Source organism: Cyprinus carpio, chromosome B6 (assembly GCF_018340385.1).
Source record: "Cyprinus carpio isolate SPL01 chromosome B6, ASM1834038v1, whole genome shotgun sequence".
In the NCBI taxonomy this organism is placed as follows: domain Eukaryota; kingdom Metazoa; phylum Chordata; class Actinopteri; order Cypriniformes; family Cyprinidae; genus Cyprinus; species Cyprinus carpio.
The window spans coordinates 3178709-3300604 of NC_056602.1; the positions used below are offsets into that span (position 1 = coordinate 3178709).

Here is a 121896-nt window from a genome sequence, read left to right on the forward strand (position 1 = left end):
CCCCTCCCATTAATGCAGGTCCCCTTCGAGAGAATTGGTATGGACCTCATCGGGCCATTAGAGCGATCAGCAAGGGGGCATCATTTTGCATTTGTCATAGTGGATTATGCAACACGATATCCTGAAGCAGTGGCTCTCCGCAACATCTCCGCTAAGAGTGTTGCTGATGCGGTGTTTCATTTAATCTCCAGAGTGGGGATTCCAAAGGAAATCCACACTGATCAGGGCACGGCGTTTATGTCACGTACTTTATGTGAACTTTACAAAGTATTGGGCATTAAATCGATTCGTACTAGCGTCTATCACCCACAGACCGACGGGCTGGTCGAACGTTTTAATCACACGCTTAAGTCAATGATTCGTAAATTCGTTCAGGAAGACGCCAAGAATTGGGATAAATGGTTAGAACCCCTGTTGTTCACTGTGCGAGAGGTCCCGCAAGCTTCCACAGGGTTTTCCCCCTTCAAACTTCTCTATGGACGTCAGCCCCGTGGGGTGTTGGAAGTCCTAAGAGAAGCTTGAGAGAACGGTCCATCTCAAAGTAAAAAGGAAATTCAGTATGTACTGGACTTGAGGACAAAACTCCACACTTTGGGGCAGCTATCGATGGATAATTTGTTATAAGCTCAGGACAGACAGAGCCGGCTGTATAACAGGGGGACTAATTTGCACAAATTTTCACCAGGAGAGAAAGTGCTTGTGTTACTCCCAACTTCAAGTTCTAAATTTCTTGCAAAATGGCAGGGACCGTTTGAGGTCACACGGCAAGTTGGGGAGCTCGATTATGAGGTAGTATGGTAGGATAGGAGCGGAGCACGTCAAATTTACCACCTCAATCTCCTGAAGAAATGGAGTGAGGCAGAATCAGTGATGCTGGCGATGGTAATTAGTGGAGAGGACGATCTTGGGCCAGAGGGGAATGTCAAAAACCAATCTCTCACTCTGGCCCCAGGTGGAGATCACCTCTCACCCTCTCAGCTCACTGATTTAGCTAAGTTGCAAGCCGAGTTTGCAGACGTGTTTTTGCCCCTACCTGGTCGTACTAACCTTATTCAGCATCATATCGAGACAGAGCCGGGCGTGGTGATTTGCAGCCGGCCGCATCGTTTGCCTGAACACAAGAAAAAAGTAGTTCAGGCAGAATTAGGCACGATGCTTGAAATGGGAGTGATAGAAGAATCCAACAGCAACTGGAGAAGCACGATAGTTTTAGTTCCGAAAACGGACGGCTCAGTTCGTTTCTGTGTGGATTATCGCAAGGTGAATGCTGTGTCAAAGTTTGACGCGTATCCAATGCTGCTGGTTTACGAACTGCTTGATCGGCTCGGTACGGCTCGTTTTTATTAGACATTGGACTTAACGAAGGGATATTGGCAGGTCCCCTTGTCTCCATTATTCAAAGAAAAGACAGCTTTCACAATGCCGTTTGGAATTACACCAATTTGTTACCCTTCCGTTCGGGCTGTTCGGGGCACCGGCCACTTTTCAGCGTCTCATGAATAAGGTGTTACGGCCCCATGCGGCATATGCGGCTACCTATTTAGATGATATCATTATATTTAGTAATGACTGGCAGCGGCATATGCAGCATCTTGAGATCGCTGAGGGGGGCCGGACTCATGGCCAACCTGAAGAAGTGTGCAATTGGGCGTGTGGAAGGAAGGTATCTAAGCTTCCACTTGGGGCATGGACAGGCGCGTCCCCAAATTGATGAGACAGCAGCAGTTGCGACCTGTCCGCGCCCCAAGACCAAAAAAAGGTGATACATTTCCTGGGGCTGGCGGGATATTACAAAAGGTTTGTACCTAATTATTTGGACCTCACCAGCCCCTTGACTGATCTTACTAAAAAGGAGGCGCCAGATATGGTCCAGTGGACGGAGCTGTGTCAGCAGGCTTTTACCCAGGTGAAGGCTGCTCTATGTGGCTCCCCGGCCTGAGTCAGGCGGTGGGGGTATGTGGCAAGGGGGGCGTGGTTCAGAGAAGTCTGCAGCGGGAGAGAGAGTCGGGAGACGAACAGTGAGTGAGTGGGTTGAACGAAATAACCAACACCTGTGGCTTGTTTCAGTAAATTGGCGTGGAAAGACTATATAATGCCAGGAGAAACAGGAGTGGGAGAGAGAGAGAAGGACTGCTGACTGGTGGAACCTGATGAGCTGGAATCTTTGCTGGAGAGAAAGTTGTTACACGGTTGTGTTTATACTTCTGTGCTGTCTGCACAACGATTTGTTTTATGAGTGAGTTTATGATAATAAAAAGCCTCCGTCAGCAGTCAAGCCGACCCCGTCCTCTTCCTTCCTCAAACAAGAACCTCGTTACACTGAGAACCTGAAATAATCTGCCAAATATATGTATATATATATATATATACATATATATTTATATATGTTAAAAACAAATAAGCAAACCAAGCCCAGATGAGGAAAAGTAATGTAACGTAGTGCATTACTTTCTATAAAAGTTAACGTAAGTAGTAACGTAACGTAATGCATTTATTTACTTTTCAAGGAGTACCGCAATATTGTAATGCATTACTTTTAAAAATAACTACATATGCATTCAGTAGGATTATGAAATACTGTATTTGACATATGACAATTACACTTATTAGGAAAAACATTAGTGGTATTAACAATATCATTATTGGTAAAAGGCGTTCACAAGTCATGAAGAAACAAAGACTGTGAGGAACTTGCAAAAAATGGTATTTGCAATTATAAACGTAATTATAAATAATTATAAACAGGCATTTAGAATTTCACAACAGTTTTGTAATTGTTACAGCAAAATCATTGCTTTTAATTGCTTTAGGATGAAATATGGCCCAAAAATGTTTTTTAGAGATTTGAAATCATGTTCTGTTTTTGCTCTAACATGATGGTTTAACAAAGTTGTCATGAAGAAGTGTAAGTACAACTGAGAGTAAATCTCATTTAAAGTGGAGCGAACATAGTTTGATACTGGACGATGAGGTCTTGCACATAGAAAGGAACTGGTTAACAGAGAATTGCTGCTTAGCGGTATTGTTGTTCTTCACCTCACTGACTTCTTCAACTGTATAGGAAAAGCAACACAGTCTAAATATTCTCTCAGAGTGAGGGTAGGACTGACTGGTGGTATCATTTGTGCTAGATGACGGTCTAATCCAATCCAAAACAAGTCCATGAGAGATTGGTTCACCCCAGGTTACTGCATGACAATACTGGACAAATTCCTCAACATTCCTATTTCCCTTTCCTTTACAATGAGGGTAGGATAATCAACGGCAGGTATATATATATTTTTAGATTTACAGTATGACAATAGTGAAATCATCTTGATGAAAAAATGAAAGTCTTCTAAATGGTTCTAAAAACATAACTTTTCTTTAAGCAAAAATAGTGTGACTAATGCAATGCAGTCTTTCTTTTCCAGGGTAAAATATGAGATGCTTTTAACAGGATTTAACAGGAGTGAATAAATAACCTGCATTAAATAAAGACTGAATAGTCTGGATTAACAAAGCATAACATTGTGATCCACAATCACGGAAACGGTTTGAGATCACACACCCTCACTCACACCAGTGAGAGTGAATATTAGATAAATCATGACAGATATAAGAGATATAAAACAGATATATAGGTATAAGGTGAACAGATAAGGATATAAGGTGCAGATATATCTGTGGTATACAGATATAAAGTGAGCTGCTGTCAGGACTGGTCTCAGTTTCATGTTGGGCGACACACAATCTTTTACTGTCCCTGTTTTCCTATATGACACACTCATTATGACATTTTCCTATTTAATACTGTAAAGTGCTTTGACACAATCTGTATTGTTAATAGCACTATATAATTAAAGGTGATTTGACTTGAAAGTGAAGTGAAAGTAAAGTGAAAGTGAAAGTGAAGTGACATACAGCCAAGTATGGTGACCCATACTCAGAATTCACGCTCGGCATTTAACCCATCCAAAGTGCACACACACAGCAGTGACCACACACACACCGTGAACACACACCCGGAGCAGTTAGCAGCCATTTATGCTGCGGCACCCAGGGAGCAGTTGGGGGTTCGGTGCCTTGCTCAAGAGCACCTCAGTCGTGGTATTGCCGGCCCGAGACTCTAACCCACAACCTTAGGGTTAGGAGTCAAACTCTCTAAACACTAGGCCACGACTTAATAACATTATTGTTTTTAGCATTACAACTTTTTCACTAGTTGGCGACTACTTTCTTGGTTTATGTAGTATCAGTGGTGATGAAGATGATTTCACAAGTCATAAACAAACAAAGACTTGCCTGTGAGAAACGTGAAAAAGTTAATGAATTTTATGATGTTGTATGTGCAGTAGATGTCTGCATGAATTAATTATAAACATGTATTTATAATTATAATGTGGTTTGTTTCAGAACTATGGACTTGTCTGTGTATGTATTTTTAAAGTCGCCAAACCAGTTCACAAACAGATACAAGTGTGGCTGGAAGGGTCGTCAGAGGTTTAAGTTTTGACAACACTGACTGGAATATGTTTAAGCAGGCTGCCACATACAATAACACCACAGACCTCCAAGAGTACTCAGAGACTGTCACTGCCTACATCACCAAGTGTATTGATGATGTAACAGTCACAAAGACCATCACTGTCCTGGTCAACCAGAAGCCGTGGATGACAGGGGAGGTCTACAGACTCCGGAAGACGCGGAACGCTGCCTTCAGAGCTGGAGATGAGGTGGGCCTGAGGACAGCCAGGGCCAACCTATCCCGTGGCATCAGAGAGGCTAAGAGGCAGTACTCCAGGAGGATAGCCCATCGATTCAGCAACAGTAGACACACTTGGAGGCTGTTGCAGGGGATACAGACCATTACGGACTATAAACCGCCACTGCGGACCTGTGACAGCACCATCTCCCTGCTGAATGAGCTGAACGCCTTCTTTGCTCGCTTTGAGGCACAAAACAGCACCACTGCACAGAAGACTCCACCTCCTCCTGGTGACCAAGAGATCCTTCAGCAAGATCAATGCACGCAAAGCTCCGGGTCCTGACAAAATCCCTGGGCGTGTATTGAGAGACCGTGCAGTGGAACTCACTGATGTCTTCACAGACATTTTCAACATCTCGCTTAGTCAGGCTGTTGTCCCCATATGCTTCAAAGCTACCACTATCATTCCAGTCCCGAAGCAGCCGTCTCCATCCTGCTTCTATGACTACTGTCCAGTTACACTTACCCCATTCTCATGAAGTTCACATCAAGTCTGTCCCCCCCCTCCTCCCTGGACCACCCTTCCAGTTTGCATATCGGTTCAACCGCTCAACCGATGACGCCATCACCACTGCCCTCCACTCAGCACTCACATATCTGGACAAAAAAGACTCGTACGTCAGAATGCTGTTCATAGACTTCAGTTCAGCGTTCAGCACAATCATCCCTCAACAGCTCATCCACAAACTGGTCCAGCTGGGGCTCAACACTTCAGACTGGAAGACCTCAGGCAGTACGGATCGGCAGCAGCATATCTAACACCATCACACTGAACACTGGGGCCGCCCAAGGATGTGTGCTGAACCCCCTCCTCTTCACTCTGCTGACCCACGACTGCATACCGTCACACAACTCCAACCTCTTTATTAAGTTTGCAGATGACACTACAGTGGTGGGTCTCATTAGCAACAAAGATGAGACAAACTACAGGAGTGAGGTGAGCCGCCTGGCCGGGTGGTTCAGTGACAACAGTCTTTCTCTGAATGTGGAGAAGATGAAGGAGATTGTTTTTGACTTCAGGAGAGTGCACACTCAGCATGCTCCTCTGACCATCAACAGTGCGACTGTGGAGAGAGTGAACAGCACAGAGTTCCTGGGTGTGCACATCACAGAGGACCTCTCCTGGACTGAAAACTCTGCAGCACTGGCCAAGAAAGCACAGCAGTTTCTCTACTTCCTCCGCAAACTAAGAAGAGCCAGAGCCCCGGCCCCCATCATGTGCACCTTCTATAGAGGGACCATCGAGAGCATTCTGACGAGCTGCATCACTGTGTGGTATGGCCCCTGCAATGCATCCTGTCGCAAGTCACTTCAACGCAAAGTGAGAGCAGCTGAGATGATAGTTGTTGCCTTCCTCCCCTCGCTTCCTGGACATTTATGGAACCCGTCTCACCCGTGAAGCCCTCTGCATTGCAGGTGATCCCACCCACCTTTCACACAGCTTCTTCAATCTGCTGCCATCAGGGAGGAGACTGCGGAGTCTCCAGGCCAGGACCAGGCTGCACTTTTGTTTTTAAGGAGTTGACTTGACGCTGTCAGTCTTTGGACTTCGTCCCTGTAGGCATTCTCATCATCCCCTGAGATAAGTCCAACCACGGTTGTGTTGTCCGCAAACCTAATGATGGTATTGGTGGGGTGAATGGGAGCACAGTCATGTGTGTAGAGGGTGTAGAGAAGGGGGCTCAGCACACAGCCCTGTGGGGCGCCAGTGCTGAGTGTGAGGGTGGAGGAGAGGTGAGGGCCTAGTCTAACTGTCTGGGGGCGGTTAGTAAGAAAGTCCTTGATCCAGTGACATATGGGTTGGGAAAGGCCTAAGTCAGCTAGTTTAGAGATCAGTCTGCCCGGGATGACAGTGTTAAAGGCAGAGCTGAAGTCTATGAAAAGTATCCTCACATAGCTCCCTTGGTGTTCAAGGTGGGTCAGAGCTGAGTGAAGAGTAGTGGCGATAGCATCTTCTGTAGACCTGTTTGCTCTGTAGGCAAACTGGTATGGATCAAAGGTGGGTGGAAGTCTAGCTTTGATATACTGTAGGACCAGCCTCTCAACGCACTTAGTGATGACCGGAGTGACTGCGACTGGACGGTAGTCGTTGAGGTAGTTTATGACAGTCTCTTTTGGCAGTGGGATGATTGTGGTAGACTTCAGGCAGGATGGGACGATGGTTTTGGACAGGATGAAGATCTTTGTAAACACCCCAGAGAGCTGGTCTGCACATACCTTCAACACCATTCCTGTAACACCATTAGGGCCGGCAGCTTTCCTTGGGTTTACTGCTCTGAACACATGCCTCACATCATGCTCCTGCAAAGTGAGGGTATGGCTGTTGGAGGCTGGTGGAAGTGTTTTGACCATCTCTGATGCTTCCACCTCATAGCAGGCAAAGAAACAGAGTTCCTCTGCCAAGGCAGCATCGCCATTGAAAGGCATGCGGTTGTTGGGTTTGTAACTGGTGATTTGCTGGATGCCCTGCCACACCAGCCGCGGGTTGTTGTTAGTGAAGTGGTCCTCAATTCTCATTTTGTATGCTGCTTTAGTCTCTCTGATGCCTCTCTTCAAGTTGGCTCTGGCAGTGCTGTATAGGGCTCTGTCAGCAGATCTGAAGGCACTTTTGCGGTCTTTGAGGAGAGTTTTGACCTCCTTCATCATCCAGGTCTTCTGGTTGTGGTACACCCTGATGTTTTTGTTAACTTTGACATTGACAACACAGTTCTGTATGTAGCAGAGTACAGCTGAGGTGTACTCTTCCAAGTCCTGAACCTCAAAATGTCCCAATTTGTCTTGTGCACTGAAAGCTCTCTCCTCCACATCATGAGTAGACACGGCCCTTACTGCTGATTGGCTACAAGTTTGCTTTGGTACTCGGCCCAAATCAGTTTTCTAAAGCGTTTTTGAAAAATTACATAGCCCACCTTTAATGTCCCTTTTTGGAGATTAGCGGGTTTTGGTACTGTTTATCTAATTTATGGAGGAAGTTTAATTTACTATTTTGTTGGTGCTATGCAATAAAATACAGCATATGCAGATACTTTAGTATGACATTAAAGAGCTGTCTATTATAAAGTGAAATATATCAGTGGTTCCCAACTGGAAGTGTGTTGTGCAAAAAGCATGAGAAAAAATGCAGCTATAACCATATAATCATGATTAGTTACACTCTAAAAAATGCTGGGTTAAAAACATCCCAACTTGGGTTATTTGGCAACCCAGCGCTGGGTAAATATTGGACAGAACGCATGCTGGGTTATTTTGAATGTTTTTATCAAACATGCAGGGTTGTTTTATTTAAGTCAACTATTGTTTAAAAATTATTAAATTGCTGGCTTATATTGGAATGGAAATTAAAAAAATAACACACAGAATTTCTAGAGGCAACAACAATAATCAAAAGATGAACATGTATTATTTAGCAAGAACACATGGACAAAATGTTACAGTACAGACCGGTCGGAGACGGGAGATCACAGGTAAGGTGGTTTACTGACACAGGTAGAGAGAATAGCGAACATAGGTGAGTCAAAATGAAGTGGCAATCATAAATGATAAGTGAAAGAATGATGATACTGTACTTTGTCATTTGGCAGAGTGAAGATCCAAGTGGTAGTGGAGAAGTTGAGATGTAGGAAGATGACGACACATACACACACACACACACACACACACACACACACACGAAGAACACAGGAGGTAACTTGGGATCGCTGGAGACAGGTAAGTATAGCACTGGTAGTCCTTGAAGCAAGCATGTAGGTAAGTCCTAGTTGCAAACGAGACCAGACAGTGGCTGTGTGTATGTGAGTGTCTTTTATGTGCCAGTTAATTAAGGTGCTGATGAGGTGCAGGTGTGTGTGCTCAGTATTCCTAAGTGAGGGAGTGTGCTGTGTTTAGATAGTGTTGGAGCCTGTCGTGTCTGTGACAGTACCCCCCCCCCCCCACAGTCTGCTCCTGAGGGCCGAGGACCCAGACGTCGTGGTGGACTTCCCCTTCCCCCAGGAGCAGGTCTGTTGGGATGAGCAGCGTGGAAGGTGTCAAGCAGGTTCGGGTCGAGTATGTCGTTGCGTGGAACCCATGAACGTTCCTCAGGGCCATAACCTTCCCAGTCCACAAGGTACTCGAGCTGCCCACCAAGGCGCCGGGAATCCAAAATTTAATGAACTTCGTAGGCAGCACCGTCATCCAGGATGAGTGGAAGGGGGTTTCGGCTGCGGCTACGCCAGGCTCTGTGGAGAGAGGAACAGAAGGATGGTGAGGTTTCAGGAGTGACACATGGAATGTAGGGTGAATGCGATACTCAGGAGGGAGTTGAAGCTTGTAAGTGACCGGGTTGATCTGCTCCATGATGGTGAATGGGCCAATGAACCTGGGACTCAGCTTACGGCATGGTGGATGCAGTTGGATGTCTCTGGTTGATAGCCAGACCTTCGGTCTTGGTTGATAGGCTGGAGCTTCGGAGCAGTGAAGGTCTGCTGTCATCCTGTGTCTACGTAGAGCACGTTGTAGTTGGTGGTGGGCTGAGTCCCAGACCCTCTCTCGGAACCAGTAGTCAACAGATGGTACGTCCGAGGGTTCTCCAGACCAAGGAAATAGTGGAGGTTGGTAACCTAGTATGCACTGGAATGGTGTGAGTCCAGAAGATGGTTGGCGCAGGGAGTTTTGTGAGTACTCTGCCCACCCCAGGTACTGGTTCCAAGAGACCTGGTGGCTGTGACAGAAGGTACAGAGGAAGTGAGCAATCTCTTGGATCTTCCTCTCTGTCTACCCGTTCGACTGCGGATGATATCCTGATGATAGGCTGACGGACACACCTAGGAGTGAGAGGAAGGCTCTCCAGACCCGAGAGATGAATTGAGGTCCTCTGTCTTATATGATGTCCTCGGGGATGCCAAAGTACCGGAATATGTGGTTGAACATGAGCTCCGCAGTCTCCATGGCAGTTGGCAGTCCCTTTAAAGGAATCAAACGACAGGATTTAGAAAATCTATCAACAACCACAAAGATACAGGTATAGTCTTTCGAAGCTGGTAGGTCCGTGATGAAATCCACCTCTAGGTGTGACCATGGTCGGTTGGGAACGGGCAGGGGAAGGAGTTTGCCAGATGGTAGATGACGTGGACTCTTCGAGATGCCACATTCATTACATCCTCGCATGTACCTCCTGACATCGGATGCTATGTTGGGCCACCAGAAGCTTTGCTTTAGCAATGAGAGGGTTTCATTGACCCCCGAGTGGTCAGTGCCTAGTGAGGTGTGAGCAGAGTGGATGAGTGGAGTGCGCCGTGTCCTGTTGATGTACTGCAAGCCTGGCGGGCAACCCGGCGGAGTATGGGCGGAGTTATTGGAGGAGGGTATGGTCTCCATTGACCATGTGATCGGGCTGACGATGAGTTCCTCTGCGAGTATGGCTTCAGGCTCTTCAGAGCTTTCCTCAGGTGTGTAACAATGTGATAACGCGTCTGCCTTGATGTTTTTGGATCCGTGTCGATAGGAAATCGTGAAATTAAAGCGGGTAAAGAATAAAGCCCAACGGGCTTGTCTGGGGTTAAGTCTCTTAGCCACTTGCAGATACTCCAGGTTCTTGTGGTCAGTGAGTACTAGAAACAGTTGTCTTGCTCCCTCCAGCCAATGCCTCCACTCTTCAAGTGCCAACTTCATGGCCCGAAGTTCTTGTTTGCCGATGTCATAATTCACCTCTGCTGGGTTGAACTCGCGGGAGAAGAAGGCACATGGATGGAGCCTGCTGGGATTCCCCTGCTGCTGTGAAAGTACCACTCCTACTCCTGTGGTGGAGGCATCGACCTCCACGACGAAAGGCTTGTCGGGGTTGGGATAGACCAGGTGAGGAACGGTAGTGAAGGCTTCCTTAAGAGTGTTGAAGGCTTCTGTGGCAGCTGGGGTCCAGGACAGAGACTTTGGCTTATGTCGGAGGAGGCTTGTAAGTGGGCTGGTAATGGAGCTGTAATCCTGGATGAAGCGGTGGTAGAAATTGGCAAAGCCAAGGAATCGTTGGAGTTCCTTTATGGTAGTGGGTGTTGGCCAGTTCCTGATGGCATCCACCTTCCCCTCGTCCATCCGGATGCCACTGCTGTCAATGTTATAACCAAGGAACTGCACTGAGGGCTGATGGAAGGAGCACTTTTCCGCTTTCAGGTAGAGTTGTGATTCCCTCAGGGGTTTCAGGACCTCCGCAACGTGGTGATGATGTTCGGCCATGCTCCGGGAGTAAATCAGGATGTCATCGATGTAGACCAAGACGAATTTGTGGAGAAACTCCCGGAGCACCTCATGGATGAAGTCCTGGAATACGGAGGGGGCGTTGACCAGGCCATACGGCATCACGAGGTACTCGTAGTGTCCAGTAGGTTTTATGAAGGCTTTCTTCCACTCGTCCTGCTCACGTATCCGGATGAGGTTATACGCGCTGCAGAGGTCCAACTTGGTGAAGACGGTGGCACCACGGAGGTGTTCTCGGGCCTCTGGGATGAGAGGAAGTGGATACCTGAACTTGACTGTGATGTTGTTGAGAGACCGGTAGTCTATACATGGCCGCAAGCCTCCGTCCTTTTTTTTTCCACGAAGAAGAAGCTAGAAGCAGCAGGGTAAGGTTGATGGATGGATGTAGCCTTGAGCCAGAGCCTCCTCTATGTATTCTTCCATGGGCTTCTCCTCAGGGATGAAAAGGTGATAGATCCTTCCCCTTTGCACTGACTCACCCGGAAGCAGATTGATCCCATGGCTGGTGTGGAGGCAGCTTGGAGGCTCTTTTAGGGCAGAAAACATCACTGAAGGGGGCGTAACACGATGGTATATACACTGAACGTTTTTCAATGGGACTCTCCATGGATGTTGCACAGACAGAGAGGTGTTCAGGACACGGAGAGGATGGAACAGGAAACCCAGAAAAACAGTCCATGAAACAAGTGCTGCCCCACTTCAGGATTTCGCCAGTTCTCCAGGAGATTGTGCTGCTCCAACCACGGGCACCCTAGGATCACGTCAGTGGTGGATTCCTCCAGAACCAGCAGATGGATCTTCTCCACGTGAAGTATACCAGTTTGCAGTTGACTTCTCTGAAGTGGTCGACAAAGCTGGAATACGACTGAATAACAAGATTATTCTGGGTCCAAATGGAATCGGCCCATTGAAGTACTTTACCTTGTAACTGTGAAATGATAAATGCTACCTTGGATTTTTCAGTGGGGTATAAGTGCGGTTGCATCTCCAGGACCAGCAAGCATTGCAGGAGAAATCCGCTGCATTCCTCCGCCGAACCAGAGAAGGGCACTGGTTTGGCCATGGGACTGGTGTGCACTGAAGGTGAAGAAGTGGTGGCGTTGTAACCGGAAGAGCTCGCTGGTTGTGAAGGTGGTGGATTGATGGTGAGTGTTCGACGCAAGGCGTCCACGAGGTCCTGAAATGGGTCTGGATGGCTCATACTTGTGTCTGGCGGTTTAGGTCCGGTCTTCTGTTACAGTACAGACAGGTCGGAGATGGGAGATCACAGGTAAGGTTGTTTATTGAAATAGCGAACATAGATGAGTCAAACTGAAGTGGTAATTGTGAATGATAAGTGAAAGAATGATGATACTGTCCTTTGTCTTTTGGCAGAGTGAAGATCCAAGTGGTAGTGGAGAAGTTGTGATGTAGGAGGATGACGACACATACACACACACAAAGAACACAGGAGGTCACTTGGGATCACTGGAGACAGGTAAGTATAGCACTGGTAGTCCTTGAAGTAAGCATGTAGGTAAGTCCTAGTTGCAAACGAGACCGGACAGTGGCTGTGTGTGTGTCAGTGTCTTTTATTTGCCAGTTAATTAAGGTGCTAATGAGGTGCAGGTGTGTGTGCTCAGTATTCTGGTAAGGGAGTGCGCTGTGATTGGATAGTGTTGGAGCAAGGCTTGTCTGTGACACAAAATACAAGACAAATTGAATTTATTTTAAGCAAGAAAATTGAATTTATTTGGGTGAATACAGTTTAAACTTGTTTAGCAAGCATTTTAGACATAAAAATGTAACATTTAAAAGTAGCATTTTAATTTAAGTGTATTCAACCATTCTCTGTAATCACTTTTTACCAAAATAGTGCTAATTCTGATGCCGGTGGGTTGCCAAAATATAAGCCGGTGAAGGGCTGCTGTTTACGGGGGAATCCCAAACTTCAGACCGCGGCCTTGCGTTTCACTCGTAGCTGAAAGATTGCATGACTGACTCCATAACCTGCCCATAAACAAACAGTACTGAGATTAGAGAACATATTTTAACATAAAATTAAATTAAGCTCAGTATTATAATGAATAAAATCCCTTTATGTTATGCAAGGCAGAAGGCATTCCAATCATGTGAAATGACTGCTGCTGACTGACATCTCGTCCTTATGTTGCATTACAGCACAGTAAAGACTTTAAAAATTAAATAAAATGTATACAAACTTTAATTTAGCTGAAGAAGTGCACCAAATCAGTGCTGAGTACCACTCTCCCCTGTAGAGGACTCAAAAAGCTTGCTCACTGACTGTTACTCAGCAGCTGGGTTGTTTCGTCAGAGACAGGCTCAACCCAGCAGTTGGGTAGAAAAAAAATAAAAATGACCCAGCAACTCAGTTACAGAAAAACTACCCAGAACCTTGGTAAAATATTAAAATATTTAAAAAAATAACACAATAAAATGACTTAACAAGCTGAACCCAAAATTTGGGTTAAAAAAAATCTCAGCAGCACCTGGGTAAAAATATTAAAAACAACCCAATGAAATGACCCAACAGGCTGTAACAAGCATTTATAACCTAGCATTCTTTAGAATGCAATGTTTGTGACCAGTTCTTGTTTACTGACTGGACTTGTTTCCATGTGCATTAGAATGAAGAATTTCTCTGTTTATATGGCTTCCTCTGGCAGTGTTTTCACATGCGGTCATTTATCTCCATTATTGCTGCCAAACACATGCTAATGAAGCTGGTTTGCTTAAAATGTCCTGGCAGAAAATTACTATTTGCTTTTGCTGCAGTGTATATATCATAATATAGTTATTTTGGCAAGTAAGAATGACATGAAATGCAAAATAAATAAATAAATAAATAAATAATATGTAACAAGATAGTAATAACTATTGTTTTTTTAATTGCATTGAAGTAAATACTTTACAAATTAAAGGAAATTTATGTGAGTACTGGACATCACGTCAGCTATAAAAATGGCTCAAAAACTCTGCACTAAAATATTACATTCTTTTACATTAATCCAAATATAAAAATTTGATAATATCATTTCAAAAGATGGTTAAAAATATGAAGAAAAAAAATGACATCCTTATGTAAGCTCAGTGTCATTATAATTTTTAATTATGTAAATATCGGGCCCCTGCAATTTTATAGGAAGAAGGGTAGCAGCAAAGGGGTGTTCTTCTTTATAAGCTGCTGAGAAGAGCAGCAAACCCCTTAATGCAGTACCTGAAAATTATTAAAGATGCAGAAACCCAATAGAATTTGGCAGCCTAGGTTGCCAGCTTGCAGCAAACACAGCGTACTGCAGACATGAAAGCAAGTAATTACTGGGTCAGAGATTGCAGATTCTACCTGACTCTGGCATCCCTATAAATGCTCTATAATCACAGCACATAATAACTCAATAAATCAACTCATAAGTTTGCAGGTTGTCACCTCCCACTGACATTTGACCTCGTTTTGTTACTTGTCCTCAATCTGGCAAGCCGCATGAGTGTTGACAAGTCTCTTACCGATACACTATAGCTTTAATCAACAAGCATGTTACTTGCTTAATCAGAGCATATGCAACAATCAGAGAAGCTTGAGAAACAGCATTTCCGATAACCAGAAGAGTCATAAGCTCATTTGGTTATTGGAAATATTCCGAGACATTGAGATGCCTTGAACAACAGCCTAAAATTGAGCATCTTGCTGTTGCAAGTTTAACAACCAATAGCCTCAAGTAGCGAGCACGCCTATCAAAACATGTTACTGAACAGTAGATAAGCCTTAAAGGGATAGTTCACACAAAAATGCAAATTTGATGTTTATCTGCTTATCCGCAGGGCATCCAAGATGTAGGTGACTTTGTTTCTTCAGTAGAACACAAACCATGATTTTTAGCTCTAACCATTGCAGTCTATCAGTCTTATAATGTAAGTGGATGGGAATCACGGCTAAAAATTATAATGTAAGTGGATGGGAATATTTTTTTATATTTATTTAACAAAACCAAATTAAACTCTGCGGCTCGTGACGATACATTCATGTGTAAAGACACAGAACGATCGGTCTGTACCTGCAAGACATTTGTTTTGACCATAATCCATGTGCCAGAGCTGAATGTGGATGGGGGCACTCTATGATTTGCACAACCCTTTGAAGGGAGAAGATACTTGTCGGCTTTGGTTAAAACTAAAAGCCTTAAACTTGAAGAAACCACCGAAGTTTCCATATGTTTGCTCTTTCCACTTCTTTGATGGCAGAAACATGGAAAATCATCCATTCCCTGAGAAACAATGCTCCAGTAAAGACTCTGAGGCGACATCGTGTTAAGATTTATCCACAAACAGGCATGTTACAGCTTCTTTTTAAGTTACGTGCTCTAACAAAAGACTATGTTTTTACTTTATATTTAAATATATTAGGTAGACAACCAAAATGGGTAATACCGCCACCGCAGGGCCGCGGCGCTACAGCTTCTTTTTAATCATTCACGAAACAAGCCAGATGGCGCAAAGAACGGATTGCAAACTGAATGTAATTGTAAAATTAAAACAACATTCATTATAGTAACATTATAACACCGCCAGGTATTTAGGCTACACTCTACTCGCAAAATTTAAAGAAAGACCTTTACACAAAATGCATGGATTGCAAACTGAATGTAATTGTATATAATATATATATAAGGATTAAAAGCTAAATGTTTTTCATTTCAGTTCATTCTTGGTTAAAAAAAAAATTAAAAATCTTCAGGTTCCACAGAGCAATGAGAACGGTCCCAACATTTATAGTTAAGGGAACTAACTGCTAACACTTTTGCAATATCCAAAAATTGTGAATTGCAAAATTGTGAATTGTGACTTTGATCGCGCTGGTGCCTTTCATTGAAAACATCAGTCTCCGTATACATTGGGAGAGGTGTTTTTTTTTAAGTCTATTTTGAATAATGTGTGAAATCCAAAGCCTATTTTACCTTTTGTCCCGAATGAGAGAGATAAGCCCAACCTTACCATTATTATTTTGTTTTGTTTATAAGCATTATATACTGCAATTATATTTATCCATTAGAATAATATATTTTATTTCTGAATTTGTAAATTTAAAAAGTGAAGGGCAACTAGCATTATTAGGCCTGCCGTTAATTTCTGAATGTAATAAAATGCAATCTCACAAATTCAAACTTAATAGCATGTTTAAAAAAAAAAAAAAAAAAAAAAAAAGCAGCAAATGAAAATAGGCGATTAATGGTTAAAATGTGGTAAGCCTATTGTGGGTTAACAAATTTACATTATATACTTAGGAACAGAGTATGGGCCTAATCTAGGCTATGTTATTAACTATTTACAATTTCGTGTATGTTTTTATCCAGCTTTATTTTTCCATTGCATCTGAAAATGACTTTGTGCATCACATTCACTTCGCTTTTATCCAGCGCCTCTCGCATTGCTCAGCTGGAATTGTTCATTTAAAAAAAAAAAAAAAATACCGTTTCAACTTATAAAACTCCTTAAGATTTTAAAGTCAGTTTAATAGTATTGAAATTCAAGTTGAATCTAGTATAAAAAAGGTTTTAATTGCTTAAATTATTTCTATGAATTAATAAGTTAGCATGACTTTTTCATCATAGCATTTTTTTACGAGCTGTATTAGTTTTCTGAAACCAAGCACCCACTTTTTTTCTTTTTTAAATCTATTAATTGCTCGCATATCTCCTACAAACTTTTTTTTTAAAGGAAGGTGCCGTCAGGGAGTCAAAAGATAATTACATCATCATTAGAGTTGCCAATTAACTTCAGAAATGGAAAACAACGGCTAATAGAGGTTCTTTCTTTTATAATTTTATAAAGTTTATTCTGGAAGAAAATAAGTATTTATTCTTTAATAAAATAAGGGACAGTATAAGGGACGATCCAAATATTTGTAATGTACAATAATAGGCCTATATCTGCCTGCAGTTAAAAAGTTATCATGTTTGTTTTGATTCACCCATTTATGTAGGCTACAATGATTCTAAAAATAAAAATAGACAATGTCATAAAAAATGCCATCGGCCTGAATAAATATTACCATTATATAATTGGGGTAATAATTTAGGAGGTGAAAATACTGTGAAATTACAAATGGCATGGGATTTTTAAGCATGACAACTGAAGGTCTATGAAACATTTCTATGATGCATTTTTTTAAACAATGGCACTTAAAGTTTTCAACTTAAATATTAATGAAATACGTCTTCCTTCAGGCAGACTGAATGTTTTCCTGCCTTGCTAAATGTTGGGCTCATGATCAGTATGTTGTATTCGTTCAAACTGATTTAGTAAAATCAAACATGGACGGTGAAGCTGGGTCAGTAGTTCTCGCTGTGAAGCTCGAGCAGCTGACGGAGGATTCCGCTTGGTCTTAAAGCCTGCCTCAAACGCCTACGTTCACAAATAACAATGATTTTCGCAAAAATAATGATTAATTATCAATTGATAATTTGTTATTATTTTGGTCTAGTGAAAATAATAATATGGGCTGCGAGAAAATAATGAATAAAAAGAGTAGGGCTGGTGTGAGTGCATGCATCTTTCAAACCAGTAACATGACAACACACCGCTCCTCACAGCCAAAAAACAGACCGATTTCAGTTCAGCTTGAGGGGGTTGGGTGTTTTGGGGTAGTTCTGTATAGCTTGTGGGGGTTGAGATAAAGGTGTGAGTTTCTTGCTCTTTCATATGGACAGTGTCTTATGAGGGTTTCAAACTTGCAGAACAGGTTTTTAGGACATATTGGTTTTAAAACAACTTTAAAGAAAGGTTTGATCCACTTCAAATGTTGACTACTGTATAGCGCAATAAGGTTTATTAGTTATTATAACTTAATTTCAGAGGAAGTTGCCATAACTGAAAAAAAAAAGATGCAATCTGTTGCATTAGGGCTCTGGCATTTTTTTCACAAAAAATCCGATTTACGATTTAAATTATTATTTTTTTTGCCTCCCTACTTAAAATCAATATTCAAATGACTATTTGAAAATTGTTCAAAAAAAGTTTTAATATAATTCTTTATCATTTACCAGTCAAATTTATAACTGAGACAAGATGATTAATAAAAAGCAGTAACGTTATTACCTTAATGCTGGAAAGACCTTTATTTTATTTATTTATTTTTTAATACTAGCCCATCATGCATCTAACCATCCACTCGGCGTTAAGAGCTGTTCAGATTAAAACTGGCAACACCACAGTGAGTCAGTGTCATGGACGTAGGACAGACCAAGTGTGAATCAATTCTCTAGTCTATATATATTGTCTACGCTGGACGGTCCTGTTCATTTCTTAGGGCGAAACATCTCTCTCACTCGGCAGCAGAGTATGTGAGAGTGGAGCAGCAACAATTTCCCCTCTGAGCTCAGAGCATTTAATAATCACTCTGCTCCGCGTTCATTGATACCAGAAACACCGCTCCTCCTTCACTCCATGGCTAAAGTTGAAATGTTATGTTCATAACGTAGCCTATAAAAATAAAATAAAAATAAATAAATAAATAAAATAATAGGAGAGTTTCAAAGGGATTAGACTATTGTGTGCAAACTTTTTTTCCTACCAAAAACGCCAAACTAATAACATGGTTGCCAGCATTAAAAGGTATAATTGCTGCTTTCTGCTGTGCAAATTTTGTTTGTGATGAAAATAACAGTACATTTTCATCAGTTATTTTATCTACAGATCGATGCATTTCTTACAGATTCAAAATCAGTTACAGATGAAGTAGCACTGTAAAATTACATTTGTTTGGACAGCGATTACGTGTGAATGTGCTGTATCTGTTTAAATCATGCTTTAACCCGAAAATAATCAGTAAAAGGAACAGAAAAACTCCTTGAGAACTAGCCTATAATGCTCGACTATTGCAGTCTTTATAATCTTCAGATCGGAGAGATTATGTGTATCAAGCTATAGCTAAATATGTTTATCATGTGAATTCTTGCTAAATATGCAGTTATATTATGTGCTGTTGGCATGAATTGTATCCGTGATGGAGTGGTGGTGGAGTGTCTTGGAGCGGGTGAAAACCACGACGCTCCGACTTTTAAAAAATCCGCTCCTTGCTCCAGTCAGAATCACTCCGCTCCACTCATACTCTGCTCGGCAGCATGTCTCAAACGTGCGGGGGAGGGTTGAGCCCAATCAGAACTATGAGCCCTGAGTGGAGCGTTGGCCGTTTTATTTTGTTGCGTCCATACAATATTTTTTAGAGTGTGAAATATAAATTTTCACAGAATGTAGCCTCTTCATAAACAATATATTGAACCATCTCTTTAAGTTTTTCTAAATCCCAAACAGAGTCCAGACATCCGTCTATGAACATGTTTTATAGGCTACTTTAGATTTGGGAATACACATGCATTATAGACGTGACAAAAAAACACCAGAGTTTTGGGAGACATTATATTTTGTAGACTTTATGTGATTCAAAATGCACAAACCAGAAGCACAATATCTGCAGAGAAGGGTTAGCCATTCTCAAAACATAAAATATTGATTTTATTTCAATTTTCGTTTTTGTGTTTCAGAGGAAAAATCAGTGTTAAGAATCTCTCCATTACAGACCGTTCTGATAGAAGAATTTATGCAAACGAGTATAAAATGCTTTAAAAACTTTAACAGAGATGTCTAGAGGGTATTTAATAGGTCTGCCTCCCACGTAAGATTTTTTCTAGTTACTAGTCGTTCATTTGTCATTATTCGTTGCATTATTCAACTAATCGCAGGTTTATATTAAATTTACATCTATAATCCATAATGAGCCTTAATATATTCTGCACTCAAGCACATGCATTAAGTTTGCCACAAAGCACAGGCAGAAGTAGCTTAATAATTGTGAAAAAGGAGAAATTTTAATTATTTATTAATAAATAAATGTTTTCTTGTCAGCTGCAAGATGAAATTCACACTGCTGACTCTCTCCACATGGACGCGCCTTTAGAGATAAATGCAACCTTCACAGATTACATAATGCTTTCGTTCTGAATTGATTTGTTTAAAATACATTTCAAGCATTCTGTAGATATATTTCTCATGTATGTGAGACACCCCAATTTTCAGTTATTTCATTATTAGGAAAAAAAAAATCACGTGATTGAGAGGGCGCCTCCCTGTCATGCATGCGCATTAATAATTTTCACACAGACACTTGAATATGAATAATTCACATTTTGCATATGCATTACAAAGTAAATAATTTTTTTTCATGCAATTATCCAAAATAAAACCAAACAAGATTTGTAATGAAGATAAAATATGTATATAAATAAGAATAAATGCTGCACGTGCACTCAGCATCATGCAGGCCAAGCAAATCTTGCACTGATATTTTACGGAATATTATACAAACCTGCATTTAAATGCAGCTGTAATTTATTTATTTATTTTTTTTTACATTTTTTCACTTTACTTAAATTATATGAAAGCAAGTAAAGAAGACTCCATTTAAAATCACTGAAGTTGTCAATTAATGAAGCTCTTTTTTACATCGTGTGCACTTTGTTGATTATAATTATAATAAACTTGAGTTTATACGTGAAGATGTTTTATTAATCAGTCCATTCTTTAGAGTTTCAATGATTTAGTAAAATCGTGCAGGTTTAATTTATTAGTTTCTTGTTTTAATTAGGCCTAAATAATGGGAGCGAAATTATACAGTGCCTCATGTTTTACTAAAATAAAGAAAATTATTTATAAAACACGCAACAATTGTTAAAAGACAGAAGGGGCAGACACACGGATAAAGGAGTGAGAGTTTTTTTTTGAACAACCAGATGAGTGATGGGCAGTGAAGGGTATGGTAAGTAGGTGAGTAGAGATCCAGGTAATGAAGACTTGAAAGACTCAGATCATCTTCTTGTAGATGGAGATCGGATGGAGACACACAGGACTGGAGAAGACTCAGGAGCACACACAGGAGATGAGGAACAACAAGGATGACTTGGAGAGAATACAAGAGAACAGGCAAACAGCAATGGAGTCCTAGAGGTAAGCACATCATTAGCGTCTTGGTGCAAATGATACCGGACAGTGACTGAGAGTGAGAGTGGTGCTTAAGTGCTGGATGTAATTGCTGGATAGATGACATGCAGGTGTGTGTGATCAATACTCAGGAGAGGGAGTGCTCTGTGATTGAGTTAGGGTGGAGTCTGGCGTGATTGTGACCACAATAGGCTACCACTTTTAATGCTCCGATGAAAAGTAAACCACAATTTCTTTTGAATAATATAACACATAATTCATTTTATATAAATAATACTGCACACTATTTAAATGTGTCAAATCTAAAATATGGTGTAGAGAAAATATAAGCACAGGCTCATAGGCTTGACATTTATCCTGCTTGAATTCGTTAAGATGGGGAAAGTTTAAGGACTAAATTTTCATTTGTGAATATTAAATATTTTAACTAGCCTACAGTGTTTTTCTTTCATTTTCCCCGACTGCAGTCAAATATAACACATCGGTGAGTCAAAGCTGACGTCTATTTGTGAAAATGTGCTTTGATGGGCTTGTTTGATAACTTGTGCCACTCAGCTGAACATAACAAAAGCTGCAAAACGCGCGGCGGTAGAACCACCGTTTTGGATGGCCACCTACTGTATTATGTTTTGTTCATAAACTCTCCTAATTTGAATACCTTTTTGTTTTAGACAACAAGACTTAAAGGGGTCATATGACGCTGCTAAAAATAACATTATTTTGTGTATTTGGTGTAATGAAATGTGTTTATGCGGTTTAAAGTTAAAAAACACATTATTTTCCACATAATGTACATTATTGTTTCTCCTCTATGCCACGCCTTCTGAAACGCGTCGATTTTCACAAAGCTCATCGCTCTGAAAAGCAAGGTATGCTGTGATTGGCCAGCTATCCATTGCATTGTGATTGGCCGAATGCCTCAAGCGTGTGATTGAAATGTTACGCCTCTTAACAAATTGTGATGCCGTCCGGCCGGAGCAATGAGACGTAAACATAAAACCCACTATAAACTTGATATAAACTTGATTTCTAGTCGTGTCTTCTGCGCAGGCAAAAACAAAGTAGTTTCGAACGAAACAGCATCACACACCGCGGCCTTGAGTGAGCGGAGGCCGGAGGCCTAGAGTGAGCCGCGGCCGGCTTGAGTGAGCCGAGGCGGGCGCCTTGAGGCAGATTATGAGAATACCTTGTGATTGCTTGTGATTGCATGTGACGAATGTGGGGTGGACTGGGCTTCGTCCACAGTGAAAGTCCATTCTGTGCAAAGTTGATGTATTTCCTCAGCGACCAGAATGGATCTGCCTCAGGCATGACGAAAAAAAAAAAAAAAAAAAAAAAAAAAAAAAAAAAAAAAAAAAAAAAAAAAAAAAAAAAAAAAAAAAAAAAAAAAAAAAAAAAAAAAAAAAAAAAAAAAAAAAAAAAAAAAAAAAAAAAAAAAAAAAAAAAAAAAAAAAAAAAAAAAAAAAAAAAAAAAAAAAAAAAAAAAAAGCAGATATCGTCTTCTTTTGGAAGGCCAAACAAAGTAGTTTCGCTTTCACAGTGAAACACACAGCGACATGGCGGTGGCGGCAACAACAATACTACAACGAGAATAAAAGGTACGCCTTCTTTTTTTGCATGAATATCTGGGCGGCGTTATGCAAATCTTCCCACATAGTGACATAGGGATGTGGGGGCATGTTAGAACGAGCCATTTCAGGAGGGCGTGGATGAATCTCAACTTTTATAAAGAATATCTCTTTAGATTTGGGACTTTAGTCTTTGCAACTTTACAGATCTTCTTTATGCACCAAGAGCTTGTAACACTCCAAAGAGAAAGGAAAATTTTAAATCACATCATATGACCCCTTTAATATAACAAGTAAGCAAATTAAATAAAATAGCAATGACTTCTTCAAATAAATTGTGTGATAATCTGAACAGATAATCTGGATTCAACTGTTCAGTGTGATAATCTGAACAGTTGAATCCTGTTCTTTTTGATTCAAGGTTGTTGTTTTATCTGACTATTAGCATGAGCAGCATCATGTGCCTGGACTTTTCCATTACCATTTAACTCAATCAATTATCCCATTCATCACAGATTCTACATGACCTAAAAGCTCTGGCATCCCTTTAAAGTCTCTATAACCACAGCATATAATAACTCAAATTAACTCATAAGTTTACAGGTTGTAGCCTCCCATTGACATTTGTGCTCATTGTGTTACTTGTCCTCAATCTGGCAACCCACATGAGTGTTTACAAGTTTCTTACCAATACACTATAGCTTTAAGCAACAAACATGTTACTTGCTTAATCACAGCATATGCAACAATCAGAGAAGCTTTGGAAACTTAAAACATGTTACTGAACATTAGATAAGCATTAACAAGCAAAAATCCCAATACCCTGTTAGCTTTAAAGCAATGACCTTCTGAAATAAGAGACTGGGGCAGCATGCCCTAAACAGAGAAGAGCAGCAGCGAAGGAGTGTTCTTCTTTAAAGAACAGACTTCATGCTATCAAAGTGGAACTAGGCACGGCTAGACAGACCTTCTTCTCAAACTTTATAAACAGTAACTTAAACACTCACACTCTTTTGCTACCATTGGGACAAACAACCCCCCCCCCAGCCCCCAAAGTCAGATTCTCAATGAAATCTCTGACAGCAAATGCAACGAGTTGCTTCCTTCTTTTCTGAGAAGATCAATAATTAGTGCATCCTCAGTTATGCAGAGGTCAGACAGATTGAACCACAATTTCAAAAGGAATTTTTAAAAGAAGAAATAGTACATCACCTTAAATAGTCAACCTGCTACCTTGACACACTTCTACAGCTTTTTTTCAAAAGTCTTTCTGGGACTTTTCAAACTCCCTGACAACTACTACTTAAATGCTAATGGATACCTGGACCCTATGTAAAGCACTGTATGAAATGTGCTATAAAAATAAACTTGCCATGCCTTCTTAATAAGCAGCTGAGAAGAACAGTATGCCCCTTTAATGCACTACAGCATATGGTCAATACCTGACATTTAGGCAACAAGCCTGTTGCCCTTATCCAGATAATTGTTGTTAGCATGTAGCAAAATTTACATACTGTGCATTAAGTATCAAGTATGCTACCGATATGCTAGATAGCTTTAAGCAAAAACATGTCGCTGACCTAAACATAGTGTATTGGATAAGTTAAAAGTAACAGTACTCCAATACTACAAACCCGATTCCAAAAAAGTTGGGACACTGTACAAATTGTGAGTAAAAAAGGAATTAATTAATTTATAAATCTCATAAACTTATATTTTATTCACAATAGAATATAGATAACATATCAAATGTTGAATGTGAGACATTTTGAAATGTCATGCCAAATATTGGCTCATTTTGGATTTCATGAGAGCTACACATTCCAAAAAAGTTGGGACAGGTAGCAATAAGAGGCCAGAAAAGTTAACTTACCTGTCCTGTCTGTCCGGTACGGCCTGTGTCATCCTGTCATGTCTGTCCGGTACAGCCTGCATCTAAGCGTCCTCTGAGCCCTGCCTCTGCAGCTTGAGTATTTCTGTGTCCCCTGGCCACGATAACCACGAAGCGGTCTCTTCCTCTCTGCATCAAGTCTGCATCAAGATAGTTGTTACTTTTTGTTTCTCTCCAGTCCTGTGTGCTTCAACGACAGACTGCCTGATTTTCCTTATTCATTAAAAAGATTGTTAAAGCCAGAGAACCTCTGCTTTTGGATTTTTTCCCTTAAAGACTGTGACAGAATAATCCGACCAATGGATCCAGCAGAGGACATGCCCGTCCGATCGGCTGTCGAGTTCCAGGGTGTGATGCTCGGCAGACACGAGGAGGAGCTGGCCGCCGCTCATCAAGCTGTTAGGAGCCTGGCTCACCAGGTTACGTATTTATCAGCTCATCTACTCCACCTTCACCAAGAACCATCCAGTTCTCTCACCCGACAGCCGCCTCCTGTCGGGTGCTGGTGAGCCTGCTGAGTGCAGTGTCTTTTCTCTCCAACCCTAGAAGTACGCGGAGGATCGGGCCCGCATTGCTTACGTATTGTCACTCCTCAAGGGACGTGCACGCGAGTGGGGAATTTCTGTTTGGGTGGCCCGTGCTGAATGCTGTCACTCTTTCGGGCTCTTTAAGGACAAGATGATAAAGGTCTTTGATAGATCTGTCTTCGGCTGTGAGGCTTCACGTCTCCTCGCTGTGCTACGTCAGGGCAGGAGATCTGTGGCCGATTTTCGCTATAGAGTTCCGGACACTGGCGACGTCAAGTGAGTGGAATGAGCCTGCACTTATCGCTCGCTTTCTGGAGGGGCTGAACTTAGACCTTAAGGAGCAGATTTACGCACGGGGGTCACCGACTCGAACTGGCCATCCGCTTGGATAAGTGTTTCGAGCAGAGGCGACGTGTTTGTACTTCCAACCCCAAGCTGTGCGAGGCCCTCTCATCCGCTGCATCTCCCATTTGCTACCAGCCTGATGCCGAGCCCATGCAGGTGGGAAGTGTGCACATCTCCTCAGAGGAACGACAACGCAGGATACTCAATCTCCTTTGTCTCTACTGTGGCACGGCTGGTCATTTTGTCTCTTCCTGCCCGCTAAAAGCCAGAGCTCGCCAGTAGATGGAGGAGTACTGGTGAGCGCGTCTGTCATTTCCTCATCAACCAGATCTCACACTTCGATCTCTGCTGTTCTCCGCTGGTGCGGGCTCCTCAGTTACCGGTCTGGCTCTCATTGACTCTGGTGCAGAGGACAACTTTATTGACGAGAGTTGGGCTCGTGAACATAGGATTCCCTTGGTCAACTTAACCAAGACTACCACCGTCTTTGCCCTGGATGGCAGAGAACTAGCTTCAGTTCATCGTGTCACCAGTCCGATGAGTCTCACTGTCTCCGGCAATCATCAAGAGACTATTTCCTTTTTATTTTCCAGTCCCCTGCTACACCCATTGTGTTAGGGCATCCCTGGCTCATTCAACATAATCCTCAGATTGACTGGGTCAAGGGGTCTATTCATACTTGGAACCTGTCTTGTCATGTTAATTGTCTGGTATCTGCTCTCCCTGCCGTGTCCTCTGTTTCTGTGTTTCAGGAGGAGCCTGTTGATTTGTCTGGAGTCCCGGAGGAGTACCATGATCTGCGAGCGGTTTTCAGCCATTCACAGGCTATTTCCTTACCGCCTCACCGGCCGTACGACTGTAGTATTGAACTTCGCCCTGACACTACCCCTCCTCGCGGTAGATTGTATTCCCTTTCGGAGCCCGAACGAGTGGCTCTGGAAAAGTATCTTACAGAATCACTCGACGCGGGAATTATTGTTCCATCCTCGTCTCCCGCCGGCGCAGGGTTTTTCTTTGTAAAGAAGAAGGATGGCTTGTTGTGTCCTTGTATTGACTATCGAGGGCTGAGCGACATAACAGTCAAGAACTGTTATCCCTTGCCTCTTATGTAGTCGGCTTTTGAGATTCTACAGGGCACCAAAATATTTACTAAGTTAGACTTGTGCAACGCCTACCATTTGGTGCGTATCCGGGAGGGGGACGAGTGGAAGACCGCGTTCAATACACCTGTTGGCCACTTTGAATACCGGGTTTTACCGTTCGGCCTAGTTAACGCCCCCGCTGTCTTTCAGGCCTTAGTTAATGACGTCTTGAGAGACATGCTTAACGTTTTTGTGTTTGTCTACTTGGATGACATATTGATTTTCTCACCATCCCTCCAGGTGCACATTTAACACGTTCGCTGCATCCTGCAGTGTTTACTAGAGAACCGTCTATTCGTTAAAGCTGAGAAGTGCGTCTTTCACGCTCAGTCGGTTATGTTTCTCGGTTCGGTAGTTTCTGCGAAGGGGATCAGCATGGACCCAGACAAGGTTCGAGCTGTTCTGGAATGGCCGATCCCAGATTCTCGAGTCGCTCTTCAACGATTTTTGGGGTTTGCAAATTTGCAGCCTGTACTGTATGCGCCCAGACCAAGTCTAGCAATAATCCCCCGGCAGGTCTTCTTAGACCTCTTCCTATTCCTTCACGCCCCTGGTCTCATATCACTTTGGATTTCGTGACTGGGTTACCTTCGTCATCTGGGAATACGGTAATTCTCACAGTCGTAGATCGTTTTTCTATTATACAGCGCATTTTATTCCTCTGCCTAAACTACCGTCGGCTCTGGAAACTGCCCAGATTATGGTTAACCACGTGTTCAAGATCCACGGTCTTCCTTCGGACCTCTCAGTGCTGGAGGGAATTCTGTCGACAGATAGGGGCATCCCCCAGTCTGTCGTCAGGATTCCATCCACAGACTAATGGGCAGGCCGAGAGAACCAACCAGATTCTTGGTCGCATGTTGCACAGTCTTTTTGCACAGAATCTCACGTCATGGTGCGAACAGCTCCCCTGGGCCGAATATGCCCATAATTATCTCCCATCGTCTGCTACTGGGTTATCTCCGTTATCTACTGGGTTATCAACCTCCTGTATTTTCCACACAGGAGTCACAGACCTCCTCAAAGCTTTCATTCAGAGGTGTAAGCGTACCTGAAAGAGAGTAAGATCTGCTTTATGTCAATCCAGAGCACACTCACGGCGAGCTGCCAATCGCCACCGACGTAGATCTCCCAGATATGTCTGTGGACAGAAGGTGTGGCTATCCACCCGCAATTTGCCTATTCAGGATATGTCACGCAAACTCATGCCTCGTTTTATAGGGCCTTTTCCCGTCGTAAAGGTTATCAGTCCAGCCGCCGTAAGACTTAAGCTGTCCCGACAGATGCGCCGTGTCCATCCGGTTTTTCATGTATCCTGTATTAAACCTGTTATTCGTGCGCCCACCCGCCCCTCCCTTCCTCCTCCTATTGACGAGGAGGCCTCTATTTACAGAGTCCGCAAGGTCCTCGACGTCCGCCCACGGGGGCATGGCCACCAGTTTTTGGTGGACTGGGAGGGTTATGGTCCTGAGGAGAGGGGGTGGATTCCAGCCCGGTACGTCCTGGATCGCTCGTTGATTGACGACTTCTACTGGTCTCGCCAGGCTCCTCCATCGGGGGCGCCTTTTGGCGCGTCTTAAGAGGAGGAGTACTGTCATGAGTCAGGTTCACTCTCTCTCTCCCTCTCTCCCTCTCTCTCTTTCTGTCTACCCGCACCTGTTTGTCATCGTAATCAGCGCTCCCACTGCTTTGCGATGACACCTGTTCCCACTTTCTCCTTGATGCTCACTCCTTTATCTAGTGTTGACTCAAGCAATCATTTGTCGGATTATTGCTCAATGTCATGCGTTACTGCTGTTGCTCTCTTGTCTACAAGATATTTGGAAAGAACTTCCCTGTGCTGTCTGTCCGGTACTCTGCAGCTTGAGTACTTCTGTGTCCCCTGGCCGTGATAACCACGAAGCAGTCTCTTCCTCTCTACAGGTGACCAGGTCTAAGTCTGCATCAAGATAGTTGTTACTTTTTGTTTCTCTCCAGTCCTGTGTGCTTCAATGACAGACTGCCTGATTTTCCTTATTCATTAAAAAGATTGTTAAAGCCAAAGAACCTCTGCTTTTGGATTTTTTCCCTTAACGACTGTGACAGGAGGACCAATTTGCAACATATTAGGTCAATTGGCAACATGACTGGGTATAAAAAGAGCCTCTCAGAGTGGCAGTGTCTCTCAGAAGTCAAGATGGGCAGAGGATCACCTATTCCCCCAATGCTGCGAAAAATAGTGGAGCAATATCAGAAAGGAGTTTCTCAGAGAAAAATTGCAAAGAGTTTGAAGTTATCATCATCTACAGTGCGTAATATCATCCAAAGATTCAGAGAATCTGGAACAATCTCTGAGCGTAAGGGTCAAGGCCGGAAAACCATACTGGATGCCCGTGATCTTTGGGCCCTTAGACAGCACTGCATCACATACAGGAATGCTACTGTAAAGGAAATCACAACATGGGCTCAGGAATACTTCCAGAAAACATTGTCGGTGAACACAATCCACCGTGCCATTCGCCGTTGCCGGCTAAAACTCTATAGGAAAAAAAGAAGCCATATCTAAACATGATCCAGAAACACAGGCATTTTCTCTGGGCCAAGGCTCATTTAAAATGGACTGTGGCAAAGTGGAAAACTGTTCTGTGGTCAGATGAATCAAAATTTGGAGTTCTTTTTGGAAAACTGGCACGCCATGTCATCCGGACTTAAGAGGACAAGGACAACCCAAGTTGTTATCAGTGCTCAGTTCAGAAGCCTGCATCTCTGATGGTATGGGTTGCATGAGTGCGTGTGGCATGTGCAGCTTACACATCTGGAAAGGCACCATCAATGCTGAAAGGTATATCCAAGTTCTAGAACAACATATGCTCCCATCCAGACGTCGTCTCTTTCAGGGAAGATATTGCATTTTCCAACATGACAATGCCAGACCACATACTGCATCAATTACAACATCATGGCTGTGTAGAAGAAGGATCTGGGTACTGAAATGGCCAGTCTGCAGTCCAGATCTTTCACACATAGAAAACATTTGGCACATCGTAAAGAGGAAGATGCGACCAAGAAGACCTAAGACAGTTGAGCAACTAGAAGCCTTTATTAGACAAAAATGGGACAACATTCCTATTCCTAAACTTGAGCAACTTGTCTCCTCAGTCCCCAGACGTTTGCAGAATATTATAAAAATAAGAGGGGATGCCACACAGTGGTAAACATAGCCTTGTCCCAACTTTTTTGAGATGTGTTGATGCCATGAAATTTAAAATCAACTTATTTTTCCCTTAAAATTATAAATTTTCTCAGTTTAAACATTTGATATGTAATCTATGTTGTATTCTGAATAAAATATTGAGATTTGAAACTTCCACATCATTGCATTCAGTTTTTTATTCACAATTTGTACAGTTTCCCAACTTTTTTGGAATCGGGTTTGTAGATGAGTCTTAAGCAGCAAGCCTGTTTCATACTGGAAAGCATTAAACAACAGCTTTAAAAACAAGCCTCAACTGTGGTAACTTTAACTGGGTACCAGAGTGTCAAGATACAACCAGTAAGCCTATAAATATAACCAATTAAAACAACAGCCTAGAAATTTATGAAATTTATTGGACACTAGCCTTAGACGTTTTTGACGGCTGTTAGTGATGTAACCCCCTACGGCCAAAGGCCTGAGCTGTGCACCAAAGAACTTACCTGCAAGGGCTGGCTTGAAAAAAACCTGAGCCCAGGACAAAGCTCAAGGCTTGGAATCATAAATAAAAAGGATTTCTTTAAGGGGATATGGCCGAGTACCAGGGCTGGCATAACCCATATCCTGGCTGTAACACAGGGACTACCTCCCGCTCTGAGATTCATAAGATACAAAGGGGGACCAGTAGCAACACCCTGTCTATAAAGTGTGTACCCGGAAAGTGGGTCCTAAGGTAAGAATCAGGGCCAGAGCCAACTCAGAGAAAGGGGACGTGGTCAGCATCACGCCACCCTTACCCAAAAGGGTTTTAAAAAAGGTGAATAAACGCTAGCATGCACACCTACCATGAATATGAACACATTCACGTAAATACACAGAATGTTACAATCAAAAGAACCAACACCTCAAACAATTACACAATCGTACATACGTGAGCACTGTGTTTCAGCAGGTGGATACAGAATGTGCAAGCTCAGACATCTGTCTCATCTATATATACCTACAATGCAGGATATTTTCCATGTCCTCATCATACTAACATAAACTGTTTATGCTATTTATTTATTTATCTCTGTATGTATATATGTATGTATGTATGTATGTATGTATGTTCGGTCAATCATTCAGCCAGTTATTCGATCATTCATTCTTACATTCAAGAGTTCTTTCTGGTTCTCAAATCTGATTGGATGAGCCGTTTCATCATTTGTATCATCTTTTCTTACAGAGAGTGTCATTGCAGATACCCAAACCCAATAATTTAATAAAGATTATAATAATAAAATAATATCTGATGTTATGCAACAGAATGTAGTTTTTAACAGTTTTTTAAGGTAAGTAAGTGGTTTAGACTTCAAAACAAAGTTTTTGGCTGAGGGGAAAAGTTTCATAAATTTATAATTTTATAAAACTTTAATGCTTAAGAACTTGGCGTTTGTACTCTTGACTGAATTGCTTAGCAACTAATGGCTATTTTGGTTTATGAGAGTACTCATTTAAATAATAAGTGTGTGTGTGTGTGTGTGTGTGTGTGTGTGTGTGTGTGTGTGTGTGTGTGTGTGTGTGTGTGTAAAAAGGCTTTTAATTAATGCTAATTTAATTCAAAACACAAAGATATCAATCGAATCTGTAAAGGGTCTAGTTTTACTTGTTTACACACATGATAACAACAAAACGTTTTGTTGTTATCATGTGTGTAAACAAGTAAAACTCTTTATTTAGAAATTCAACAAAGAGACATGAGAGAGATATCTATAGAAAGCTTGACATGTCTACTTTTAAACTAAGCAAGTGCTACCATAAACAAATATTCTGTGATAAACAAAGCAACGAGACTGTACTTCACGTTTTTTAAATGTTACTGTTCGCTTTGCGCTGAGAGGAATAAGACATAATTCACCTCAATAAGGAATAAGATTTGGATTACCTCAGAAAGAAGAACGAAGCGGCTTGACCCAGCAGAGATAAACATGAGTAAGTCTTTTTTATTATTAATCTACTTGTATTAGTTTTCATATAACTTGTACACATTTTACTAGTTAGACTTTTTCCAGACTATAATTCTTGACTAAATGTATAATCAGGTGAAACATTATGAAGTTTCATTTACATCATCTCAAATGTTTCACGATGCCAGGATGTTTTTTTTTTTTTTATGTTCTATAACATAGACAGCAATACGATATAAAAGTAATATGAGTTATAATATTGCTAGCTTAATGTAAGTAAGAATGATTAAACTGTGATAGGCTATTCTCTGTTCACGAATACAGCCAAATATGTTTATAACTATATATATTGTATAGGCCTTCATACAAAGCATGCTTGTGTTTTCAAGAATGTAACTAAGCTTCTGTTCATCAATATCTGCTCTTGTGTACATATTTTTAATGTGTTATACACCATCACTGGTGTTTGCAATCGTCTGAGGTAAAGAAAAAAAAAAGTGTATTAAGTAAGCTGTAAATATCACTGACAATAAATGTGCTATGTGGTAATTGTGTTATTTATTTCCTATAAATTACTAATAGTTTCAGTGACCATCACAATAATGTTAATAATGCAGTTTATTTGCGTAAACAGCATGCTTGATTTTTTATTTCAGATAAATAATAACCTGTTGCAAAGGTTATTATTTATATATACATACATACATATATATATATATATATTTAGCACACAAGTGATGATAAATACAATAATCATGTTAGAAACGATGCTGTTCTTTCAATTAATAAAAAAAAATTCAAAATTATTATTATTATTATTATTATTAATAATAATAATAATAAATGTTTTTTTTTTGAGTAGCAAATCAGAATATTAGAATGATTTCTGAAGGATCGTGTGACTGGAGTAATGATGCTAAAAAATCAGCTTTGAAAGTCAGCTTTGATTGTTCCTAATAAACTGTTTAACTGCACTCGCAAGTGAATCTCAAGTTATTTTGTGGGATAATTAAATATATTTTAAATAAACTACAAACATAAAAATACATACATTTATTTTGTCCTCAAATTCTTTCTTGTAACTCTTCCCTCTCGGTCACACACCTGCCTGAAAAGCTCATCATGCAGCTCATTATGTCTGTCTTTTTCTTCTCAGGTGTGAATCACACAAATATTCATGATATATTCATGATAGTTGACGCCTACTTGCATATGCCCTTTTGAAACAAAAAGTGTCTTAGAAAATTTTAATTAATCTATTGTTTTCTGTGAGTGAGTAAACAAGATGATTTTCACATCATTTTGAAGAAAAAATTCTAGGCTATAAGCTCCAGGTATGACAGTCTTGTGAACAAATGTTCTCTAGGTGTTTTATGACGTTATTTCAGTGACTTCAAAATTGTAGTTTTTTACTAACCATAAACGTTGTTTTTTCAAAAACACAATCATGTACATACATGCTATTTACATATCATTGTAGCCCAGTTTGTACTGATTACAGTGTTATTAGACTTTAGCCATGTATCTATTTAGAAGCAACTGAAAAAAGCACAAAAGTCAGGGGATGTCAAAACTTTTCCAGGCCCCCAAAACCCCCTAGACCTTAGAGGGTTAAAGCAGAATAAATAAAGGCAGAAAAACAGGTTACATTGATGTACAATTACGAATTACAGTATGAGAATAGAATGTATGAAATACATGTATATGACAAAAAACTGTGGTATTTACATTATCAGCACAGATATTATCAGCACAGTGTTTGTAAATGGTTTTCATGAGCATGTCTGTGTCAAATGCTGCAATTGAATCAAATGAGGCAATTGCTGTTAAAAGGATTAACCAATTTATTGAGACTGACACCAGAGGAAAGGGCTGTAAAAGCATTAAAGGTTTGAGTAGATGGACACACATCATTAAAATAATTAAATAATTTAGTAAAACATGGTGAATGATAGGATTTGGGCACAATTTGAGTACAAGATAGCAAAGAGTCAAAAACCACTGAACAATGACCAGAGATTGCAGTGTCCCAAATTCTGAGATTAGTCACAGAAAAAAACAAGTGAAAACACCAAATCCAAAGTGAGACCTTTCTGGTGTGTGGGTCCAGAAAGACCTTGTTTCAACAAAGACAAATCAAATACAATACAATCTCAGAAAACAAAAGATACAAAAGCTGTCACTGGGGCAGTACTCTTTCAAAAGGTACTTATATGCACACTAGAGGTATTAATAAATAAATTTAAGATTACAATATACACCTTTTAGAGGAAGTACATAGGTGCACTTTTTGATAAAGTGACAACTTCTGTAAAAAAAATAAAAATAATAATAATAAAATATATACACACACACACACACACTGTCATGACACTGGTCACACACACACACACATTCACTCACCACACACAGGTCACCCACACACACTGTCATGATCTGGGTCTATGAACTTCCACACTCACCACACAGAGGTGCACTTCCGCTCACTACATGGACTCTTGCACCATCATAACTGTTGCACTTCACCACGGACTACAGTTCCCATCATCCACTGCACTAATTACGAAGACACACATTCACTATATAACACTCATTTTGATCGCTTTCAAACGGCCGAATATTGCTCAGCACTTATCCCTCTCTAAGCAATAGCTGCAATTCAATGCCGTGCCTTGTTAGTGTTCATAGTCTTGTTTCAGTTTATTGTTTTCATAGTTTAGTCTTTTTCTTTTCTTGCCCTGTTACTTGTGTTTTGACCCTTTTGCTCTGGATACTGGGTTACCCCTCTTGCTTAGCCCTCTGGATATTGTTTGCTCATCGAAGACCCACGCTTGCCCTAGGATTATTCTTGTATCTTGCCCTCTATATACCTGTTTGCCAGTATCTGACCCATGCCTGTTAAGACCACGTCTCTGTACAATAAAAGCTTGCATATGGATCCGCACGTCTCATCGGCCCCCGCGTTACACACACACACACTCACACATACATACAGTACAGTGCCTTGCGAAAGTATTCATACCCCTTCTGGTAGTACCTAGGATAGCAAAGTCCGCTAAAACGAGGTAGAGCTTTTTCGCATTTGGCTCCCAAACTCTGGAAAAGCCTTCCTGATAATGTTCAGGGTTCAGACACACTTTCTCTGTTTAAATCTAGATTAAAAACACACCTCATTGGCCAAGCATTGACCAGAAAAACTTGAATTCAAAGGGAAAATAAATTATTTATCTTGCCTTGTTGTTGGTTGTTATTTTTTTGTTTTTTGTGAGAGTCTCTTTTTTTTGATATTTTTTCATAAAACAAGGCTTAATATCTCATGTCATTATGATTCTTAAGGAAGTGTATCTTGATTTAAGAATGTTTAAATATTTGTTTAGATATATCAGTTACCGATTCTCATAATGATTAATAATGTGAGAGAATTTAAGATTTTATGTTTGAAAACTAAAGCAGTGGGGTGGGGGAGAGGGTTTCCAGGACAGTTTTAATGTCACATGTCCTGTTCAGCCTGTCAGCATTTGAATATTTGCTCTCACTGAAGCTGATAGTCTTTGCTGTGAATGACTAAACTAGTCTGCCCTCTGCTGGAGAATGCATGTGAACAGATCGCAAACATGGATAATGCATGGATATGCTTTATTTTCAAGCTTGTGCCTAAATAATCTTAAAAACAAGTCAGTTATTCAAGCTAGATTTCACAGTGACATAAAAAAATGATTAGAAAGCAGTCAGTTCTAAATGTGTTTCAACCATTAGTGCAGCACTACATGAGGGGTCATAAATAATTATAAAGGTGTGTGACTCTAAGATGCTTGAACATTGATGGTCTTGAATCCGTGCATGATAGTGGGAGGATTCTCCAACACTAAATTAGCAGAAAGCATCCTGGCACCTGCCATCCTGGGAGTGAAATTGACGCGCTTCTTTATGGTTTCTCGGGGTTGGATCGTAAGCCTGAAATAAGACATGCAAACATCACTTTTACTGTTCCAAGTGTTTAAAGTGTATATCATGGTGCAGGTTTAACATACAAATGAACTCACATGAGTTTCTGTGATATGCCTATGATTACAGAAGTGCATCAGAAATGCTGACTAACAATTGTGTACTGACACTTCTAATAGACACTGTAGCAGTGAAACTGATGTCAAAGATAGTCATGTCAAAAATCTCAGAAACAACCCCTCCCACTGATTGAAAACTGTATGTACTCGACTGTTTGAGGCCCATCAGAATCACTCATCAGGCATGTGAACTAAAACGATCATGACATGCATAGTTTCTTTCATAATACCACTATTACGATTATAAAATCAAAATAGATAAAAATGGATCTATTTTAAACAGTGTAAGATTCTTCCCAGGTGAAAAAAGTTAACTTCCATAATATACTTAAAGTGCTCTATTTTCGTGCACTAATTTTGAAAATAAGGCATTTTAAATACATTACGGAAGTGTACTTTTTTAACCTGGGTTTCTGTTATTTTGTAATCACTTTTTAATGACAGTGATGTATGATAATGTGGCTTTATTGTAAAAAAAAAAAAACAACTGTATTCACTATAGCATGGATTAAACACCAGGGTACTGCGTCAAAATACTTTCTCTCATACTTTGCAAGCTAATGATGCGGATTCAAAGATTGATTTTTTTTCAGGAAGTTATAACAGTGTGACACTTTCTAAACATTATTCTGTTTATTTGAGCATTCCAATCAGCCAATCAGTGTGTGTTTGGGGGCGGGGCTATGTGTTTGCTGACCAATGGCAAACCAATGCTCGGGAAAATCTGTTTGAAAAGAGCCATTTGTGTGATTCATTTGTTAATGCTCAGGAAAGACTTTACACTTTACACACCTCATTTGAGCCTTCTCCTCTAAGAGCCCTGAACCAGATACGGTCAGTTCTCCGCTCACTGCAACATTAAACGGGTTTGTGAAGATCACCGTGGCCACTTGTGGTGTGTTAATGATGACCGAGACCTCATTTTGAATCTGGAAGTAAACACAAATTGCTTTTGTTATTTTTACTATATTATTTATATATTATTTATACCATATAATTTGTTATTTTTACTATATTATGTTATTTTTACTATATAACTATATTATTTACTTGTGAATTTAATTATGCAAGAATATAAACCTTTATGTATAATGTATTATAAAATGTTGTAATGCATTATATGTTTTCTTAAATAATCATAACCAAAATTAAAATGCATTATGATATTTGAAGATTCCTTCTTACATCTGAAATACGTTTTTGTTTTAATGCATTATATTTGCTGAAGGTGTAACAATGACTAAATAAGTATTATAATATTTTAAAACTGTGGTTGCAATTATTCATGAGATTATGCAATGCATTATAAGGTGCATTGCAAAGCATAATTAATGCATTAAAATACTTTTATAATGCATTATAGATAAAGGCTTCAAGTAAATTCTCCAACATAATATCTATGATCTTGGAGTGATGCATATATTTTTATATAATAAAAAAGAACATCTGAAAATGGTTTAAATTTGTCACAAAAAAATTATTGTTTCTTATATAAAGGGGGGTCAAGGATAGAGGAGTTCATGTTTCTTTTGAAGCTAGTATAAATGTCCATGTTGGGTCAGCATATACCTGTATATCGAGGGAAGGGCTGCGGATGATGAACTCTTCTGAAGCCAGCACTCTCTCCTGAGACTTCACGTCCTCAATAACCACAGCCAGGTTAACCAGAGAATCCTCCTCAGTCTCCTTCAACATGTAGTGCTTGAAGGAGATCTCATGTTTTATAGTCACAGCTGGTGGAGTACAGTAAACAGGATTCAGTCATGTGACCTCACAATTCCTAATCAATCATTTCGCCATGTTTTGTTGTATTCGAAAGCATGTGGTCCATATGGAGGTTTCTACAAGACCTGAGAGTAAAATAATTTTGTTTTGCATACTGGTTGTGTTCAATGTAATACTGTACTGCCTTATACTAAATAAACAGTATGCAGTATGCATTCCATGACAAACATTTCAGACAGAAGTATGCTACATTATGGTCACATGATGCAAGTGAGTGGCGTCCAGTCATGATCGTATTTATTTATTTTTTTCTGTAAATTTTTTTTTGGCAGTCTGATGAAATAATGAGTAAAATATTGTGATTAACTTGGATGCACTGCATTCCGGGGTTTCGGCCTGTTTTGCCAGAGGATAAGGCCTGTACATTTTAATCATGTATATCTACTGAAAGCAACATTTGTCAGCGTACAATAGTAAATACATGTTAGCATCATTTTAGATTTTATGGATTTAAATCCATTCATTTGAAACCAAAATCATCAGTCTGTCGCTTTTTTAAATTATGTTTTGTTACTTTATAAGGCTTTATTTTTTAAGTAGCCAAATTTGTTTGGTTGCACTGATTAAAAAATGTTTTCTTCCAAACCAACATTAGAGAATCATGACCAGATGTATTGTAATGCTGCCTGAAAAAGCAAATTGTAATATTTCTGCCACTTCATTTACCCCTTCAACAGAATAAATGTGTACAAAACTTACAGGTTGTGGTTTTATTTATATTTATTTTTTTATTTTTTTATTTTTATAAATACATTTTAAACTAATCTTAAGTTATTTTTTGCAGAACTCTTACTTTCTTTCGGGCCAATCTTTATGTCATCATGAGCCTCCCAGAAGGTTTCTGTGGGATTTCTGTTGTACTCCTTGTTCTGAGCGTTCACATGTTTTCTCAGCAGTTTTGGAGCAGCATCATTGTTAGTGATTATGATGTTGAAAGAAATGTTTTCTCCAACTACAGGGGCTTTCAGAAGCTGGAGAGAAACTTCAACACCCTTGGAAGCTACATGAAATGACATGGTAGATCATTGTGTTTAGTCATATTACTCAAACAAACAAAGAGCAGTGTTTATGAGGAAAGGAAAAATAAATGCTAGAACTTACCCATGATTCTATCACTTTGAGGTTCACAACTGAAAGTAATGCTTCTTCCAGTAACTTAGATGAATAACAAAAAAAATATTTAGAAGAAAATCATAATAAATATTTACATAAAAATATTCTCAAAATGGATTTAGGTGACACTGAGTTAATTTAACAGTTTGTCATGCATGTAATTTTTTGTTAAAAGTTTCCACAAAGTGTTCAAGAAACCTTCACTACAATTTCTTTTTCTTCTTCTTCCTCTTCTTCTTCTTCTTAGAAGATCAGAACAAAGACCACTGAAGTGTTTTAAAAGAAATTACTATTTTAATCTTACAACTTCTAAATTTCACATTTTAATTCAATGTGTTATTTGCCATTTCCTTGTAATTACTGTATGTGAGAAATTTACTGAAGGAAAACAGTGTCAATGTAATCCTACACAAAAATTGATGAAAACTTTTCATTGTCTTTAACAACAAACTATTCATTTTTTTTTTTTTTGATGATGCTGAAACTAGTCAAATGAATTACACAGTTTTCAGCTTTAAACATTAGAAAGCTAGATTAGAATGACTTACCACCAGCCAATGATCGACTACATGTGTTTCCAACTAAATGTGAAAGAATTAGATTTTTGTATGAAACATATTTTAACAGTAATAATAATAATAATAATAATAAGACTTTATTTATATAGCACCTTTCAAACATAAAATGTGACTCAAAGTGCTTTACATAATTAAGAATACACAGTTAAATAAGCAACATTACATCCAATAAAACAAATACATCAAGCATAAAGATAAAAAAACCTACAGTACATACAACCCATTCTATAAAAAACAAGCGTACATTTATAAAGTAAACTAACTGAATGCCAAGATAAATAAATAAATAAAATAAAATACTCCCTGTACTAGCTTCCCTAATATCTGATGGTAATTTATTCCATAATTTTGGAACATAATCTACGAAGAATGCATCACCAATTGACATTTTAGATTATTGTATTTAGTCATATTACTCAAACAAACGAAGAGCAGTGTTTATGAGGAAAGGAAAAATAAATGCTAGAACTTACCCATGATTCTATCACTTTGAGGTTCACATCTAAAAGTAGTGCTTCTTCCAGTAACTTAGATGAATAACAAAAAAATGTTTAGAGGAAAATCATAATAAATATTTACATAAAAATATTCTCAAAATGGATTTAGGTGACACTGAGTTAATTTAACAGTTTGTCATGCATGTCATTTTTTGTTAAATGTTTCCTCAAAGTGTTCAAGAAACCTGCCCTACAATTTCTTTTCTTTTTCTTTTTTTTTTTTTTTTTGAAGTTGCAAGCAAACAAAGACCACTGAAGTGTGTTTTACAAGAAAGTACTATTTTAATCTTACAACTTCTAAATTTCACATTGAATTCAATGTGTTAATTGCCATTTGTTTGTAATTATGTGAGAAATTTACTGAAGGAAAACAGTGTCAATGTAATCCTACACCAAAAACTGACTTTTCATTGAATTCTTTTTATTGTCTTTAACAACAACTATTCATTTTGTATTTATTTTTTTTCCGGTGATGCTGAAACTAGTCAAATGAATGACACAATTTTCAGCTTTTTAGATTGGTAGGTTAGAATGACTTACCACCCGCCATTGATCCACGATATGTGTTTTCATCTAAATGTGAAAGAATGAGATTTTTGTATGAAACATATTTTAACAGTAATAATAAAAATAATAAAACTTTATTTATATACCACCTTTCAAACATAAAATGTGACTCAAAGTGCTTTACATAATTAAAAATACACACTTAAATAAGCAACAATATTACATCCAATAGAACAAATACATCAAGCATAAAGATAAAAAAAGGCCTACAGTACATACAACCCATTCTATAAAAAACAAATGTACATTTACATACATCACAAAGCCGTAAAATTAATAAATAATTACTAACACACACACAGCACAAGAAAATAATATATAATATAATATATATATACATATATATATATATATATATATATATATATATATATATATATATATATATATTAACACTAAGAGTACTAGCTTCCCTAATATCTGATGGTAATTTATTCAATAATTTTGGAACATAATTTACAAATGATGCATCACCAATTTTCAATTGTGTCAAATGCTGCACTCAAATCTAAACGAACAAGAATTAAAACTTTATTTTTACTGGAATTAACTGTAAGCTCATTTGTTATTTTTATAAGAGCAGTTTCGGTACTGTGGTAATTCATATAGTCAGAAACTTTATGTTTTTTTCTTTTTTATCACTCTTTCTCTTACCCTCCTCAGTTTTGTATTCAGACGTGATGTCCTGCATACTCATGGATCCTGGACGTTTGGTGGAGATCAGGGCTCCAACTCTGCGTTTATCGACGCTGGTTGATAATACTCTCCCATTTCTGACGATCATTGTACGCACATCAGCATTCACTTCTGCGTAAACGAACGGCACATCGTATTGCGCATCCACCCTCCGCTCATAAATGGCTGTAACAGCAGCAGGACCACAGCGGAACATTCCTGTGACAGAATATTGATGTTTAAGCATCATTATCATCAAATCCCAGCTCAAAAAAATAGCATGCTTTGGAGGAACTGAATAGGATGCTATCTAGGCAGCTCACTAGTTTTTTATATATGTTAACCTCGTAAAAATCACTGTAATGACAGACCTGCGCTCATCTCTTGTGGCGTGGGGTCGAGAACCTGCCATCCGTCATAACCTCGACCCAGATCAGGCCTCTTCATCCAACTCTCCACCCACACATGGAAGTTCCTGAAAAAGACCAAACACTTTCAGCTCACATTTTGACAGATTAAAAATCATGAAACAATGAATTATTCCTTTCCATCGCAATCAATACCGTAGCCTAATGATGGTGCAGACACCTTTACTGAAGTATAAGGAAAAGCATTAAGGGACTATCAATTAAAAACAATTTTACAAGTTTTTATTTATTTATTTTATTGAGCAAGGATGTATTAAACCAATCAAAAGTGACAGTAAAAACATTTTGTAATGTTACTATATTTTTGTACTTCAAATAAATGCTTTTCTTTTGAATGTTCTGTTCATAAAAAATAAATAAATAAATAAATAAATAAAATATAATGTATGAGTTTCCACAAAAATATTTGGCAGCACAACTGTTTTCAACATTGATAATAATCAGAAATGTTTCCTGAGCAGAAACTCAAGGATCATGTGACACTGGAGTAATGATGATGAAAATTCAACATTCATCACATAAATAAATTACATTTTAAAATGTATTAAAATAAAATAGTTATCTTAATGGTACATAATGGAACAGTATTACAATTTTTACTGTATTTCTAAATGTTTCAGCCTTGATGAGGAGAAGAGACTAATTTCCAAAACCTTAAAACATATTACCAACCCCAAACTTTTAAAAGGTAGTGTACATAAGGTAATATTCTCAATAAATACAATTTGGATGTAATATATTTAAGTAATTACATTTACATTGACTCATTTAGCAGAAGCAATCGAAACCAACAAAAGAGCAATAATATGCAAGTGATACAACAAGTCTTGGTTAGCCTAACGCAGTACACATAGAAAGGGGATATATATATATATATATATATATATATATATATATATATATATATCTGTTTATATTCTGTTTCTGAAGCAGCTAATCAGCATATTAGAATGATTTCTGAAGAATCATGTGACGCTGAAAACTGGAGTTATAATAACTACACTTTTTAGACTTCTAGGCATTTTAACTCACCAGATGCTATCCCTGCTCATGGACAGTTTTTCCCCCTTCTCATTGTAATATTCCTCAATCGTCATATTTCCGTCTGTGTCGTGAGCAGAGTTGAAGTTGGTGACGACTCGAGTCGGAATGCCAAGGGCTCTCATTACTATTACACAAACAAACACTTTTGATATTAATCATTAGTAGTAGTTATTAAATTACCAATGGCCAATGAAATTAATACTTCAACTAAAAATGAAAACACACTCCCATGCTGTTTCAACCACATTATTTTCGTTCAACCCATGAAACACAAAAGGAAAACACACACATACACACACACACACACACACACACACACACACACACACACACACACACTACCATTTAAGAGTTTGGGGTCGAAAAAAAATACATATATGTTTTTGAAAGAAATCTCTTATGTTCACCCTTTATTTAATCAAAAATACAATACAAAACAATAAAATTGTGAGATATTATTACAATTTAAAATATATTTTCTATATAATGTATTGTAAAATTATAATGCATTGCTGTGATGCAAAGCTGCATTTTCAGCATCATTACTCCAGTCTTCCGTGTCAAATGATCTTTCAGCAATCGTTTTAATTTGCTGATTTGATGCTCAAGAAACATTTATGATTGCATAGAAACTTTGAACTTATAGAAAGTTCAAAAGAACACGATTTTTTTTGTGTATTATTATTTTTTTGTATTATTAGTGTTGTTTTTTCTTTTTTTGATCAGTTTTAATGTGTCTGAATAAAATAATTCATTTCTTTAAAAAAAAATTGCTCTGACCCCAAACTTTTGAATGTAATGACTTCTATTTGTCCCACCTGTACACATGACAGCAGCAAACACCCAGCACTGTCCGTATTTCACAGGGCTGAATTGTGTTTCTGACCACATCCTGAGAATATCTGCGCTGCCGGACCACTTTGAAGGGTTGACGCACACCCAGCCATCTAATCTGTCCTAACGTTGGAACACAACGGCAGACTAACACGGACCATCTCAGGGCGTCTAGTACAGAACACGTACAGGGTTTTTTTTTTTTTTTTTTTTTGCACTAGTGGTCTGCCCTGGAAGCGCAGGCGAAAAACTTTGTAGTCCCCTGACCAGTTTCCCATTAACACTCCTTTATCATCATTACAGTTCACCTGTTTAGAAAGACAGAGAGACTATATTAATACATGGAGAGAGAGAGAGAGCAGAGAGGAGAGAATGAGAGCAGATCCTCACCATCGCTGAGATCACGCGGCTGATGTAAACCGGATTGCTGCGGTTCAGTAGATCTTTACCCATATCCGCTTGATGTTGAGGACTCACCTGCAGCAATTTCATACAGATGTCCAATATCCCTTTTTCATACTGAAAACACATTTATGCATGACAGGAGTTAATATGAAGCCATTGTTCAGTGCTGAGCTGTCAGTCAATGGCCAAACATCTGACCTGATCAAATGACCAGGACTGGGGGACAATGTTCCCGGTGCTGCCTTTAAATAGCAGCCCGATATCACTCTTGACATATTCAGTCCTCAGATCCTCTGACTGCAGAAACACTGAATCAGCTGCAGAAAAACACAACCGTTTATTTTGTAATCTGTGTGTAATTGCAATAAATGAAGGCAAATAAATTATAAGAGGCATTACTGTGATTTTAAAGGTGTATAAAATGGTGTATAAAAAGTAAAGACATTTATAATGTTACAAAAGATTTCCATTTCAAATAAATGCTGTTTTTTTCTATTCATCAAAGAATCCTGAAAAATAAAATGTACCCCTGTTTCCACAAAAAATAAGCAGCACAACTGTTTTCAACACTGATAATAATCAGAAATGTTTCCTGAGCAGAAACTCAAGGGTCATGTGACACTGGAGTAATGATGATGAAAATTCAAATTGATCACATAAATAAATTACATTTTAAAACGTATTAAAATAAAATAGTTATCTTAATGGAACATAATGGTACATAATGGAACAAGAGACTAATTTCAAAAACATTAAAACATATTACCAACCCCAAACTTTTAAAAGGTAGTTTACATAAGGTAATATTCTCAATAAATAAAATTTGGATGTAATATATTTAAGTAACCAAAAGGCCAAATTCAAAGATTTTACCAGGGTCGGGACCACCTTACATTTACATTAACTCATTTAGCAGAAGCAATCGAAACCAACAAAATAGCAATAGTATGCAAGTGATATAACAAGTCTTGGTTAGCCTAACGCAGTACACATAGAAATACACACAAACACACACACACACACACACACACACACACACACACACACACACACACATACATATACACATACACATAAATTTTCTGTTACTCGTATTTTTATTATAACAAGTATATAGAATAGAAAATAAATAGAGCAAAAACAAACCTTACAAACTGCTGTCCTTCTCTGTTTCTTCTACATACAACATACAAAGTATATAGAATAAAAAAAAAATAGAGAAAGCTAATGTTAGAGGCCTTTTTTGTTGTTTTTTTATATATAAAAAATATTTAGAGAGTGAAATTGTTAGAGGGTAATTTATTTAGAGAATGCTAGAGTTAGAGGGTCAAATAAAGATGGAAGGGATGTTTTAAGCCATTTCTTGAAGTTGCCTAAGGACTCAGCTGCTCAAATTGAGTTGGGCAGGTCTTTCCACCAAAATGGAACAGTTCATGTAAAAGTCTGCGAAAGTGATTTTTTGCCTCTTTGGAATGGCACAATGTAGTGTATCAAACCCGAACCAGACAAATTAAAGATTCGATCGGGAGCATGGTTGAAACATGAGCCGAATTCCACAGAAAGGCAACAGGATGTTGTAAATCAACTCCTAGCACCACAGTCTGAAGCAAGATAACCAACCAACTCTTTCAGAGAACAGCTTACAACATTAACACCATTAGAACAATTATTGACAGCTTCAAATCGAGAAGAGATTGTAAAATTTGGGGCAATTAAATCCAGATTGATGGTCAAAGACATGCACAGCCTGACCATCACATGCAAACCCATGATAGTAATCATGATCACATGGATTGACTTCCCCCACCTACAAGACAAGAACCGGACTGAAATTCCTTTAAGGGGACCTTTTAACCTCTGGTCTCCACAGAACATCCTTATGTCAGAGATGTAGATGCACCAAAATGAACTCAAAGACTTATAAAGGAATATTGCTACAGTCCATTGCTTAACTCCATATCAGATATATAACCCAAATATTTGACTATCAAGTTTCTAATCACTTATTGTGTATGTCTTTTTAATAACTATTGAATAGCTTAAGTATTCATATTCATGTTTAGTATGTGTGTGTTCGAATCTTCTTGCTTGAAACGTTTCTGAGCATCAGTTATTTGTCAAATGTATCATATTCTTATCATAGGAATCATGTCCAAAATTATACCCTGCAAGAGCGGGATTCGGACCACGTGATTGATAAGATAACATATGATTTATGAATGGGTGGGACAAACATCACAAAGACAATATCTAATTGGTCAAGACAACATTTGAGGTGTGGTCGAAAGGCCAGTTTAAATACTCAGGACACCATCAAATTTTGCTTTTAGCCTGCTTTTAGCTTTTGCTTGTAGTTTAAGCTTTTAGCCATGCTTTTTATTATTACGTTTAGCGTTCTTTGAGTGCGGTTCCAGCGTGCTTCGGCCTGCACGGCAGCTGCTACTTAGCCACGATGAGAAGAAACACCACCTAGTCTTGTAAAACTTTACTTCTATTCTATTCTTTTACTTTAGTTTCTTTTCTTTTCCGTTGAAAGTTTCATGTTCTGAGTTAAGTTTTGTAACGCTGTGTCTCCGAATCTGACCTCGAGTGCCCGTTCAACTTCAACCAGCCCACAACTCCGCATCATCAGCCAACGCCCAACCACGGGCTTCCCAAGACGTCACGTGAACTTCCAGCCAATCAGCAACCTCGGGAAACCCCCTTTTCAACGACAACAAAGGGAACCCCGTTACACAGGCAACGCAAGTAACATACCTCCAGACTCTGAGCTGAACTGGTGTAGCTGTCTAATATAATTTTAACCTCATTGAGGAACTCAATGCGAGGGTTAATTAAGTGATTGATGGTTGTTCATGTCTATGCAATTTCACGTATTGCTGTAAACATGGGATTTCACATTTTCATTCTTAAACCCATTCTTTCCTACCTTTCTATCTTCCTGCAACTTGTGTGAATGTGAGTGTGTGTACTTATGTGTTAGATTAGTTTATATGTCTTAGATTTATCTAATAAAGCCTTATTCATATTGGAAAGAGAAGTATCTTGTGTTTTGTGCTTACAAGATAATGTCTTAAACTGCCGATCTTGTTACTGTGCTAATTAATAGTGTTTTCACTATACTTTGGATATTAATATCCATCGCAGAGTTGATGTTATATGGCTCGTTCAACGAATCGCTGGCCGTCTCAGTGATCAGCCGTAAAACAGTGATTCTGTTCAAATTCCCTTTAAATCTTAAATGATTCCCTTTGAGCTAAATTGACCTGTTTCCCTTACACAATAATGTGTCGTTCACTTGCAGAACGCAAGCTTCTAGAGGGCACACAAGTCTGATGTAGTGAATTTAGGTAAAGGGGTGCAGAGCCAGTGGTGGTTTTGTAGGCAAACATCAATGCCTTGAATTTTATGCGAGCAGCTATTGGTAGCCAGTGCAAATTGATGAACAGAGGTGTGACAGGCGTTCTTTTCGGCTCATTAAAAATTAATCTTGCTGCTGCGTTCTGGATTAATTGTAAAGGTTTGATAAAAGTGGCTGGAAGACCTGCCAAGAGAGCATTGCAATAGTCCAGCCTGGACAGAGCAAGAGTTTGAACAAGGAGTTGTGTAGCATATTCTGAAATAAAGGGCCTGATCTTTCTAATGTTGTATAAAGCAAATCTGCAGAACTGGGCAGTTTTAGCAATGAGGTCTGAGAAATTTAGCTGATCATCAATCACAACTACAAGGTTTCTGGCTGTTTTTGAGTTATGGTTGATGTGCTGTATGGTGAAATTGTGATGATGTGATGGGTTTGTTGAAACCACAAGCAGTTCTGTCTTGGCAAGGTGAAGGTGGTGGTCCTTCATCCAGAAATGTCTGTTAGACAAGCTCAGATGCGAGCAGCTATCGTCGGATCATCAGGAGGGAATGAGAGGTGGAGTTGAGTGTCATCAGCATAAAAGTGATATGAAAAGCCATGTTTCTGAATGACAGAACCTAGTGATGCCATGCAGACAGAGAAGAGAAGTGGTCCAAGAACTGAGCCCTGAGGCACCCTAGTAGCTAGATGATGTGACTTGGACACCTCACCCCTACAAGATACCTTAAAGGATCTATCCGAGTCCTACAAACATGAATGATTTTTCAAATAATTTCTCCAGATAAGAAGAGGTGCTTCTTCATTTACATTTCTAAGCAATGAGACTTAATGTAGAGTGATTTGGATTAGCAAGTAACTAGCAACCACAAAGCAACATGCTTAAAACTTGTGCCTACTAAGGCATTCAGTTTTAGACAAACCGACAGCACTCACCTGGGCACCAGGGGTTGCAGAGGAGCGTGACCTGGCCAAGAAAATATGCTTTCACACTCAGGCGGGTCTCAACTCTCAGATGAAGTGTGTAGGCACCAATAGAAGCAGACGCAGGGCTGGACAGTGATACTGAAAATGCACTGTGTCCAGTTGGGTTCCGTATGCACTTCTCCAGAACCGCTGTCCACTGGGTCAGAGAGGGCTGTCTGGACACAGAGACCGGAGCCTCCACATACAAGGGGCCTGCGGTAAGGAGAAAGGTGTGGATGTCAGAATAGAGCGCAAAAATATGGTTCTGGAATGAATTTTCTCCACAGAGTAACTGATTGTAAGTTTTCATGTATTTTACCAATTACCAAATATCTAAAATGATCTAAAGTTAAATAAAACTAGAATCGTTAAAAAATCTAATTATTTTAAATAAAATACAAATATACTTATAGACATTTTATTTCAGCTAGTTGCTTAGGTAAAATTTCTTATTTAGTCTAACTTGACATAATAAAATATCTAAAATGAAATGTTACTATGTTAGTATTTATGATGTTTATCTCGCATATTCAATCACCATTAATGTACTGTTTTAAGTCTTTTTTAAGCTTATTTTAGCCTGCTAATGCTTTTTTTTCCTTCTAAATTTTTTTTTTTTTTTTTTTTCTTTATTCTATTTTGTGTATTTTTGTACTGCCTTGTCCATGCTGTAATGTCTAAATTTCACCTCGAGGAGAAAATAAAGTCTTATCTACATAAACTAAAACTAATAAATGTAATAAATGTAAAAACTATGAATTATGAACTATGAATTTTATCATAATGGATAAAAAATGGATTTATCACACACACACACACACACACACACACACACACACACACACACACACACACACACATTAGGTTAATGCTATCAGCTAACCCAACCTCTACCCCTAGACTTACCCATCACAGAAACATGTGCAGAGTGCTATATTTAAATCAAAACATCTTTTGGCTGATTTAAAAGCCTTTTTAACTAGTGAGGACCAGTCAAATTGTCCTCACTAGTGGGTTGGCAAAGTCCTCAAAGTATGGTCCTCAAAAGTATGGTTAAAACAACTACACAGATGCACATGCAAACTCACCTAAAACAATTCGAAAGATCAGTTTTTCCTTCATTGGATCGAATGGTCGTCCATCAAAGTTGATAGTCACTGTGAAGGCCTGTCCTCTCCGCAGAACCAGAGTGCTGGAACTCAGACCGTCAGTCTTGTGGCGGGTCTGGTTTTGCATCTGTTGCAGGTCGATAGTTCGAACCTTGAACTCTGTGTAAAAATGAGCAAATGTGATATTATTTCTCATTATTTTGATAGATAATATACATAACTGTACCACTACAAATATTTATGTGTTTGAATTTGCAGTTAACTAATAATTTATGATTAACTATTATAAATAATTCTCTTAAAATTAATGCAAAGTTTGTTATATGTAAAAGTCAATAAAAAGTTGATCACAAAACAATTAAAGCATAATAAAATAATATGACATCTAAAAAAAATTGCATCTAGTAGTAAAGATTATTGCAATAAGTTCTTCATAAAGCCATAAATAGCAAAATTACTCAAATAGCATGATTATTATTTTTTTTTTTTTATTTTTTTTTTTTTGTAAAAGGTTTAAACAAAATTCCTTTGCATATAAACCAGTAAAAATTATAATAATAAAAACATAAAGCTTACCGTCCATGATATGCAGCTGTGTTGGGGTTGGATGTTTGATTCAGATTCACAGTTTATTGCGCTTTTATACAGCATTCATCTGCCTCGCCCTTTCCATTGAAGTTACCGTACATGCAATACATGCCAAATGTTACAATCAATAGAACCAACACCTCAAAAACAATTACGCAATCGCACACGCTGTGTGTGTGTGTGTGTTTCAGCGGGTGGATTCAGAATGAGTAATACAGATATATATTTACACAGTCGTCCACGTTCAATGGGACAAAGGTGAGATCAGGACAGACGATGTATATGCAAATGTGCACAGCTTTTGTCCCATCAGTGAGTCATAGCACCAGCAGTTTATGCAGTTACAAATGAAAGAATTCCTCAAAATTAGCGTCACTTTACTATAATACAGGAACTACACCTTCATTAAGTCACATGTAAAGTTATAGGATGTGCAAAACTGTGGTCACTTTCATCTGATACTGTATAAACAATCAAATCCTACAATACTTAAATGTATTAAAAGTATATTTTCATGCCATTATCAAATTGCCAGCAACAGAGGAAGATGGCATAAATGTAACTTACACAAATGTTGTTTATTATATGTATTATATAATATATTATATTAAATATATACAGATATTATATATTTTATATAAAATTTGTAATATTTATAAAGGGTTTTATAAATGAGACCCCTGGAGTGCCGGCTGACGTGCTGATGTCTGGCTTGCTGGTTGATCGAAGGGCTGATTTCAGCAAACCTAATTAGACAAACAAAGAGTTCAAGAGCAGCCTCTATGGCCATGACGAAGGAACTTTGTTCGGACTCTATAGCCGAGCTCAAGAGCAGGAGTCGACTCACAAGCAGGCCCATGGTCTGGACATGTTGAAGATTGTTTCTTCTTCCATAGTCTTCTCCTTTGGGCTGACATTAATGTGCATTTTTGACTGAGCTCAGAGGGTTGAGCAGGTTCTGAACCAGACTCACAAACTGGAGTAGAGTCTGAAGTGGATTGGGCTTGAGATCACACACTCTCACTCACACCAGTGAGAGTGAATATTAGATAAATCATGACAGATATAAGAGATATAAAACAGATATTTAGGTATAAGGTGAACAGATAAAGATATAAGGTGCAGATATATCTGTGGTATACAGATATAAAGTGAGTTGCTGTCAGGACTGGTCTTAGTTTCATGTTGGGCGACACACTCTTTTACTGTCCCCATTTTCCTACAAACCTGATTCCAAAAAAGTTGGGACTCTGTACAAATTGTGAATAAAAACAGAATGCAATGATGTGGAAGTTTCAAATTTAAATATTGTATTCAGAATACAACATAGATGACATATCAAATGTTTAAACTGAGAAAATGTATAATTTTAAGGGAAAAATAAGTTGATTTTAAATTTCATGGCATCAACACATCTCAAAAAAAATTGGGACAAGGCCATGTTTACCACTGTGTGGCATACCCTCTTCTTCTTATAACAGTCTGCAAATGTCTGGTGACTGAGGAGACAAGTTGCTCAAGTTTAGGAATAGGAATGTTGTCCCATTCCTGTCTAATACAGGCTTCTAGTTGCTCAACTGTCTTAGGTCTTTTTTGTCGCATCTTACTCTTTTTGATGCGCCAAATGTTTTCTATGGGTAAAGATCTGGACTGCAGACTGGCCATTTCAGTACCTGGATCCTTCTTCTACACAGCCATGATGTTGTAATAGATGCAGTATGTGGTCTGGCATTGTCATGTTGGAAAATGCAAGGTCTTCCCTGAAAAAGATGACGTCTGGATGGGAGCATATGTTGTTCTAGAACTTGGATATACCTTTCAGCATTGATGGTGCCTTTCCAGATGTGTAAGCTGCCCATGCCACACACACTCATGCAGCCCCATACCATCAGAGATGCAGGCTTCTGAACTGAGCGCTGATAACAACTTGGGTTGTCCTTGTCCTCTTAAGTATGGATGATTATGGGTTGAGGTTTTACAAATGGTAATTAATTTTTTGATTCATCTGACCACAGAACAGTTTTCCACTTTGCCACAGTCCATTTTAAATGAGCCTTGGCCAAGAGAAAACGCCTGCGCTTCTGGATCATGTTTTGATATGGCTTCTTTTTTGACCTATAGAGTTTTAGCCGGCAACGGCGAATGGCACGGTGGATTGTGTTCACCGACAATGTTTTCTGGAAGTATTCCTGAGCCCATGTTGTGATTTCCATTACAGTAGCATTCCTGTATGTGATGCAGTGCCGTCTAAGGGCCCGAAGATCACGGGCATCCAGTATGGTTTCCCGGCCTTGAGCCTTACGCACAGAGATTGTTCCAGATTCTCTGAATCTTTGGATGATATTACGCACTGTAGATGATGATAACTTCAAACTCTTTGCAATTTTTCTCTGAGAAACTCCTTTCTGATATTGCTCCACTATTTTTTCGCCACAGCATTGGGGGAATTGGTGATCATCTGCCCATCTTGACTTCTGAGAGACACTGCCACTCTGAGAGGCTCTTTTTATACCCAGTCATGTTGCCAATTGACCTAATAAGTTGCAAATTGGTCCTCCAGCTGTTCCTTATATGTACATTTAACTTTTCTGGCTTCTTATTGCTACCTTTCCCAACTTTTTTGGAATGTGTAGCTCTCATGAAATCCAAAATGAGCCAATATTTGGCATGACATTTCAAAATGTCTCACCTTCAACATTTGAAATGTTATTGTAACGACGTACAAACTGGCAGACACTCAAATAAAACTTTAATAACCAAATAAACATTAAAACAGCACGACAGCCCCTCACGGGCGACTGCCGCGCACAAACAAAAACCAAACCACAAAATAAAACCCAGGCCTGGTCCTCTCTCGTCCTTCACTGTCGTCGCTCCTCTTTTGTAACCTTCCGATCTCCTCCGTGGGACTCGAGACCGGTGAGTGGAGCAGGTGTCGCTCATTTCCCAATCACTCCACCGGCCTCGCTCCATTCCCATGGCTCTCAGCCCCGCCCCACAAATATAAGTTTATGAGATTTGTAAATTATTGCATTCCTTTTTTACTCACAATTTGTACAGTGTCCCAACTTTTTTGGAATCGGGTTTGTATATGACACAATCATTATAACATTTTCCTATTTAATACTGTAAAGTGCTTTGACACAATCTGTATTTTGTAATAGCGCTATAACTAAAGGTGATTTGACTTGACTTGACTATTTGACATGACAACATCTGCACTTATTAGGAAAAACATTTAAGGTGTTTCCAGTATCAGTGGTGTTGAAGATGATTTCACAAGTCATGAACAAACAAAGGCTTGCCTGTGAGAAACGTGGAAAGTTAATTAATTTTATGATGTTGTAAGTGCAGTAAATGTCAGCATAAATTATAAACATGTATTTATAATTATAATGTGGTTTGAAGATGTTTTAATTAGTGCTGTCAAACAATTAATCACGATTAATCACATCCAAAATAAAAGTTTTGTTTATATAATATATGAGTGTGTAGTGTGTATATTTATTATACATATATAAATACAAACACATGCATGTATATATTTAAGAAAAATGTGCTTTGTTTACTTATATTTATTTATAATATAAAATGTAATAATATAAATATATAAATGTATATACATGTAAATATTTTCAAAATATATACTGTATGTGTGTGTATTTATAAATACATAATAAATAAACACAGTACACGAACATATAATATGTAAACAAAAACCTTTATTTTGGATGTGATTAATCATGATTAATTGTTTGACAGCACTAGTTTTAATTAAATAACCTTTACATAATGTGTCATGCCTATATGAAATGCAAACTAACCTGCAATAATTAAATGTTAAACAAATATCATTTATTTAATCCAATTTTATTAACCAATGTCTTTGCTGTTGACCTTCAATGATCCAGTTCAACCATACTAATAAGAAAAAATGAAGTCAGATAAACATGGCATTTGTGTTTTATTTTTTAATTGCTGAAGTGTGTGTACTTTCTTCTCCTGTGTCCTATTCTTCATGCAACCCAGAATGGCAGCACAGCTGAAAGGTTTGTTTGAGCTGTGTCTTCTACAGTACAGACATTAATTTATATTTCCTTCAGTTGAGGCTTATTGATTTCACTTTTGGTCTGAAAGAACCTTTACCTGAGTGTGGCAAGGGGGGCGTGGTTCAGCAAAGTCTGCAGCGGGAGAGAGAGTCGGTAGACGAACGGTGAGTGAGTGGGTTAAACGCAAATAACCAACACCTGTGGCTTGTTTCAGTAAATTGGCATGGAGAGACTATATAACACCAGGAGAAACAGGAGTGGGAGAGAGAGAGAAGGACTGCTGACTGGTGGAACCTGATGAGCTGGAATCTTTGCTGGAGAGAAAGTTGTTACATGATTGTGTTTATGCTTCTGTGCTGTCTGCACAATGATTTATTTTATGGGTGAGTTTATGATAATAAAAAGCCACCGTTAGCAGTCAAGCCAACCCCGTCCTCTTCCTTCCTCAAACAAGAACCTTGTTACACTGAGAACCTGAAATAATCTGCCAAATATATATATATATATGTGTGTGTTAAAAACAAGTAAGCAAGCCAAGCCCAAATTAGGAAAAGTAATTTAACGTAGTGCATTACTTTCTATAAAAAGTAACATAAGTAGGAACGTAACAATGCATTTATTTAATTTTTGAGGAGTACCGCAATATTGTAATGCATTACTTTTAAAAATAACTTTGCTTATCTGCTTATAATGCTTATTTACTTTTTGTATTATTGATATTTTATTTATAAATAAATGTGCAGGAAAATGTCTTATTTCAACCATGAAAATCAGGAGATGGTTTCATATGTGTGTGTGTGTGTGTGTGTGCTATTTCACCCCAATAATAAAAGAAAAACAGAGAATTTACATTGCACATAGATAATTAAGTTTGTATGATTCACAATTCTCATAACCATGACACAAAAAAGGCATATGTTTTGAAATTGTTAAGTATTTATGCATCATTAATTAAACTAACTAGCATGGTCCTGAATGCAATCATTCTGCATATGCATTCGGTTGGATTATGAAATACTGTATTTGACATATGACAATTACACTTATTAGGAAAAACATTAGTGGTATTAACAGTATCATTAGTGGTGTAAGGCTTTCACAAGTCATGAAGAAACAAAGACTGTGAGGAACTTGCAAAAAATGTTATTTGCAATTATAAACGTAATTATAAATAATTATAAACAAGCATTTAGAATTATAATGTGATCTGAAGATGTTTTAATTAAACAAACTTCACAACAGTTTTGTAATTGTTCCAGCAAAATCATTGCTTTTAATTGCTTTAAGATGAAATGTGGCCCAAAAATGTTTTTTAGAGATTTGAAATCATGTTCTGTTTTTGCTCTAACTGTCAGGGACCAGGCAAGCCCGGTCCCAGCCAATCCACAACATTCACTTTGCCCTAAGTATTAATCACCCTCACCTGGTCATCATCAACAAACTTATCAAGGCACTATAAAACACTCACCTCAGCCCCAGTTCACCGTCAAGCCTCCAACAGGAACAGACCTCAAGTTTCCGTCCCCAGGTTGCCTCACATCCGAAGAGCTCCACGACGTAACGTATAAGTACTTTTGAAAATCTAACCTCTGTGTCATTGTTCTGCTGTCTCCAGGATTCCCGATCCATCCCAGTTACCTGATTCCCCTTCGATCTCTGGTATCTCCTGTGTTCCTGGCAAGCTCGCTGGACAGTTCCTCTCCTAATAAAGAAGGAAAAGGACAAGCATTAGTAATCTGGGATTGTGTGGCATTGACCTCTCGTCTATGGACGTACTCACCTGGATCCCACCTCTCACCGAGTGATCTGCACTGAATCCGCACCTGAAATCACCTTCTACTCACCTTGCACTTATTCTTGAGAGAAATAAACATTGTGTTGAATTCACTTACCTCTGCCTCCAGTGACTATCCTGACAGAAGGCTTGACCAACACCGAAATTAATTCAGCACAACCCGAAGACGCAAACACCGCTCCCACACTGGTGTACATCGCAAACTAAGTCTCTCGACCAGCGCCCTTCTCCGGCCGGGCGGAGGATTGCAACGGGTTCCTGTTACAATGTTCACTCACTTGAGCAACACGCACATCAATACCCTACAGAAAGATAAAAAATCTCATCATTCTCCAGCAATTATCCGGGGCTGCATTGAGATGGGCCGAAGCATTGTGGTTTCAGGAGACTGCGGTCACCTTGTCCTTGCAGAATTTCCTCAGTCACTTTAAGGAAGTGTTTGGACGCCCTGTGGGAGACTCTTCGGTCAGCGATCAGTTATTACACCTGCGTCAAGGTAACCGAAGAGTGTCTGAATACTCCCTTGAATTCCGGACTCTGGCCGCGGTGAGTGGATGGAACGAGAAAGCACTTCTAACGGTATACCGAAGAGGATTAAATCCCGCACTGCGACTGCAGCTCGCCATCTATGATGATAATCTGGGGTTAGAGAAATTCATGCAACAAGCCCTCCGAGTTCACTTAAGATCCCAGTCCTGTTATCAGGAAACTCACGTCCCAGCTCCTGTCTCTCATCAGAACCTACCTGTGAAAATCCCGGAATCGCAACCTGAGCGAATGCAGGTGGAAACCCAATGACTGTCACCGGCAGAACAAAACCGTCGGCGAGACCTCAGACTATGCCTCTACTGCGGCAGCGGAGAACACTTTATACGAACCTGTCCATCTCGTCCCCCGCGGTTATTGGTGAGTTCAGTGCTTCCTCAACCCTCTGTATCAGCTCCACTCACTATATGTGTAACTCTGAGGTTTCGGGATATCAATGTGGCACCCACACCCAGCCATTGTGGACTCCGGATCGGCCGGCAACTTCATTTCGGGGAAACTTGCCAGGGCACACAACCTTCGGAGGACTCGAACCACAAAACCGTACTCCATCTATGCAGTGACTGGCGAGATGATCAACGAGGGGTACGTGACATCAAAAATAGCACCAATCACCCTCTGTGTAGACAATATCCACTATGAATCATTTACCCCATTTGTTCTCACAAATAGCCAAGCGGATTTAATTCTAGGCCGCCCTTGGCTAATTCAAATTCAACCCATGGTAGATTGGGCTATGGGGAAAATTCTGAACTGGGGCTGCAACTGCCTAGCCACGAATCACTTATACCCCGTACAATCCGCTAATGATTACCCTGTCTCCATGTCAATGAATTCTACATCTATTGAGAGTCCCACGGAAAACCTGTCTGTCAATGTTCCTTCATGCTATGCCTCTTTTGCAGACGTCTTCGACCCAATTGCAGCCTCCAAGTTACCGCCACATCAACCCTGGGATTGCGCCATAGACCTAATTCCCGGAGAAACCATTCCCAAGGGTCGAGTTTACTCCTTGTCCATCCCTGAACAAGATGCCATGCAAGAGTATGTCGAAGAGGCTTTGGGACAGGGTTACATTAGACCTTCCACCTCACCGGCTGCCGCCAGTTTCTTCTTCGTCCCCAAGAAGGATGGAGGCTTACGACCCTGTATTGATTAAAGAGCCCTAAACAAAATCACTGTGAAGTTTAGTTACCCGCTTCCATTGATACCATCCTCCCTAGAACAACTCTGTGACGCCCGTATCTTCACAAAATTAGATCTAAGAAGTGCATACAGCCTGGTCAGAATTCGGAAGGGAGACGAGTGGAAGACGGCTTTCATCACCCCTGCAGGGCACTACAAATACCTGGTAATGCCGTATGGTCTAGTAAACGCCCCTTCAGTGTTCCAAAGTTTCATGGACGAGGTCCTCCGAGAGTTCCTGAACCATTTTGCCCTCGTCTACATAAATGACATACTCATTTTCTCTCGCAATGAAAGTGAACACCAGCATCACATTTCCCAAGTAGGAAGTAGACGCCTCCACCACAGATGTAGGAGCCATTCTATCCCAGTACTCCGAGGGCGCATCCAAACCCATGCCCTGTGCCTTCTTATCTAGAAAGTTATCCCCAGCCGAGAGAAATTATGATATTGGCAATCGAGAACTCTTTGCCGTAAAACTTGTTCAAGAAGAATGGAGACACTGGCTGGAGGGAGCCAGGCAACCATTTCTCATGCTTACAGACCATAAAAATCTCCAGTACCTGAAGGAAGCGAAGAGGCTCAATCCTCACCAGGCTCGGTGGGCCCTTTTCTTTACCCGGTTTCACTTCCAAATATCCTACCACCCCGGATCCAAGAACACAAGGGCCGTTTTGTTTTATTTAAATGAACTATTGTTTAAAAATTATTATATTGCTGGCTTATATTGGAATGGAAATTAAAAAAAAAAAATCACACAGAATTTCTAGAGGCAACAGCAATAATCAAAAGATGAACATTTATTATTAAGCAAGAACATATGGACAAAATACAAGATAAATTGAATTTATTTGGGTGAATACAGCATAGTTTACAACATTACATACATTTAAACTTGTTTAACAAGCATTTTAGACATAAAAATTTAACATTTAAAAGTAGCATTTTAATTAAATTGTATTCAACCATTCTCTGTAATTACTTTTTACCAAAATAGTGCTAATTCTGATGCTGGTGGGTCACCAAAATATGAGCCGGTGAAGGGCTGCTGTTTGCGGAGAACTCCAAACTTCATACCGCGGCCTTGTGTTTCACTTGTAGCTGAAAGATTGTAGGACTGACTCCATAACCTGCCCATAAACAAACAGTACTGAGATTAGAGAACATATTTTAACAACAAATTAAATTAAGCTCAGTATTATAATGAATAAAATCCATTTATTTTATGCAAGGCAAAAGGCATTTCCATCATGCGAAACGACTGCTGCTGACTGACATCTCGTCCTTATGTTGCGTTACAGCACAGTAAAGACTTTAAAAATTAAATAATGTATACAAACTTTTATTTCGCTGAAGAAGTGCACCAAATCAGTTACAGAAAAATTACCCAGCACCTTGGTAAAAAATATTTAAAAAATGACCCAATAAAGTGACTCAATAAGCTGAACCCAAAATTTGGGTTAAAAAAAAATTCTCAGGCAGCACCTGGGTAAAAACAACCCAATGAAATGATCCAACAGGCTGTAACAATTTTATAACCTAGCATTTTTTAGAATGCAACGTTTGTGAGCAGTTCTTGTTTACTGAATGGACTTGTTTCCAAGTGCATTAGAATGAAGCATTTCTCTGTTTATATGGCTTCCGCTGGCAGTGTTTTCACATGCGGTCATTTGTCTCCATTATTGCTGCCAAACACGTTAATGAAGCTGGTTTGCTTAAAATGTCCTGGCAGTAAAATTACTATTTGCTTTTGCTGCAGTGTATATATCATAATATAGTTATTTTGGTAAGTAAGAATGACATGTGCTGATTCACTGGAATAAATTACATTTCAAATAGAAAACAACTTATTTTAAATTCTTGTAATATTTCAGAATATTAACATTTTTAGTACTTTTGTTCACACAAGATAGTAATACCTATTGTTTTTTAGTTGCATTGAAGTAAATACTTTACAAATTAAAGGAAATTTATGTGAGTATTGGACATCACATCAGCTGCATAATGGCTCAAAAACTCTGCACTAAAATATTACATTCTTTTACATTAATCAAAATATAAAAATGTGATATAATTTCAAAAGATTTCAAAGTTTTTTTTAATGACATCGTTATGTAAGCTCAGTGTCATTACTATTTTTAATTATGTAAATAACTATTATAATTTTATCATTTTATATTACACATTTTATTTTCAATAATATATATTTTATCATTCATTCGCATCATTCAAAAAAGAAAATAAACCTAAAAACATCAAGCAAAAGGATGTATATTTACATTAATTTGAATGATGGTTAATGTTCATTGTCCCTTTTTATATAAAAGCATTTGAGCTTGACCCGAACATGGATCTTGTGCATATGTTACCCCCTTACTGAGGGATAAAACATCGGGCCCCTGCAGTTTTATAGGAAGAACGGTAGCAGCAAAGGGGTGTTCTTCTTTATAAGCTGCTGAGAAGAGCAGCAAACCCCTTAATGCAGTACCTGAAAAAGATTAAAGATGCACAAACCCAATAGAATTTGGCAGCCTAGGTTGCCAGCTTGCAGCAAACACAGCGTACTGCAGACATGAAAACAAGTAATTACTGGGTCAGAGATTGCAGATTCTACCTGACTCTGGCATCCCTATAAAAGCTCTATAATCACAGCACATAATAACTCAATACATCAACTCATAAGTTTGCAGGTTGTCACCTCCCATTGACATTTGAGTTTGTTTTGTTACTTGTCCTCAATCTGGCAAGCCGCATGAGCATTGACAATCTCTTACCGATACACTATAGCTTTAAGCAACAAGCATTTTACTTGCTTAATCACAGCATATGCAACAATCAGAGAAGCTTGAGAAACAGCATTTCTGATAACCAGAAGAGTCATAAACTCATTTGGTTATTGGAAATATTTCAAGACATTCAGATGCCTTGAACAACAGCCTAAAATTGAACATCTTGCTGTCGCAAGTTTAACAACCAATAGCCTCAAGTAGCGAGCACGCCTGTCAAAACATGTTTCTGAACACTAGATAAGCACTGTAAAAAATTATTGTGATTTTAACAGTAAAAGACTGTAAAAATGCGACAGTAAAAACCTGTTAATTGGTTATCAGTAAGTTTCCATACTATATACGGTGAACAACTGTAATTACATTTAGTGTAATTTTACAGTAAAATATTGTTAAAATTACGTTTAACATTAACATTTCCACACCCCAAAACGTGACGCTGAACGAAACAAACTGTGATTGGTTGTCTGACATGTCATGGGCGGGCCTTGAATTCCAGACCTTCAGCCATCAGTCTGAAGGTCTGGCCATGCGAGTCTACCTCACGCCCTGCTGCTGAGAACGCGCACAAGAGGATGTGTTCAGTAGAGTTCTAATAGTTCGGACATTGCGTGAATCAGAGGTAAAAAAAAAAAAGATATAAATACTGTTTTTGCACAGACCGATCGTTTTGTGTCTTTACACATCAGTGTATCGTCATGAGCTGCAGGGTTTAATTTGGTTCTGTTTGTCTATGTTTTTTTTTGTTTTATTGTCTGTTTTAGCCGTGATTTCCATCCACTTACATTATAAGACTGATAGACTGCAACGGTTTGAGCTAAAAATCTTGGTTTGTGTTCTACTAAAGAAACAAAGTCACCTACTTCTTGCATGCCCTGGGTGTAAGCAGATAAACATCAAATTTTCATTTTTGGGTGAACCATCCCTTTAGATAGCTTTAAGCAAAAACATGTCGCTGACCTAAACACAGTGTGTTGGATAAGTTAAAAGAAACAGTATTCAAAAACTAGTCTTAAGCAGCAAGCCTGTTTCATACTGGAAAGCATTAAACAACAGCTTTAAAAACAAGCCTCAACTGTGGTAAGTTTAACTGGGTACCAGAGTGTCAAGATACAACCAGTAAGCCTATAAATATAACCAATTAAAGCAACAGCCTAGCAACGAAAGTTATTGGACACTAGCCTTAGACGTTTTTGATGGCTGTTAGTGATATAACCCCCTACGGCCAAAGGCCCGAGCTGTGCACCAAAGAACTTACCTGTAAGGACTGGCTTGTAAAAAAACAGAGCCCAGGGCAAAGCTGAAGGCTTGGAATCATAAATAAAAAGGATTCCTTTAAGGGGATATGGCCGAGAACCAGGGCTGGCATAACCCATATCCTGGCTGTAACACAGGGACTACCTCCCGCTCTGAGATTCATAAGATACAAAGGGGACCAGTAGCAACACCCTGTCTTTAAAGTGTGTACCCGGAGAGTGGGGCCTAAGGTAAGAATCAGGGCCAGAGCCAACTCAGAGAAAGGGGACATGGTCAGCATCACGCCACCCTTACCCAAAAGGGTTTTAAAAAAGGTGCATAAAGGCTAGCATGCACAGCTACCATGAATATGGGCTTTAGAAATACTGTTACGTACCGTTATTAAAGATTAACAGTAGTTATTAAGATTGATGTTGTTTGGAATTGGTAAAATATGCTTGGAAAAATATAATCAGAATATAAACTATCATGATAATTATGCATGCACTGTGTTTTTCCTTTTCTGATGTCAAGGTAATGCAAGCTATGTTGTGACTGGTTGTCAAGGCAGCCAATTAGAATTTAGCAGCCTCGTCTCTGATTGGCAGGAATTATGGCATATTGTAACACTGGGTTGTTTTGAGCAAGCCAGCCATCAGCATTTAGAGAGAACTGAGGGCAGGCATCAAAGGAGCAAGCTAGTGAAATGTTGCACGTGCAAAAGAGGTCTGCACACATCCAAAAACTTATTTTAGATGCAAAATTGATTTCAGCATGCTCTAAATACTTTTTTCTTTGCAAAACAAACGTTTTCTTACTTTATTTTTTCTTGTTTTCCAGTACAAACATTCTTATCATGACACATTTACTTGAGAAGTAAAATGACATGACAATACGTTTTTTTTTTTTCTAAAATAAATGAATAAATACAAATTTAGTTAATTTTTTGCACTGTAATAAGTTTCCAGGCCAATTTTACCATCACATGTAACCCAAAAAGTCAAAATGTTACCCAAAATCAAACCCTAGGACACAAAAGTACCCAAAGTCAAACAAGAACTCATGTAGTGTGTCATCTTTTTTTATTTTTTTGAGCAGGGATTTGCCAGCCTTTTTCTAAAATAATTGTAACACATCAGTATTTGAAATATTTGCACTCACTGAAGCTGATAGTCTTTGCTGTGAATGACTAAACTAGTCTGCCCTCTGCTGGAGAATGCATGTGAACAGCTCACAAACAAAAAGTATAATGCATGCAAATATTAAGAAAAGATCTTCATTTTCAGGCTTGTGCCTAAATAATCTTAAATACACAATTTTTTAAAAGTGACATTAAAATAATAATTAAAAAGCAATAAATTCTAAATGTGTTTCAACCATTAGTGCAGCACTACATGAGGGTTCACAATCATTTCTAAAGGTGTGTGACTCTAAGATGCTTGAACGTTGATGGTCTTGAATCCGTGCAGGACGGTGGAAGGATTCTCCAACACTAAATTAGCAGAAAGCATCCTGGCACCTGCCATCCTGGGAGTGAAATTGACGGGCTTCTTTATGGTTTCTCGGGGTTGGATCGTAAGACTGAAATATAAAAAACAGGCCATTTAGTACAAAAACAGCAAACATCACTTTTACTGTTCCAAGCATCACTATTACTGCTGCTCATGTTTAGATTTGGTGATTTACACAAGAGTTTGACGTATATATCATGGTGCTAAGTCACACAGCTTTCTGCGATATGCCTATGATTACAGAAGTGCTTCAGAAATACTGACTAACAAGTGTGTACTGACACTTTTAATAGATTCTGTAGCAGTGAAACTGATGTCAAAGATAATCATGTCAAAAATCTCAGAAACAACCCCTCCCACTGATTGAAAACTGTATGTACTCGATTGTTTGAGGCCCATCAGACTCACTAGTTTCTTTCATAATACCACTGTTACTACTGTAAAATTAAAATAAATGTATATGGGATCTATTTTAAACAGTGCAAGATTCTTTTTTAATGACTGTGATGCCTAGTGTGGATTTATTATAGTAAAAAAATGGATTTACTATGGTACTTTCATTGCTATAGAATTATGCTCACCATAGTAAATTCTGAAAGATTTTGCAGACTTGGCAAACTTAAAATAACTTATTTTCTACTAGAGAAACATAAGGGGGCAGAAATGGATTAAACAAAAGTGTACTGGATGTTAAAATGCATTCTCTTATAAAAACGAATGATGCAGATGTTTGTTTAAGCATTCCGACCAGCCTGACGCATTGTATCCACCATTGGTGTGCATTTAGGGGCGGGGTTATCTGACTAAAAGGGAAGTGTTTGGGAAAACCTGTTACACACCTCATTTGAGCCTTCTTCTCCAAGAGTCCTGAACCAGATACGCTCAGTTCTCCGCTCACTGCAACATTGAACGGGTTTGTGAAGCTCACCGTGGCCACTTGTGGTGCGTTAATGATGACCGAGACCTCATTTTGAATCTGGAAGAAAACACAAATTGTTTTAAATGGTGGTTTGTCATGCTTTAATGCATTATATATTCTCAAGGTGTAAAAATGAAGAGATTATAATAATAAATTATAACTGTGGTCACAATTATTCATGAGATCATATAATGCATTAAAAGGTGCATTACAAGGCATATAGATAAAGGCTTCAAGTAAATTGTTACCAAAGCCTCTCCCACATAATCTCTATGATTGCATGTCTTTAAGTAGATAATTTAATAATAATAATAATAAAAAAAAGGTTTAATTTAGTCACGGATCAACATCTTGTTGTTTTTTTTACAAAGGGGGTCAAGGATAGAGGAGTTCATGTTTCTTTTGAAGCTAGTATAAATGTCCATGTTGGGTCAGCATATACCTGTATATCGAGGGAAGGGGTGCTAATGTTGAACTCTTCTGAAGCCAGCACTCTCTCCTGAGACTTCACGTCCTCAATAACCACAGCCAGGTTAACCAGAGAATCCTCCGCAGTCTCCTTCAGCATGTACTCCTTGAAGGAGATCTCATGTTTTATAGTCACAGCTGGTGGTGTACAAGAAACAGCATTAATGTATTTCAGAACTGGGAACTGACTGTCTTCACAAAAGTTTAGGGTTTTTTTAGTCTTTTTTTTCCCATTTTGCCTTGGTGCTGCTTTGTTTACAATGGTTACCAAGGAAACGCTGTATCACAGCTGTTCCAAAAGCGCCATCTGCTGTCAGAGAGTAAATTTATATTCTCATTTGGCCCATGTGCTGCTTTTGTTTTGTACAAATATGTCTTATGTAGTATAGTTTTACAAAGCTAAAGTCAGACCGTTCTGTTTTTGCTTCAAATGTCGAAAATTTCCTTTTCATTTATAATTGGTCTTAAATCTAATTTAGTTAAAAAATCATATCGTGAAATTAGTATTATTAATCATATCGCATCGTGATCACATTGTTTTTTTTTTTGTTTTTTTTTTATTATTACAGTTTTCTGTAAACATTTTGGCAGTCTGATGAAACAGTGAGTAAGAGATTATGATTAACTTTTGAGGGGTTTTGGCTTGTTTTGTGGATGATAAAGGCTGCACATTTTTAATAATGTATACAATATTTGCTGAAAGCAACATTTGTCAGTGTACAGTAGATATTAGCATCAATTTTAATTTAAATCCAATCATCTGAACGTAAAATCAGCAGTTTGTCATTTTCAATTATGTTTTGTTACCTTATATGGCTTTATTTTTTAAACAGGAAAATTTGTTTCTTAAAATCTTACATTAAAAATAATCGAAAAAGATTGTGGAACAAATCATAATATTCCTGTCATATTGTCCACTCCTACAGCAGGTTGCAGGACTCTTACTTTCTTTCGGGCCGATCTTCACGTCATCATGAGCCTCCCAGAAGGTTCCGGTGGGATTTCGATTGTACTCCTTGTTCTGAGCGTTCACATGTTTTTTCAGCAGTTTCTGAGCGGCCTCATTGTTAGTGATTATGACGTTGAAAGAAATGTTTTCTCCGACTACAGGGGGTTTCAGAAGCTGGAGAGAAACTGCAGTGCCCTTAGAAACTACATGAAATGACATGGTAGATCATTGTGTTTAGTCATATTACTCAAACAAACAAAGAGCAGTGTTTATGAGGAAAGGAAGAATAAATGCTAGAACTTACCCTCCCTTGCCGTAGTACGTTCATCACCAAAAGAGAATCCTCGAGCAGCTTAGATGAACAACCAAAAAAAAAAAAAAAAATGTTTCCTTTAAAATATTGTCAAAATTGATTTAGTTGACACTGAGTTAATTTAACAGTTTGTCATGCATGTCGTTTTTATGTAAAATATTTAAAAAGTTTTCAATATTTTTTTTTTAATTAAGTTTTAAGCAAAACCAAGATTATTGAAGTGTGTTTTACAAGAAAATACTATTTTAGTATTACTACCTGTACATTTAACTTTTGTTTTAATTGCCATTTCCTTGTAATTATGTGAGAAATTTACTGAAGGACATCTTAGTGTCAGTGTAATCCTACACCAGAAACTTTTCATTGTCTTTAACAACAACCATTATTTTTTTTTTATTTTGGTGATGCTGATCCTAGTCAAATGAATTACATACTTCAGCTTTAAACATTTGAAGGCTAAAATGACTCACAAAAACCGCCTGCTGCACGAATTGGTTCCGTATCTAAAAGTGAAAGAAGGAGATTTTGTATGAAACTGTATTTTAACAGTTCGTTTTTGTCTTTTTTTAATCATTCTTTCTCTTACCCTTCTCAGTTTTGTATTCAGACGTGACGTCCTGCATACTCATGGATCCTGGACGTTTGGTGGAGATCAGGGCTCCAACTCTGCGTTTATCGACGCTGGTTGATAACACCGTCCTATCTCTGACGATCATTACACGCACATCTGCGTTCACTTCTGCGTAAACGAACGGCACATCGTATTGCGCGTCCACCTTCTGCTCATAAACGGCTTTAACAGCAGCAGGACCACAGCGGAACATTCCTGTGACAGAATATTGATGTTTAATCATCATTATCATTAAAATCCCAGCTCAAAAGAATAAATAAATAAATAAAATAGCAAGCTTTGGAGCAACTGAATGGCATGCTTTGTAGGCAGCTCACTAGGTTTTAAAACAAAGCCTACAATTAAACTGGCCCACCAGACCAGTACCAACCAGCATAATCCAGTTTAGATGAAATTGGCCTTTTCAGCACTTTTTCTACATGTGTTAACCTCGTAAAAATCACTGTAATGACAGACCTTCGCTCCTCTCCTGTGGCGTGGGGTCGAGAACCTGCCATCCGTCATAACCTCGACTCAGATCAGGCCTCTTCATCCAACTCTCCACCCACACATGGAAGTTCCTGAAAAACACCAAACACTTTTAGCTCAAATTCTGACAGATTAAAAATCCTGAAAAATGTTTATTTATTTATTTAGTTTTTTTAGAAGAAGAAATCTAGATTTTTTTTTTTTTTTCAGCAAGGATACATTAAATTAATCAAAAGTAATTTATCATGTTAAAAAAGAGACTTAGATTTCACTTAAATGGTGTTCTTTGTATTTTTCCATAAGTTAAAAGTGTTTAAGTAATAAGAAATGTTTCCTGAGCAGCAAATCAGCATAATAGAATGATTTCTGAAGATCATGTGACACTGAAGACTGGAGTAATGATGCTGAAAATTCAGCTTTGATCACAGGAATAAATTACTTTTTTGCAATATATTCACATAGAAAACAGTTATTTCAAAACATAATAAAATTTCACAATATTACTGTTTTTACTGTAGTTTTGATCAATTAAATGCAGCCTTGGTTGGCACAAGAGACTTCTTTGCATGAAAAATCTTACCAATGCCAACCTTATGAACAGTAATGCATGTTTTAGCTCTATATCTACAGAGACGTTTTAGCTTTTTAGCATAACTCACCAGATGCTATCCCTGCTGAAGGACAGTTTTTCCCCCATCTCATTGTAATATTCCTCAATCACCATGTTTCCGTTTGTGTCGTGAGCGGAGCTGAAGTTGGTGATGACTCGAGTCGGAATGCCAAGGGCTCTCATTACTATTACACAAACAAATGCATTTAACATTGATAATCAGTAGCACTAATTAAATTACCAATGACCCATTAAAGGAGTACTTCACCCAAAAATAAAATAATCTCCTCTTTCATTTTTGAGCAAATTAACACTAACACTAACACTAACACTTAGCACATACGCTAACATTCAAAAATGTGGGGACAGTAAGTCTTGTCACTAAGGCTGCATTCATATGATCTCAAAATACAGTAAAAACAGAAAAGTTGTGAAATATTATTAGAATTTAAAAAAAAATGTTTTTCTGTTTGAATATGTTGTAAAATATAATTTATTCCTGAGATCAAAGCTGAATTTTCAGCATCATTACTCCAGTCTTCAGTGTCACATGATCTTCAGAAATCATTCTAATATGCTGATTTGCTGCTCAAGAAACATTTCTAATTACTTGATCAAGTTCAAAAGAACACCATTTGTGTGAAATCTGAATCTTTTTATAACATTAGAAATGTCTTTACTTCAACTTTAGATCAATTTAATGTGTCCTTGCTGAATAAAAGTATTAACTTCTTTACAAAATAATCTTACTGACCCCAAACTTTTGAATGTAATGACTTCTATTTGTCCCACCTGTACACATGACAGCAGCAAACACCCAGCACTGTCCGTATTTCACAGGCCTGAATTGTGTTGCTGCCCACTTCCTGAGAATATCTGCGCTGCCGGACCACTGTGAAGGGTTGACGCCACCGCTGTAGTCCCCTGACCAGTTTCCCATTAACACTCCTTTATCATCATTACAGTTCACCTGTTTAGAAAGACAGAGAGACTATATTAATACATGAAGAAAGAGAGGGATCACAGAGGAGAGAATGAGAGCAGATCCTCACCATCGCTGAGATCACGCGGCCGATGTAAACCGGATTGCTGCGGTTCAGTAGATCTTTACCCATATCTGCTTGATGTTGAGGACTCACCTGCAGCAATTTCATACAGATGTCCAGTATCCCTTTTTCATACTGAAAACACATTTATGCATGACAGGAGTTAATGTGAAGCCGTTGTTCAGTGCTGAGCTGTCAGTCAATGGTCAAACATCTCACCTGATCAAACGACCAGGGTCTGGAGACAATGTTCCCGGGGCTGCCTTTAAACAGCAGCCCGATATCACTCTTGACATATTCAGTCCTCAGATCCTCTGACTGCAGAAACACTGAATCAGCTGCAGAAAAACACAACAATTTGTTTTATTGGTGAACTGGTGAAAGCAGTAAGTGATAAGAGGTTACGCATTACTGTGATTTTGGAGGTGTATAAAAAGGCAGCAAAAGCAATACAATGCAAGACACCAACTGCTTTTTAAAAGATTGTTTGTTTCTGAAAATAACATTTGTTTTAAATTGTAATAATATCACAATAATACTGTTTTACTGCATTATTTAAAAAAAATGCAGCCTTGATGAGCAGAAGAGACTTCTTTCAAAAACATTAAAACATATTGACAACACCAAATTTTAAAAGCTAGTGTACATTAGATATTATTCTCAAAAAATACAATTTGCACCATGTAATATATTTAAGCCCTTACCAATGCATATATTTTAACTTGAAACGAGGCTTTTAAATAAGAAACAATTATTTGTATATTCAAGTGTTCCATTGTAAATCTGAACATAAGATTCTACATAACAAACATTTCTCAAATCATGTCTCTTGTTGGGAAGAAGTGCTTCTTCATTTACTTTCCTAAGCGATCATACTTTATGTAGAGTGATTTGGACTAGCACGTAACTAGCAACCACAAAGCAATATGCTAAAAACCACTCAGATTTTCAGTCCAAAAACTAACAGTCTACTATCAAGGCATTCAATTTTAGTATCTGGCTGCAGCCTGCGGTTGACATCCAAGTGTGACATCAAAAGCCATGCCCATGTCCAGATACATCATACTCTAAATCATTTTGAAACAGGAAGAAACAACTACAAGAAGATAAGTCGAATGGCTTGGCTTGTTTGCTAACCATCAAAAAGAAGACGAAGTTGTTTGATCATAATAAATGCCAATTTATCAAATTACATAAATTAATAAGGTAAGATGTAAAGGTTTTTATTAAGAATTAGCCTAATTTAATCAACCAATGCAAGTGTTTTACAGGCTGTTTTGATTACAAAATCAGCTCTGTATATAAGACATATTAAAAATAATAGCTTTAAGTTGTGCCATTTTAGCCTAGACATCCTTTATAAAAAAAATAAAATGTGCGTTAGTAAAACGAAAGACAATATTATTTATAGAAGGGATACAGCAAAAACTGCTAGGCATATCGCACATCAGTATAGCGTAATTTTTGTCACACTTTACAACGATAATAACTGTATTTGCATTTTTGTAAGGGGTAGGTTTAGGGTTAGGTTAGGTGTAGACTAGGGTGGCCCTTATTTTTGGACTTTTGAAATCTTCTGCTCCCACCCCCCCAGTCAACTCCCCTTCTTGAGAAATGGAAACAAACCCAATTTTGTTGAAATTTTGTTGAAATTCCTTCATTTAGGGGATGGGGAATCACAAGGTGATCTATTGGATAGGGGAGGGGTTGTATAGGGCGTGGCCGTGGCTTCGACGGCACACTTGGATGTGGGTGGGTTTGGATGTCCACTGCGGGATGCAGCGAGCCCTACTTGCTCACCTTCGCACCAGGGGTTGCAGAGAAGTGTGAACTGGCCGAGTAAGTGTGTTTTCACACTCAGGCGGGCCTCGACTCTCAGCTGGAGTGTGTAGACGCCGATAGAAGCAGTCGCAGGGCTGGACAGCGTTACTGAAAGAGCACGGGGTCCTGTCGGGTTTGGGACGCTCCTCTCCAGAACTGCGGTCCATTGAGTCAGAGAGGGCTGTCCGAACCTGGAGACCGGGACCTCCACAGCAATCGGACCTGTGGTGAGGAGAGAGGAGTGGGTGTCAGAACAGAGCACGAAAATAGGGTTCTGGGAGTAAAATACTATTAATTTTCCCCATAAAGTGATTAATTTTATTGGTATCTTAACCTTTAATGTATTTAGTTTATACCAGGGCTATTCATTAGTTATAGTGAATTAACCATAAAAAATCTTATATTAAATGTTAGGCCTGTCACTGAGTAATCTGTTGATTATTCTGATGATTAATCGGATAATTATAATTATTTATTTTTTGTGGTATTTAAAATAGAACAATAGCCTTTAAGATTACTTAAAATACATGTATAATAGCAATAGCAGTATAATAGTAATACATACAGAGAATCGCAATTTCGATTCTCTGTATGTATGTACTGTACATGTGGAAGAATTGACAATAAAGCAGACTTGACTTGACTTGACTTGACTTGATAGTAATAACAGTTAGTTCAAATATCAAATTTCATCAAGTAATCATATGGTTTTATTGAACAAAATTGTTAAAAAATACATGCATTATAAACAATAGCGCTAATGCACATTTAGCATTATAACAAATGCCTGCTGAGGGCACTGAAGGCTTGACAGTTGTTTTTACACTTTACTGCCTGATCTAATCCGTTTTTAATATTGACCAAACTACACTTAATTCAAATGTCCACTTAATCTTTAATATTTGGCCATTTCTTTAAAACAGAAATGCTACAGCCACTGTAAATTCTTGAATATGTGGGCATCAAAACATGTAAACTCAGAGCTAAGGTTTAGACTTTTATTTTGAAATTGCAATGGTGCACGTTGCGTTCCCAGATGAACGTAAACACACAACGATATGCAGAGATGGAGTTTGTGTGGAGCAGCATTTACTGCGAACGGAGCCGCTGTGAGACTCACATGTAACATACACGCATGTAAATAATTAAAGCGCATATATTATAATTTATAAACCTGCATTGCATAATGCCATTGTGAATTCACAGTAGCATTATGCTATATTGTGAATTTAAATGGGTTTAATAATATCAATCAGCTTCAGGTATTTTGCTGGTTACTCAATATGCAATCGAGGATTTTTTTTTTTTTTTTTTAATCGAGTAGCCTACTCGAATTGAGTCAAAGAATTGTGACAGACAAAATACAAAAATAAATAAATAAATATTATTATTATTATTTATTTTTTATTTTTTATTTTTGGAAAATGTGAAAAAAAAAAATTTCACAGGCAACATATATATATATTTATTTTATTTAAATTATAACTTAATTAAAAAAACTAAAGACATTTTTTAAAAAGGTAATATAAATTATAAAACACAACAAAATTACTTACATACTAAAACTAAAATTAAAGTAAAACAATATATAATAATAATAATCAAATTAAAAATATTTTTAAAAAATTCTAATAGTTTATCAATGATACTAAAATAAAATGCAAACTACTTTTACAATTGCATATATTGGAATAAACCTAAAATATATTGTTTTTATTGTTTCATCTTTTACTTTTTCATAGCCATCATCATTTTTAGTCAAAGTACTGCAAATAATTACATCAGTTAATGCTGTGATGAGTTGTTCATATTTCTGTAGCAAAAATGTGTCGAAAGTCACTCTGGATCTGACTAACTAATGATTAATGATGAATTTCATCATAATAGAGGGAGGGTGATGTGAGATGAGGTTGCAATTTTTATTCACACACCCACCCACAAGCACAGAAACATACCTAAAACAATTCGGAAGATCAGTTTTTCCTTCAGAGGATCAAATGGTCGTCCATCATAGTTGATAGTCACTGTAAAGGCCTGTCCTCTCCGCAGAACCAGAGTGCTGGAACTCAGACCGTCAGTCTTGTGGCGGGTCTGGTTTTGCACCTGTTGCAGGTCGACAGTTCGAACCTTGAACTCTGTGTAAAAATGACCAAATGTGATATTATTTCTCAGGATAGTGTTTTGATAGATAGATAGATAGATAGATAGATAGATAGATAGATAGATAGATAGATAGATAGATAGATAGATAGATAGATGCACATGACTAAATATAAAAAGTAGAAGCTGAGGTTAATTATAAAATAGTTTTAAAATAAAATATGATTATTTTATTAATATAATTATTTTAATACAAATATAATTATTTTATACGGAGCCCCGCACATGACATGCAAGAAAAAATAAATAAATTGTGCGCACAATTTACTAAAACGTACTTTCCCTCGATTTGCTAAATCGTGCTCACGATTAATAAAGCGAGAGAAGGAATTAGTTAATCCTGCCACACAATTTATATATCGAGGGAACAGTAAATCGTGCACACGATTTAGCCTACTATTTTTTCCTGCATGCCATGTGCGGGGCTCCGTAATTTTAATATAATTTAGAATAAACATTTTTCTAAATGATCTGAAAAGCTGTTTTATAAGCAAATAAACAACTTAATTGCACAGCTAGAAATATTTAAGTGTTTAAAATAGAAATTAATCATTTATGATTAGCATAGTAAAATAATCTGAAATCTAAAAAGATTGCATACATAGTAAAGATAAACAATAATGTCTTTATAAAGTCATAAATAGCTAAATAACTCAATTACTATGTTTTTGGTAACAACAAAATGCCTTGCTAGTCAACCAGTAAAAATGATAATAATAAAAACATAAATCTTACCGTCCATGATATGCAGCTGTGTTGGGGTTTGATGTTTGATTCAGATTCACAGTTTATTGGGCTTTTATACAGCATCCATCTGCCTCGCCCTTTCCACTGAAGTTACCATACCTCATTCACATTAAGTCAATACATGCCAAATGTTACAATCAGTAGAACCAACACCTCAAACAATTACACAATCGCACACGCATGACCTGTTAAGAGACGTTTAAACGAAGTCACAGCAACATTTTTTTTTCTTTCCCTATTACTTTTCCTGTAATAGTGAAGAGTGTGGGGAGTGATGTGATCATCAGTGAGTCATAGCACCACCAGTTGAACCAGTTACAAATTAATAACTAGTCTAAATTAGGGGTGGCATTACTATAAAACAGGACCTCCACCTTCAAAAAAGTCAAATACAGTAACTGAATGTGCAAATCTGTGGTCAGTTTAATCAATTTCATAACTTTTAACACAGATTTGAATGGGATCATTGTTATTGTGTTACCATATATATATTTATCTATATGTGTATATTATATATGAGTATATATGAGTATGAGTGTAGATATATATATATATATATATATATATATATATATATATATATATATATATATATATATGAGTAGTTCAGATGCAAAAGCCTGTAAGTGCTATTTGAAATGTTCTTCAACATTGAGCATTTTTATCAGGCTCCATATGTGTAGGTTCAGTAATTCCACTTTAACTGCAATTAATAGGTTCTTTTCATTGCCATTAATGTGAAATAACTGAGCATAAACAGGACAAAAATACTAATTTTAGAAGAAAAATTCAAACAGCACTTAGAGGCTTTTGCCTCTCTCTCTCTCTCCTCTCTCTCTCTCTCTCTCTCTCTCTCTCTCTCTCTCTCTCTCTCTCTATATATATATATATATATATATATATATATATATATAGTAGTCAACATTTAAAGCGGATCAAAAAAGTTCAATAAAGTTGTTGTCACAGAGTCGAACTCCGTGGTCCCCTTTTCCGACCATCAGAGGGCTCCCTCACCCGAATATTGACTCTCACATTCTCACACTACATTTCCCATCAGTCCATATCTGGCACTGATCACTAAGCCCAGCTGAAGCCCATCAGCTAGCCTATATAAACAGTCTGTTCCTTCCATCTCATTGCAAAGTCTTGTATTACTGCGGTTTACATTTCTGAGTTTTTTTTTCTCTGTTGTGCCTGCCTGTTGTGACCCTGTCTGTACCTCGTGTATGATTCTCTGCTGCCTGCCTTTTGGATTATCTGCCTTGTCTCTGAGTTGTGATTTATTGCCTGCCCCGACTTTTAGCCTGTTCACTGACAACGAGTGTGTTTGCCCTCTGTCACTGCGTTTGCTGGTGTGTGACCATTGCCTGTTTGACCACGATTTTAATAAAAGCCTGCTTATGGATCGCACTTCGAGTGAGGCTTCGTTACAGTTGTCCTAAGACAAGAACGAGTATTGATTTGGTTTTAGAACAATTTTTTATATATAATTAACTTTTTTTTTGGTTTGTTTTTGCATTACAGTAGGACAATGGTGAAATTTTCTTGATTGAAAAAAAAATTACGATCTTATTTTTTTTTTGATGCAAAATTAATGCGACTGATGCAATGCAGTCTTGATGCTCTTATCAGGTTTCTTGCGATTCATAGATGACTAATAATTTTACAGTTATTTTCCTTGTTCTCTCAGTGCATTAATAACCTGCATTAAATAAAGTCTAAATAGTCTGGATTTACAAAGCACAGCATCATGATGCACAGTCACGGAAAGGCGCTTGAGATCACACACCCTCACTCACACAGTGAGAGCGAATATTAAATAAATCACGACAGATATAAGAGATCACTGTGTGCAGAAGGTGCAGTGCTGTCAGGCCTGGTGTGAGTTTCATGTTGGGTGACACCCAGGTCACTCCTGTGCTCTTCTTATTTTGCAAAGAGATCTAACTATGACACACTCATTCGGTAGGAGGATTTCAAAACACTGTATTTTAGATATGACAACATCTGCACATATTAGGAAATGGCATTTACAGTATCTGTTGTGGTGAAAGTCATGAAGAAACACAGACTTTCCTATGAATCTATGAATACTTTCTGTTTGCCAACATACCATAAATGACATTATCAGGAAGAGTATTTTGGGCGGAAATCCCCTCAATGACCTCTATTGAACTTGTGACATACTGTAGTGGGGGGGGACTCTCTGCTCTGAAATATTGGTAAGCTATTATTCTCTATCATAATAGTTATCATTATAGTTATTGTTCTTGGTGTGAACTGACTTTAAAAGTGCCAACCAAGCTACTGGGTCTGTATTTACTTTATTACCTTTCTGGCTTTTTACAGTGCCTAGCTCTGTGTCCGTGGGCATCTAAAATTAATCAATAACACAAACTAAACAATACAAAAATGCATTCAAATCATAATATTAATTAACTTTAACACATGTTTGTCAGTGCTAAATTTTCCTAATTTATTAATCTAGGTTTTTAATCCAGGGTCTGTTACAAGTTTGAGGACCTTCCCAAAAAAAAAAAAAAAAAAAGAAAAAAAGAAGAAAAGAAAAAAGAGAAAAAAACACCTTCAGTGCAGGTTTCTGAAATGACTCACTCTTCACAAAGCCATTGATGCTTTCAACAAACTGAAGTGGATCATAAAGGACTTGTTAAACACTAAATCAACAGTCCTATAGTGTACAAAAGCACTCTTACTCTTGACAGATGAGGCTGGTAAACTAAAATCACGCCAAAAGGGTCTGATGCTTTAGAAAGAAAACAACAAGTTTTGATGTCAAATGAATATCAATGACAGCAAGGCTGCCAAAAATTATGTAGAAACCAAAACCAGGTTTAAAATGCTTCACAGAATAGCCTTGTTTGGGAATATCTGGAATGTCTTTACTGCCTTATTGTTTGAAATAATTAAGGGAACAATAAATTAATCAACAAAATATTGCTAGTATTACGTTCAAGTAAACTGTACTTCAAATGTTTATTTACTTTTTGCATTGTTGTTTTATTTATAAAAGATTAAAAGGGAAATGTCTTATTTCAACCTTAAAAGTGCAGTCATTAGGACTTAAGGCTTTGCTTTTGTAAAATCGCTTTTTTCTGTCTTATTGACTTCGTTACAGTTGTCCTAAGACAAGAACGAGTATTGATTTGGTTTTAGAACAATTTTTTATATATAATTAACTTTTTTTTTTTGGTTTGTTTTTGCATTACAGTAGGACAATGGTGAAATTTTCTTGATTGAAAAAAAAATTACGATCTTAATGATTCTAAAACATTTCCTCTAAAATCTTTTTTTTTTTTTTGATGCAAAATTAATGCGTCTGATGCAATGCAGTCTTGATGCTCTTATCAGGTTTCTTGCGATTTCATAGATGACTAATAATTTTTACAGTTATTTTCCTTGTTCTCTCAGTGCATTAATAACCTGCATTAAATAAAGTCTAAATAGTCTGGATTTACAAAGCACAGCATCATGATGCACAGTCACGGAAAGGGCTTGAGATCACACACCCTCACTCACACAGTGAGAGTGAATATTAAATAAATCACGACAGATATAAGAGATCACTGTGTGCAGAAGGTGCAGTGCTGTCAGGCCTGGTGTGAGTTTTCATGTTGGGTGACACCCAGGTCCCTCCTGTGCTCTTCTTATTTTGCAAAGAGATCTAACTATGACACACTCATTCGGTAGGAGGATTTCAAAACACTGTATTTTAGATATGACAACATCTGCACATATTAGGAAATGGCATTTACAATATCTGTTGTGGTGAAAGTCATGAAGAAACAGACTTTCCTATGAATCTATGAATACTTTCTGTTTGCCAACATACCATAAATGACATTGAACCTAAGAAAAAAAAAAAACATTGTGAAGTACTCCTGTTCAAGACCGAGACGGCAGAAAGCGTTTGTTTTCTTTATTTTATAAAAGCACAACGTTTTGTTGATATTGTGAGTGCACACAAATAAAACTAGACCCTTTATAGTTTAAAATGATGTGTTACTCTTACCTTTATGAGCAAAAATGACTGCGTATTTTAAGTTGTTTCCACTGCTAGAAAAAAATACTATTGATCGCGCTGGCGCCTCCATGTCCTGCGGCTTCCACTCTCCACACAAACGACTGGCTCACTATTAAACAATATTAATGGCTCACAAAACATTCAGGTTCTGTATTTAATCAATTAATACATACATTCTTACACCAAATCCATACCAACACAACACATGAAAAATTACTCAAATAAAATATTTGAAGTTCCTACCCAATTTAGCAATGCTGTGAATAAACTATGGACCCACAAAACATTAATCAACAGAATGCATGATGCCATTATTCTGTTTGAAGGTTATGATTGTTAGGTAACAAAAAGTGCTTTTTTACAATACAGTAGTCAGATCTGCCTGATCTATTTACCAAACGGTATAGACATCTAATGCAGAACGGGCAAAAACACCAGCGACTGACTGCAGAATCTCACCAAAACATGCCCCGATCATATTTCACCCCAGAAAACAAAAGAAAAACATGGAATTTAAATTGCACATAGAAAATTACGTTTTGACTCACAATTATCATTACCATGATGCAAAAAAATGCATATGTTTTAAAACTGTTAAGTACTCATACATCATTAGTTAGAGAAACTAACTAGCATGGTCCTAAATGCAAACATTTTCCTTATGCAAAATAACATAATGCTTAAAGTAAAATAATCACTTTTCATTGTTTTAGGATGAAAAGTGTCCCGAAAATGTTTTTGAAACATTATTTAAAATAATGTTTGTTTCTGTTCTTTCATGATGGTTTAATAAAGTTATCATGAGAGTAAATCTGATTTAAAGTGGAGCAAACATAATCTAGACACACAGTTTTGAGAATGGTCAAGGCTAGACATCTCTGATTTCTATGTGTGGCACAAATAAAAAATAAAAAGATAAAAGGAAACAAAAACTAAAGTGGTCTCTTATTTTGCTAGATTCTATAGTTTAATGCAAAAGCTTAGACTTGTCAGTATCTCTATCTATTGGTTTTTGGTTTGTTATAGATGAGAAAGTCTGAGATGTCATGCCATGTGTTGCTGTCGTGGTAGTGGTAGTTCATGGAGGACTGGAGCGACGGCTGAAGCGTGTGAGGATGATACTCAAACAACCAGAGCACGATTCCCCACACCAGCACAGCAAACAGCGGGAACGGGTCTTTCCTGGGCTTCGGGACGAAGCCTTTTTCCACGGCCAGTCGGGACAAAGCAAAGAGAATCCTGGACAGCAGGTACATGTTTATCTGGGGATAGGACCAAAATGACAGAAATCAACGAAGAGATATTACAGTACTGGTGAACAGTTGATGATTAAAATGATCATTTATCAATTATAAGGATCATTAACATGCCTATTTCTTATAGAATATAAATATATCCATATGTTAGCATTGCAACCATTGCTGTTGTAATTTTAACCATGTCTGAAATGAATCATGCTAAGAAGTTAGTTTACCTGTGTGTGTGTGTGTGTGTGTGTGTGTGTGTGTGTGTGTGTGTGTGTGTGTGTGTGTGTTATTCACACCCTGTACACAGATGAATGACAGATGTTGATGATTGCACTTTGAACAGAGTAAAGATAAGTCTGACTTAAACTGCCTCTTTGTTATAAGTGAAAGGTAACTAAATGGCAGAATTGATTAACTGAAGTCGCTGTAGACTAAATGTCAATCTTTTTTAAGTTATGAAAGTGCCTATTGTAATTTTGCTGGTTTACATCACCAAAATTGCGCAAGTATTGCTGTTTTGTCCCCACCAATGTCAACATCAAACCTCCGCCCTTGATATTATCAATGTTGAGAACAGTTATGCTGCTTGATATTTTTGTTAAAACTGAGACACATTGCCGTTCGGATAGTTTAAAAGAGAAAGTAAATGTAATGATGCAAATTATTTCTATTTTTATGGTATGTTGTTTTTTATTGTTAAACTAAATTTCTTATTAAAAGAAATTGTTCTTTTGAACTTTTTGTTGAAAAAATGTTGTGGTGAATACATTTTTTTTGTTATGATAATAATCAGATATGTTTCTTGAGCAGCATATTAAAATGATTTCTGAAGATCATGTGACACTGAAGACTGGAGTAATGATGCTGATACAAATACAGATCTGATTTTTTTGGATCAATTACATTAAAAAAAAATCTTACTTATTCCAAACTTTTGACCACTGGTGTATACACAGTTTACAGTGCCATCAAAAATGATTTGAACACCCAAAATGTATGAATGTCTTTGCAGTACACAAAAATATAAAAGCAAGTACAATTTATTTGAAAGAAAACCAGATTAAAACATTTTCAAATAAAACATTTCACTAAAATAAGTAATTAAATGATAAATCCAATAATGCACTAACCTGGCTGTTGATGTTGTTATTTTCTCCAAACACCAGCCAGCCTCCGACATAGGCAGCCAGAAAGCAGTGCGACTGCAGAGGTTTCTGGAAGCGCTGCTGGAGAGCCTGCAGGCCTTTATACGTCAACACAAAGCAGGCCAGATTCCTGGAGTGAGTCTATGTGGCCTGAGCGATCTTCTCTCTCAGACTGACGATGATGTGCAGATAAAGCAAAGACTAGATTTTAAGTCATGATGTATATATGATTATTCGATGTGATTATCTGACCAGCATGGGTACAATGACTATGCAATGCAAAGCAAACAAACCGACAAAGTTACACTGATATATATAAATCCTAAATAATATGGAAATCATATAATAACATATGTTGTTTTCCCCCCGCATATTATTAACTGTATATCAACAAGTAAAAGCAGCAGTATAGCTATTCTGGCATTAAAGTGACAGGTAGTTATCTGAGAGTTCAAAGTTCACTTCACCTGCCACTTCTGAACAGAAACGTCATTACTAGAGCGTTGGGGGCACGAATTTTAGCGCCATATCTGAAAAATAACTAAATAAAAAAGAAAGAAAGAAAGCAAAATGAGACCCTTTTCATATGAACAGTATATTATTGCAGATTTACAGCGAATCGAATATCTAAAACTAGCAATATGCAAACCTATTACTTTAAGTTTGAGAATAATAACGCACATAAAGAAGGAAAAAATGTATATACGAAAGATGAAATACAATTGAAAAGGGCTGCAGCATGTCCCAAAAGTAAACATTGAATGCATTTATTACTAAACAAGCATAAAAACGTTGTTTAAAGGTCATCCAAACTCACACACAGCTCCATTCCTGAAGCCTTTGACGACTGCCAGCGCGGTTTTATATTTGTGTTGTTACAGGAGATTGTTGACTGTGTATAATAACGTTTTAAAGAGATCTAAGGCTGCTATGACTCTCCTTTAGACGGACGCCTCACACACTGTAACACACGGAAACATTCCTGCTCGCAACGGTTCTGCGTAAAACAATTATATGAGATATTATAACTTTTATTATATAAATTAATCAGTGTCCACGTAGGATTATTAAAGTCTTAATAAATTAGATCTGAGTTTATGAGGCTGTCATTGCTGGTGTGGAGCACGAGAGGGCGCTGCTGAACGGCTAATGTTTGTACAGTCACACTCAAGTACAAAATATTGACAGTCGTTTTGTTTTCTTATGGAAAATGTATTATTTGGTAGCTTAGAGAACAGCAAAGAAAAACATAGTCACGTTTGTATGATAAACCTTTTTTTCATGCAAAATGTAATATTCACAACAAAAAAAAATCTTCTTTTTGAACCTTGCCTTATACACAGAGGCATTGTCATGTTAGAATAGAAAAGGCCCCTGTCCAAACTGTTGCTGTACAATTACACGCACACAATTCCCTAGAATATCATTATATGCTTAAACATTAAGATTTGTACTAATGGAAATTACTAAAGTAGTCAAGCCCGTTCATTAGAAGGGGGTGTACCAATACTTTTGGCAATATAGAGTATATGAGTGTGTCTTGGTGTTGCGCGTGCACTGTGGCTCTGGCTATTGTGCGCGCGCACTCGCGTAGCTATTGCGCGGACTACGCGCTCGCGACAGCGGCGTTGACGCGCATTCTCAGTGCGATGGGAGTCCTGTGAGGATGGACACACGGCAAATCCTGCGACTCCTGACCGTTTTATCAGGACTGAACGGAGTGTGTGAAGGTGAGTTTGAAGTGTTTGTTCATTCTAGCAGTGTCTTGTTGGCGTCCGTGTGTCGGTTTGGTTAATTTAAGGCGTTTTAGTCGCTGAACGTTTGGCGTTTAATACAACAACAACATGGCGCTGGGATTTAACGACTGGCCCCATTAACTCTATGCCTTTTCACTGACTTTGTCTCTTTTTCTGTCAGAAACGTGAACGTATGATGTGCTTAAATTTATATTTTAATATATGCGATGTTAAAATAACAATAATAAAGCAGGATGACTCCGTTTATGATAGAAACTCAAAAGGTGAGGGCTAGCATGCTAACAGGCTAACACATAGTTAATAAGTGTCTGATTCGGATAAAAACTTCAAAAAAACTCAAATAAGCTCGTGTGATCGAATGCAATGTATTTACGTTTATATGAGTCTGAATATGGTTGATGAACGACCACACAAATTGTCATTTGACACATTCAGACGGGTTTAATTCTGTTTCAAAGCTGTGTTTACTGATACTTTTCCTTGTTTTTGTGCACGTTTGTTATTTTAGTTGTTTGTTTTTTCACTTTAGGAAGTAATATGAAATGCTTACAATTTACATAATCACAGTATGAGTTACAGTAAACAGATACAGTAATCAAAAATGTCTTTATTAGGATCCTGGCGGTTTGTTTGAGCCTTAATCAGATTTTATTACATTTAAAGCGGCTTACATAAACACATCTGTGTTGGTTGACCTGTTGCACATTAACAAAGGTGGAAGTTCCTCCAAATGTTAATTATTGTTTGGTATTAATGATCGGTTTAGCTAAATAGAGAGGAGCTCTCAGTTCACTGTAAGTACAGTGGAAAATCAAGTAAATGGTTGCTCTCAGTATGAAATGACATGTTAATGTCTGGACAGAAGCAAGGAGTATGGTCTGCAGATTGACGCTTTCCTTCTGAGTGATGATATGGTTTTGAGAAACAATAAGCTCTGAGTGCAGGTTATGATAATGGTTGGGTGTTGTGTGGGTTAAATCTCAGTTCTTTGTAAAGAAGGGACAAAATAAGAATATGACCGAGCAGTGACCTCATTTCTCTTATATATGTGTGACTCTTTCTCTCTCCATCGTATAGAAATACAGTGTGTCTTTGTCCATGTCTGGTTTGATAAGGGGTAGCCAGGGGTTTTTCTTTATTACTATTAAAGGTTTTTCTTAACCCGCTGTTAAAAAAAAAAGGCCCTTAATGTTTTCTGCATATTAAAGGCTGACAGGCGTTTCCTCCTCAAGGTTCAATAAAGTGCATCTATCAGTCTGTTGATCAATATGCCTGTCTAGGAAATAATTAGTTCATTGTGTTCTCTAATGATCTTTAAAAGCGTAATACTTTAAAATTATTTATGTTTAATACATTTAAATGGTTTAAAATTTATGATGATAATGCTGATACTTGGCAGTGTTAGATTCTGTACTGGGACGAAATTATAGCGCTGAGCTTGTGTGATACAGCTAATGTCTTCATTTAGCCTTTTGATGAGATTCACTGTATTGGTTTATACGTAGATTTGTTTCTTTGAGAAATATGTAACGCGAGCTCTTTTCTGCAGCTGCGAACTATAACCCACAGTTTATGTCCTGTAATAAAATCTTCAATAAACCTAAGACAGAGAGGGAGAAAACAAAGTAAGTCACAAATAGCATTATTGGAGTAGGCTATGTTTTACATGAAAATACCATTTCAGTCTTTCGGTTTACGTAAGTCATAAATTTTATTTTTGGAGTAGGCTATGTTTTACATGAAAATACCATTTCAGTCTTTCGGTTTCACACACAAATTAATATTTAGAAAATATTTCAGTGTAATATTGCTCACCTATATTCTTATAACAGCATGGATACCATTTATTAATCTTCTTAAATATATCATGCATAGCATTTTAATGCTTTCCCAGTCTTGATATTTGCATCAAAAAATTTTGGTGGGTAATCAGATTAATTTTTGCCAGCCCTAATTTAATTCAACGCACTTGAATTGAGTGTAAATGGTAAGTAATTTATTTAGTGTAATATTGCTCACCTTTATTGAGTATGTATTTGAAACAATGTAACTTTTCAAAAATGGCATTATTTTTAGGTTTGGCAGGCATTTTTGATGTATAGTACTTAGCATTTTATTGAGTCTGTATTTGAAAAATGTAAAATGCTTGTTAATCTTAGTCATTTTTGACATCTTAGTCATCTTGAGCTTGGTAATCTTTCACATTTTAGTCTTTGAGTCTTTCATAGTTTTAGTCGACGAAAAGTCATTGCATTTTTTTGTCAACTTTTAGTCATTACTTTTAGTCAATAGGTTTAGCCAAACTGTAGTTACCAAAATTTATTTTGGTAGCTATTTTTATATGTAGTCTTTAAACTAAAATAATTATTCATTCTTCTCTCTTTAGACCAAATCAATTAAGCTTATGAGAAATTTGAATTAAGGATTTAATTTGAAAAAATAAATTATGACAATTTTCATTTTTGGGTGAACTATCCCTTTAACAGTAGTGAAAAGAATAAGCTTATGAGAAATTTGAATTAAGGATTTAATTTGAAAAAATATATAGACAATATATATATATACTTTATTATATATATAATTTTTTTTAAAGAAGATACAAATACAAATTACAATTAAACTGATTTTTTCAGATACAGTAGATTTTACTTAACATGTATACATTTATTTAACATCTTTTGTTGGTTAACATTAATGACAGATAGGTATTTAATTTGGAATGCTGTCCTTTTAAGACGGAAGGCATGCATGAAATACTGACACACGTTCAGTTTTCACCCACCTGCTCACTTAATCCACAACCTACTGTATTTACGTGAGATACTCTACGCGATAAACATTTGGACTGCTGTGTGTGTGTTCGAGTGCTGGGAGCTAATCGCGCGCTGTATATGAGAACTGAGGAAGTGGAGCACGAGAGAGAGAGAACACTTCTATCAGCACGATTCCTTCACTAACTTTAAGTTAATCGACAACGAACTGTGCCTCCCGGGAAAAACGGGACGTCTGGTTACCTTATCCCTACCCCTTCAGGTGCTGAGGCCATTGTTTCAGATCGCTAGCTCGCGGTTTATTAGTCTATCCATCCACTGCGGCTGCTATACTGACTAGATAAGCAAACGCCCCTTAATCCAATGACAGGGATGCACATTTTGAAGGACAATAGCCTATAGGATGCATTTTGAATGTCCGGTAGTCCTCAAATAACATCATAGTCCAGTCTCATCTAGTTAATGAAGATGCGGCATAAATTTAGTATTTTTAGCTCGTCAACGTCTCATCTTAGTCACAGAGAAAATGTTTGTTAAGGAATATTTTTCGTCGTCGTCTTCGTTAACGAAATTAACACTGCTTTGTGGTGTACAGCACAGGTCACCGTGTCACACACAGCATCGTATGCAAGATGAACAGTCTGTGTCTCATCACTGCACCAAGTGGTTTTCGTTTTGATGAAAATCCCGTGTCTGTCACCACATGGAGTTCTTGAGAAGAAACTCTTATGATGTGTTAGCTAAACTTCTGGGGATCAGTTTTCCAAGTTGTTATTGACAGATTCGCAACAATCTCTGATGTTTTCATTAGTAGGTGATGATTTGTTAAATCACTGATGTCACTTACATCAGTGAGGGTCTGGGTCTGTTTGCAACAACCCCCTAAAGCTGAGAAAACCCCTAGTTAGGCTTTAATTTCAAACCAAAAGTTCATTTGACTTAAGTGGTTTGTTGCATCCAGTTATTTTAATATAATTTTTGTTAGTATTTAGAATTTTTTATTTTCCTGTTTTCTGTTTTTTATTTAATTTTAGTTGTAGTAATTTTTATTAAATTAAGTTAGTTTTAGTAATTTTGTTGCATGTGTTTGTTTGCATGTTACTTCATGTTTATAGTTTTTAATACTTCAGCTTTAACTAAAAAAAAATAAAAATGTTGCCTTGGCAACTAGCTAAAATATGTATTTTTTTTTTATTCCAGTTCAGTTAATGTTTATTTTATTACATATATATATATATATATATTATATATATATATATATATATATATATATATATATATATATATATATATATATATATATATATATATATAAATAATATTTTTTTAATGGTTTTGCTCAGCTATCTGCTGACCATTATTTTTACATAGCATTTTAAACCACACATTATGTTGTAGTCCCTATAAAATCACTGGCCAATTGGCAAGTAACAAGTTTTGTTTACTCAGACTCACTTTTGTCCCATGTTGAGGGTTAATTTTGGGCCCTCCGTGTAATGAAGAAATATTTTTAATGTCCTAAAGACACATTTAACATTTATTTTTAAATGTGTACAGTTCCTAACATCATATTATTGTAATCTTACCAAATGTCTTGTAAAATGCCCTTGAAAGAGTGAAGTTTTCCAGTCAGTTAATCAGATACATGATTGTGTTAATGATTATTAGCTGTATTTTACTCACAAGTTTACCAGTTTATACGTACTCTTCACAGTTGAGAGATTTCAGCTTTCACCTCAGTGTGCATTGGATTGAGACTCAGGTGTATAATTTACGGCCGATGTTTTCCAAATAAGTAAGTGTTAGTCAGTTCGAAACTGTAATCGGCAGAAGCCGGAAGATGTGGTTTGCGTCTGAAAGTCATTTGAGTTTCAGTGTTATAAAAAGCCAATCTGTCGTCATTGAAAGCTCAGCAGTGCCAAGTCACCTGTCAGACGTCAGACTAGTAATTAATTCACATGTAAGATTTGTAAACAAAATAATTTTATATCAGTTTTACAATGAAAATAAAATAGCTGGTTGTTTTGTTGCAGGATAAAAATAAGCAAAGACTTTCCGTCAACTGAACTGATATATCAGCCTCTTCCAGTGTAGACAACCTTTGTTTTGTTTTTGTTTTTTTTGGGGAAACAAATCATTAGTTTTGCTTTGCATCACTCTAACGTGACTGAGTTGTTATTCTGAAAACATTACATACAGGACATTATCTGAGCTCGCCAGTCACTGCTATTAGCTGGTTGTAGATGAGCAGATTTAAAGGTGCCAGAGCCAGTTTAACTGGTTCAGGACCGCCTTTCTTTGATAAATGTTTGGAACTGGGCTAGATTTTTTTCTATCATAAAAACACTTAGTAACATGATTCTCAGGGAGGTTACTACAGAGAAAAACACTTTTTTCTAAAAATAACTAGGCAGCATTACTGCATGTCCATTTACTTGAGACCACCTGCATGTTTCACAGCCCTGCTGAGAATGATGTTCTTGAAATAGGAAAGGCAACACTTCCTGGTTAATCAAACACTGCGTGACGGCACCAAATTTCCAGTAAAATGTGGAGGAAGAGTTTGTTTAGGCCAGCATTACTGTCTCAGGACTTAAACAGCATTGTATGCCTTGCGACCAATTAATTAATGAATTCACAGTTGGTAAATTGAAAATGATCCATTGTGTACTTGCACAAATTATGTACAATATTTTTCCCTCCAGAATATTTTTTAGTGGCATAGAAACTAATTTATTGTCAAATGACCAGTTGTACCAGAACTTGGTTGACAACATGTGGCTTGTGGCTTTCACTGGAGGTAGGCCTATGAACGAGGCTTCAGACCACATGTCTGTATCTGTCGTACCTTTTTCATGATTGTCAGTCATACTGTGATAGTTTGAGGTGGAAGGTTGTGATTTTTGTATTGTGTATGTATGTTGTTTAGAGTAAAAGCAAACTTAGTTTAGATTTTATGGCATACTAAAACAGTCATATGACAGCATATGATATTTGTGTCTGACATAGTTTAGAAACAGTGTGACTTCTCTTGCTTTACATGGAGGTGTGTGTAGTTTGTTGACAGTGTGAATAACCACATTGTTGATCTAGAAGATTTTTTTTCATCAGTTGTCTGTAACTTTACATGAATGCTGAGCTGTTTGTGAGAGCGTTCAGACAGACCTGCGAGTCTCACTGTGTTTTGCACATGTGTGGGTGTTTGCTTTCAATGCAGGAAAACAGGGCTGTGCAATTAATCGAAAAAGATTTCGATTTTGGCCTCCAACGATTATGAAAATACAATGATCGAGATAAAATGATTATTGCGCCCCATTCCGCCGCCTTTTCCAGCGCTGCACTTTCGTTCCTCCATAAAAGCTCAATTTCACATGCGAATCAGTAAAATCATGTAACGTTACTTTTGCAAAATGGGACGTGCTTGATTTATAGAAGTATATTTATTCATGTTTTTAAAAGCGTGAAAGAGAACTTGTCCTGCTCTTTAGGAAGATAACATTATATGGGCTCAGAGACAGAACAGGACACAGACATGTAAAGTCATCTTTTAGCTCAAGGTGCGCGCCTTAATGGAAATGCAAAAATGTATTTGATTATTCATGTATACATTCGTTGGCCATGTAATAAATGAACGTAAAGAGTTGATGATGAAAATATGTGTGTGACGGTAAATTGGATCCGTGCGGCTCTTAAAGGGACAACGGGCTATTTTCCCGCTGCGACAGTGTGCTTAATATTAATCAAAACAACAAAAGACAAATTCAAAATTAAAAAAAAAAGTTTAATTCTTACAGTGAAGACTATGCTGTTTTAGTTTATATTTGATTATTCATTTCTGTAGTAAGCTGTAAACTGCTTGAGACTTGCATAAAATAAACATTTAAGCACAGTGTGTTTCATTTGTATCTTTTTATTCTTCTATATTAGTTCTTTGCACTTTTTTATTACAGACAGTTTAATTATTTTCAATAATCTTGACGACTTTTTGTTTGTTTGTTTGACATTCCGCTGGTCTCTACATTGTAGATGTCATAGCAATCTTATTTACAGGAAATACATATTTGATAAGTATCACTATCTTTAAATAAATCACTCGTATATAGTTTTGGTCATATGGCCCCCTCATAATCGTGTTAAATAATCGTGATTAAAATATTGACCAAAATAATCGGTCAACAGCCCTACAGGGAAATGCCAAATTATTTAATTGTCCTTTGAATAGAAAATGAAGACCTATGCTAAAAGCCCTGTGAGTCTGCATGAGTCTGCACATCAGGATACACAAAGCCTCTATCAGACCTTTTTGGGGAACAATACTGTACGCACAAATCAAATTCACTACCTCTAAAGTTCCTAAATATCCCCCCAAGGGTCGTATGAAAAAAAGTACAACTAGAAATTAGACTGGCTAATATTCCCATCTGGATTTGAATGGTTTCCTGTTATTAAGCTGAAGTCCTGATGAGTCACAATAATTATTTCCATATTGTCAAATGGTATTAAATCATATTTAGTTAAGAAATTAGATCAAAAACTGTAGAAGAGGAATATGAGGACCAAGAAATTTTCATTCATCGCAGATCATTTAATTTAAGAAACAATTAACAACTAACACATTTTATATTCTACTGTGTAGAGGTCACAAGACCTGCCCACATGGCTTTCAATTACTAACACTGAGGCATAGTCATAGTGTCTCATATTCACTAAAATGTTGTTTATGGATGTTTTGTTACATGTTAGCAGTTCTTTGTGAGCAACATTACACGTTTAGTAAAAGATGTATTGGTCTTTGGACCTGCTTCAAATTTTTCCACTCAGTGTAGTGTAATTATAAACAATTATGCACTTTGATATGTCCATGTTGCAATTTTATGATGTTGTTATTGTCTGTAAAATTGCCAAGATTCTGAAGAAGTATGATGCAATATTTAATCTCACTAACGAGTGGGTTTTTGTGTGTGGTCTATTTGTGAAAAACAGTGATGGATTGCAGTTATTTTGTAAGAGAATATATGGACTAATGTTTACTGCAGAATATACACTGTATACTGTCTATTGTTTTTATTAAATAATATGAGATGTGGTATATGCAACCTTTTAAATAGCAGTATTCTACATTGTTTTCACATGACTTCACTGCAGTGCATGTTTAATTCAGCAAGTGACGTCTAGTCTAGAAAATAAAAAGGTTCATTGTTAACTTGATTTTGGTTTTAACATCTTGCCTAATCAGATAAGGCATTAGGGACATTATTTTGTCACTTTACCTGTGTGCATTTGCAAGTAAAAACAAGTCCATGTCACTTTGAGGATGTGAAGTCAGAGTTTAGCAGTGAGATCATGTTTTCATGAACTTTAGCTTCTGTTCTTCTTTACAATACTGTTATATGTGTTTTCATTTACTATTACTAGTATTTGCTAAATGGTGTTTGCTATGTTTTGATGTTTGTTTGTGTTTTGTTTTTTTTTGTAGTTTTTTAACTGGTTTAGACAGAATGGAAATTAAAAAAAAAAATGTTTTTTTTTTTTTTTTTTTTTTTTTTTTTTTTTACATTTGGCATCAAATTGCAACCTAATGCAGTACTAAAATTATTAAAATTCATTAAGCAGATGTCCTTAATTAAATTGCATTTAATTTGCAGAGGCATATTTTGGCATTGTGCAAAAAGATGCATATAAAAAAATGGTAAAATACACAGTTTTGCCCCCAGCTCTACACTAAACTCCTGTGCCAAAATACTGCAATTTGATTGAACTTTGAATTTAATAGCAAAGGGATAGGGGACATGTTTCCTCCTCCGTGTTGGTAAGCCTAACTGCTTTGCGATCCTAAATGCATGATTGTCAAGTCACCTTTATTTATATAGTGCTTTAAACAAAAAAGATTGCATCAAAGCAACTGAACATTAATTAGGAAAACAAACAACATTAATTAGGAAAACACTGATTGTATTAAGTAGGTTTTTTTTTTTTTTTTTTTTTTTTTTGGGTTTGGATGTTTTTTTTTTTTTTTGTCATTTTAATGAAAGTCTTATCAGTTAAATCTCTGCCATCAATTGTGACATCGACCACAACGGCAGCGTCATATCATCTGTCCTCAAATAGTTTCGCTTTGTTCATTGCCCAAGGGGAAGCTCCCATGATGATGGAGCATCTCTTTACGTCATATTGTGTGAATGGGTGTAAATAACAGGAAATCGCATCTATCAACAAATATGCCACTATACATGCAATAATGAAACAAGTTCAGTGGAAAACCAAGCTCACTGCTAAATTTATACATTCTGCTGTGACCTACATGCATGCAAACACTTTGATTAGTAAAGCAGAAGTGCTGTGCTTGTCTGTTGCTGAAAGCAGAAAATGTAGAAACAGCCTGGGCAATACTGCAAGAGTATACCATAAAACAAGATCCTCTTAATGTGAATTGATCACAGGCTTAATTTGTTTAATCGCTCCATGTTTTTGGCTTGAAACGAGTCCTCACACCACGAATGCAACACGCTCGCAGCCTGCATTCAGCACTGTGAAAACAGAGAACATTTTGGACACAATCACCATCATTTTTTTTTAATTTCAGTTCACACTTTCTAATTATCCATATGCCATGAAAAATATCTCAATAATGATAACATTGTGTAGGAGCTTCACCAGAGAGTGAATCAAGCGCCAAATGAATGTTGCACTTCAGGGACTCGCAGCTGTTGCATAACTCTTTTACACAACTTGATACATGACTTATAGGACTGCCAGTAATTATTTTTTTCCTGTGAAATCTCTAGTCATGTTTGTTAGTCATGGTTTCCTGTACCAAAAACTTTATTTATATCCTCTGACCCTTGTAATAAAAGTTTTACTGTACTGGCATAGTTCACGTTAATATTTATCAGGGCAGGCAGAGATGCTGAAAATATTTAGGCGTTATGTAAATGTTGGTGGCTGATTTAAAATCCAGTGTTGGGTCAAGATGGTCAGTGAGGTCAGCAAGTGACTATTTTTATCTTTAGCTTTAATGATCATTAAAAGTGGATTTGGAGAAGCTTGAAGAGGGTTTTTAGCCTGCAGCAGTCGCTGTTGAATAGTGTTTAATGTGAACCTTTTTCCACAATATACATATTTTCAAAATACACAGGGTCTCTTATTTTGAAATGCTTTAGCATTGCTGGCTGCTTGTTCGTGTCTGCAAAATATGACAATATAAAAACAGAGAATTAAACATTGTCTTAATTGGCATAAATGCATGTTTTTAATTGATTGCTCTGAAACCGTGAGTCCATTGAATGCACAACAGTGCCACGTTTTGACTAAGAAATGTGCAGCACGTATCATATTTGCATCATACATTTGAAGATTAATAAACACATTAAGCTGTTTATCGATTCCTGTTTTTAAGATACTTAAGGCTTTTTATGAGCTAAAACCTCAAGCTCATATGGGCTGCCAACACTTTAAAACCATCTCTAAGAAGTTGCTTATCATTTTAGGATGGAATGGTAAGTTAAAAAGTAGTTTTTTAGTAGTTAAAAGTCATTTTTGGAAAATATGTCTTGAGACTCTCTCTTATGAACACAATAGTTCTTTAGATTGCATCTCCCCAAAGCACATCTCTAGAAAACTCCTGCGGCCCATTGCTCTCATCTCTCATTGCTCGAGACAGCTCAGATGAGTTGAGTCTGTGTGGTCTGCTGTTCTTCACTTTTGACCGTCTACAACCTCCATGTACATGTGCTCTGGTTCAAGTTTGATTGAATCATCTGTCTGGCTGCTCTTGGACAGACCTGATGAATGAGTCTTTAACCAAGAAAAATTGTGTGGAGGGGAGGACATAATGCAGTTTTATGTTGTCCTATGCAGTATTCCAACAAGGATATGAATGTGGGACTTCATTTAATCAATCAGGAGATTATTGGATCATAAAAAACTGATTGCTTCCGTACCACAGTCACCATTTGAAACTTTCTGTTTTGCCTTGATGGCAGCCAAAAATGAAAGTTGTTTTAGAGGCATTCAGATGAAAGATTAGAACATTTTCTCATGCTTTTTTGTCTTTCTGAAGCCTCACCAGCCATGAAACCGTATTTTAAACCAATTTATTAAAAATATGAATAAATGTTATAAATTAAGTCCATTGTTTTATAAATGATGCATAATATAATAATTTGCTATCAAAACTCGTTTGAATTGTTTTATATATATATATATATATATATATATATATATATATATATATATATATATATATATATATATGAAATTGAAAGTGACGTGACATACAGCTGAGTATGGTAAAACCCATACTCGGAATTCGTGCTCTGCTTTTAACCCATCCAAAGTGCACACACACAGCAGTGAACACACACACACGTGAACACACACCCGGAGCAGTGGGCAGCCATTTATGCTGCGGCGCCCGGGGAGCAGTTGGGGGTTCAGTGCCTTGCTCAAGGGCACCTCAGTCGTGGTATTGAGGGTGGAGAGAGCGCTTTACATTCACTCCCCCCACCTACAATTCCTGCCGGCCCGAGACTCGAACCCACAACCCTTGGATTGCAAGTCCGACTCTCTAACCATTAGGCCACGACTTCCATATATATATATATATATATATGTCATTATATTAACATATATATATATATATATATATATATATATATATATATATATATATATATATATATATATATATATATATATATATATAAATACATATGCATAAAAGAAAAGAAAAAACTAACAACTTTTCTGGATTCTTCCTACAAAGACAGACATGAAGCTGGTTGGTGCATAGCATGACTCTACTGATCTCTGCCACCCCCTGCTGTTGAAAAGACACATCTGCAGTCTATTCACTGCAATACAGAAATTCACAAACAGTTTGAGATTGTGCTGTAATATAGTATATTTTACTACTGGGCTGTTGAATGCTTGAATCTGATTGGCTGACGTACGTTTCAAGGTGTGCAATTATTTTTTTTAGGGAAATGCACAGCTAAAGTAGTTCAGGCGGGTCTTGACCGCATCACTGATCATGATTTCAGTTATTTCAAAGCTCTGTACAGCAAAAGAACCAAAACCCACAGTGACCAAGCTAATAAATATAGTAAACAATAGGACAGAAATGACTAATTATTTCCATGTTTCTTGCTACAAGATTACATGATTATGTACGGAAAGTGTATACTCTCTGACACACATGGAGATGCACAAACACAGAAACGTGTTGTTAGCACTGCTCTGACAACTTGATCAGCAAAATAGTTAGCAGGCAGCATGACATTTCTCACTAGATAGGTATGGCGCTGTCCTTGAAGCAGATGAACCTAAAGTTTCACTATTAGAGAGGCTTTTGCCAGGCTCTGTTGAGAGATGCAGATTCAGGTGATTCACAAACGCTTAATCTTTCTCTCATAACTGCATTAGTCTGCTATCAACGGCTCAAGCCTCCGTTACTGGTTCTAAAATGACATTTCAGAATTAGCAACGAAGGTGTGGAATGAGATACGTAAGAAATTAATCCTACACACTGAGCATTTATAGACAAAAACCTGGCAAATGTTAATCCAGTGGCCCGTCATCAATGGTTTCTTACTTAATGTATATTATAGTGTTAATATATATACATGTAATATAGTTTTGGTTCTCTCTGCAGCTCTGTTGTGTAACTGCACCACACCACAGTGTGAGAAGGATGGGTATAAGTGCGAGACCAAGGGGGCGTGTGTGGCCTCCACCTCAGTCATAGAAGGACATGAGCAGCATGTGCGGCTCTGCATCCAGAAGGAGGACCTGGTTCCTCCGGGCCAGCCGTTCTACTGCCTCAGCGCAGAGGGACTAATGAACACTCACTGTTGCTACTCTGACTACTGCAACAGCATCGACCTCAGACTACCAACCGGTGAGCATCAGTTCTTTATATCAGCTTTAATCTATATCAGAAACAGCTAGTGAATTCCAGATGAGGAACTAATGCAGCGTGTTCTCTGTCAGTGACAAACGGACCGGGTTCAGGGCAGGACTGGGGGCCGGTGGAGCTCACTGCAGTGGTGGCGGGGCCGGTCTTTGTGCTGTGTGTGCTGGTTCTGCTGGGTCTCTTCCTCTTCCAGCACCACCAGCGGGCCTACGGTCACCGGCAGAGACTGGAGGTAGAGGATCCCAGCACTGAACACATGTTCCTGGCCAAGGACAAGACCTTACAGGACCTCATCTACGACCTCTCCACCTCAGGATCAGGGTCTGGTTAGTATTGCATGAGAAAATTTGGTGTATGGTTTGTTTATACATGTATGCAACGGTGTTATTTTAGTATTTTTTTATATATATTATTGTAGTTTTTATTAATATTTTGAATTGGCTTTTATTTATTGTAATCTTTGTAATTTATTTTTTTGTGTTTTTTAGTCATTTTTGTTCGTTTTATGTTGCTATTTAGTTTTTTTTTCCTGTTTTTTTCTTTTTTTTATTTATTTATTTATTTATTGCCAAGTCAACATTACTACTTTACTTCTATTTTACTATAGTTTCGTTTTTTTTTTTTTTTTTTTTTTTTATCTGATAGATGAATTAAAATACCATAGTTTTTATTCATATTTTGAATGGGCCTTTATTTTTATATTTTCATCGTAATTCAAGTAATTGTTGCTTGGCATAAATGCATATTTTTAATTGATTGCTCTAAAACCGTGAGGCCATTGAATGCGCAACAGTGCCACGTTTTGACTAAGAAATGTGCAGCACATATCATATATTTGTATATGTTTTGTTTTTTTATCAATATTTAGGTTTAATATATTTTTATTTCAATTTTAGTCAAGTTTCAGTTATTAATTTTAGTGGTTCAACCTGAGCACATTTCAGTTAGTTGCAATATTTCATTTTGGTTTTCTATTTTTTTCATCTATTGTTTATATTTTATTTTATGTCAGATTTATTTCAGTTAACAAAACAATAATAACCATAAATCACATTGTGATTTTGTTCATTATCATTTTCATTTTAATAGCTTAATCTAGTTTCGTTGTTGTCTTTTGAATAATGTGCAGTTAATATGGAGTTCTGGAGGGGGGGGAAACATAATATATCCTTTATATATGTCCTAATTTGTTTTTTTCCACTATCTACATATCACTAACAAAATGCCATTAAAATTAAAATTTGGCTGCCATTCTCCAAGTTTCATAACAGTAGTCCGTTTAAATTATGCAGTGGTATTTTATCAGTTTATGAACTTTTCTAGTTTATATTTATGTTTTAAAATGTGAATAGTTTGTGCTTTTGTCATTATTTATTATTATTATTTTTTTAATATCACTATTTAGGTTTCATTTATTTTTGTTTCAGCTTTCAGCCTTATTCTCTCATTGATTCTGCAGGTCTGCCGCTGTTCGTCCAGAGGACAGTGGCTCGTACCATAGTGCTGCAGGAGATCATCGGTAAAGGCCGCTTCGGGGAGGTGTGGAGGGGGAAGTGGAGAGGAGGAGACGTCGCTGTGAAGATCTTCTCCTCTCGTGAGGAGCGCTCCTGGTTTCGTGAAGCTGAAATTTACCAGACCATCATGCTCCGCCACGAGAACATCCTGGGCTTCATTGCTGCCGACAACAAAGGTAAACTAATGAACATGCTGTGAGTTTTAATGAGCTGCTTTATAGTATGCATAGTGTTGTCATCTAGGTTTAATAATGTTTAATTCTCTCTGTCACAGATAATGGCACGTGGACTCAGTTGTGGTTGGTGTCAGACTATCATGAGAATGGATCCCTGTTCGACTATCTGAACCGATATTCAGTCACCATCGAGGGCATGATTAAACTAGCGCTGTCGGCTGCCAGCGGCCTGGCGCATCTGCACATGGAGATACTGGGCACTCAGGGTGAGTTTGTCAGGGTTAGTCGATTAAATTATATCTATTCCAATACCCAGTGAACCAGTTAGCTGTCTACATAGGGAGCTGACTTCTAACACATCATCTGCATCAGATGCGCAGGCTTTTATTGTTGTTTAAACTTGATGTTTGTCATGAAAATAGCCGTGGAGGATGGCATGCTGTTAAATTACTAATGAACAAAGAAACCTCAGACATGAAAACACTGTGATTTGAAAAAAGATTAAAGGAGCCTGAGCAATGCATGTGGTCACACTAACTCTTCTTCCTTTGTTCTTAAAATGGTTTTTAAAAGATCTTAAAAGTCTAATTAAATTCATTAAATTCATAAAGTCTCTAATTCTTCTTAAATTGTTTAAATTTATTTTGGTTCTTAAAATGGTTTTCTGACCCCCCCCCACACACACACCTACAAATATCTAAACATCTTAAAATCAATGAATGAAGTCTTGAAAAATGGAACAAAATTAAGTTTCACTTTTTTGCAGCATATTCAGAAGCTACAATAAAAGTAATTTTCGTATTCTTGTGGTTGGGAGATATTAAAGCCTTAAGGTTTTTTTTTTTTTTTTTTTTTTTTTTAATTCTTATTGTCAGATACACAAATTATTACATTTTGCCAACAGTAACATGGACTAACCTTATAAAAATAAAAAGAGTTATTTCAGTAAGCTGATTATTGGTATTTATCCGGAACACTTTTTTCTTCTCTGGTCAGAGAGTTTTTCCCAGATGCGTGTGTATCTGTAAATGGTTTTGTTTTTGTCATCAGGTAAGCCTGGCATCGCTCACCGTGACCTGAAGTCCAAGAACATCCTGGTGAAGAAAAACTGCACGTGTGCAATCGCTGACCTTGGCCTGGCGGTTCGTCACGAGTCCGTCACTGACACCATCGATATCGCCCCAAACCAGCGAGTCGGCACGAAGAGGTACACCTTGTTACAATAATCTGAGCTGAAACGTCTGCTCATATGGACAGTGGTTCGTGTTTCTGCTGATGTTCTTTCACTGATCCTGTTTCTGTGTGTGTTTCAGGTACATGGCACCTGAGGTTCTAGAAGAGACTATTAACATGCGTCACTTCGACTCGTTTAAATGCGCAGACATCTACGCTCTGGGACTCGTGTACTGGGAAATCGCTCGCCGCTGCAGTGCTGGAGGTGCTGAAATTAATCAAAACCATTCTTCAAGATTTGGCATAAACAGAACTTGAAGCATGTTAAAAGTTAAAGTGAGAAATATTTTTGTTCTTATTTGTTTTGTTTGCATTCAGGTATTCATGAGGAGTACCAGCTGCCCTACTATGACCTGGTGCCCTCTGACCCATCCATAGAGGAGATGAGGAAAGTGGTGTGTGATCAGAGGTTACGACCCAACATCCCTAACTGGTGGCAGAGCTATGAGGTGAGAGAGGGATCACAACAACTACTTGATGAGTCTTCTCATCATTTTCTTTTTTTCCCTGAACCCACATAAAATAGCCTTTCTGTATCGTTGCAAATATGGTGATTTCCGAATTTCCTATTTTTGCCATTTTATTTATACATGGTCTTTTCAGATTGGGAAGGTGGTGTCGAGTTCTGAAAGATTAGATTTCCAGACCTTTTCTAATTTTTGTAGTTTCAACAAAACTTCAGTTAAAGAAGTGCTTAAAACTTCAGGAAGTTGCTTGTGTACTGCAAACACATACAAGCTTCATCACTGTGTAAGTTTTCTAGTTTTCGTAGTTTTGGTAAAACTAAGGACATTATTAACTGTTATTTCCAACGATTGCTTGCGGTGTTCGGACAATCACAATGCAGTGGGTCAGTCAGCCAATCAGAGCAGACTGCGCTTGTCAGAAGGAGGGACTTTGTAGAAAATGATGCGTTTGAGAGAGGCGGGGCATAGAGGACCTACAATAATGTACAGTATTTGAAAAATAATGTGTTTTTTTGAACATTAAAGCATGTCAACATATTCTGTTACACCAAATACACAAAATAATGATCTTTAAAAAAGCATCATATGACCTCTTTAATGCCTTATTCTACATCCCTAATCCTACTCAATACCTAAACTTAACAACTACCTTACTAACTATCAGTTAGCAGTAAATTAAGAATTTATTGAGAGAAAAGTTGTAGTTAATCGTTTTTTTCCCATAAATAACTTGGTAAGGGTTGAATGATTTTGAAAACATTTGTTGGTTTAGAAAGTCTGATCAAACTTGATTGGCAGAAAATTATTGCCATTTTATTTTATTTTGTTTGTGTCAAAGGAATGTGACGCCCTTTTTTTTCTGTATGTCATTAGTTATGAATTTTTAAGTGTATGGATTCATGAGTTCTGTTTTCTCTGATATGAACTGGCATGGTAATTTGGCTCTTGTTCCCGCAGGCGTTGCGTGTGATGGGGAAGATCATGCGGGAGTGCTGGTACACTAACGGCGCTGCGCGACTGACGGCTCTCCGCATCAAGAAAACCCTGTCTCAGCTCAGCGTGGACGAAGACATGAAGATCTGAGCGAAACACTACCTTCTGTCAGAAACACTCCTAGCAAAGAGAACGTGTACAGACATGCGACCACTCTAAACTATCCTGCCAGTTCAAAAGTATTTCCGTCCGCTGAGTCGGGACGGGGCCTACCTCACCCCACCGCCAAAACTACTGAACCTACGCTACCCAACAGCCCTCTGTGCTCTCCTCCTCTTCTCTACATCTACCATCACTACCGCCCAGCTCGCCAATCAAAATGGACATGTGATTCGAAACGCGTGAATTGGTGCAAGACCGACACGATCAGCTGATTCCTTTCATAACCACGTCAAAGCTGTTAGCAAAGCAACCTTATTTGCACTTTATCCCAGAGGTTTCGTGAGCGTTAAGTGGATTATAGCCATCTTGGTTTTGAAATCACACACTGGCACACGTGTCTATTCTTACTACTGAACGGTACGGAGATATCTATTTATTTTAGCTCGTAGATCCTTCATATGTCCTTTTTTTTATCACAATTAGATTTCCTCCTCCATGGGCGAACAAAGCTACTGTACATAGTATATTTTTTAAAAGTATGGAAATGTAAATAGCTGACCCTTTTTTTAATTTCCATGTCCTTCGACTAAGCTGAAGGTTTGATCGTCCAGGAACATCGGAGATGTGACGCAGTACGTGTCAGCGGAAGCGGTGGCTAAAGTACAGGCTTTTGTTAAACTTTGTTTTTCATCGCTAAACCTGTCACGGTAGCATTAAATGCCACTATAATGACGCACATATTATTAACTGAGGAGCATTGGGACTGTTTTGTAAGCTCGTTTTTAAGGAATATGTCATGTAAGCATAAGAATGTTCATCGTTTATCGTCTTCATGTCGCTCCAAACCCATATGACGGAATTTTTACTGTAAAACACAAAAGGACACATTGAGCAGAATGTGCAAGCTGCACTCAAAAAAATGATGAAACCTCACCATAAATGATCAATATGCTTTTATGCTATATTCAAAGTTGTCTCAACATCTGTGATACTTTTTTTTTGGAGCTTGATGCACTCAGAATTCATGAAATTTAATTGCAAGTCAAAGGGTTGCATGAGCTTGTCCAATGCAAGAAAGAAAGTCATGCAGGTTTGGAGCATCACAAGGGCGAAAAATGACAGGATTTGAATTTTAGCATTAACTCTAGCGGCTTCTGCCGCAAGTGACATTACGACGTGATCCTAGGAAATAGATCTCATTCTTCTTCATGCACTAGGTCTGTAATGAGAAGAACGACTTGAAAATGTAACTTGAAAAGTTTGGCGTCGAAGCGCACTGCTTTACTCCTATTACACTGTATTTATGACTCCTGACAGACATTATGTCTTTCTCTTGTACTCCACGGATAAATACTACTGCCCTTCTGTCCCTCTCCGCTTAATATGCAAGATGTAAATGTAGTTTCTATAATGTATGACCTTTTTTATTAATCCGATTTGATTAAGTAGACAATTGTGTGGTTCTGCTTCGTGGTTTGTTTTTTAATGTGACTCAGTTTTAATTCAGGTTTTATTCGTATAGCGCTTTTAACATTAGGTTTTGAAGCAGCTGTACAGGGTTTTTGGTCTGTGGTCTGTCATTTAATTTGATTTTATCTCCCAGTTTCACTGGACTGAGTCTGTGTTTTGACAATCTGAATAAGTACCATTATTCTCCTTCGTCCATTTGCAACAATTCAGTCACCTTACACATTAAAATGTGTCCAGAAAAAGCCAAAAATGATCGCATATAGTTAATGCTTTCTTTAGATTATATTTTCATGTTATGTAGATCCAAAATGACAAGCTATCATATGAAATGTATTTGTAACACTGGACTGAGTCACAACACTACTGAGAAATATAAGACGACACTGGCACATCGGCTGCTGATTGAGAAAATCATCTTGAATTGGGAATAAGTGTTCAGGTTTGATCTGTATTTGTTTCTACTGTCGAGTTCAGTTTGTACATATATTTATAGTTTCCAGAAAGCATGTCGCTGCTGGCAGGATTTGGGCTTCATAAATGTCTGCTCCCTTTCATCCACTGGCGACTGATTTTACATCTCAGTCCCGGTTTAGCATTAAAGAAGTTTCCTCAATCCTCTGACCTCACAGCCAACCTGTATAATTCGAGTGTATTTCCCAAATCTACATGGAGAGGCTTTTCAGGAATTTCAGTTTCCAATCATGTACATGGGTAATTATTAAGTGGTAATAAATACAGATTTTCCTACATTTGTCGTGTTCATTCTTGCTTCAAAACTTTTAACAATGTAAATATATACTAAGTAACTTGTTCAAACTATAAAAAGCATGTAATTTATGTTGTCAAACATGACATTTACACAAGACATTTATTAAAAACCGCTTGAACTTGAATAAAGCCCGAGGGAACGTCAAGAGTTCATCAGATGGCTATAATGCAAAACTAGTTCAGCTCAATTGCAAAGGGAAAATAGAAATACAAATGCAGCTTTCATCTAATAAAGTGATTTTTATATTTTTTTTTTGGACATGTTATAGAGCCAAACAAAGACGGTCAAATCACAGACTTCAACCTGATAATGTTCAAGTAGAAGTGAAAAAGTGCTCTTTTAACATTTTCAAGTTCTCATAAAATTCAAGCTTCGAAATATAAAAACACAATCTTCGCCAAAAATGTTATTTGTAAAATAAGTCAAAGCAAAAGTAAATTCATACTTCTATTCAGCAAGGATGCATGAACTCAGTGGCAGTAAAACATTTGTAGTGTAATAAAATATTTCTATTTCAACAACACTTTTCTTTTGAAATGTCTATTAATTATAGAATTCACAAAAGTGCTCAGTTTATCCAAAGAACTGAATAGATTTTATTTGCTTGTGCCTTTAATAAAAACATCTTTGACATGAGAGAATTAGAAAAGAGTTCAGGTGTATTTACAGATGTGTGGCATAAAAATTATTACAGAGAGAAAAATAAAAATGATGGAACAATCTCTTCTCATAGTAAAATAAGATGCAATAAAAACGAGAAGTGTGAGTCGTCCAGAGCCCATCTGACATCTACAAAAATGAAAAATAAGCATTTTATTTGTTGGACCCTACAGTGCATTTTTGTCAAATTAAAATCAACAGCTAATTGTGGAAGCATATCTAACTGAAATGACATCACAATTTACCCATAATGCACAGCTGACAGGAGATCAGTGGCGGTTTCTCATGACAGCTTCTAATGTTTTATCTATAAAAACACTCCTTGCAATCCTCTTCATGTCAAAGCATTGATAAAAGCCACTGAGATCACGCAGCTGAAAACAACTGAAGAAGAACAAAATCAGTAGCAAAATGTTAAGAGCAACCTAGAAGTAAAACACACGTCTGCATATAACAGGGCCCAAAACAACAGGGAAAATCAAAGACAAGCAAAATTTATCTATGATGATATACTAAAAATACATGATGATAATATTACAGAGCTGTAATTGTTTTTCCAATGCCATAAATATTCAATGGTTAATTTAAAAAACGTTATTGGCAAAGCACTCCACGTTCACATTATAAAGGAAGTTGAAATGGCTCTGGTTTGATGTTCAGAGAAACTGGATCTGAATAAAGCAATCAAACTTCCTGTGAATACTGCTGGAGTGACTGTATCAGTGTGTAGTGTGGAAACAGACTGGTTCAGATGAAACTCTTCAATATCAAATGCCCACATGATAGAAAAACCACGTCCAGATCAATAACGCAAAGTTTCAGTCCATACTCGGTTTCTTCTCCACTGACACCTGCACAAAAATCTCATCTGCATTTCCAGCGCTCATCTGTTGTCATAACATGAACGACAGCTGTCACGTCAGCAAGAACTGTGCCGAGTGACGTAATTAAAATCATTTGAATTCTGTCCAATTAAAATATCATTTCCCTGTAGATTCCTTGAAGCAGTACAGAGGCTCTATGATTAAAAGAGTTTGTCTTTTCTCAGCATGTCTCTTTCTTCACTCTGTAATCCGCTGTGCTTTATTATCTCCTGTGTTTGGGATGGCTGTGTGTCAGAGACATCTCTATCAATCCTTTTTCTGGAACACCTTGTGGCTTATTGAGAGAAGAGGACATACAGAGACGCTCTGCTTCACGGTCTCTCCTTCCATCAAGCACTTTCTGAAGAGGAAAAAAAAAGTACAGGCTGTCAACAGATTAAAATAATCAATCAAAAATGAATCAGTCCAACTAACATTACCTGTAGGATTTAAAATGAACAGCTAAAATTTAGATTTTATTATTCTTAACAATTGAAGTCATACAGTCAACTACAAAAAGTGCATTTTGGTGTTTTTTTGGGAGTTTGACAGCCATAAAAATGTCATTTGGAAAAGGTAATATAAAGATTTGTTTCGTGTTCCACTGAAATAACAGAATATGAGCATTAATGCTTCACAATATCACAATGCAGTCTTACCATCATCTCCACAGGGGAGCACCAGCGCCTGTAAGATATCAGACAGAGACACGATGCCTTTCACAACCTCCTGCTCATCCACGATCACTAACCTGTGAACCTAAACACACACACACACACACACACACCAGTCTGTATGATTACATGATCAGACAGTGAGCTACATCTTCATCTGTCCATCCAAATATACATGCACAAGTGAAAGTTTTATGTTTTATTCATCAGTCAAATCAAAACCATCTGAAAAAAAACACACATATCAGTTTTATTGCGTTTGTGTTTTAATTTTTTTTTTAGTTTTGTTGCGTTTGTTTTTTAATTAGTCATCAGTTTTTTTTTAACAAGGACAAATATTTTTATCTGAAATAAATGCTGTTCTTTTGGACATCCTATTCATCAAAGAAACGTGAAAGATAAAAGGTATCACAGTTTCCACGAAAATATAAAGCAGCACAAATGTTTTCAACGTTGATAATAATCAGAAATTTTTCTTGAGCAGCAAATCATTTAGTGTGAAATTGAAGATTGTGTTAATGTTGATGATGGTTTAGTTGTGCTTAAAATTAATATGTGCATCACAGTATTTTTGATCAAATAAATACAACTTTTTTTTGATCCTACAGACCAGAAACCTTTGAACAGATTGTGTTTCTCACCTCAGCCTCCACCAGTCGGTTGATTATGGTTTCTAGCGTCTCATTGGCTCGGCAGGTGAGCACACCCTCAAAATGCTGCGAGCGATGCTGGAGGGCTTTAGTCACAGTGATGTCCAGGTTATTGTACGTCTTCTCAGCGGCCAGATTCTGTGTGATGATAACAGAAACCAGACTGAGACACAAACACAGAGAGAAACAACACAGAGACTTTAGGAATAGTCCACCCAAAAAAATAAACAAATCTATCCATAATATTGCTTTCGCTTGTGAAAAAATGGTCTAGTCTGAATCAGGAGAGAAATCTGCACAGATCAAACACCTTTTTGCTTTCGCTTGTGAAAAAATGGTCTGGTCTGAATCAGGAAGACAACAGGATATGGGCTTTTTAATGGAAGGAAGCGTTATTATAGATTACGGACACAACTTGATGGATTTGTTCCTTGAGATGTTTTTATCAGCTGTTTGGACTCTCATTCTGACGGCACCCATTCACTGCAGAAAAACAATTCACTACCAAGTGATGGAATACTACATTTCTCCAAATCTGTTCCCATGAAGAAGCAAACTCATCTTAGATAGATCTTGGATCAGCAAATTTGAATTTTCGGGTGAACTATTCCTATAAGATATTAAATTAAGGACATACTGTTAAAAACACACACACACACACACACACACACACACACTGCATGACGAGTATGAGATCATGAACTGCAGTGGCTGCATTCCCTCAAACTAATCAATATGACAAACACCAGAGGCTTTAGAGTCCAATCGAAACAGAAACACCATCACGCACACATTCAATAATCTAACACCACCAGCACAGCTCAATGTCCAGCGTTCTAGTTAGAAACAACTGACACAAACACACAAAACTTACAATAACATCAAACTTGGAGTAGATGTCGACCACACGTCCTGTCGGCAAAAAATGAGAGACAAACCACGAAAACACACCAAGTGAGCAGGAAGAAAATAAAACCACAGATTTGTATTTTACAATATATAAGAAGTAATCTATTAGTTTCCTCTCACCATTTTCATCCATCACAGGAAGGGCAGACACTCTCTGATCCACGAAGATGCCGAGCGCAGAGTAGAGCGGCGTATCCGAGTGAACCACTGCGATGTTGTGAAACGTTCCGATGTTCAGCTCCTCCAGCGTTTGAGACAGAAACCCAGGCTTGGGCATCTCAGATATCTGTGGGAGATCGTTCACATAAACATGAAGAATATGCATTCTAGAAAGAAAACCAAATTCTAAGCTGTGCCGATAAATGAGTAAAGGGGAAATTTTGCAATAGTTGCTTAAAAAGTTGTGACACAGTTACAGCAACCGCTCTGTGACAGACCACTGCAAAATAAATGAATTTATTTTGCAGTAAGAAACTTAAGGTCATGTGTCACAGGAAACATTCAGTGAGCGGTTACAAGGCAGGAAACTCACAAAGAGCTTCAGGAATTTGAGGATCCTCTTGTGTGTCAGGATGTAGAGTGTGTTTCCTGTTAGAGGATCGATGACGGGTAATCTGTGGATCTTATGCTTCAGTAGAGATGAGACAGCATCATATAGGCTGAGACAGAGAGAAAAACATCACACATAATCACAACTCTCTAACAAAACCATTCAATCTGCACTCTCACAAACTCTTACCTGGCATTGGGTGATATGCTGACGAGAGGTTTGAAGGAGTCTTGCAAGTAGACCTCTATAAGAAAAAGATAGATCAGTCCCAGGCTCACATATCAGAGAGGAAACCTCATGAATACACAGAAAATCATTCCCACCTCGCCATGTTTCTATTTTGTGCTCTTCTAATTCATATATCTGGACCTAAAACAGACAAAAAAAAACATAACATTTTTAAAGGTTCCTCATAAAGACTTGAGGAAAAACACTGATGGGAGAATAACAGTCTTAACCAATCTTACCAGAGGAGATTTGTAATAGCGATGAAGTATGTTGATGAAATCTGTGATGGTCAGCATACCTACAATAGAAAGCAAATAAAGAAAACAAGACAGAAGTTAAATTAGAATTACTTTCAAGACATTTGTTACGATAACAATAAATGATTGTAAATTAGTTACTTAATTTAAAATATTTACATTTCCTAAAAAAAAACTTGCTTACCAACAAAGCATTGCTTCTTGCTGTCCCAGAGCGGCGCTGCTCTCACCCCGTTAGACACTAGAGCAAAGAACGCCTTCTTCACCTGGTAACCATACAACCATACATTCACCAGCAGGCTCTCGGACAGCTTACATGTCATGAACGTTGACATAAAATACAGAGCAAATATATCCAACCCCTAGAGTCAACATGAAGTCAATACTATCCCCATGTGCCTGATTCTAATATCAATTATTATCATTCCAAATATTTTGTGTGTATGTATGTTAATTCTATTTGCATAGTTTTAGCAAATGCACATTCAGTCTTGCTGTGGAACAGACACTTTTCATCATCTAATTAATTAAAGGAATAGTTCATCCAAACATGAAAATGAGTTCCCCCTCGGGCCATCTAAGATGTAGATGAGTTTGTTTCTTCATCAGATTTGGAGAAATGTAGCATTGCATCACTTGCACTTGGACTCTCATTCTGACGGCACCCATTCACTGCAGAGCATCCATTGGGGAGCAAGTTAGGGAATGCTATATTTCTCCAAATATGTTCTGATGAAAAAACAAACTCATCTTCATCTTGGATAGCATGAGTGTAAGTACCTTTTTTGGGTGAACTATCAGGGTTTTTCCTGGGTCAAAATTGGTCTTCGGTGGTGGCTGACCGACATGGTCATCCACACACAGCAAAGAGTACCCTAGTACCCACATGATCCGCAAGCCCAATATTGACAATAAATGTTAAATTTAAAATAAATACAAAGAAACAGTTTGTAATTTTTTTTCTTGTCCTATTTATTCATGAAAAAACTATCACTGTCAGGCTAGATAGTAAAAGAAAGCGATTACAACTTATTTTACATGTAAACATCATCGATACCAAAGTATATTTGAAATGTCAAAGGTATCACAATTTATATATTTACAAATTATGCAATTATCAGACATAGATATTACCTGTCACTCTCACTGTCATCCTTTATTGCCCTCTTTGCAAAAAAAGCTGTGATTTTTCCACGACTGGCTTTCATAGTTTTGAAAGATAAAATCCTTTTTTGATAGACCTGATAATTATTTTAGTATAATCATATCAATTAAAAAGTAACATTAAAAGGTGTAATAGTGTAATTTTTTACCATATAAAATTGTAATAAAATTAGCAGCTAGCTAGCAACAGCTTGCTTTGATCTAGTTTCATCTCACTCCAGTCTAACTTTAAACTAAATGATTTTATAGGTAATTTACTACACATTGTCATACGCCTATACATACTGTGGATTATTAAGGCTAGATTTTACTAAACACTCTTGCTAAATGGGGTAAGCACACTTACTTTCTCATTTCAGATGTGTATGTTCTTCTAAGAAGTAATGATTTGTTATACACCTATTCAGACACTGACGGGCAGACCAATTGCTTTAAACCATTCATTATAATGAATCGGCCTCAAAGGAGTCATTAGGTCACAAATCAGACTTTAGCGAACGTGTTGTGTGGGAATCCTGGCTGATAGGACATCGCGAAAGATTTGTCAACACACACACACACACAAAACACCTCATAACTGGATAGATTTTTTTATTTTATTTTTTTGCGTTTATTTAAAGTTATGTCAGCTGCATGTGCGGAAGTTGTAAGAGAAGATAAGGCAACTTTTTTTTGACTGCAATTCACACCCAGCGGTAATTCAGGAAAAATATTCTCCGAATGCACCACGTGAAACATGGATTCGGTCTTCCGACCTTTAGGATCAGTTGATTTTGATGCGAGGGAGAGAGCAAAGACAGAACTGAAGCGGATGGAGAGTGCGCCGCGCGCGGGGGAGGGGTGCTGTGCTCGTTCTCTCCGTCACTCTGTCTGTAGCCTGCTTCACTCACAAAACATAATTACACATCAAATAAGGCTTTGGCGGGACAAAAAATCGTTTTGGCGGCCGCCAAAAAATTTTCAATGTAGGAAAAACCCTGACTATTCTTTTAATGAGGAGTCAAATCATGTTTGTTTGGTTTTTTTTTTTGGTTTTTTTTTATTGTTTCACAAGGAATTGTGTGATATTACAGAAATTATTAGGTTGTAACCAAGGTTGCACATTTAACAACATTTGAAGAGTTTATTTGCAGAAACCGATAAACGCCGAGCATTATTCTCCTCACACAGCGCGATCTGAACCCTGAACAAGTTCTGTCAAAAAAAAAAAAAAAAAAAAAAAAAAAAAACGGTATCGTCCACTTTCAAGGCATCGCGAGTTCACGTTTTACAGCAGAAGACTACAAGCGCCCTTGCTGTTTGTGATCAATTTTAGTGAATCAGTGCACTGTATTCAGGTCAGGTGAGTAGGCTGCCAGTCACATGAAAAGACGCGCTAGATGAATGCACAATAATAAAAAAACATGATTTCTGAAAATAAATAAAAATGGAGTTATCTGTTTTTGCAAATGAACTCTTCATTTGATTTCTTCTGAAAACCAACCTGTAGAGAAGTGTCAAACACCAAGGTCTTTGAGGCGGTGGGATTTCATGAAGCGGGTGTAGACATTATACTCAGGATCTGGTTTGAAATAAAGGCAAAAACAAAAAGGAATCATTTGCTATTTTAATGCTTGAAAACGCATAGTTTACATCATTAAATCATGAACAAGCATTAAAAACAACCAATGAAAATATGAGAGAAAAAGTGTCAGAGAACAACATGTCACTGGATCATCTTTCTGTTGTCACTTTAGTGTCAGATTTCACTTCAAACACTGAAGTCAAAGCCCTGCTCGGCTCTGCTTTCACATCTCGCACATCAGCTGCAGGTCATCGCAGGACTGCAGTATCATCTTTATTTATTCACATTCTTACCCTCTGTGTGCGCCTCCTTTTTACCATCCAACTCATCTAGAACAGCAGGAGCCTGAAAAACAGATGTCAAGGTGTAAACATTCAAAGCTCACTTTCATTTTCCCTTTATAAATGTGATTTTTTTTTTTCTGATAAAAGTCCTGATTATTAACCCTGTAAATCCTGACACATGAAATAATAGTTAGAAAAAACACATTTTTAAAGGGATGTTTATTGGACCTTTAGAAAACATAAAAAAAATCCTAAAAATCCTGATGATCATATTTGATGATACTCACTTATTTATTTTAAATTCTGCACGTACTGTATACTCAATTACAGCTAAGTTGCATCAGTCCAGTAAGTGTTCATTTTCAAGTATTACTAACAATATCAGTTATTTTTGCATTTATTATTATTATTATATAGGCTAAATATCAGTAAAGATTTCACAACAAAAAGACACAAGCACAACCTGAAGGTGGACTTGGTAAAATTATATTAAAAGACCTTTTACTTGCTAAAAAAAAAACTATCAATCAGTCAACTGAAGGCATGCAGTAAATTGTGTCCAGCAGAACTTTCAGCAACGTTTTGATGGTGTTGATCATTTAGGGGCCTTAGAAATGTGTATATCAAACAAAACAGTAGAGTAAGGAGAGGGTTAACAATAAGTTGAATTCGAGTTGTTATACTCAACTAACCAAAGGCTAAACTGTATCTCGTAAATACATATTAGCCAGAGAATTTAACAGCAGGACAGTTCTCCTTGTTCTACATTAATTAACTTTTTACGTTTCAGACAATTAGAGTTTAACATCAAAGCTTGAGCTGTCTGTTCCCGACTAGTTTTGCTTTGCCTATAAACTGAGCAATAACTGAGAAAGCTGACAGATATCAGTGAGGTGAGGAGAGAAACATGTAACATTGTTAAGATAAACACTGATAATAAGATAAATACTGTACTAACAGCAGCAAACTACAGCACTATTAGTGTAAACACAAAAACACTGACTGTCCTAAAGTGACTTCATACTAGAGTTCTAGATAGCAGCAGTGAATTTGTGCAGTATTATAGTAACTGCGGTGGACTAGTATAGTAAGCGCAGTACCAGTGTAACTAGTAGCAGTTAACTAGCAGCACAGCACTAACGTCAGTTAACCGCAGGCGAAGTGTACGTTAACTAGCTTCATATGAATGGAAAATACTACACGACACAAGAGTCACCCTACTAATAACACTTAGCCCTCTATCTTAACATTATAGCCGATATTAGCTGTCCTGCTTATTATAACACAATAATAAACAAAAACCGCCGTTAGTCGTCTCTCGTCGTCATTCAGGTAACGTTAGACCTCAACTCCGTCTCAGTTTAAACTCGCACGAACGTTACTTACACTCTCCATGATCCATTCACGGTGTGAAGAAGCTAAAGATGTTTACTCAGAGCGCAGAAATGTAGTTTAATTCGGTGTCCGGTAGCTGAAACGATGTGTAGTTCGTCTCCAGTCCCGCTGGTCGATGACAGACTCCTTCAAGGATGAGGAAGACCGACGCGGAGGCCGCGACCGGATGTGACGACACACGCGTGTGCGCGCTTCTACATAATAATAATAACAATGCATAACCGTACATAATAATGAATCCTGCTGATAAGCTGATTATAAAATAAATTATATATGAATTATATAACAACGCTTTATTCTAAAACATATCTCGACCTCAGTAGTGAGAGCCTAAGTCTGGCAGATTAACGTTTTATTTAGATTTGTATTTATTTAATTTGGCAGTATATACAATAAAACTAAAAGTAACGGTTCTAGGCAGAAGAGGAGTAAATAAAAGCGTTGCCAAGGCAACAGAAAACTATTCCTTAACCATCAATTTTAACAAGTTAGAAATGAGACCACAGCAAACCAGAGAAAAACATGCTGATCAGCAGGGTGAGTTAGAAAACAAACCAGAAACAACACAGCCAACGACTAGAACATGTATTGAACCCAACTAGCACACCTCGAATATATTTCAAGGGTACTAAAGTTGTCGATTACAATAATCTTGAAGATTATCAACACATATTTGCAGAGAAAAACAACAACATGAAGCTCAAGTTTCTCCTGAAAGATGAAGTTTTTGTGGATTTCTTCAATACATTTCTAAGTCTCCCAGTAAGATGAAATATTATATACAGTATACTCCTCATTTCCATATCTTTAATGTGCTGTTCATCCTGATTGTACATGTTTGTCCTGTTTTTAGGTGTTTGGGCAAACCCCTCTCTACATGCTCAAAGAAAACAAGTGGTTAATGTGGCCAAATGTGCCCTTTGCTCAGGTAGAGTGCTGTTTATGAGAATATTATCCAGACCAGCATAGCTGCTCGCCAAAACATCTAATATCTGTAAACATATTTACTGTCAGGTGGACACTGGAGCATTTCTGAAGTGGTTAGACACACATCGGATGGTTTACTTCAAACAAACGGAGCTCTATCACAGTTTCATCCTCTGCACAGAGATCCTTGACTTTGTATCCTGTAAATCCACGGGTAATATTGTGTTCATATGTCAATGATATACAGTATGCTTGTATGAAAGTTGTCTCGTGTGGGTCACATTAAAGGAATAGTTCACCCAAAAATGTAAATTTGCTGGAAACGTCCTCACCCTCAGGCCATCCACAGATTCAAGATTCAAGATTTTATTTGTAGCATTGGAGAATTGGAGAAATGTAGCATTGCATCACTTGTTCACCAATGGATGCTCTGCAGTGAATGGGTGCCGTCAGAATGAGAGTCCAAACAGCTGATAAAAACATCACAATAATCCACCAGTCCAGTCCATCAGTTGATGTCTTGAGAAGTGAAAAGCTGCATGTTTGTAAGAAACAAATCCATCATTAAGATGTTTTAACTTTAAACCATAATTTCTGGCCAATAAAACAAGTTCATAATACATAATAACACTTCCTCCATTGGAAAAGTCTATTACCTACATGTTGTCTCTCGCATTAAAATTCACCCACATATTTTTTAGAGCTGTTTTTGATTGTAAACTGTTCTTGATCTGTGTGTATTTCTCTCCTAAATCAGACCAGATGACTTTTTCAGTGGAAAGAGCAAGATTATGGAATCATATTTTAAACAGAAGCAACAGTTTGAAGTTAAAAACTTCTCAATGATGGATTTTTTTCTTACAAACATGCAGCTTTTCTCTTCTCAAGACGTAAACTGATGGACTGGAGTGGTGTGGATTACTTGTGGATTATTGTGATGTTTTTTATCAGCTGTTTGGACTCTCATTCTGACGGCACCCATTCACTGCAGACCATCCACTGGTGAAGAAGTGATGGAAATGCTACATTTCTCCAAATCTGTTCTGATGAAGAAACAAGCTCGCATGGCCTAACGGTGATTCAGTTTTCTGGAAATGTTCATTTTGGGTGAATTTTTTATTTTTTTTTAATGATGCTTTTTCCAGAGGATTTGAAATGGACTCTGGCAGATCAGTGGCTGTTAAGGAAGTGTCTCGGCAGCGTGAGGGGAATCCAGAGATTTCGTTCATTTCTCAAGGGCACTGCTGGTGTGAGACTGCACTGATTTACATTTTTCCTTCAGCATCCAAACCAGTTTAATTTTACAAGACCTCCAATTCTGCAATTAGACTCAGGTTTTTACATCAGTTTTACATATAAAATGAAAACTAGTAGAGCCAGTAGCATTGTGGGTAGCATTTTTATGTTTTGATCTTGTCTCCCACTTTGCTTTCTGCCCTCCATACTGTCCCAAATGAAGATAGGCAAAAGTGGCAAAATAAATGAATGAAAACTAAATTTTGTCAGTGCTTATGCTACATGTGTAATGTGTTTTTGAGCAGAGGAGGAGCTTCTTCTGTTCTGTGTGAGAGTGTCCATGATGTTGAGTATGAAAGAAGAAAAAAATGAAGATGCGTTTCAGACTTTGAATCGTCAAGCACTTCAGAAAGCGATCAGACTCTCTCACCTGAGCGAAGGCTCTGTCATCCTGTCTGTCTGCCATATACACGCAGGTGAGGCAGTGCATGTGCTTCTCTCCTCTTCCCTTAAATACCACACTATTTCTGTTCTACTGTTTGTAGGATTACACTTCCATAAGTTTAGGGTCGGTAGGATTTGTTAATGTTTTTGAAAACAAGTGGTAGCGTTTATTTAATCAAAAATACAAAAACACAGTAATATTATGAAATATTATTACAATCTAAAATATCTGTTTTCTATGTGATTATATGTGATAATGCTGTGCTCAAAGCTGTATTTTCAGCATCATTACTTCAGTCTTCAGTGTCACATGATCTTCAGAAATCAATTGTATATGCTCATTTGGTGCCAGATTTTTTTTATTTTAGTAATATTTATATACTGTTATAACTTGAATTTATATTATGAATTAGCTGTTATTTTATATTTGTAGTTTTCATTTAGATTTTAGCTTATTTTTAGTAACATTTTATGTGTCTTTGTCAGTTTTTGTTTTAAATATAAATCATTTTTAAATATTACAATTTTGGTTTAATTTATTTTTTATTTCAGATTTAGTTCAGTTTTAGTTTTTATTTATTTCCAGTTAGTGATTTTAGTGCTTCAAATGAAATGTATTTCAGCTGACATTTTTTATTTTCATTTAGTTTAATTCACTCCTTTTTTCAGTATTTATTTTTTATTTTATTTCAGCTTCACTTCAAGTTGTCATTTCAAGAAACATTTCTGATTATTATCAATGTTGAAATCAGTGCTACTGAATACTTTTGTGGAAAAAAAAATCAGGATTCTCTGATGAACAAAAAGTTAAAAATAACAGCATGTCTTTGAAATAGACATCTTTATAATATTATACATCTTTACTGTCACTCAATTTATCAAATTCAGTGTCTTTGCTGGGAAAAAAAGTTTTAATCTCTTTACTCCAATCTTTTGAACAGTATAATGAATTTTTTTTATTTATTTTTTTTCGTCTGTACTAATTACTGAATATTTTATCATATTTTATTTTTTTTAGAGGACATGACTGATCTTCTGACCAAGGAACACCCACTTAGTGCGCAGAAGCGTGTTTTGGCAGAGATGAGAAAGAAAGCTCTGTGCCGGCTGCAGTCGTATTGGCTTCCTCAGTTCTTACACTGCTGTAAATCCTGGCTGTGGCGTGTGCCTGAATGTCAGCCCATTGTAGAGAAATACACATCTTTTTCCTCTCCTCCTGCTCCATCTCCCTCCTCACGTGAGCGTGAACCGTGCAAGACAAATCCCACTCTGAGCCCTGCTAAATCCTACTGCAGTAAACGCAGCAAACGGCTCCTGTGGAGTTCAAATAAGCCGAACACAGTCCGTTCACAGTCCAACAGCATCTGCTTGTGGCTTCCTCCAGCCGGCCAGGAGGATCTAAAGTGTTCAAACATAGCACATCCTCCTCAAAGTAATGCAGAAACCTCTGTCCAAGCTACTGTCCATCACACATGCGCCCAAACCCCGGCATGTCAGATCCCCTGCCGTGTGAACGTTCATCCTCCACCATCAGATGTCCACTGCTATCTCCAGCCGGCCCTGTCTGCAGAGGCTCTGGCTGCAGGTCCTTTTAGGTCTTACCTTAGAGTCCAAGACCTGGTGGAAAAGCAGCAGATGCTGGATCTCTTGGAGGATCTGGACTTTTTCCTCCTGCTGGTTCTGAAAGCACAAGGAGAAGATCCAGTCTGCGCACAGAGACAGACCGCGGCCCAGCGGATAATAGAGAAGTACCTGAAAGGGAAAATGCCGTGCTGTGAACGACTGGATTCGAACACCAGCCACCATCTGCGTTCACTTTTACCCAGCAGTGCGGCTGTCCCATGGATTTACAGGGCTAAATATGAAATATGCAAGGTATATGTCACTTAAATGAGTCAACTTGAAATCAAAATTTACTTTCTTAAAACATGTCCTTGGTCTTATTGTGTATGAATTATCAGTTTGCATTATTCTGCAGTGTTTGTGTTAATAAGTATTTATTAGAATAGATCAAATTGTAACTTTTGAAATTATTTTCCATTTTGGCTAATGTTAATAATCTCTAACCTGTCATACAGAGATACTCCCATAAGACTTTACATTTATATTTGGCTGTTCCTACAATGCATTCAAATGCTTGTTTTTTTTTGTTGTTGATGTTTTTTTATTTTTTTTTTACATTATTATTAATACATGCATTCTCTGATCTCCGCTTAATGCTTTTAGGAACTTGACAGCCACTGCTCACCATTAATTTTCATTATAAAATGCATTGTCCATTCAAAATAATGGACAGTTTGCTACAATTTTGCACAAGTTTGTTTTTTTTGAAATTAAATTTATTTTTTTTTGTCATTGGAAATTCAAATTTGATTGATTAAATAAATTATATTTATTTATTATGTTACAAAAGATTTATATTTATGATGTTTTTTTGTTCTTTTGGTTTTTCTAAAGAATCCTGAAAAATTCAAATAAATTTCCACAAAAATATTTGACTGATTGTATCATGCTTCCCACAAAAAAAGAAAAAAAAAAAGTGAAGAAATCAGCATATTAGAATGATTTCTGAAGATCATGTGACACTGAAGACTGGAGTAATGAATGATGAGCTTTGATCACAGCACATATATTACATTTTAACATATATTCACACAGAAAAAAAGCTATTTTAAATTCTAAAAATATTTCAGAATTTTACTGCATTCTTGATTAAATGAATCCAACCTTATGCTTCTTTCACAAAAGATTAAAAAAAACATTTTTGTGTTGTTGTGTTTTTTTTGTGTTAGGTTTTTGCATGTGTTTTATTTTTAGGGGATATAAGATGTTTTTTTTTAGTTTTTTTTAGATGCAGAGGATGAAGCTCTAGTGTCTCACCTGGTGAGTGACCTTAACTAATGCCTCGAATCAGTGAATGCTTTCACTGCAGTTTCCAGGAACCTTTTCCCATGTCCTTCAGTACTCTCGCAGTGAGAAGATTGAAGAAGAGCTGCTGTTCTGTGGTTTCGAGACAGAAACAGAAGCTCACTTCACTCAGACGGAGGCGTTAGTGTTGTGTGGAGGATGCTGCAGTCGTCTTGAGACCCGGTGTTCTGTGTTTAGGGAAGATGTGGTTTTGTGGCCCTGCAAGAAGTGCTGGAGGGGAGGAGTATCTGTTGTGCAAGTGTAAGTGTCAGGTGAGAAACACAGTACACTCACTGGACTCTTTCAAGACCTCTCACAATGACTCACTTTCTCTGGCTTGTTTTGTTTATATGGATCTGTGTTGGGATGGTTCATATGAGGGGGTATATATTACAACAGGGATTGCTCAAGGTGCTGCATATGTGAAATATTTCATTGTTAAAACGTTTGAGACAACTTTTATGTTTAAACGGTGTGTGTTCATTTTAGCAGACTATATACAGACCTGCTTTACTGTATGCTTCACTTCCAGATGTGCCCGAATTGAAAGCAAAGTGTTTTAATAATCTCCGGATGAAAACTCTCAAAAAGGACAGCATCATTTTAGAAAAGCCATCTACAAAACCCAGGTGCACCCATGTTTCCATTACCTGTCATTAAAGGAACAGTACCTAAAAATTAAAATTTGCTTCGAATTACTAACCCTCTCAGGCCATCCAAGATGTAGATGAGTTTGTTTGAAATTTGTTTGAAATTTAGCATTACTCACTATGGATCCGCTAAGAAACAGTCCATCAAGACGATTTTACCTTCAAACCATCACTTCTGGCTTAAATATGAGACCATAATCCATAATGATGCTGTCTTCAGTGACAAAGTCCACCTTCTGTCTTTCACATTAAAATCCAACCACATACTTGTTCAGAACGGTTTTGTCTTGTAAACAGTGCTTGATCTGAGCAGAGTTCTCTCCTGATTCAGACCAGGTGACTTTTTCACTGAAGAAAGCACTATTATGGAATATGTTAATTAATTAATGATGGAGTACTTTTACAAACACACAGCTTTTCACTTCTCAAGATGCTATCTGATGGACTGGAGTGGTGTGGATTATTGTGATGTTTTTATCAGCTGTTTAGACTCTCATTCTGACGGCACCCATTCACTCCAGAGCATCCATTGCTGAGCAAGGGATTCAATGCTACATTACTCCAAATCTGATGAAGAAACAAACTCATCTACATCTTGGATTGCCTTAGAGTGTGTAAATGTTCATTTTGGGGTGAACTATTCGTTTAAACTTAGCAGAGTCTAGTGATATGTGTCTAAGCTATATTTGTGGGAAGCACATTTATAAAGCATACTAAATATCTCAGGGTAAATTATTTCTGAAACTGACACCAAGTTGTCTGGGTTTTTTTTTTTGTTTTGTTTTTTCCTGCTAAATTCCAGGTCATTTGAAGAGGTCCTCACATCATCTCAGTACATTGGTCATTTCAGACAGTTCCTGCAGGAGCACAATGCGGACGGAGCGCTGCTCTTCATACAGGAAGCCGAATCTCTGCGCACCGTCGAACCCAAACGACAGAAGGCCAAAATCCGTGCCATTGTAGACAAATTCTTTCGGCGACAAGATTCCGGTACTGCTTTCATTAACTGATATTGTGGTGCTATTTCAATTCAGTGTCAAAGGAATAATTCACCCAACATAAGAACCACCTGAGTGTCATCATTTACTCACCCTCACATCATCTAACTGGGAAGATGTTTGGCCTACAGTATGTAAGCAGAGATTCAGTCTGACAGTACATTGCATGGAGAAAAGCAAGAAAATAACACAGGCTTGAACTGACATGAGGGTGGTAAAATGATGCTGTTCTTTAAACATTAGCAATGGTTTTGGATGCTCCAAAAAATGAAGGAAGTAACACCAGGGTTTGCTGTCTCCCTCTGCAGAGGAGTACCTGCAGTGCAGCGCTGACATCATCAGCAGTGTGCCGCAGATGGACACGGTTCCTCTAGAGGTCATCTTCACCATTCAGCATCTGGTTGCCAAGTCGCTGGAGGCCACATGGTATTGTGATATAAACTTATGGGAAAATGTTATTGCTATTTCAGAAGAAAAAGTGGTACACTGTGTCAGTACCCTACGGTACAAAAGCCAATAAAGGTACCTTATTTACCCCTAAATGGTACATATTAGAACTTTAAAAGCGCATATTTGTATATAAAGTGTACATATTGGTACCTTTTGAAAGGGCACCTGCCTTGTCACAGCTTTGCACTTTTTTCTGGGTAGAAAAATCTAGAATTCGTAGAATTCTCAGTTATGAACTTTCTCTCAGATATTGTCTCAGATATATTAGAGGAAATACAAGAGCAATTAAAGAAGATTTAGGATTGTCGTTTAAGTATTTTTTCTCTGATATTGTCTCAGATATATTAGAGGGTGTTATTGTTAAATAAAACTAAACTTCTTAAAAATTGCTTTTGGTAATTGAAATGAAGCTGATATAAAATAAAATCGAAATATTAGTGAAAAACTGAAACCTTATATATATAAAACTTTTACTTAAACTTAAAAAAAATGAAATATTGATAACTGAAATAAAAAACAGTTGAAGTTGAAGTACTAAAAATTTATTAAAAAAAAAAAAAATAATAATAATTAAAGCTATATTTTAAAATGACAAAAGCACATTGCATAATGACAAAAACTCTTTTTTTATTAAATGTAAAAATAAAAGCTTATTGAAAGTATTCTATTACCGAATATTATAAAAAATATATACATGCTGCATATAAATATAAGTATGCAAATAACACTGGTTTGAATTAAAAATTTTCTGGAATTTTAAGATCTCTTTTGAATCTCCAGAGGAGACGCATGTGATATTACTGGGTTTTTCTTCTGCTTTTGTAAATTGATATAAACTCTATAGCAAATCTCATGTGCTTGATTGCTTGAAGCATTGCAGCTCTGATCTGCTAAATGTGACTATAAGTCATGAAGACATTAAGATATTAACCATAACATCATAATTATCTGTAAAGCTGCTTTAAAAAAAAAGTGGATTGTGTGAAGCGCTGTACAAATAAATTTGACTTGACATTCATTTAACCTTTGTGCTGTCTCGGTGATATTAGAGATATTAAAGTGTTTTCAGTGTTTTACAGTGGTCACATACAGCACAAAAAGTTCCTTTTGATCTCAAACAGGTTCAAACAGTATCAGGAAGCATTTTATTCTTGTTCCCCCGTTACATCTGAATCGAATCTGAGAGGTCCGCTGCTGCTGTACAAACTGGTAAAACATTTCAATAAATTCAAAAACCTGCACTTTTCAGATGATTTTTTGAAGTGTTGAGCTCATTTCTTTTGTGGACTTCTCCAGAAAACAAACGCGTGGACGGCTTTCAGCAGCTTCATCCGCAGTGTGACAAAGTTTCTGTCTGCTCTAGAGGACCGTGACTTCAGGTCTGAGTTTGAAGACTATCTGATACACGACTACAAGCACTTCTCACAGCGTAAGTCCCTCTGTGGTTCATCTGTTCACTGCAGGGGTCATCAGATCAACCAAAACCCATTTCAGGGTTTCTGCTGGTCTTAAATTTACCTTCATCAAACCTGCAAGAAACCGTGTTGTTGTTGTTTTCTCCAGCTTGCGCTGTTCGCTCCAAAGCCCTGCAGTCCTCCGATATCTGCAGCGACGGAGAGAAGTTTAAACCCAAGATGCGAAGCATTATCAACAAAACGGTTATAGCAGACTTCTTAGTCAATGACCTTTCCTTCTACATGGAGTGTGAGAGGTCAGGGACCGTCCAGCCATTCAACAGCAGGACATAGCCCTTCATCTGTTTGTGTTGAGTGTCTCTAAAAGTGATGTGAGGGAGTGTATTGATCTGTTCTGAGTTTCTAGGTTCAGGCATTTGGCAGACGCCGGTGATATAATGGCATCCGAGGGCATGTATAGTGAGAATGATTATGCCATGCTTCACCAGAAAGCTGAGCTGATCATCAGTATATTTCTCCACTCAAATCTCTCTCAAAAGCTCATGGTACACATTTATCTTTAATAATGTCTGTCCTATATGAACCAGCACAAATGAGCTGCTAGATAGTGCTTACTAACTAATTATATATCAGAAGAAAATGATCTTTGTAAAAATTTATTTTTAATAATTTCTAATCAACGAAAATTATTTCAATATTTGTTTTGTTTTATGTAAAGGAAGAGTAGAAACAATAACTGCTTATAAATGTTGTTAAAGTCTTTTATAATAATAATTAACAAATACAAATTTTAAAATGATTATAAATATGTCTAAGATATTATGTGGGGAAATATTTAGTTACATAATTACATTTTTTCCTACTCACTATAATACTGTATTGTTAGTTGTATTTGTATTTGTTTATTTTTAGTCTAATTGTATGTTTAGTTAGTTTAATGTTTTTTTGTTGTTGTTGTTGTTATTAGGATTTGTTCTCCTAAATCTCAGCTTGAAAAGCCTTTGCTATAAAGTAATTTTTGTTTTGATATGTTTTTCTGGCTGATATGACAGTAAGAAGTAAGGCTGGATTTTATATTGACATCGCCGATGCAGATGCAGCAAATATTATGTATTTTTTTATTTTTTATATTATGGAATGATTGGAATATTTTAGTCAAATATGTCAAAAGTACTATTTCATTCTTGGCAATACTTTACAATAAGATCTCATTTGCTAATGTTAAATAACACGAACTAACAATACTTTTAAAGCATTTAATCTCAGATCATTTCATCTTTTAATTAAAAAAATGCATTTGTAAAAGTTGTATCCATTAACTTATGTTAATGCACTGTGAACTAACACAAACAAACAATTAACAATTGTATTTTATTATGTATTTTTGTATTATATCATGAACAAATGAGACCTTATTGTAAAGTGTTAGCCATTTCTTTAAATGTAAAACTTTTTAACAATTGAAAATGTTACTTTAGAGCTTTTTTTTAAACATGGATCAATCAATATCTTTAATCTGAATCACTCTAACAGCATTCATTAGCATCTGGTGTGTGTGTGTGTGTGTGTGTGTGTGTGTGTGTGTGTGTGTGTGGTGTGTGTGTGTGTGTGTGTGTGTGTGTGTGTGTGTGTGTGTGTGTTTTGTACTCAGATCAACACCAGTGAGGCTCAGAAAGACGGCATACTGCAGCGCTTTGCCTCTGGGAAGGTGGACCGAACTCTTTTCTATCCCGCTATGATGGATGTGTTTCCAGTTCTCATCTTCTGCTGGAAAAAGTGATGAGATCTTGTGATTTCACACACAGACTGTAGTGTAAATTGAAGCAGTGCAGGTGTCGCTGTTAGCTGTCATGTAATAATAATAAGAATAAAAATAATAATAATAGAAAGACAATTCTGAACAAAAAAACTTGCTATTAATATTAGCTTGCTAGTATAAGGATTAGGATTAATTATAATAATAATTACAAATAAATCAAATTGGGACAAAAAAACACATCTAAATGAAAAAGCTGGCTATTTGAATGAACTCTCTGGTATTAAGAATGTATTTTTAATAATAAAAAATAAAAATAATACAAAATTAAAAAATAAATCAAATTAGGATTTTACTAAAAATTTAAACTAAATAAAAATGGAAAATACTAAATCAAACTGAGACAAAAAAATATCAACGAAAAAGCTTGCTATTAATATTAGCTTGCTAGAATTAGGATTGTAATTTTATTTATATATTGTAAAGTTTAAGGTTGCATTAAATAATATTTTGTAAAGTCTGTAATACACATTGCATTAAATTACATTCAAATAGGGAATAAAACAACACTAATTGTGTAAAAAAAAAAAAGTTTTTGCTCTATAGCAGATATACAGGTTTAGGTATAATAACTGCATGTTCCTGTTGACAGGTTTTGTTGTCTGAAGGTGATGAAGCATCTGTACCCTGCTGAAGCACTGAGGAATCAGAAAGCATCCTCACGTCTGAAGGAACAGCTTCCTTTCAACCTCCTGCGGGAGATAAAGACAGTCAGATCCAGTGAAGGTGGGCAGTGAGATCAGACATCATGTATTACACCACAAGCAGTTGTTATCAGTGTTTGAAGGGTTTACTGATGTGTTTGACTAGTTAAAGATGCCATCCTGCGCTTCTCCACCCAACACGGCCTCATACTGCTGCTGCCACAGACACCACACGACCACACAGCTGCTTCCCAGCAGCCCTCAGCCCGATGAGTGACATTAAACAACTTCAGTTCAGACTGATGCTCTTCATGCTTGTGTGTAAGACAGTTACTCCATGAACGAAACCCAACGCTGAAATAATCCTGTTTCTCCATAACAGGGATTTTATCGTTATTTAAACTGAAAACAAACAAAAAAAAATGTAAAAATACATTTCTCATTTTCATTAACTTTAAATTAAGTTAAGTTAAAATGTACCATCAGGCCATCTAAGATCAGGATGAGATTGTTTCCTCATCAGATTTGGAGAAATGTAGCATTGCATCACTTGCTCACTAAAGGATCCTCTGCAGTGAATGGGTGCCGTCGGAATGAGAGTCCAAACAGCCGATAAAAACATCACAATAATCCACAAGTAATCCACACCACTCCGGTCCATCAGTTAATGTCTTGAGAAGTGAAAAGCTGCATGTTTGTAAGAAACAAATCCATCTTTAAGAAGTTTTTAACTTCAAACTGTTTCTTTCAGCTGTAATACAATTCCATAATCCATAATAACACTTCCTCTAGTCAAAAAGTC

At 37.4% G+C, this 121896-nt stretch overlaps 4 protein-coding genes and 2 pseudogenes across 4 annotated transcripts; 2 read left to right on the plus strand and 4 right to left on the minus strand.

The window, feature by feature from the left end:
* Window positions 1–35178: 35178 nt before the first annotated feature.
* LOC109112827 (protein-glutamine gamma-glutamyltransferase 5-like) lies at window positions 35179–49634 on the minus strand. Its single transcript, XM_042725336.1, has 16 exons — window positions 49559–49634; window positions 48962–49141; window positions 47844–48086; window positions 43748–43866; window positions 43535–43663; window positions 43396–43452; window positions 43129–43267; window positions 42299–42434; window positions 41210–41313; window positions 40818–41057; window positions 40137–40169; window positions 39573–39626; window positions 38202–38408; window positions 37193–37356; window positions 36416–36552; window positions 35179–35513 (listed from the first exon to the last, which is right to left on the minus strand). The coding sequence occupies exons 1-16, from the start codon at window positions 49563–49565 to the stop codon at window positions 35363–35365; spliced, it is 2100 nt and encodes a 699-aa protein (XP_042581270.1). The 5' UTR covers window positions 49566–49634; the 3' UTR covers window positions 35179–35362.
* Window positions 49635–62232: 12598 nt separating this feature from the next.
* Window positions 62233–72940, minus strand: tgm5l (transglutaminase 5, like). Its single transcript, XM_042725334.1, has 15 exons — window positions 72799–72940; window positions 71859–72038; window positions 69883–70125; window positions 68302–68420; window positions 68089–68217; window positions 67829–68006; window positions 67086–67221; window positions 66415–66518; window positions 65914–66153; window positions 65798–65830; window positions 65319–65366; window positions 65011–65217; window positions 64040–64203; window positions 63518–63654; window positions 62233–62748 (listed from the first exon to the last, which is right to left on the minus strand). Exons 1-15 carry the CDS (start codon window positions 72803–72805, stop codon window positions 62598–62600), a joined length of 2076 nt encoding a protein of 691 aa, XP_042581268.1. The 5' UTR covers window positions 72806–72940; the 3' UTR covers window positions 62233–62597.
* A 4052-nt stretch (window positions 72941–76992) lies between these two features.
* LOC109113166 lies at window positions 76993–80883 on the minus strand (annotated as a pseudogene).
* acvr1bb (activin A receptor type 1Bb) lies at window positions 80818–100389 on the plus strand. Its single transcript, XM_042725337.1, has 9 exons — window positions 80818–80974; window positions 93425–93670; window positions 93763–94011; window positions 95145–95375; window positions 95474–95641; window positions 96426–96582; window positions 96689–96813; window positions 96927–97057; window positions 98033–100389. Exons 1-9 carry the CDS (start codon window positions 80911–80913, stop codon window positions 98156–98158), a joined length of 1497 nt encoding a protein of 498 aa, XP_042581271.1. The 5' UTR covers window positions 80818–80910; the 3' UTR covers window positions 98159–100389.
* Window positions 100390–100977: 588 nt separating this feature from the next.
* On the minus strand, window positions 100978–109762 carry LOC109094146 (annotated as a pseudogene).
* A 38-nt stretch (window positions 109763–109800) lies between these two features.
* On the plus strand, window positions 109801–121629 carry LOC109093756 (regulator of G protein signaling like 1). The gene is made up of 18 exons (XM_042725210.1): window positions 109801–110144; window positions 110287–110369; window positions 110461–110535; window positions 110622–110748; window positions 111680–111781; window positions 112076–112246; window positions 113233–114089; window positions 115177–115365; window positions 115611–115750; window positions 116574–116761; window positions 117078–117195; window positions 118341–118428; window positions 118516–118648; window positions 118783–118930; window positions 119041–119179; window positions 120286–120410; window positions 121043–121176; window positions 121261–121629. The coding sequence occupies exons 1-18, from the start codon at window positions 110102–110104 to the stop codon at window positions 121365–121367; spliced, it is 2967 nt and encodes a 988-aa protein (XP_042581144.1). The 5' UTR covers window positions 109801–110101; the 3' UTR covers window positions 121368–121629.
* Window positions 121630–121896: the final 267 nt, after the last annotated feature.

What these genes read in the sequence shown, in the direction of transcription:
- tgm5l (XM_042725334.1), bottom strand. An exon ending in CTGCAACCCCTGGTGCGAAG is followed by an intron (nt 68,421 to 69,882) that starts GTGAGCAAGTAG and finishes GTTTTTCTGCAG; the next exon opens with CTGATTCAGTGTTTCTGCAG. An exon ending in ACGTACTACGGCAAGGGAGG is followed by an intron (nt 65,218 to 65,318) that starts GTAAGTTCTAGC and finishes CATTTCATGTAG; the next exon opens with TTTCTAAGGGCACTGCAGTT.
- acvr1bb (XM_042725337.1), top strand. Translation starts at nt 80,911, where the DNA reads ATGGACACACGGCAAATCCTGCGACTCCTGACCGTTTTATCAGGACTG. An exon ending in CGACCTCAGACTACCAACCG is followed by an intron (nt 93,671 to 93,762) that starts GTGAGCATCAGT and finishes GTTCTCTGTCAG; the next exon opens with TGACAAACGGACCGGGTTCA. An exon ending in CATTGCTGCCGACAACAAAG is followed by an intron (nt 95,376 to 95,473) that starts GTAAACTAATGA and finishes TCTCTGTCACAG; the next exon opens with ATAATGGCACGTGGACTCAG.
- LOC109112827 (XM_042725336.1), bottom strand. An exon ending in AGTCCTGGTCATTTGATCAG is followed by an intron (nt 43,664 to 43,747) that starts GTCAGATGTTTG and finishes ATGTGTTTTCAG; the next exon opens with TATGAAAAAGGGATATTGGA. An exon ending in ACTGGTCAGGGGACTACAAA is followed by an intron (nt 43,268 to 43,395) that starts GTTTTTCGCCTG and finishes TTCCAACGTTAG; the next exon opens with GACAGATTAGATGGCTGGGT.
- LOC109093756 (XM_042725210.1), top strand. Translation starts at nt 110,102, where the DNA reads ATGAGACCACAGCAAACCAGAGAAAAACATGCTGATCAGCAGG. An exon ending in CTAAATATGAAATATGCAAG is followed by an intron (nt 114,090 to 115,176) that starts GTATATGTCACT and finishes CATGTCCTTCAG; the next exon opens with TACTCTCGCAGTGAGAAGAT. An exon ending in CTTTCGGCGACAAGATTCCG is followed by an intron (nt 116,762 to 117,077) that starts GTACTGCTTTCA and finishes CTCCCTCTGCAG; the next exon opens with AGGAGTACCTGCAGTGCAGC.